The sequence below is a fragment of the Pristiophorus japonicus genome, chromosome 22, assembly GCF_044704955.1.
Source record: "Pristiophorus japonicus isolate sPriJap1 chromosome 22, sPriJap1.hap1, whole genome shotgun sequence".
NCBI lineage: Eukaryota > Metazoa > Chordata > Chondrichthyes > Pristiophoridae > Pristiophorus > Pristiophorus japonicus.
Window position 1 is genome coordinate 31,220,580 of NC_091998.1, and position 144,179 is coordinate 31,364,758.

The window sequence follows — 144,179 nt, forward strand, 5'->3', positions numbered from 1 at the left end:
AGACGTTCAGGGGACCCCCATCCAGGTACGTCACTGTAAAGAAAAAAATTATAAAATGTTCACTCGCCTTTTCTTCAGCTCTTCATACTCAGCATCAGGGCCAGACCAGTCTCCAGCCAGCGGTCCTTTCCCGTTCTGGCGCCGACTCCCGCCGACTCCCGCCCGCACCAATCTGGCATCTCGGCGGGCGGGAGCTCAGTTGCGCTACTCGGCCGTCTGCTGACGTCAGCAGGCGATTCCCGGCGGTTCTCCCCTCCCGCCCATTCCGACACCAAATGGAAACTGGCACTGGGCACAACTCGAGGAGGAATGTCGGTGGCAGTGGGCGGAAAGGCCATCAATTTCGGGCCCGTGGTCTCAGTCTAACATCTCACCAAAGGGACAGCATCGCCAATTGTACAGCACTCCCTCAGCACTGCACTGAAGAGTCTGCTTAGGTTACATGCTCAACTCCTGGACTGGGGTTTGAAGTTCTGACCTTCTGCCTCAGTAGTGAGAGTGTCGCCATTGAGCCAAGCACGATGGATGCACCATCGAGCCCATTCCTTCGTGCGATGGCTACCTGTCCTATCATGGATTCTATCGAAGGTTTCGCAAAATTCTCACTCACTTTCCTTCCTACAAGACGCACATTGAGTAAAAGTCACAGGGGTGGAAATTCGCTCGCGCCTCAGTTGGGGCGGTGTCCTGGGCGGAGCGGTAAATTTTGTGCCGGAAAATGATTTGTGTCTGCCGCCGGAAAATTCAGCAGCTGGCCCCGGAGTTTGGAGCGGGACGCTAAGGGAGTCGTTGCATGCATCTTTTAGGGCGCCAGGCCGGCTGAGCAAGCGAAACTCCCAAGGTAAACAGCCGGCCTCGGAGTGACATCACAGAGGCCTGGGGGAGAAAAATAACCTGAAAAAAAACACCAAAAACTTTCCCACTACACAACACGCCACAACATAAATCTTAAAAAAATGTTTTAAACCAATCACACTTACCTGAGGTCGCCATTACTTACAGACTGCCCGCTTTCACAAGCATTCCCAGCAGGGGGCGCTACAGAGCGCTAAGGGTCGAGCGTGATCCAAAATTCGAGCCGGTGTCGCGACCAGTGGCGTTGCACACTGGCTCGCCTATCCCGGGCAGTACTGCTCCGACAATACAGGCACTGAATGTTCTGGCGGGGCACTGGAATCTGGCCGCCTGGGCGCAACTGCTTTCCGCCGCCATTGTCGCTCCTCCGGGACGCTAAAAGGGGCGGCAGAAGACCGAATTTCCAGCCCCAGAAACATTTATCCAGCCCTGCACTCCACAGGATCTAGTAGATACCTTCTTCAAATTGTCATTTGGACAGCCCCAGCAGCCTCAAGTTACGTGGACCCTTCACAGCTAGCCTGGCAACTTTCACAGGTCGCCTGTGACCTGTGAACCTTCACAGGTAGCCTGTGACCTGTAAACCTTCACAGGTAACCTGTGACCTGTGAACCTTCACAGGTAGCAAGCCAATATGCAGATAGATAGAAAGACTTGCATTTATATCGAACTTTCATGACCTCGGGACATCCCAAACAGCCCATACTTTTGAAGTGTAGTCACTGTTGTAATGTAGGAAACACTGCAGCCAATTTGCACACAGCAAGCTCCCATAAATAGCAATGTAATAATGGGTTGATAATCTGTTTTTAGTGATGTTGGTTGCGCAATAAAAATTTGCCAAGACACCAGGGAGAACTCGCCTGCTCTTCTTTGAAATAGTGCCCGGGGATCCTTTTTTACGTCCACCTGAGAGGTCAGACGGGGCCTCGGTTTAACGTCTCATCCAAATGACAGCACCTCCTGGAATATTGTGTTCAGGTTTGGTCTCCTAATCTGAGGTAGGACATTCTTGCTATTGAGGGAGTGCAGCGAAGGTTCACCAGACTGATTCCCGGGATGGCAGGACTGACATATGAGGAGAGACTGGATCGACTGGGCCTTTATTCACTGGAGTTTAGAAGGATGAGAGGGGATCTCATAGAAACATATAAAATTCTGACGGGACTGGACAGGTTAGATGCAGGAAGAATGCTCCCGATGTTGGGGAAGTCCAGAACCAGGGGACACAGTCTAAGGATAAGGGGTAAGCCATTTAGGACCAAGATGAGGAGAAACTTCTTCACTCAGAGAGTTGTGAACCTGTGGAATTCTCTACCGCAGAGAGTTGTTGATGCCAGTTCGTTGGATGTATTCAAAAGGGAGTTAGATATGGCCCTTGCGGCTAAAGGGATATGGAGAGAAAGCAGGAAAGGGGTACTGAGGTGAAGGATCAGCCATGGTCTTGTTGAACGGTGATACAGACTCGAAGGGCCGAATGGCCGACTCCTGCACCTATTTTTCTATATTCCTATATTTCCAACAGTGCAGCACTCCCTCAGTACCAAACTGAGAGTGTTAACCTGGATTACGTGCTCAAGTCTCTGAAGTGGGACTTGAACCACCCGACCTTTCGGACTCAGAGGCAAGAATGCTACCAATTCAGCCACGGCTGACACTCTGCGACCCCCCTGACTATTCCTCTCGGCTGCCTGTTTATCATCCACAGGCTCTGTTCATCCGGGGTGAATAGCAGTGCTGACAGCTAACACTGGGCTGCACTGACTAACTCGACTAAGTCATTAGAGTTAAATTTATGTTTTTTTGGAAAACCCTCATCATTTTTTGGCCTCATTGACTATTTTTCTTCATAAGATATTAAGTATTCAAACCTCATTTGCATCCTTATTTTTCAATTTGCTGCCGCAGTAGTTTAATTTATTTCATATAATTTCTTTTTTCTAAAGGGAGACATTAATCATTGTCCTGTACGTGTTAGAGCCTGTGGGAGAGAAGAGAGAGAGAGAGAGAGAGAAAAATCAATAAAGTTCCCTCCTTTACCAAACACAATAAAACATGTACCTGAGAACACTCGAGGATTTACTATGCGTGGCCCCTGACCAGAATGCTTGCTTGTTGTAGCAGGACTTCACGGCAAAGAAATATCTATTAATGCTGTGGGTTGCCAGCCTGTATGTTCAGTCAGCCTGGGCCTCTGAGCATGGGGATGCAGCCCACTACCTCCCCTCTCTCCAGGGTTTCAGTCCATAAACCACACTGAATACGGGAAGGGTGGGTGTGCAGGGCACAGGGTCAGTTGTAAAACAAAATGAAAATTAAACCCAACTATCCGCGTCTTTGTTAAGTGTAAGAAGCCCAGCTTTATGGGGGCTTGGTTGAAGGGGGCTTCAGTTCAAGACCGAGGTCTGTCAAGGAACCCCCCCCTCCCTTGTCCCTTCGTGCTTCTACATTACAAGCAGCGCCGCAGTCAGCTTGGTTCCAAGAATAATCTATATCCCGGCCTAATGGATGCTAAGATCAGAGCAGAGTGCTCTTTACTGACCATTTCCTCAGCTCTACAGCCAAGTCCATTCGAGGAAGGGTCGTATAATACATATATGTATCTAATTCTGCCCTCTTGAGCATCCTGATTATAATCGCTCAACCATTGGTGGCCATGCCTTCTGTTGCCTCAGGCCCAAGCTCTGGAACTCTCTGAATAAACCTGTCCGCCTCTTTCTTCCTTCAAGACGCTTCTTAAAACCCACCTCTTTGACCAAGCTTCTGGTCACCTGCCCTAATTTCTATTTATGTGGCTCGGTGTAAAATTTTTTATCTCATAATACTCCTGTGAAGCGTCTTGGGATGTTTCACTATGTTAAAGGCGCTATATATAATGAAGTTGTTGTTGTATGAAGAGGACGATTCAATCTCTTCTTGTCCCATATGTTTACAATCCGATACATGTGGTGTCTCATTGCAAATCGGGGCCGAATTCTGTGTTTAAAATAATAAACAGTCAGCATCCATGACCAATGCATTGTTGCCCAGGTCGGTGTGATTAAGCCAAGCTTTAAACTTCTTCCACATTCCGCAGGAGACCCGCGAGATCTTTCGGCTGAGACGTTATAGCGAAGCCCTGTCTGCCCTCCCAGGTGGATGCAAAGCCACTGTTTCAAAGAAGAGCAGGGGTGTTCTCCCAGTGGTCAATATTCATCGCTCAAGCAATCCCTAAATGAGAGTATCTGCTGTGGGAGCTTGCTGTGCGCAAATTGGCTGCTGCGCTTCCTACATTTCAACAGTAACTACACTTTCAAAGTATTTCATTGGCTGTAAAGCGTGCCCTGAGGCTGTTCAAATCTTTGCTCTGCTTTCCTTTCGAGGAGGAGAGGGAGGTGGATTGCTGGGAAGGTTTCGGGATGGAATTCCTGAGCATGGGGCAGGGGTAACAGAAGGCACAGCTGCCTAAAGCGGAGCGAGGGGACGGAGGATGCACAAGAGGCCAGAGCTGGAGGAACGGAGAATTCGGGGGCGGGAGGCGGAGGGGTAGGTGGGGGGCGAGGCCACGAAGGGCTGGAAATTAGGTTGAGGGTTTTTGGAGGCGGGAATGTCAGGCGGCGGATAAATTTAGCGCCTGAAAAAATGCAATCACATTTACCTGTTGCAGTCGTTGCTTCCTTTAACGCCCCGGGACGGCTCCGCATGCCAGCTTTCTCTGGCGGTGTCACTAGGGGGCGCTACAGGTGCAGCGCAAAACAAGTTTTGTATCCATGTCGATACCGGGGGCGTTGCACACTGGCGCGCGCTCCCGGGCGATACTCCTCAGCGCTGCCAGTACCGGCATGCCGAATTTGCCGAGGGGCACGAATGCCGTCGCTCACGGCTGCAAACCCTTTAGCGCCCCTGTTCCGACCCTCGCCAGGGGCAGTGTCCCAGCGAATTTCTAGCCCAAGAGAATTTTAAATTTGAGGCACTGGGCAGTGTGGGGGGGACGGGAAGCCAATGTAGGTCAGCCAGGACAGGGGTAATGGGGGAGCGCTGGGGTATAGTCTGCCATTGGAATGCTTGGAGGTGACAAAGTGCAGTCGCTGTTTGCAATGTGGGAAATGCGGCAGCCAATCTGCGCACAGCAAGCTCCCACAGACAGCAATGTGGTAATGAGCAGATCATCTGGAGGAGGGTTTCAGCGGCAGATGGGCAAAGGCAGAGGTGGAGACTGGCCATGGTACGGAGGTGGGAGTGGGCAGCCTTTGTGCTGGGGTCAGAATTCCAGCCCGAGGGTGCTGTGCTTGAGAACACTGAGATCAGGCATGCTCCTCTATCGACAGCAGCACTGATATTGACAATTATAATGATATTGACAATGATATCGATAATGATATTGACACTGAGCATTCCATTCATCATCACTGAAGATTCTCTCCTTGACGAGCTCAAAATTCACCGATTATAAATAAAATAAAATACTGGATTCTTTGCACACGCTAACATTGTAAAGTGCACACCCTTCCACGCAGCACCTTGCCCATTGGGAACCTTTAACTCGGATGTGTGGCAGGAAATCGTGGCAACGATTGGCAAAATGACTGGTATATGTTCTGTGGTGAGACTGTGGGACATGGCTGGAACACAGCCCCTAGTGGAATGAGCACTTAATTACACTGAAAATCCCCAACAGTTTGCAATTCAGGTTTTCATCCCTGTGATAACACAGTAGCATGCCTGTGTCCCTATTTTCTGTGTCCGACCAGAATGTTCATGATGGGTAGGAAGGACTGCTCCACAATGTCACATCTCGCACAAGAAAGAAAGACTTGCATTTATATAGCCCCTTTCACAACATCCAAAGTGCTTTACAGCCAATGAAGTACTTTTGAAGTGTAGTCACTTTTGCAACGTCAGAGACACGGCAGCCAATTTGTGCACAGCAAGCTCCCACAGACAGCAATGTGATAATGACCAGATAATTTGTTTTTTGTTAGAAACATAGAAAATAGGTGCAGGTGTAGGCCATTCGGCCCTTCGTACCTGCACCCCCATTCAATGAGTTCATGGCTGAACATGCAACTTCAGTACCCCATTCCTGCTTTCTCGCCATACCCCTTGATCCCCCTAGTAGTAAGGACTACATCTAACTATGTTGATTGAGGGATAAATATTGGCCAGGGCACCAGGATAACTCCCCTGCTTTTCTTCAAAATAGTGCCACAAGGATCTTTTACATCCACCTGAGAGAGCAGACAATGCCCTTGTTTAAGGTCTCATCTGAAAGACAACACTCTGAGAGTGCCACATTCCCTCAGCACTGCATTGCAAGCCTAGATTTTGGTGCTTAAGCCTCTGAAGTGGGACTTGAACCCACAACCTTCTGACCCAGAAGCGAGAGCACTACCCAATGAGCCACTGGCTGACACGCAAGCAGCTGATGCAAGTAAGTGAGTTTGGACGGCGAGCGTCACGAGACTATTCAACCTTTGGAAGAAGCACCCAATTTTTTTAAAATTGCTATTTAAATGTAAAATAATAGGGTTAAAACACATCCCACACCCCCAGTAAAGGAGTCACCCCTGAAGACAGAATGGGTCAGAGATTTTTGCCCCAATCCCTGTGAGGGCAAGGGTTTGCAGAGTTAGCACGAACGTTCAGTAAGGTGGTGTGTGTTCGGGGTTGGTCCGTTTTGGTTTAATGTGTGTCTGATCCCTGATGAAGCCGTTCATTTCTGTGAGCGCCCAATCCCGTCGCTCAGTAACATTCAAAATGCTTCGTAACAAATGAATTGCTCTGAAGTGCCATCCATGACTGTTGGCAAGCCCTGTAGAGTTTGTGGGAGGTGGATCGAACAATGATTTATGAGCTTCCCTACGGCCAGCGAGACCCCCGGAACATCAGCTGCATCGCGGGGTAGGTCTGATCATTATTGACCACTGCATTACCTGGGCACAGCACAGTGAGGTAAATCAGTCCATACACGTGTACAGGGGCTGCCCCATACTTTGCCCGCCAATTCAAATTGCCAGAAAACCAGGTAGGCTCTGTTACTGTGTGAAATACTTCCCCATACCTGATTAATATATCCTTAAAATGCTCCTGGCTGGCCTCCCACATTCTAAACTAGAGGTGATCCAAAACTCGGCTGCCCGTGTCCTAACTTGCACCAAGTCCCGCTCACCCATCACCCCACTGTGCTCGCTGACCTACATTGGCTCCCAGTTAAGTAACACCTCGATTTCAAAATTCTCATCATTGTTTACAAATCCTTCCACGACCTTGCCGCTCCCTATCTCTGTAATCTTCTCCAGCCCCACAACCCCCCCGAGTTATCTGCGCTCCTCTAATTCTGCCCTCGTGAGCATCCCTGATTATCATCGCTCAACCACCGGTGGCTGTGCCTTCAACTTCCTGGGCCCCAAGCTCTGGAACTCCCTCCCCAAACCTCTCCACCTCTCTATCTCTCTTTCCTTCTTCAAGACGCTCCTTAAAACCGACCTCTTTGACCAAGCTTTTGGCACCGGTGCTAATTTCTCATGATGTGGCTCGGTGTCCAATTTAGTTGTTTTGTCTTATCTCACTCCTGTGAAGTGTCTTGGGACGTTTTACTACGTTAAAGGTGCTACATAAATAAAAGTTGTTGTTGTTATTGATTATCCCCTCCGCACTGCATCCAGGCACAGGGACATCAGCCGTCACAGCCAGCTAGCCTCAGTGCTGCTCTTTATGACTCTCCACCCTGGGAAGGTGCTGATTGGTCTTGAAGTATACTCAACTGCTCATTACTTCATGCATGGACCAAGGCAGCGAGGATCAGTGAGCCAGTTGACGTTGGGGGGCATCATAATGCATCCAGCATTAAAAGCAGAAAATGCTGGAGACAGCAGGTCAGGCAGCATCTTTGTTGAAAAGAGTGGGCTGGATTTTTGTTTCTGCTGATTTCGGGGCGGTAATGGCGACGGGGCGGTAAAGTTAGCGCCTCAGTCAGCAAAATTGGGCAGCTGGGCCCTGAGTGTGGGGTGGAGCGCAAAGGGAGGCGTTACACACCTCTCTCAGGACGCTAGACCGGCTGAGCAACTGAAAATCCCGAGCTAAACTGCCGGCCTGGGAGCCACCACAACATAAATCGCAAAACAAATATTTAAAAACAATCGCACTTACCTGAGGTGGACATTACTTATTTGACTACGGCCGCTCCAGCTTGGACCGCCCGCTTTCACAGGCATTCCCAGCAGGGGGCGCCGCAGGGCGCTATGGGTCGGGCAGGAGGCAAAAATCAAACCGGTGTCGCAACCAGGCGGCAATGCTCGAAACCGGCACCAAATGTCCCGCGGGGCGCTGGAAGCTGGCCACCCACCCAGAAGTGTTTACCGCCGCCATTGCCGCCCCTCTGGGGCGCTAATAGGGGTGGCAGAAGACCGAAAATCCGGCCCACAATGGGACAGATTTTCGGCTGTCGGGGTTTTTTGGTGAAAACGGTGGCGATACGTGAAGCTTAGCGTTTTCGCTGCGCTACCGTTTTTAGGCCAAACTTTCGGCCTTTACGTCTGCGCCAAGGGTGCATCAGCAAGGGAGGCGTTGCATCCGCGGCAAATACGTGAGTTTTGGCAACTTTAGTCTGGGGCCGGGAGCACTTCGACAGAGGCCTTGGGCAGGGGCGGGGGGAAAGAAATTCCCCCAAAAAATTCCAAAAACATTTACAAGACCCTTAACTATCTAATTGCTGCAAAAAAAATTAAAAATAAAAATTTTAACTTCCCTTTTTTGCATGTTTTCGTACTTGCTGCTGCTGGCAGGGCTGCACCGATGTCACTATTCGGGGCGTGGCGTACGGGTCGGGAGAGAGCCGAAGCGCGGACGCAAACACAGTCCGAGTCGTTGCACGTCAGCGCACCTCTCCCCGGCGGTACGTCCCATCACCACCGCAAGCAGGTACCCCAGGATCCCGCCCGGGCTTTGCGACCGGGTTTTCGCCGCGGAGGGTCAAATCGCAGCGAAAACCCGGTCGCAAACCTGCGGAAAATCCGGCCGATCGATATATTTGAAGTTTGGAGGGACAAGGATGGAATATTCTAAGCAACCCTGTCCATAATAATAAAAAGAAAGAAAGACTTGGATTTATATAGCACCTTTCACGACCACCGGACGTCCCAAAGCGCTTTACAGCCAATGAAGTACTTTTGGAGTGTAGTCACTGTTGTAATGTGGGAAACGCAGCACAAGCAAGTTCCCACAAACAGCAATGTGATAATGACCAGATAATCAGGTTTTTTTTGTTATGTTGATTGAGGGATAAATATCGGCCAGGATACTGGGGATAACTCCCCGCTCTTCTTTGAAATAGTGCTATGGGATCTTTTGCATCCACTTGAGAGTGCAGATGGGGCCTCGGTTTGACATCTCATCCGAAATAAGGCACCTTCAACAGTGCAGTGCTCCCTCAGCACTGCACTGGAGTGTCAGCCTGGATTTATGTGCTCCACTCCCTGGAGGGGGACTTGAACCCACAACTGTCTGCCTCAGAGGTGAGTGTACTGCCCACTGAGCCATCACTGCAACAAAGAGATGGAGGGCGAGTTAAAAGATGTTTTTTTCTCACATAGATGGTTGCTGGAACATGAAATGCTTTACCGAAAATGTCTACTGAAGTGGAGACGGTAGGATAATTCAAAGGGGAGCTGGATAGGTATTATCCAGGGAAATGGGATTTGAGCAGACAGCTCTGGTTGAAGGGCTAGCACTGCCTCAGCTATAATGGACTGATTGGCCTCCCTCGGTGCTGTAATATCTACCAGCTGAGGTGGAGAGACATAGACGGATTGCAATGGAGAGATGGAGACTGGGGCCTGGAGGCAAGAATCATGTTGGCGGACTACGCCAGCAGTGGAACCCTAGATTGCATTAACTGCCTTGTAACTCAGTCGTAGCGATCCATTATTGCATATTAGTTGGAAAATCAAAATGTTAGCATTGAATGCGGGGAAATTAATAGCAGTATAGAACCCCGTGGAGTGACAGTGCCTGATGAACAGAGGAAAACCGCCAATGCAGAAAGATGCTTGTGTTCACCCTCCTCCTTGCTGGATTGAGTCATTTATGTGCAGCAGGTAAATTTAAATCAATTCTTAATTCAAATTAAATCTGAATTTTAAAAGCTCTGTATTAATAGGGTTTTAGTCAGCATCTTTTAACTTGTTCCCTTAATTACATTACTTGTCCAATGTCATTAAAGATATCCAAGAAAAGCCATTTAATTATGCCCACATAAACAGGCACTGTCTCTAGGTTATGCCAAAAACTCTCACTTGTCGGTTAATATTTAAGAGCAGTCAATGATAATGAGCTGATTTCCTCCACTTATAATTAACTACAAGCCGAATGAAGCTGCAAAGGACAGAGCTTGATGTACAAGTCTTGGTGATGCAAATTAAATGGTTTAAGGAGAGATCCCTGCTGGGACCAACACTAAAGAGAGATACTGCACAAATTCTTTACATGTCACTCTAGGGTTCTGTTTACAAATCGTACATCCAGACTCACTAAATACACACATCATGGCGCACTCATAAAGGCAGCGTTATCACCTCAGTGAGGGCCCTGATCAGTGCTGGTGCTGCTACCGTATTGTCCGCTGTGGTGAGTTTGTGGGGCCACATTATTACACCGTTGGAATTCTATTTCTCTTTGTTTTCTCATCTATCTTCTTCTGAGGCACTCCCCCGGAGTCGAGGATAACTTGCTTCCACACCAATATCATCATAGGCAGTCCCTCGAAATTGAGGAAGACTTGCTTCCACTCTAAAGGTGAGTTCTCAGGTGACTGAACAGTCCAATACGGGAATTACAGTCTCTGTCACGGGTGGGGCAGACAGTGGTTGAGGGAAGGGGTGGGTGGGACAGGTTTGCCGCACGCTCCTTCTGCTGCCTGCGCTTGAGCTCCGCATGCTCTCGGCGACGAGGCTCGAGGTGCTCAGCACCCTCCCGGATGCTCTTCCTCCACTTTGGACTGTTTTTGGCCAGAGACTCCCAGGTGTCAGTGGGGATGTTGCATTTTGTCAAAGAGGCTTTGACGGTGTCCTTGAAACGTTTCCTCTGCCTACCTAGGGCTCACTTGCCGTGTCAGAGTTCCAAGTAGAGCGCTTGCTTTGGGAGTCTTATGTCGGGCATGCGGACAATGTGGCCCGCCCAACGGAGCTGGTCGAGCGTGGTCAGTGCTTCAATGCTGAGGATGTTGGCCTGAGCGAGAACACTGACGTTGGTGCGTCTATCCTCCCAGTGGATTTGCAGGATCTTGTGGAGACATCGCTGGTGGTACTTCTCCAGCGTTTTGAGATGTCTGATGTATATGGTCCATGTCTCTGAGCCATATAGGAGGGCGGGTATCACTACTGCCCTATAGACAATAAGCTTGGTGCTAGTTTTGAGGTCCTGGTTTTCAAGATACCAGTCCTAAGGTGACAGATGAGACCAATGCGGGATCTACAGTCTCTGTCACAGGTGGGGCAGATGGTGGTTGGAAGGACGGGTGGGTGGGGTGCTTGGATTGTTGTGCACCCCTTCCGCTGTTTGCACTTGGCTTCCGAGTGCTCCCGACGAAAAGACTCGAGGTGTTTGGATGATTCTCCTCCACTTTGAGCAGTCTTGGGCCAGGGATTCTCACGAGTCAATGGGGATGTAAAATCTTTTCAAGGAGGCTTTGAGGATGTCCTTGAAGCGTTTTCTCCGTACTCCTGGGGCTCGCTTGCCGTGACGGAGCTCAAAGTAGAGCGCTTGTTTCGGGAGTCTAGTATCGGGCATGCGACCCGTCCATCGGAGCTGATCGAGATGCTGGTGATGTTGGCCTGAGAGAGGACACTGACTTTGGTGCACCTATCCTGCCAATGGATTTGCAGGATTTTGCGGAGGCAGCGTTGGTGGTACTTCTCCAGTGCTTTGAGGTGCCTATTGTACATGGTACATCTATACAAGAGCCGTAACCTACAGGGCTACGGACCGAGTGCTGGAAGGTGGGATTACGCTGAGTAGCTCTTTTTCGACCGGCACAGACACGATGGGCCGAATGGCCTCCTTTTGTGTCGTAATTTTCTATGATTCTACGATACTCCCTCCTCACTGTCAGCCATGGTAGCACTCTCGATTAAAATGTCGTGGGTTCAAGTCCCACTCCCAAGACTTGAGCGCAGAATCTAGGCGGACATTCGCAGTGAAGTGCTGAGGGAGCACTGCACTGTCGGAGGTGCTGTCTTTCAGATGAGAAGTTAAACCGAGGCCTTGTCTGCTCTCTCAGGTGGACATAAAAGACCCCATGGCACTATTTCAAAGAAGAGCAGGAGAGTTCTCTCTGGAGTCCTGGCCAATATTTAGCCCTCAACCCACATCTCTTTAAAAAAAACAGATGATCTGGTTAATATTACATTGCTGTCTGTGGGAGCTTGCTGTGCACAAATTGGCTGCTGTGTTCCCCACATTTCAACAGTGATTACACTAAAAGGTATTTAATTGGCTGTAAAGCGCTTTGGGATGTCCTGAGGTTGTGAAAGGCGCTATCTAAATGCAAGTTCTTTTTTTATTTCTATAGCGTTCCTTACGGATAGTACACTGTCCAGAAGCCTGGGGAGAAAATGTAATTGTCGTGTGATAGCTCCATCTCCGACTCTCCCTGATATCCAGCTAGGTTCTCTGGGTCAGCAGCAAGGCCTGGCAAAATTACCTTTTTAAGATTTTGGGAGCGAAATGTTCATATTTAAGAGGTACCTGGGAAGGAATATAACACCTGGTCATGTCCCCAAGATGTCGCAAAGTGCTTCACAACCAATGAATTACTTTTTACATGTAGTCATTATAGTTATGCTCGCAGATAATTTGTGCATAGCAAGATCCCACAAACAGCGCAATGAATGAATAAGCAGCTATTCTGTTTCGGTGATGTCGGTTGATGGATAAATATAGGCTAGACCACCAGGAGAACTCCCTGCTCTGATTTGAATCGTGCTACCTGAGCAGGCTGATGGGGCCTCGAGTAACATCCAATTAGACTCCCTCAATACTGAGCTGAAGTGTCAGCCTGGATTATGCGCTCAGCTCTCTGCGGTGGGGTTTGAAGCTTCGAACGTTCGAGGGAAAGGTTCTACCAATTGAGCTAAGATAACACTACAGCCCTGCTTGTCCATCATTATCAGCAGGGCGGAGTTCACATTTATCTCCAAATTTCCCCAGATAAAGACTAAACCCAGATCAGTGATCCCACCAGTATCAACATCTCCTCCATAGTTGTATCATTGATGATGGATTGGTGCACATGCAAATTTCTGACAATTTGGGATTGAATATCTATCGATACCCATACTTGCAGTGCCAGCCTTGGCTCAGTGGGTAGACTCTTACCTGCTGAGTCAAAAGGTTGTAGTTTCAAATCCCACTCCAAAGACTTGAAGAAAAAATCTAGCTTGTCACTTCTGTGCAGTACTGAGGGACTGCTGCACTGTCGGAGGTGCTGTCTTTTGGATGAGGTGTTAAACTGCAGCCCTGTCTTCCCTCTCAAATGGACGTAAAAGTTCCCCCAGCTCTATTTTGAAGAAGAGCATGTGATTTCTCCCTGGTGTCCCAGTCAGCATTCATTCTTCAAGACTGGATAAGCTGGGGTTGTTTTCTCTGGAGCAGTGGAGACTGAGGGGAGACTTTATTGAGGTGTATAAATGATGAGGGGCCTAGATAGGGTGGATAGGAAAGACCTATTTCCCTTAGCAGAGAGGTCAACAACCAGGGGCCATAAATTTAGAGCTAGGGTTAAGGGTTAGGGTTAGCCCTAACCCTAATCATAAATGCAATAATTGATAGAAGGATTAGAGGGGATTTGAGGGGAAATGTCTTCACCCAGAGGGTGGTGGGGGTCTGGAACTCACTTCCTGAAAGGATGGTGGTAGAGGCAGAAACCCTCACCACATTTAAAAAGTACCTGGATTGCCGTAACCTAAAAGGCAACAGAAAAGGAGCTGGAAAGTCATCATCATAAGCAGTCCCTCGAAATCGAGGAAGACTTGCTTCCACTCTAAAGGTGAGTTCTTAGGTGAATGAACAGTCCAATATGGGAATTACAGTCTTTGTCACAGGTGGGACAGACAGTGGTTGAAGGAAAGGGGTGGGTGGGACAGGTTTGCCGCACGCTCCTTCCGCTGCCTGCGCTTGGTTTCTGCATGCTCTTGGCGACGAGACTCGAGGTGCTCTGCGCCCTCCCAGATGTTCTTCCTCCACTTAGGGCGCTCTTTGGCTGGATAGCCCTTTTCTTGGCCGGCACCGATACGATGGGCCGAATGGCCTTCCGTGCTGTAAATTTCTATGGTTATGTGCTTGAATGGAGCTCTGTGTGTCTTGATGCTGGGACGAATTATGTCTATATCAGTGTGTCCCTGAGTCTGGTCTTGGAAATTTGCGAGTCCTGATGGATGCGGTACTTATGGAAGCATTTTAATAAGCTGAGAGCACATTAGCACTGCGCAAAATTCCAGTGGCACGCACAGCGGTCTGGGGTTGTTTAGCTTACCCGCACGTTTGCTCGGGTAATGATGTAAGATCCAGCATCGGTTGAGTGGGGAAAGTGGGGGGATAAGGAATAAAAAGAAATTGAAAACGTATTTTTTTTTTTGTTTCAGAAATTTGGAGCTGCGGCCAAATATCTGCACACCATCTGAGAAAGGCTCACAGTTATGGCTTCAAGAAGTCAGTGAAGCATTACAGAGTCAGTCAGCTGCCAAACAACTGCAACCCAGGCAGGTACACTCTGTGCCTGAGAACCTCATGCAATTAAATATTTCAAGCTAGAAAATTTAGATCTTATCAGTTTAAATAGATTTTCTAGACCATTATTTTTTTTTGCACTTTCTTCACGGCTCTCCCTGCCTGCTCCTTTCGGTGGAAGCTTGTGAGCTCGCACTGACTCCCTGTCCTCTATTGCATTCAAATTAAATTCATTAGGGTAGATCTTGACTCTGGTGCGATAGTGTTAAACGGGTGATAGCAAATTGGCTGCCCATTTTACCTCTGCCCCCATTTTTATTCCCGTTGACTGAAAGGAAATAAAAATCAGGAGAGGTGCAAAACGGGCTGTCGGTTCGTTATCACTCGTTTTACACTGTCGCACAAGCTCAAGATCCAGCTCCCATTCTCTTTGTCCTCCCGGGATGCTCCGCACCCCCATCTCTCCAGCTCTCTATCCCTTCCCTCGCCCTTCCGTCCCCCTGAGTCTGGCTGTCTGTGCATTCACCCCCTCCCTCTGTCTCACCATCGGTGACAGAACGGCCTACTGCCCTAGCCCTGCACTCCGTATCTCCCTCCGACACTCCGCTCCGCTCGTCCTCTTGAAAGACGGTCTCAAAACCCAGCTTTGCAGAAGATCCCTATCGGGAGAGAGAGGAGCAGAGGGGGGGGGGAGGGGTTTTTAGAGACTCTGCCTTCATGGCTTGGTATCTGTTTCCCACTTTGTGAAACATTTTTGTCCTTAAAGGCACTGCATAAATGCAAACTGTAGCTGCTGCCTTGTGCTTGTATTTTGGGTGGTTTTGCAAGCGCTGCTCGCTCTCTGGTACTTTGCCCAAGTTGACCAATTCATCAATTATAGAGAAAGAAAAATAAAGACTTGCATTTTTATAGCACCTTTATAATGTCTCAAAGCACTTTACAACCAATGAAGTACTTTTTGGAGTGTAGTTACTGTTGGAATGTGGGAAACGTGGCAGCCAACTTGGGCACCGCAAGCTCCCACAAACAGCAATGTGATAATGACCAGATAATCTGTTTTTGTTATGTTGATTGAGGGATAAATATTGGCCAGGACACCGGGGAGAATGCCATGGGATCGTTTACATCCACCTGAGAGGGCAGACGGTGCCTCGGTTTACCGTCTCATCCGAAAGACAGCACCTCCGACAGTGCAGCACTCCCTCAGCACTGCACTGGGGTGTCAGCCTAGATCTATGTGCTCACGTCGCTGGAGTGTGACTGGAGTGAGACGCTATTATAAGCTTATAACAGTGATGGGCTTTTCAACTGTGTGGTGCCTCACAGCCAATCCTGGCTATGGGCTTACTCAGTGTCCACCTGCCCGCACTTTCCAGCAGTAATCGATGGGACGTAGATCAGAGCTGGGAATCACAGGCAGCTTTCTCTCTCCCTTGTTCCGGAGATGCGAGGGCTAGCTGAGAGCAGCAAAACACCGCACACACCAGACCCACCTGGCTTGTTCTGTATTAAGCCCCGTAATCACCATCCTGTGTCCTGATGAACTCCGTCAGTCGCACACAATGAAATCGCTGTAGATAATCACCCTATCTTCACAATCGGTTCCAGCATACCTTTATTTAAAGATGTTGGGCCTAATCTGACATCATTAAGGTAATGAAACTTGCTTGGCTTATTTTTTTTGTTTGGAGAATTTTTGACCCATGTGTAGAGCAGTGTAAGCATAATAAGGTGATTTGCATCTGAATATTGGGGTCAGAAGTAGGTTATAAGCCATGAATATAAAACAGCATCAGTTCCCATTATTACGATGATATTTATTACTTCGCACTCACACAAACCTGGATCTGAGTCATTTTTTTTATCCAGATAAGTATCTCTTAGTTCTTGCTACACTGATGGAGGGATTGGATTTGGGACTCACGATCCTGCTTCCAAAGTTTAAAGTTCATCGTGCAGCGGAAGTTTTGCTGCTGATGTCAGTGCTATGCACATGTCTCCTGAACACACCCCACCTTATCGAGAACATGAACACAAACTCAAATCTAGGCTCAATGGCCGACCCAGTCACCTCGCCAGTGTCTGCTGAACCTCTGTATAATAGATGGCTCCTCCTGTAGTACCTTTCAGAAACAAATTTTAACCCTACACGCTCAGCAGAAACCCGGCAGATGGGGAGTTAAAATTGCCGCTGGGCTCTTACCTGTCCGATTGCAATGTCTGCAATTTTAACCTGCTCTCCTGAGCAGACAGCAAGGACAGATGCCCGGAGCCAACAGGGTCCTTCTGTACATGTGCATGTTGAGGCCCGATGATGTCATTGAGACCCAAGTGTATTTTAACCCAGGCCTGAGCAGGGAATCCAACTGGAGTTAAAATCAGGGTCCCCAGATGTTCCTATAATCCCATGCCTCTGCATGATTGCATATACCTAAGTCGTGCAGTAGTTATGCAAGTGGGCCATCAATCCTGAGTGTGTGAGTTCAAATCCCACCATGACACTTTGAGAATTTGAAGTTGTTGTTTAATCCCAAGTTTCTTAGGGCAACTCGGGATGGCCAATAAATGCCAGCCTGGGCATTGGCGCCTCTAATGTATGCACCCATGAGCATGCTCACAGATTGGTTGAGCTGTTGAGTTGGGAGTGGCTTAGCAAGTCAATGTGATGTTCACAAGACTCAATAAAACCCCAGCCAGTTGGATTCGGAGGATCCACGATAGGGCAGGTGGTTGTGAGCCTGGTGGATGAACTGGTAATGTGTAGTGCGATTATTAAACCTTTTGCCAATAAACCAACTAGTTCTTAATAGCAATGTGTTGCTATGAATATCTAAGCAAAGAACCCATGAAGCAAATACATTACAGCACCCACATCCTGAGAATGAATATAAAAAGACAGCTTCCTGACAACCCCTGTGGATCCCTCGTATCCTATCACATGACTCCAACAATCTTGCACTGACTCAGTGAGGAGCTACGACAATCCCAATGGGCCTTGTCCCATACGTACATGAAAGACCGAGTGGTCCATCCAGCCTATCCCGTGTAAGAGATCACATTCCCCCTGATTTATATCACAGGGTCCCCAACTCTTGTACAAGGTGATCTCCATCCCAGCCAGAAACAGGTCCAACTCTCGCTTGAAGCAATTCAGCAGGTCATCATCCACCGCACGAGTCTGTAGCCGATTGCTCAGGTCCGCTACTCTCCGACATCAAACCTAGTGTCGCCTTTACACAACTCGAGATTGTGATCCCTGATCATCCCTGACCTATCCAGTTGAACTCATTGGTCCCTGTAAACACAATTTAGTCCCTTTGCTATTTTATAAACCTCAATCAAATTGCTCACGGGTGTACGCTGTTCTAAAGCACACAGACCCAGCTGTTTGAGCTGATCAGGGTAACAAAGATGTTTTAAACTGGGTACTGCTCTGTTGGCCCTACTCTGCACCCTTTCCAAAACCTCAATATCTCCCACCATGCGAGGACACTAAAACTGGACACAGTATTCGAACTGAGCCTAACCAAGGACAAAATGGCCTGTTTTGATTTATAGTGAATTGTCCTGTGAATACAACCAAAGACTCTGTTTGCTTTAGCTATAACTTCACAGCATTGGTTATGAACTTTTAGAGAGTGATGCACTGTAATACCCAGATCTCTCTCTTTCACCCCTTGGCTTCAATTCTGTTCCCTGTAGGGTGTCTGTATATTTAGCATTCGACCTGCCCATGCACATAACATGATACTTCTCTATGTTAAACATAATTTTCTAAACATGGGCCCATTTCCCCAACACATCAAGGTCTACTTGTAGTATTTGAGCATCCTGACTGTCGCACATATCATGGCGTCATCCACAAACTTGTAGATCATCCTCCCTACACAAATCTAGGTCATTACTGAAAATATTTGATAGCAAAGGTCCAAACACTACTCCCTGTGGGACACCACTGGTAACCGGTGTTAACAGCAGATCCAAATCCATTGACAGCAATTTTCTGCCAAGGAGAATTCAGCCAGTTCTCAATCCACTGCAACAGATTGTCACTAATTTCACAAGATTCAATCTTGTAGAGAAACCTCTTCTAAGGTACCTTATCAAAGGCTTTCTGAAAGTCCAGGTACACAGTGTCTACTGGGTTACCCTCATCCACTAACCTGGTGACTTCTTCAAAAAATTCTATCCAAATCTTATGACACATCATTCTTTTCAGGAAGCTGTGTATAGTATCCCTGATATGGCTTTCTCTGTTGCAGTGGTCATATAGGGCATTGCTAATGATACCCTCGAGCATCTTAGCTATTACTGAAGTCAAGCTAATGGGTCTATAGTTATCCGGCTCAGCCTTATCCCCCTTTTTAAATATTGGAACTACATTAGCCTCCTTCCAGTCGAAGAAAACACTCCCAGGGAGCGAAATTGCCCCGTGGCCCAGATTTTTTATCACCCGGCCCAGAAGTCCTGCCCCCGACACGGGATTGGGTCTTCCACCCCTCAAAGGAAGCGGGGCATTGCCTCTGGCATTCCACTACCTTTGAGCGACGCTCCCGGGACGGTAGCACGGCGCTGAGGCCAGCGCCACGCGGATGCTCTGCGTCGCTCTGACGCGCTACAATGCCCCGCCCCTTGGTTTAAAGGGGAGGGCCACTGCACACTGTGCATGACCCTTTGGTGACCTTCACTGGACCACCAGGGCAGCGTGGGACCGGGCCGGCAACCCGGCACTCAAGATGGAGTGCTGGGCTGCACGATGGTGACGCGGTCCACCCTAGGGCCGCCATGGTCGGACCGCCCCAAGAGGCGACCGACCAATAAAGATGGCGGCCCCGGGCGCTTCAGGCCTACCTTTTAAGCAGGGCCCCGTGAGTGGATGTCCGCCAGCTTCGTGACCCACGGTGAAATTTCCCCCCACGGGGCATTAAGGGATCTGCGTGGAGTGGTGAAGGGTCGGCGCGCACGCCGTTGACGTCATCGCCGGTCGTCGTCAGCTCGGGGTGCTAACCGCGGGGCGCGGCACAGTAAGGACAGCACCTCCCAAACCTCTGGGGAAATTTCCCGGGAGTCGGTAGTTCCCCCCCTTCCCTGGGCAAAAACATAGTTGCGCCTCATTAGCGCCCCCTTGGTGGCGCTAACAAGGCTATAAAAAGGGGCAATTTTGCCCCCTACGACTCCAGTGAGTGATTAAAGATACGGGAAGGGGCTCACACGGCACAAGTCCCATCTGCTTGAGGACTCTTGGGAATGTTTTTGGTGCGTTCTTTCAGGTTTTTTCTCTCCCCGGGCCTCTGTTCGAGCGCTCCCAGGCCGGCTGTTTAGCTCGGGATTTTTGCTTGCTCAGCTAGCCTAGCGTCCTAAGAGAGGTGTGTAGCGCCTCCCTTAGCACTCCGTCCCACACTCAGGGCCCAGTTACCCAATTTTGTTAACTGAGGCGCAAACTGATCCCGGGCGCAATCTTTACCGCCCCGCTGCCATTACTACCCCGAAATGAGCAAAGCCGAAAATCCAGTCCTGTGTGTTCCCGGCCCTGGGCAACCCTGTTATTACAGTAAAGGTTTTCACAGAGCAAGCTCTCTCTGGATTCAAATTGCCCGAGGCACAGTTTTGTAACAAATCTTGTTTTCCTTATGGAACAGGCTGGAGAACATATTGGCTTTGTTACAGTGGACGAAAATGATATGCAAAGGTTTTCGAGTTAATTATTTATATCACCATGGAATTTGTGTGTCAAAATACTTTTGCTTATTCACCATGACTGTTAATCTGGTTAATCCTTCACTTACTCCCAGGCCTCTCGTTTGGGCCTGTGTATATTTTCCCAGCTGCCATCTACTGAGACGCTTGTAATTGATCAAGTCGGTACAGATGATGTTTCAGCAGCATCTAGCACCGGTTACTCCAGCACAGCTCCCCACATAGCCGCAGCCCCATGAAATGCAACATGGGTAGAACTCGTGTACTTAGGATTCAAGGATCTGGATTTTCGGTTCTGCTCATTTCAGGACGGGGCAGTAAAGTTTGCGCCCGGGAGCAGTCAGCAAAATTGGGCAGCTGGGCCCCGAGTGTGGGGCGATACACCTACCGAGGCGTTACACACCTCTCTTGGGGCGCTAGGCCGACTGAGCAACTGAAAATCCCGAGCTAAAGAGCCGGCCTCAGAGGATTCTGTGGCAAACAAAAAATCGCATCTAAAAACACATCCAACATTCGCAATACCTTAAACTCCCCAACAGTCAGCTACAACGCAGAAATAAAACTAAACAAAGCAATCAAACTGACCTCGTTCCCCAATTCTATCACCCACCGCCATCGGCGCAGCTCTGACCCTTGGTTTTCCGGGTGGTCCCACTAGCGCACAACAAATTTCAACGCGCAGTCGAAACCACCGCGGTTACACACCGGCTCGACACGCGATGCTGCTCCGTGCCCCCGCAAAACCAGCAATTAATTCCCCGGCGGCGCGCCCGCCCGGAAACTATTGCCCCACTCCATTACCATCCCTTCCGGGGTGCAAACAGAGGCGGCAACATTGGGACAATCCATTCCAAGGAATTAAAGTAATTGGCTGACTAATCATCCATTTTCTCAATCATTTTGACACTTTTCTCCCCTCCGCTCTGAAGCCCTCGCTGGGCTACAGGAACGCAGGCACTCACGTGGTCATTATTGGTGTGGGAGTGTTGCCGGGCTATTCAGCGTTGGAGGCGTCGCCTCTGAGCAAGTAGGCTGATTCTGATGTCAACGCACATGCTGTTCTGGCAGAGGTCACTAGGCTGTGAACCTCAGAAGGGACCTCGGACAATTCATTCTCCCCCCCACCCCCCCCGCCTTAATCCAGAGAACTGGAGGAAAATCGCAGCACCTCACTCCCCCTACCCACCGCGATCAGCGGATCATCCTACTCTATCTCAAGGAACCTGCCACGCTTCGGGTCTGAGGGGACCCGTCATTCAACAATGACGCATTTATATAGCGCCTTTAACATAGTAAAATGGCCCAAGGCCCCTTCACAGGAGCATCATCAGACAGAAATTCTGTCGTGTATGTATAATATAAGTATACTGCCTGTAACTCATTGTACAGTTACATAAGAGTACTGGATGTACCTTCACACTGTATACTATGCTTGTACCACCAGAGGGTGCAACTGGTGGAGACCTAGGGGTCACCTGTACACGACAGGTAACCAGGTATAAAAGGGAGCTCAACATGCTGTACCCTCACTCAGGAGCTGTAATAAATGGACTAAGGTCACCACAGTTCAAGTACAATACCTTGCCTCGTGGAGTCATTACTAGAGTGCTTACAGACACAATAAATTCAGTGGATGAACTCACTGGGCCAATGACGGTGCGTGCGCAAGCTTATCATTTTTTTGTCAACTTAAGCTGAAGCTTTTGTTTCCTTCACGGGGGCAAGAGAAATATCCATGTCCGCGTTCCTCCATCAACACCATGTTGAGTTCTCCAGCGGGAGGTGAGTGAGAGCTATGAGCAGATGATATTACCATTGATTGTTCCTTCCTGTGTGACAAGAGTGTGTGGTGCAGTTAGTTTCCCAACGGATATGGACAGATTCAGTGAGTGGGCAAAACGGTGGCAAACGCAGTCCAATGTGGGCAAAGGTGAGGTCATCCACTTTGGACCCAAGAAAGATCAATTGGAGCTGTTTCCAGATGGTGGCAAGCGAGGAACTGTGGAGATTTAGGAGTCCAAGTAGACAAATTGCTTAAAGCTAGTCGACAGGTGAAATAACAATCGGAAATGTTGGCCTTTACCTCACGAAGGACAGGAATACAAAGCATGCAAGTTATGCTTCAGTTGTACAGAGCTCTGGGTAGACTCAGATAAGTTGGTTAAGAAGGCATATGAAATACTTGCCTTTATTAGTTGAGGCATGGATTACAAGAGCAAAGAGGTTATGCTTGAACTGTATAAAACACTGGTTAGGCTAAAGCTGGAGTACTGTGTCACCATCATCATAAACAATCCCTCGAAACGAGAATGACTTGCTTCCACGCTAAAAAAAGGATGAGTTCACAGGTGTTTCGAAAGAAGAACCCGAACTACATCCTGAAGGGTGGAAGATGCCAGTGTGTGGATTTTTTAACGTGTGGTGGCCGTTGCACACCAACCACCACACGGGCTTGACAGAGCTAGGTCTTGGTCCAGTGGCAAGGATTACCCAAGACAACTGGAGACCTGCTTTGCTGCACGGACCCAGTGCGCACACATATCGCAGTGTGGGCTGGCCCGTGCTGCCCCTGGGCCCCTGGCCCCGAACTCACGCCTCGCCTGGGCCCCGATCACATCCTCCACAGTCTCTCACAGCTCCTTCGCACCTATCTCGCCGCTCCTGCTGCAATCCCACGCTCCAATCACCGACCTGGACCTTGCTGACGTCACTCTTTGCTCCTGCACCAGCTCGCGCTGTACCTTGTAGTGGCATGCCACCATGCTGCTCCCAGGGCCACCGCTCGCCGCTCCTTTTATGGCCCCGTGTACTGTGTGCAGTTCTGGTCTCTGCATTACAGGAAAGATGTGATTGCATTGGAAAGGGTGCAGAGGAGATTTACAAGAATGTTGCCTGGAGAATTTTGGCTATGAGGAAAGATTGGAAATGCTAGGTCTGTTTTCTTTGGTACAGAGGAGGCTGAGGGGAGACCTGATTGAGGTGTATAAAATTATGAGGGGCCTGGATAGAGTGGATAGGAAGGACCTGTTTCCCTTGACAGAGGAGTCAACAACCAGCGGGCATAGAATTAAAGTAATTGGGGGCAGGTATAGAGGAGATATGAGGGGATATTTCTTTACTCAGAGGGTGGTGGGGGTCTGGAACTCACTGCCTGAAAGGGTGGTAGAGACAGAAAGCCTCACCACTTTAAAAGAATACTTGGATGTGCACTTGATGTGTCGTAACTACAAGGCTATGGACCCAGAGCTGGAAAATGGGATTAGGCTGGATAGCTCTTGGTCGGCCGGTGCGGACACGATGGGCTGACCCCGTACCTCGGAAGGAGGTGCAGCGCACAGATTCACCAGAATAATATTTGGGCTTAAAGGGGTAAATTATGAGGACAGGTTTCATAAACATGGTTTAGTAAGCCCTTGAGTATAGAAGATTGAGGCCGTGATCTGATCGCGGTGTTTACAATAATAAAATGACTCGATCGGCTGGACGTGCAGAAGCTATTTCCTCTGCTGGAAAAATTAAGAACGAGGGGACATAGTTTTAAAATTAGAGCCATGCCATTCAGGAGCAAACTCACTTTTTTGCTCAACGGGCAATGGATATCTGAAACTCTCACCCCCAGAGGACTGTGGATGCTGGGTCAAATGGAGCTTTCAAGACTTAGATCGTTCGATTTTTATTAGGTAAGGGTCATCATCCTCATAGGCAGTCCCTCAAAATCGAGGAAGACTTTCTTCCACTCTAAAAGTGAGTTCTCAGGTGGCTGTACAGTCCAATACAGGAAATTACAGTCTCTGTCACAGGTGGGACAGACAGTCGTTGAAGGAAAGGGTGGGTGCAGAGCCTGGTTTGCTACACGCTCTTTCCGCTGCCTGCGCTTGTTTTCTGCATCCTCTCAGCGATGAGACTCAAGGTGCTCAGCGCCTTCCTGGATGCTCTTCCTCCACTTAGGTCAGGGACTCCCAGGTGTCGGTGGGGATGTTGCACTTTATCAGGGAGACTTTGAGGGTGTCCTTGAAATGTTTCCTCTGCCCACCTGGGGCTCGCTTGCCGTGTCAGAGCTCCAAGTAGAGCGCTTGCTTTCGGAGTTTTGTGTCAGGCATACGGACGATGTGGCCGGTCGAGTGTGGTCAGTACTTCGATGCTGGGAATGTTGGCCTGATCGAGAACATTGATGTCGGTGTGTCTATTCTCCCAGTGGATTTGCAGGATCATTGGTGTTATTTCTCCAGCGATTTGAGGTGTCTGCTGTACATGGTTCATGTCTCTGAGTCATACAGGTATGGCTGTATGGGTATCAAGATATGGGTATCAAGGGACATGAAGCAAAGATATGAACATAGAGTTGAGGTGTTGATCAGCCCTCATCTCAGATGAATGGTGGAGCAGGTTTGAGGGATTGAATGGCCAACTCCTGTTCGTATGTACCTAACTCTTTGCCACAGTGTGTTTCCATTCCAATTCCCTGGTACAATTTGTTGGTTTTCTGCCTCTGTTGTGTGGTGTGTTACGCTAGACATTTTATCTGACTTTAAAACCAGAAGCAATCCTGAACATAGCATTCACAATGGAATGAGTAATAAGACTCGATCGTCTTGTAATTCATTACATTTCCTGCAATAATCTTCAGAATATTTGTTGGTGAACCGGCAGCAGAAATATCACAATTATTTACCTTTTCACACGAAAACGATCACAAACAAGGGACAGAGAACATCCATAAAGATGTTCCACGTCATCAAAGTGAAGACAAATTCAGAAATGATAGAAAGAGCAGTTATCAGGAAATGTAACCTCAAAAGTGATCAAGGCTGGAGTCCAGGGGAATCAAGGGATATGGAGATCGGGCGGGAAAGTGGAGTTGAGGTCGATGATCTGCAATGATCTTATTGAATGGCAGAGTTGGCTTGAGGCCTACTTCTGCTTCTGTTTCTTATGTTCTTATGTTTTTATATTCTTATTTCAGGGCTGTAATCTAACCTCACACTACAATTCTCAGACAGGTAGAATATCACTTGTCTTCACTCCTGGATATTGAATGACTCTAACTCACTCCGTATCTGATATATTACAGCCTATAATGCACTCCCAGGTATTGATTCGATTTCAGATTGTAACTTTAAAAAAATGTATTAATTCATGGAATGTGGGCATCGCTGGCAAGGCCAGCATGTGATGCCCATCCCTAATTGCCCTTGAGAAGATGAGCGGCCTTCCTGAACTGCTGCAGTCCGTGTGGTGAAGATACCCCCACAGTGCTGTTAGGAAGGGAGTTCCAGGACTTTGACTCAATGATGATGAAGGAACTGCGATATATTTCCATGTCAGGATGGTGTGTGACTTGGAAGGAAACCTGAATGAGATGATGTTCCCATGTATCTGCTGCCCTTGTCCTTCTAGGTGGTAGAGTCCACTGGTTTAGGGGGTGCTGTCAAAGAAACCTTGGCGAGTTGCTGCACTGCATCTTGTAGATGGTACACACTGAAGCCACGGTGCGCCGGTGGTGGAGGGAGTGAATGTTTAAGATGGTGGATGGGGTGCCAATCAAGCGGGCTGCTTTGTCGTGGATGCCGTCAACCTTCTTGAGTGTTGTTGGAGCTGCACTCATCCAGGCAAGTGGAGAGCATTCTATCACACTCCTGACTTGTGTCTTGTAGATGGTGGAAAGGCTTTGGGGAGTCAGGAGGTGAGACACTCATCACAGAATACCCAGCCTCTGACCTGCTCTGGTAGCCACAGTATTTATGTGGCTGGTCCAGTTAAGTTTCTGTAACTCACTCCGAGGTATTGATTAAATTACAGACTCTAATTTACTCCCAATTATTGATTAGATTACAGATTGTAACTCATTCTCAGTTATTGATTATATTAGAGACTGTAAGTTATTCCCAGTTATTGATTAAATTACAGCATGTAACTCACTCCCAGGTATTAATTTGATTACAGATTGTAACTCACTCTTGGGTATTGATTTGATTACAGACTGTAACTCACTCCCAGTATCTGTTAGATTACAGACTGTAACTCACTCCCAGATATTGATTTGATTACAGACTGTAACTCACTCCCAGATATTGATTTGATTTCAGACTGTAACTCACTCCCAAGTATTGATTCGATTACAGACTGTAACTCACTCCCAGATATTGATTCGATTACAGATTGTAATTCACTCCCAGTTATTGATTCGATTAAAAGACTGTAACTCACTCCCAGGTATTGATTCGATTACAGATTGTAACTCACTTCCAGTACAGGTTAGATTACAGATTGTAACTCACTTCTAGGTATTGATTTGATTACAGACTGTAACTCACTCCCAGTATCTGTTAGATTACAGACTGTAACTCACTCCCAGATATTGATTTGATTACAGATTGTAACTCACTCCCAGGTATTGATTCGATTACAGACTGTAACTCACTCCCAGTATCTGATAGATTACAGACTGTAACTCACTCCCAGGTATTGATTTGATAACAGACTGTAACTCACTCCCAGTATCTGTTAGATTACAGTACTGACTAATGAACAGCAATCCAATAATAGCCATGATGCATGATTGTGCACATGATTGCTGGCTGTTAATGAAACATTGTACGCTAGTCAGTACTTGTGTTTTTTAGTCGGTTAACTTGTGGTGAAATGATCATTTCTGTCGTCACACAGACAGTAAGTTTCTGCCTGTGTTATGAGTTGTTACTGAACCTCATCCGAGAGAAAGTGGAAACAATCTGGGAAGCAAATTCTTTTCTGCCTGACTTCAAAGATTGTTAAAGAATGAAAGAACTTGCATTTACGTAGAACCTTTGGAAGGTCGAAGAGCCTGCGATCTGATGTTTCGGTGACTGGAAAGCTGTTTCCAGGGGAGTTCCGCAGAGCTCAGTAATGGGGCCCTTGTTTTTCATGGTCTATATCAATGGTTTCAACTTCAATGTCGGGGACATGATTAAGAAGTTTGCAGGTGATTCAAAAATTGGCCGAGTGGTTGATAGTGAGGAAGAAAGCTGCAGACTGCAGGAAGGTATCAATGGACCGATCAGTTGGGCAGAAAAGTGGCAAATGGAATTCAATCTGGAGAAGTGTGAGGCAATGCATTTGCGGAGGTCTAACAAGGCAAGGGAATACACAATAAATATATTTTTTATATTCATTCGTGGGATGTGGGCATCACCGGCATTTATCCTTTGAGTGTCAGCTGTGGCTCAGTGGGTAGCACACTCTTGCCTCTGGATCAGAAGGTTGTGGGTTCAAATCCCACTTAAGCACATAAATCTAGGCTGATACTCCAGTGCAGTACTGAGCAAGTGTTGCATTGTCGGAGGTGCAGTCTTGCGGATGAAATGTTAAATGACCATCACCTCATCCCGGGACACAGAGAGAGAGAGAGCCTCACCCTCTCAGATGGTTGTAAAAAATCCTATAGCACTATTTTGGAGAAGAGCAGGGGAGTTATCCCTGGTGTCCTGGCCAATATTTATCCCTCAATCAACAAAACAAAATCAGATTATCTGGTCATTATCACATTGTTGTTTGTGGGAGCTTGCTGTGTGAAAATTGGCTGCTGTGTTTCCCACATTACAACAGTGACTGCACTCCAAAGGTACTTCATTGGCTGTAAAGCGCTTTGAGACATCTGGTGGTCATGAAAGGCGCTATATAAATGCAAGTCTTTCTTTTTGAGAAGGTGGTGATGATGAGTTGACTTCTTGAACCGCTGCACTCTGTGGTGAAGGTGCTCCCACAGTGTTGTTTAAGAAAGGAGTTCCAGGATTTTAACCCAGCTATGATGAATAAACGGCGATACATTTCCAAGTCAGGATTGTGCGTGACTTGGGGGGGTGGGGGGGTAAATTGGAGGGGACAAGGCCTGAAATGGGGGAGGAGCAAGAAGCAGGCACCTCACAGCATGCACCATCACTCACTCATTCCATCTCAAACATCAGCCCAGAGACATGCATCAAGGGGGAACCAGCGAATGAGGCAGGGGTCCTTCATAGAGTGATACACAGTACAAGTGGTCAGGAGCAGCTAGGGATGGAAGCTGAGGAGAAAAATGTTGATGATCAGAGGATCAGGAGACATACCATGCTGCTCAAGAGCTTCAGAACCCAGATCTCACATGTCCTGCTTTTAGAAGACAGGTCTTGTCGCAAATCATGTATATGAATTTTCAGAAGGCATTCAATAAGATGTCTCACATCATTAGGAGGCTTGTTATTACAATTCAGGCACATGGTATAAGAGGAAATGGAGCAGCAAGGGCAGAAATCTGGTTGACAGATCGGAAACAAAAGATTAGGGTTAACAGGTACCGCTTGGATTGATGAAGGTGGTTTACCCCAGGGATGTGCTGGGTCCACTTGTGGTCTTGATATATATAGTTGATTTGAATTGAGCCTAGAGAGTACACTGTCAACATTTTCAGATTATGCAAAATAAGGGGTTTTGGTCAATAGAGAGGAGGTTTGTAAAAGATTCAGGATTCAGGCTAACATAATGGGCAGACAAGGGGCAGGTGCAGTTTTATGCTGCACTTTGAGAGGACACACGGAATGGGCATAGACACTCAATCAAAAGAGGCTGAAGGATGTGAAGAACCAGAGAGACCAAGGGGTTCAACTTCCCTGAACAATTAAAGCCATAAAAAGGCTAATTACATTTTGGGTTTTATAAGAACATAATAATTAGGAACATGAGTAGGCCATATGGCCCCTCGAGCCTGCTCCACCATTCAATAAGATTAAGGCTGATCATCGACCACAACTCCACTTTCTCGCCCGAACTCCATACCCCTAAACTCCATAAATCTATCTAGCTCAGCCTTAATATATTCAGAGACTCAGCAATCACAGCTCTCTCAAGCAGAGAATTCCAAAGATTCACAACCCTCTGTGTGAAGAAAATTCTCCTTATTTCTGTCTTAAATGGCCGACCCCTTATCCTGAGACTGTGCCTCCTAGTTCTAGACACTCCAGCCAGGGGAAACAACCTCCGAGCATCTAAGTAGGACATGATAAATTTGAACAAGCCCGTGGTTAAGGCCACATTTAGAGGACTGTGTGCACACTTGGACCCTCTGCTACAGAAAGGCTTTAAATTCATAAAGCACAGTGTAGATTTACCAGGATGATGCCAGGGATAGGACACTGTTGTGTTGTGCGCGCATAAATAATTGACAAACTGAGCAAGGAGAAATGTAACTTAACTGTGCTTTTATGCAACCCAAAATGGAGTCTCAAACCGTCATGAACCAGAATGAGTACAGCAACTGTGAATAGCTCCCGCAAGGTCCTAGTGCCCGTCCTGTGAGCTGTAACAAACAAATAGAGTATGAACACAATATGTAGTCATGAGGAGAGACTGACAAAGTATTATAAAGTATTTACAGCACCGAAACAGATCCATACCACTGTTTATGCTCCTCCCACCGGTGTCTATGTCCCAGAGTGGTACAGCGGTGATGGGACGTGATCTGCTTGGGCTGAGGCATAGTGTTGGGGTGCATGATGAAGAATGGAGGGAGTTTTACTTATAGGGCACTTTTGTCCCATCAGGTGACCAATGGCATTCAATCCAGAAAAGTGTAATGTAATGCATTTGGGGAGGAGCAACAAGAGAATACACAATAAATGAGAGGTGTGGAGGAACAGATAGAACCTTGGAGTAAATATCCATAGATCCTTAAAGGTAGCAGGACACGTCGATAAGGTAGTTAAAAAGGCATACGGAATGCTTTCTTTATTAGCCAAGGCTTGAAATACAAGAGCAAGGAAGTTAAGCTAGAACTGTATACAACATTAGTTAGGCCACAGCTTGAGTACTGCATGCAGTTCTGGTCACCACATTACAGGAAGGATGTGATTGCACTAGAGAGGGTACAGAGGAGATTTACGAGGATGTTGCCAGGACTGGAAAACTTTAGCTATGAGGAAAGATAGGATAGGCTGGATTTGTTTTCTTTGGAACAGAGGAGGCTGAGGGGAGACCTGATTGAGCTGTATAAAATTATGAGGGGCCTGGATAGAGTGGATAGGAAGGACCTATTTCCCTTGGCAGAGGGGTCAACAACCAGAGGGCATAGATTTTAAGTAATTGGAGGGAGGTTTAGAGGAGATATAAGTACATTTAAAAGGTACTTGGATGTGCCCTTGAAGTGCCGTAACCTACAGTGCTATAGACCTAGTGCTGGAGGGTGGGATTAGGCTGGGTAACTATTTTTGGACCGGCATAGACACAATGGGCTGAATGGCCTCTTTCTATGTTGTAATTTTCTATGAGTCTATGATTCTAGAGCACAAAAGTTCGGCTGGTAGTACTGAGGGAGTATTATGTACTTATACTTATCATGAATGGTAACATAGTGGTTATGTTACTGGATTAATAATCCAGATGGATGATCCAGAGACATGAGTTCAAATTCCATCACAGCTGGGAAATGTTAATTCAATAAATCTGGAATAAAAAGCTAGTGTCAATAATGGTGACCATGAAACTGCCGGATTGTCGTAAAAATCTGCTGTCCTTACCCGGTCTGGCCTATATGTGACTCTGGTCCCACAGCAATGTGATTGACTCTTGACTGCCCTGTGAAATGGCCCAGCGAGCCACTCAGTTGTACCAAACTGTTATAAAAAGAACAATGGTTCTTCTCGCGGGCGTCTGAGGATGGGCAATAAATGCTGGTCTTGCCGATGACGCCCACATCTCATGAGTGAATAGATTTTTTAAAAAACATAAAAACTGTCGGAGGTGCTGTCTTTCAGATGAGAAGCTAAACCACGGCCCCATTTGGCCTCTCAGGTGGATGTAAAAGATTCCATGGCATGCTCTTGAAGAACAACAGGGATGTTCTCCCTGGTGTCCTCTCCAATATTTATCACTAAAACAGATGATCTGCTTATTTGTCTCATTGCTGTTTGTTGCACCATGCTGTGCGCAAATCGTCTGCTGCATTTCCTACATTACGACAATGACAAGCGCTCTGGGAACGTTTCACTACGTTAAAGGTGCTATATAAATACAAGCTGTGGTTGTTGATGTTGTGAAAGGTGCTATATAAATGCAAGTTCTTTCCATCAGTCTGGGCTGTTTACAAACCTAGGTCTCACCAGTGAAAGCTGTGTGTCCTATTTCGCCCCATCCCCTTCATACATTGCTTTTAGAAGGGAATTGCATGCACCAAACTTGCCTGCTCTGTGGAGCACCCCTTAAATTCCAGACGATCGCAGCGGACCCTTCTCAAGTGAAAGAATAGTTTCCTTTACGCCCTCACAGAAATAAAAGCTATAAAATAAAATAGATATAGCGTTGGAGAGAGATCGGGCGAGCGACGCAATATGATAAATGTGTTCAGAAGTGAGACTGACTGAATAACTCTCAAGGGACATGTTGCAAGTGGGTAATGAGATATTTATCATATCTCACCTCTGGCCATGGCATATTCTATTTATACCACATATTTAAAATATAATTCACTTTTTGGTTGCTATAGAACTGAATTTCCAAGTGATGCAGTATGTGTTGAAGTGTGTCATAAATCACTTTTGTGTCTGATAGCCACTCGCAAAGCTCTGCGGGGAATCACAAGGCACCTTATAATTCCACAAAGAGTGTCAAACTTTGACTGCTCTCATGGGGCTGCCTAGCAATAGCACACACACAAAAAAGCAATCAGCAAGCGCCACAACCTCCAAACTAATTACAACTAACAACGCTAACAAATCACGCTGATGGCCACTATATATGTTCTCAAATAAGTAACTATCAACATTACACAAACTGTCTCTGGAGGTCGTTCCTTCACAGAGGGAGATGACTTGGAATCTGTTTCTAATGGCAGTGCTTACCTCTGTCCCATTGGGCCACAGTTGGCAGTGGATTGGTATGTAGATGTGCCAACCTGCAGCAGATCAGTCGAGCAACATCTGTGACTGATTTAAGGAGTTTTTATTTCTGGTCTCCTTGAGGGACAAGCATGGCACCCCCACGAGCACGCTTCCCCCACCATGTTTCTCTGGCCTGTGTTGCAGGGACCCCGTGGAACTCGCAGAGAGTCCTACCAGTGTACGCCGTGACCAGTGAGGGTGGAGCTCAGACCCAGCCGCCCCGCTGACAACAAAGTTTGGCTCACCATTAATGCTGAATGCTGAGCAATCTGTTGAAGTGGCCGTCCATCGAAACAAATGATAGGTCAGTGTATGAGAACACCCTGCTCTCCCACTGCCTTCTGGTGCTGCCATTATACACAGACAGCTCTTTTCATCATTCTAAAGGTAGCAGTTCAGACCTAGCCACTAGTGAGGCTAAACTGAAATCTACACATAGTGTTATGTTAGTTAAGGTGTCGATTGCTGTGTCCCAGAAGAACATTATCTGCTTTTATAAATAGCTGTGTGTGCATACATTTGTGTGCATGTGGGTGCATGTATGTGCTTGTGTGTGTGAATGTGTGTGTGTGTGTGCACGTGTGTATGGAAGAGTGTGTGTCCCCGTATGAGCGCGTGTGCATGTGCATGGGTGCACGTGTGCAATATGGGTGCGTGTGCGTATATGTATGTGTGGTTGTGTGTACATGTGCATGCATATGTGTATGGGAATGTGCATGTATGGATGTGCATGTGTGTGTGTGCGTACGTATGCATGCGTATAACTATGCACATATGAATGTGCATGCGTTTGTGTGTGCGTGGTTGTGTATGTGTGTGCATGCACATGTGTATGGGAATGTGCATGTGCGTGTGTGTCAGTGTGTGTATGGGTGCATGCATGTGTGGATGTGCGCGTGTGTGTGTGCATATGGATGCGTATGCATGCATGTATCTGTGCGCATGTGAATGTGCGTGCGTGTGTGCGCGCCATTGTGTGAGTGTGCATGCAAGTGTGTGCATGTCTGTGTGGGAATGTGTGTGCATGTGTGCACGTGTGTGTGTCAGTGTGTGTGAGGGTGCATGCATGTCTGGATGTGCGTGTGTGTGTGCGCGCATATAAATGCGTATGCATGCGTGTATCTGTGCGCATGTGAATGTGCGTGCGTGTATAAATTTGTATGGGCATATCTTCTTGGTTCGGTGCTGCTGTGCAGTTTGGTACAAAAGAATGCCTGTCAGCACAGTGCTTGGCCTGCTTTCCCTGGAATATTGGTTCACAGGGTCAAATAAGACCCACCGTAGCCTCCTACTTTCCAGCACAGCACAGTAACAAAGGCCGTTATTTTTTTTGCCAACGATCTAAGCAAGCTCCAATGTAATCAGAAGCCTCCGGCCCAAACACAGGACTTCTGTCATAAGCAACCTCCCAAAACAAAGCCTGGGCTATAAACGTAACAGATAATTAATGCCCCCAGTTTAATTAAATGCATCAGCCATCAATGGCAAATACAAGAAGAATAAAAAATAAAAAGCATATCTCAGGGGCAAACACGATAGAGTTACAAAATGAGCAGCTTGCAAACTGTCGTTGCTTTGATGAAGCAACGTTTAATTATCCCCAGTGGAAAATATCCCTATTGTTTGAGCCTAATTTGTCCCTTTTGGCTACTCCCCTGGCCCACAGACCTGGCCTTCTCAGATTTCTCCTTCTCTGTACAGCCTGCCACATCAATATTTGCATTCCTGCTCCAGTCCATCTTAAAGCAATTAGGGGAGACAATATTTTATCTGTTAAGTGTCATCCTGCGAGCTCGGTTCTCATGGCAAAGATGAAAAGAAGGAACGCTCTCCTCCGCTGTCACCCGGGTCATCTTCCTCTGACTTCGGCCGAACACAACTGTATCTGTGCACAAAGGCCAACTTCTCGGGTGACCCCCAGGCAAGGCCAAGGACCACAAGGCCTGTGTGCCTTGCACCTGATACTAAGGGAAAACAATCAGGCGATAGGTAGAGGAAGCCCTCCCTTTAATAAAAAAACACCCTGACTCCCCTTGCGGGAAAAAAAATTCCGAGGCAGGGGTCTGATCTCTCCTGCGATGTTGAAGCACTGCTAGTGCCTGCTCCAGAGGCAGCCCTCCTTTCATTTATCTAAATTGCGATTGTTCACTTGCCTTGTCAGCCAAGTACAGATTGAGAAAAATTAACAGCAAGGTGATAGATCAAGTCTTGAGGTATTTTTCTCCCCTGTCAATCAGAAGAGAGTTACTTTTCCTTCTTTTCTCTCTCGATCACTCGTGATATCTGTTCAAACGAGACCGGGAAGGGAGCTAAAAAAAAACGTGTAAGATTATCAATACCAACACTGCAACCTTTCACAAGTGAAGTGGTGAAGATTAATCATGAATAAATAAATATTAACTCTGATAAAGAACTCACTCTGCAGTTTGATGTAATTAAAAAGAATCGCAACATGCATATATTTGCATATTTGATTTAAAATCAGACATAATTATGTAAATGAGGTACAAGTTGGGCCGAGATTCTCTCTCGAGTTTCCGTGATTCTCTGCGAAGCATCAGCACCAGCTCAGTTATATGAACAAGGCTTGAGCTCCCAGTCTGTCAGTCAGGGCCCATAGTCTGCTACACAGACAGACAATACAGAGCTGGGCAGTCTTCAGCAGCATCTTCAATACAATTGGTTGCTCTCACAGTAAATGTTCTTCACACCTTTCTGAGGATGTATTTTAATTAAACATTTTATGAAGCAAAAGAAAAGATTGCAACAGTGTCAACTGTGGCTCAGTGGGCAGTACGCTCGTCTCTGAGTCTCTGAAGGTTGTGGGTTCAAGTCCCGCTCCAGGGACTCGAGCACAAAATCTAGGCTGACACTCCCAGTGCAGTGCTGAGGGAGCGCTGTACTGTTGGAGGTGCCGTCTTTCAGATGAGATGTTAAACCGAAGCCCCGTCTGCTCTCTCAAGTGGACGTAAAAGATCCCACGGCACTATTTCGAAGAAGAGCGGGGGAGTGTTCCCGGGTGACCTGGCCAATATTTATCCCTCTATCAACATCACAAAAAGAAACAATTTATCTGGTCATTATCATGTTGCTGTTTGTGGGAGCTTGCTGTGCACAAATTGGCTGCCACGTTTCCTACATTACAAAAGTACTTCATTGGCTGCCAAACGCTTTGAGACGTCTGGTGGTCGTGAACGGCACTATATAAATGCAAATCTTTCTTTCCTTCAATAGTTGTAATCGTCTTGGAAAAAAGATTGCACCTTGCTCTCCCAATAGCATCCTTGGAGAAAGCAGTGTCTAACTGGGCTCCGCAGACTGGAGTGACCCGGGTTTAACCGCTGGTCTGTGCTGGGCTGGCTTGGCCCCGTGATTGGGGAGGGGTAGTTGCTTCCGTTGCTGTGGACCAGGGCGGGGAGGGAGAGGGAATACACCCAGGGCCTTCTGCTCCTCGGTCTTACCTCATTATTCTGAACGTGCTTGTGCTTAAAGGTCGGGCGAGGAGCAGGACTGCACTCAACTGTGACGCCCTTCACTGTCGAATAGCCCGACGATCCTCACGGTCTGGGTGCACAGGTGAGAAATGGCTGTGCGGGCGAGCCATCTGGTAACCGTGCAGCAATAAGCCGGCAGGAGTCCACACCTTTAGCAGAGGTAGGCAGACGAGGTATAAAGAAACCTGAGGTAAATCAAAACTAGAAGCAAATTCACTCAAATCATTTGCAATGTTGTTGATCCTGTGTAATCTCCATGTGGAGCATTCTGTGTTATTCTAAATAATGCATGGTATTATAGCAACATACAAACATAGGAAATAGGAGCAGGAGTAGGCCATTCAGCCCCTCGAGCCTGCTATAAGATTATGGCTGATTTGATCTTGTGCTCAGATCCAGTTCCCTGCCCGCTCCCCATAACCATTCACTCCCTTATCCCTCAAAAATCTGTCTATCTCCGCCTTAAATATATTCAATGACTCAGCCTCCATAGCTCTCTGGGCAGAGAATTCCACAGATTTACAACCCTCTGAGAGAAGATATTCCTCCTCATCTCAGTTCTAAATGGACGATCCCTTATTCTTAAACTGTGCCCCCTAGTTCTAGATTTCCCCACGACTGGAAACATTCTCTCTGCATCCACCTGGTCGAGTCCCCTCATTGTCTTATATGTTTCAAGAAGATCCCCTCCCATTCTTCTAAACTCCAATGGGTATAGGCCCAACCTATTCAACCTATCCTCATAAGTCAACCCCCTCATCTCAGGAATCAACCTAGTGAACCTTTTCTGAACAGCCTTCAATGCAAGTATATCCTTCCTTAAATACGGAGACTAAAACTGTACGCAGTTTGAGACCTCGCCAATACCCTGTACAGTTGTAGCAGGACTTCTCTGCTTTTACATTCCATCCCCCTTGCAATAAATGCTAATATTCCATTTGCCTTCCTGATTACTTGCTGTACTTGCAAAATATTCTTTTGTGTTTCATGCACAAGGACCCCCAGGTCCCTCTGTACTGCAGCATTTTGTTAACTATCTCCATTTAAATAATTATTTATTTTTTTAATTTTCCTGACAAAGTTTCCCACATTATACTCCATCTGCCAAATTTTTGCCTGTCTATATCCGTTTGCTGATACTTTGTGTACTCGCAATTTGCTTTCCCATCTAGCTTTGTATCATCAGCAAACTTGGCTACATTACACTCGGTCCCTTCAACTAAGTTATTAATGTAGACTGCAATTAGTTGAGGCCCCAGCACCGATCCCTATGGCACCCCAGTAATTACTGTTTGTCAACTGGAAAATGACCCCTTTATCCTGACTCTCTGTTTTCTGTTAGTTAGCCAGTCTGCTATCCATACTAATATATTACTCCAAACCCTGTGAGCTTTTACCTTGTGCAGTGACCTTTTATGTGGCACCTTATCGAATGCCTTCTGGAAATCCAAATGCACCACATCCACTGGTTCCCCTTTATCAACCCTGCTTGCTACATCCTCAAAGAACTCCAGAAAATTTGTCAAACAAGATTTCCCTTACATAAAATGCATGCTGACTCTGCTTGACTGTATTATGTTTTTCCAAATGTCCTGCTACTGCTTCATTAATAATGGACTCCAGCATTTTCCCAACGATCGATGTTAGGCTAACTGGTCTATAGTTTCCTGCTTTCTGTCTGCCTCCTTTTTTAAATAGGGGTGTTACATTTGCGGTTTCTGAATCCGCTGGGACCTCTCCAGAATCCAGGGAATTTTGGTAGATTACAACCAATGCATCCACTATCTTTGCAGTCATTTCTTTTAAGACCCTAGGATGCAGGCCATCAGGTCCAGTAGACTTGTCCACCTTTAGTCCCATTATTTTACAGAGTACTTCTTCTTTCGTGATAGTGATTGTTTTAAGTTCCTCCCTCTCTGTAGCCCATTGATTATCCATTATTGGGATGTTTTTAGTGTCTTCTACCGTGAAGACCGATACAAAATATTTGTTCAAAATCTCTGCCACTTCCCTGTTCCCGATTATTAATTCTCCAGTCCCATCCACTAAGGCACCAATATTTCCTTTTAATATACCTGTAGAAACTCTTACTATCTGCTTTTATATTTCTTGCTAGCTTGCTTTCATAATCTATCTTCCCTCTCTATTTTTTTTTAGTCATCCTTTGCTGGTTTTTAAAAATGTCTCAGTCCTCTGTCCTCCCACTAATCTTGGCCACTTTGTATGGCATTGTTTTCAGTTTGATACCTTCCTTTACTTCCTTAGTTAGCCACGGATGGTATTCCCTTCTCTTAAAGTCTTTCCTTCTCACTGGAATATATTTTTGCTGAAAGTTATGAAATATCTCCTTAAATGTCTGCCACTGCTTATCAGCCATCTTGCACGTTAATCTTTTTCCCAGTCCACTTTAGCCAACTCTGCCTTCATACCTTTGTAACTGCCTTTATTTAAGATCAGGACAGTGGTTTGAGATCCAACTTTCTCGCCCTCCCAACTGAATTTGAAATACAACCATTCCGAGAGGATCCTTTACTAGAAGATCGTTTATTAATGCTGTCTCATTGATTTGTCCAATCAATATGAAAATTAAAATCGCCTATCATTATTGCCGAACCTTTCTTATAAGCCTCTCTTGATTTATATTCCGTCCAACAGTGTAGCTACTATAGACTATGCCCACCGGTGACTTTTTCCCCTTATTATTTCTTATCTCCACCCAAACTGATTCTACTGAGGGGAGTGGGTATAAAGTATGCACCTGTGAGTATGCTCACAGGTTTGAAGAGATGTTGAAAGGGGCTGCTCCTCAAGTTCTGGTTGCACTTCTGTCCCACACTCCTGATCTTTGGGCACCCTGTGTGGAGGGGAGTGGGAAGGTCGGAAGGCTTCCTCATAGGACTGCTCCTGGGCATGGCGAAGGGGGCCATCAGCCGGTCCAGGCAGCAGTCGATCGAGGGGGTTGTTCAGCCCGACTGCCTGCCTCTCTTCCACAGTTACAACCAAGCCAGTGTGTCCCTGGAGATGGAGCACGTGGTGTCCATTGGTATGCTCGGCCTTCCGCGAGAGGTGGGCGCCGGAGGGACTGGAGTGCATCACCACCGGCAACCAAATTTTAATTTGATCCTTAATGTTAAAGTTTAATTTGTCTATGTTTGTCGGTTTTAAAGCCCCCCGCCCCCCCACGCCCCCATTTTAGCCAGGAAGCACTTGTATAATTTGTATTTTTGGTGCCCTCAAAAAAAAACAAGGGGGCACTTGAAAAGGTTTTTTGGAGTGTGACCCCCCCCCGACCTTTGATCAGGGGTCACTTGTTTAATGTTCACAACTAAAATAGTTGACGAACTGTTGAGGTGGAGTGGCTTAGCCAGTCACGTGATGTTCACAAGACTCAATGAAACCCCAGCCAATTGGGTTCAGGGGATCCACGATGAGGCAGGTGGCTGTGAGCCTGGTGGATGAACTGTAATGTGTAGTGTGATTGTTAAACCAACTAGTTCTTAATGTCAATGTGTTGCTATGAATTCTTAAGCAAAGAACCCAGGAAGCCAATACATTACAGTGAGCCTCTGGAATACATTTCCCACTGGTGTGGTGGGTGCTGACTCTCTGTATTCCTTCAACAGGGAGTTGGACCGGTTCCTGACTGGGACAGAAACACAGGCACAGACCAGTTGGGCTGAAAGGCCTGTTTCAGTAATGTAAATCCGATGTATATTTTATTGTGTTATGTTATATATGTGGGCCTGTGTTCATATATATATATAGTTATGTATGTAAATTGGCCAATCAGTTGCGCTGGACTTTTGGGTTTGCCATTTTCGGGGCAAAAGTGGAGGTGGGGCTGGAAAGTTACCGCCCGGGTAACATTTGCGCTGTGTGGAGAAAGATTTGCCATCTGGGCCCTGCACCAGGCGCAAAGGGAGGCGATGTACGAGTTTCACGGCGCAAAAATGGGAACCTCGCCAACTAAAGTGCGGGGCCGGGTGTGCTCCGAGAGAGGCCTTGGGAAGGGGAAAAAAAACTACATTAAAAATTCACAAAAACATTCCAAAAACATTACCCACATTACCACAACACAAATCGCTAGAAAAAAATTAAAAGAATAAACATTGAAACTTGCCTTATTTTTTCAGTTTATCTACCTCACTGCCACCGGCAGGGCTGGACCGCTGTGTTTTCCCTGGCGGTGATCGCGGGGCACGTTTCAGGGTGTACAGGCCGGGTGCGAGTCGAAACTTCTGCCGGTGTCGTAACGAGAGCTGTTTCCCAGCCCAGCTCTTCCAAGTGGTACTTCTAAGAGCCGCCACAAAACCCGACCAGGGGATCCTGACTGGACGCAAAAGACCTCAATGCTCCATTTTTCGCTTTGGAGTGCCAAAACCTGGCGAAATCCAGAGCGCAAAGGACCCGAAAATGCAGCCCAATGAGTATAAAACTTTTGTATACAGGTTGGTAATGTACTTTAGACAGAAGAGCTCACCACATGATTACTGGCAATTGTTTAAATACTATTTTCCATTCTAAAAAAGTAAAGGTGTAAAGGCTTGCATTTATCTAGCGCCTTTCACAACTTCTGGTGCTCGGGCTCAATTCCACAGAGTTGCTGCAGCATGTACTGTGATATATTCTTTTCGACGTCACTAAGCACACCACACACAAGATGGCTCTACAGGAACTTGACATCATGTAACCTTGTCATGTGACCCTTTACTGTATTTACATCAGCAGTTGCATTACCATAGTAGTTCACTAGGTGGAGCAGTAGTCCACTAGGAGGAGCTCTATATTACACTTCTCCCTCCTTAATGAAGAAGTAAGCATAACAAAATAATCATCATACATAACTTGCATGGTTATACACAACAAATGATACGGACTTATTTGGCCATATTTAAAAATCAAACTGAACCACTTGTTTTCTGTTTCGCAGAGGATGCCTTCGCTCTCGAACAGAACATTCCGAACTTAGTGTTGAACCTAGACTCATTCTAGGCTGAGCCTGAGGAGAGTTTTTCTCTAAGGGCTGACATTGATCTACATTTTGAATCTCTACAACTTCAGATTGTTTGTCTGCGTGACTCAGACTCAGAATTAAATTCTGACTGTCTCGTGGACTTGTTTCTGATACATCTGATGTAGTATTTGCTACTGGTACTCTATTTGTTGCAAGACTATCTGACTCATCAGAAATAATTGAATCATTCCAATATTCAACTCCTTCCACATCTGTAGGTAAAATATGATCAGTGTGCACAAACCTAACCTTTCCAAGATCAAACATCTGACCAAATATGTGTGAGGGCCACATATCTTCACTATTCTTCCTGGTAACCACTTTAACCATTTATGGTGATGGCTCTTCACGCTCACCTTCCGATTTAATTTCACACTTCTCTCTCTCTTACTTTACCTCTATCATGATTCTCTTTCTGTCTTAATTGTTTCTACTCATTGTGCCAAGTTCAGCTTCAACAATGAGAACCTGGATCATGGCTGCCATTTGAGAAACAATTCTGCTGGTGTTCTACTTGTAATTGTTTGAGGAGTATTATGATAAGTAATTAGAAAATTTGGCAATTTGAAAATTTGACAACTGCCGTTTCTTTGGATTTGAATCCAATATTTGCTTTATGAGAGCACGTTTTACCATTTGTATTATGTGCTCTGCTGCACCATTTGAAGCAGGGTGGTATGTTGTAACTTTAGAATGTTTCACACTGTTCCTGCTCGTGAACTGTCCAAATTCTTCTGAACAAAATTGCGGCCCATTATCAGATACAATTTCTTCTGGGAGGCCATATAAAGAAAACAATCTTCGCAAATTGTCTAGTGTTTTACTTGTTGTTATTTTCCGCATCGGAAAAAACCTCTATCCACTTCGACTGGCTATCATTCACAATTGCTGTCCTTCTAGCTCAGCAAAATCTAAATGTAACCTTTGCCACACCCTGGGAGGCATTTCCATGGCTGTAATGGTGGTCACCGATTGACATGTTGTACACTGACCGATGATATATTCTATATCTTTATCTAAGTCTGGCCACGATAAGTAACTGCAACATGTAGGGTGCAAAACACTTGGTCAAGCACATTCCCAGGTGCTGGTCATGAAGATCTCCTAACAATTTGAGCTAGAACTTATTTGGAATAACTACTCTTGCACCCCACATGATACAATCTTTATCCACTGAAAATTCATTCCTACAAATGAAGTATGGATGAATATCTTTCTCTGATACCTGGTTTAGCCAGCCATTTGCTATGTAATCATACACCTTTGACATAACTGGGTCATGTTTGGTTGCTCTACCAATCCCTTCAGCTGTGACTGGCAGTTCGTCAATGTATGAAAAATAGAACACTTCTTTCCTATTGGGTGTAACTTGTGATGGGGATGGCAACCTGGACATAACATCAGCATTACCATCTGACTTAGGTACAACAACAATGGGTGTAGTCCAATTACTTAGATTAACCTTAGAGATAATGTCCTCAATTTCCAGTCTTTTGAGTTCTTGCTCAACTTTCTCTTTGAGTGAGTATGGTACGAGATGTGGCTTGCAGTAAACTGGTCTTGCATCCTTCTGCACTCTGACATCACCTTGAAGTCTTGGATCGGACTGCCTGTTTTGCAGAACACCTTTGGATATTGCTTGACGACGCCATCTTTGGTTTCCACAAGAAATAGCTCATTCCAATCCTGCTTCAGTGATCCCAACCAATTTCTACCAATCAAGGCAGGCTTATCTCCTGCCACTACTAAGAAAAGAAAACTCTGAAACTGATCCTTGTATTTCACTGGTAGTGATACATCCTACCAGTACCATCCTACCAAGATGCACTGCAGCAACTCGCCAAGGCTTCTTCGGCAGCAGCTCCCAAACCCGCGACCTCTACCACCTAGAAGGACAAGGGCAGCAGGCGCATGGGAGCACCATCACCTGCAAGTTCTCCTCCACATTACGCACCATCCTGACGTGGAAATATATCGTCGCTGGGTCAAAATCTTGGAACTCCCTTCCTAAAAGTACTGTGGGAGCACCTTTACCACACGGAATGCAGTGGTTCGAGAAGGCGGCTCACCATCACCTTCTCAAGGACAATTAGGGATGGGCAATAAATGCTGGCCGTGTCAGCAACGCCCACATCCCGGAATGAATTTTTTAAAAGCACAATGGCAGAAATCAGACCTGGGACCCTCTTGTTGTGTATCACACTACTCAGTGAGTTTTAACTCACTGGACAACTGCTAGGGGCAGCTATGAAGAACATCGAGAGAACTGCTAGGTTTTGGCTATTGCACTACGAACTGTTCTACGAAGCAAATATTGCCTGTTGCTGTGAAAGGATGCGGATATTCATTTCTCATATAATTTAGCATCTGGTGTTATTAATTTCAATGTTGTTCCTCCCAGATTGAAATCTCTACCGCTGTCATCACCATAACTGGAAGACTGGCTTCTCCACACTGTCTCGCCATCAAGGGGAAGCTCTATCTGGGTCATTGACTTTTCCATGGCCACCTAAATATCTGCTTCATGATCAGCCAACGTGTGCCCAGTGAGACCAACTGCAAAGCTATCCGACAAATCACCGTGGCAACCCTGACATTAACTCTTTTGCAACATCGATCCAATATCTGAATCAGAAGCAAGAAAACGCCACTCATGGATGGGAAATGAATCTGAATGAAATAAAGACTGAGGTTCAAATTCAAGTTGGGCTAGAAATTCGATTGGTTAGCAGCACTATTAGCGCCCAGCTGGGGCGGTAAAGGGTCGCTAATGGCTTACCGCCCGGGCACGGCGAATTTGATGTCACCTGGGAACTTAAGTTGAGTTTTAGCGGTGGCTATAACCTTTAGCGTCTTATCCTGCAGCGCCACGCTGATCATGACGTCGCTCAGTGTGCAAAGCCCCATTAGCACCCCGGCCACGAACTTCAGTTGGTTCGCCTCACTTACCGCCTGGTGCTAATTGCGGCAGAAAAAGCAGGTGCTCAGACCTGTCAGAGTCACTCCCGGGGCGCTATTTAAAGGGATGAGCAGTCGGGTATTTTGTCAGGTAAGATTCAGAGATATCTTTCAACATTGCTTTGACTTTCTCTGCTGCCTTGCATTGCTGCTGATGTTAAATTTTGCTCCCTTGCATTTTTCTGATGATTTACAGGTGCTCCCCTTTAAGCGCCAGGATGTGGGTGTTAGCGACCTGAACTTCATTAGCGCTCCCGCGTTAGCACCCCACGTTTCCACTTTAGCGCCCTGGAGTAATGTGGAATGCTTGCTTCAGCACTCCACTTCCTTTTTGGGGCGCTAAAGCTGAATATGACGGCTGGCGGCGTTAATGATCGGTGGACACTAAAGTTTCCGATGTTACCGCCACAAAATGGTTGATAACGAATGTTTGGCCCTCTAGCTTGTGTATTATAAGAACCCGAAATCCACATCTTCATTATAGTTTCTGACCTGTCCCATATTCCTCTTGTTACTTTCCATTTAACAGATTGAAAAGAGGGCTCCTGATGTGGGCTTAGCTCCAAGTTTAATGGGGGTTTGTTATGTTTGCATCCTCAAAACAAGGCCAACCTACTCACCACTTACAACAGGGGTGTCTCTGCAAATTTTTTTCCTCAGATACTTTTCCAACTCACTTTTGAACAATAAAATTGAGTCTGCCACCACCAACCTTTCAGGCAGTGCATTCCAGATCTTAACCACTCGCTGCATAATAAAGGTTTTTCTTACGTCGCCTTTGGTTCTTCTGCCAAGCACCTTTAATCTGTGTCATAAGAGCATAAGAACATAACAAATAGGAGCAGGAGTAGGCCATTTGGCCCCTCAAGGCTGCTCCACCATTTAGTAATATCATTGCTGATCTGATCATGGACTCAGGTCCACTCCCCTACCCGCTCCCCCTAACCTTTTGCTCCCTTATCGCTCAAAAATCTGTCGATATCCGCCTTAAATATATTCAATGATCCAGCCTCCACAGCTCTCTGGGGTAGAGAATTCCACAGATATATAACCCTCTGAGAAAATAAATTCTTCCACATCGGTTTAAAATGGGCGGCCCCTTATTCTGAGACTATGTCCCCTAGTTTTAGTTTCACCTATGAATGGAAATATCCTCTCTGCATCCACCTTGTCGAGCCCCCTCATTATCTTATATGTTTTGATAAGATCACCTCTCATTCTTCTGAACTCCAATGTGTATAGGCCCAACCTACTCAACCTATCTTCATAAGTTAACCCCCTCATCTCCGGAATCAACCTAGTGAACCTTCTCTGAACAGCTTCCAACGCAAGTATATCCTTCCTTAAATAAGGAGACCAAAATTGTATTCATTACTCCAGGTACAGTTGTAGTAGGACTTCTCTGCTTTTATACTCTATCCCCCTTGCAATAAAGGCCAACATTCCATGTGCCTTCCTGATGACTTGCTGTACCTGCATAATAACTTTTTGTGTTTCATGCACCAGGATCCCCAGATCCCTCTGTACTGAAGCACATTGCAATTTTTCTCCATTTAAATTATAATTTGTTTTCTATTTTTTCTGCCAAAGTGGATAACCTCACATTTTGCTACATTATACTCCATCTGCCAAATTTTTGCCCACTCACTTAGCCTATCCCTGCCCTTTGCAGATTTTTTGTGTCCTCCTCAGAATTTGCTCTCCCACCCATCTTTGTATCATCAACAAACTTGGCTACATTACACTTGGTCCCTTCATCCAAGTCATTAATATAGATTGTAAATAGTTGAGGCCCCAACACTGATCCCTGCGGCACCCCACTAGTTTCTGTTTTCCAAACTGAAAATGACCCATTTATCCTGACTCTCTATTGTTTGTTAGTTAGCCAATCTTCTATACATGCTAATATATTACCCCCAACTCTGTGATCTTTTATCTTGTGCAGTAACCTTTTATGTGGTACCTTATCAAATGCCTTCTGGAAATCCAAATATACCACATTCACTGGTTCCCCCTTATCCACCCTGCTCATTACATCCTCAAAGAACTCCAGCAAATTTGTCAAACATGATTTCCCTTTCATAAAATGCATGCTGACTCTGCTTGACTGTATTATGCTTTTCCAAATGTCCTGCTACTGCTTCCTTAATAATGGACTCCAGCATTTTTCCAATGACAGATATGAGGCTAACTGGTCTCTAGTTTCCCGCTTTCTGTCTGCCTCCTTTTTTAAATAGCGGCATTAAATTTGCGGTTTTCCAATCTGCTGGGACCTTTCCAGAATCCAGGAAATTTTGGTAGATTACAACCAATGCATCCACTATCTCTGCAGCCACTTCTTTTAAGACCCTAGGATGCAGGCCATCAGGTCCAGGGGACTTATTAATTCCCCAGTCTCATCCTCTCGGGGATCAACATTCACTGTAGCCACTCTTTTCCTTTTTATGTACCTATAGAAACTCTTACTCTCTGTTTTTATATTTCGTGCTAGTTTGCTTTCATAATCTATCTTCCCTCTCTTTATCATGTTTTTCGTCGTTCTTTGCTGGCTTTTAAAAGTTTCTTAATCCTCTGGCCTCCTCTGGTTATCGAACCTTCCGCCAATGGGAACAGTTTCTCTCTATCTACTCTGTCCAGACCGGTCAGAATTTTGAACACCTCTATCAAATCTCCTCTCAATCTTCACTACTCCATGGAAAACAACCCCAGCTTCTCCAGTCTATCAACGTAACTGATGTCCCTCATTCCTGGAATCATTCTTGTAAATCTTTTCTGCACCTTCTCCAAGGCCTTCACATCCTTCCTAAAGTCTGGTGCCCAGAATCAGACACAATACTCCAATTGGGGCAGAACCAGTGTTTTATACAGGTTCATCATAATTTCTGCACTTTTGTACTCTATACTTCTATTTATGAAGTCCGGGATCCTGTAAGCCTTTTTAACTTATTTCTCTACCTGCCTTCAACAATTTATGCACACATACCCCCAGGTCTCTCTGTTCGTGCACCCCCTCACTGGTCACATGGTCTAATACTATGAGTAATCTTAGAAGAAAAGAGCTAAGGGAGCTTGAAGATCCAATGAGTTAGATGCAATCCCTTTGTCCTTTTTCCCGGGACCTGGGTTCAAGCCCAGCCCCGATGAATGGGATGACTATTTCCTTTCTTTGCTGGCTCTAATGGTCCAAGGTGAAACGAGTTTGGGCCATCTCAATTCTTCTTTTTCAGGTAAGCAACGGATCCACAACACAAAGCTGCCTTCGCTTGGGCACAAATTAGTACTCAACTGGCAATCTGCTTCTGAAAGAATGCAACAAAACTTATGTGGGAAATGTAATGGCACCACACTGGAGCAGTGGGGGTATGCTTCAGAGGGTGAAGCTGAGACACACTCTTGAAAGAAAGAACTTGTATTTATATGGAACCTTTCACAACCTCAGGACATCCCAAAGTGCTTTATAATGAGGTAGTCACTGTTGTAATGTAATATTTATCCCTGAACCAACATTATTAAAACCGGTAATTATCTCATTGTTGTTTATGGGAGACAGACATTTGCAAATTGGTTGCCATGTTTCCTGCATTACTACAGTTAAAGAAAGAAAGTCTTGCATTTATATAGTGCCTTTCACAACCTCAGGACATCCCAAAACACTTTACAGCCAATGAAGTACTTTTTGGAGTATAGTCACTGTTATAATGTCGGAAACGCAGCAGCGAATTTGCACACAAACAGCAACGTGATAATAACCAGATCATCTCTGTTTGTGATAAATATTGGCCAGGACATCAGGGAGAACTCACCTGCTTTTTTTTGAAATAGCACCATGGGACCGTTTACATCCACCTGAGAGAGCAGAGAAGGGGCTTCGGTTGAATGTCGCATCTGAAAGACGGCACCTCCAGCAGTGCGGCACTCTGACAGTGCAGCGCATTGACAGTGCGGAAGCAGAAGAAGATTCCCTCAGAAGGAGTGGTGATGAGCCACGGCTGACAATAGAAGACACAATCTACTCGCCACATCATCATCATCATCATAGGCGGTCCCTCGAACGAGGATGACTTGCTTCCACAAGAGTTCACAGATGTTTCAATGAAGGACTCGATGTTCCAGTCCTGAACCCCAGTTGAAGGGGTGGAAGATGCCTGTGCGTGGATTTTTTTAACTTGTGGTGACTGTTGCACATCAGCCACCACACGGGCTTGACAGAGCTAGGTCTTTATCCAGTGGCAAGAGTTAACCAGGACGACTGGAGACCTGCTCTGCTGCACGGACCTAGTGCGCGCACATATCGCAGTGTGGGCTGGCCCGTGCTGCCCCTGGGCCCTCAACTCTTCTGGGGTCCGTACCCTCATTCGCCGCACCTTCACCCACGATGTTCCAGGGCTCGGTGCTCCAGCTCTATTTATAGCCCCAACCTGCGGTGGTGTTCTCACACAGGTCGGGGCGACCCATGATGTTGATACGGGGGTCCCCATAAAGGAAAGCATTCCGTTGCCTAGTCATAAAGTAAAAGTGGATCACTTTGACTTTGGCCAATAGTGTAAAACAGGTGATATTGGATGAGTCACCTATTCCACATCTTTCCCGATTCTCATTTCCACTGAAGTCAGTGAAAATGAAAATCAGGCGAGATGTTCAATGAGCAGCACATCCGCTAGCCCGTTTCACACTATCGCCCAAAATCAAAATTACCCCAAAGAGTTAAACAGAATACGTTCATCTGGTGCATTTTACCTCAACCTTTGAAATTACTGTCAGACCCTCCCTATCACAATTATCTGATCAAATTAATAATTTATTACGTGCCTTTTTCACCATCCTATCAAAATTATTGCAGCAACAAAATAATCATTTGAACTAAGTGTTTGGTGGGAGAATCATCTTTGAACTGTCCAAGAAAGTCAATCACCAATGATTTCCAACGTCTGCTTATCTAGATGCTGTTAATCTAACGTATTTAAAGAGGGAGTCTCATCATCAAGAACCTCTTAAACAATCAACCAGTTATAAAGAATTAGGGTCAACTCTGACCTCCCTTTGGATTCGTCCCATTATTTCTGTAGATTTTATTTTAATGAATTGGTTTAACTAGTGAACACTGGTGATATAATATGTAGGAATTGACAGCGGCTTCAAGGAGTTACTGAACCTACTGGAAAGGGAAACATCACAGGGCGTCCTGTCCTTACCTACCCTCCACATCCGCAGGGCTTTCCAAGGAGGCCACAGAAAGTGATCAGGAGAGGGAATCCTGGTGGACTTTTTCCCCTCTCTTGGCAGGAATGCTGAGGCCAACTTCAGCACCCTCACCATCAGGCCTGATTCAACACCAGCCATAGAATTAACTGCTCGGTATAGGCCAGTGCCACATGTTTCACACTAAGGCCAGCTCCAGAAATGGGACTTCTAACATCATCGTCATCATCATAGGCGGTCCCTCGAAGTGAGCATGACTTGATTCCACGCCAAAAAGGGATGAGTTCATAGGTGTTTCAATGAAGGACCTAATATTCAAGGTCCCAAACTACATCTTGAAGCGTGGAAAATGCCTGTGGGTGGATTTTTTTAATGTGTGGTGGCACCAGATGGGCTTGACAGAGCTAGGTCTTGGTCCAGTGGCAAGGATTACCCTAGACGGCTGAAGACCAGCTCTGCTGCACGGACCTAGTGCGCACACATATCGCAGTGTGGGCTGGCCCGTGCTGCCCCTGGGCCCTCGCCTCTTCTGAGTCCCGAACTCACGCCTCTCCTGAGCCCCGGTCACTTCCCTCTACGGACTCTTGCCGCTCCTTCGCCCCTCCTGCTGTGCCTGCCCGCACTGCAATCAGCGACCTGGCTTCGCAGCCGTCGCCCTCCTGCAGCAGCACGCGCTGCTCCCTGCAGTGGTATGCCACCGCACGCTGCTCCCTGCAGTGGTATGCCACCGCACGCTGCTCCCTCCAATGACCCAGGCCTGCTGATGGTCCTGCAGGCCGGGACTGTGCCGATTTCCAGGCCGAGCCACCGCACACTGCTCCCAATCACCACATTCTAACACTCATAAAGTGACCAACCGATGTAATCTTATCAAACTTAGACAGCCTTTCGATAAGGCGGAACTATTCAGACAGTTACACAGAATGAGCAAGGCTGGACCAAGTTTATATTCCTGATAAACGACTGGTGTGTGACTGGGGGCTGTAATTTCGGCTGTTGGAGTTTTTCGGCGCAAACGGTAGAAATACATGAAACTTACCGTTTTCTTGGCGCTACCGTTTTCAGCCCGAACTTTCGGCCTTTACATTTACGCCAAGGGCGCATCAGTAAGGGGGCCGTTGCACGAGCATTCACGGTGCAAACCGTGAGTTTCGGCAACTTTAGTCTGGGGCCGGGAGCGTTGCGCAAGAGTCCTTGGGCAGGGGGGAAGAAAGAAAAAAATTCCAAACAACATTCCAAAAACATTTACAAGACCCTTAACTAGCTAGTTGCTGCAAACAAATGTAAAAATAAAAACTTTAACTTCCTGTTGTGCAGGTTTTTGTACTTACTGCTGCTGGCAGGGCTGCACCGACCTGTCGCTATTCGGGGTGCGTCATACGGGTTGGCAGAGAGCTGAAGCTCGGACGCAAATACAATCGGAGTCATTCCACATTGGCGCGCCTCTCCCCGGCAGTACGTCCCATCGCCGTCACAAACAGGTACCCCAGGATCCCGCCCGGACTTTGCGACCGGGTTTTCGCTGCGGAGGGTCAAATCGCGGCAAAAACACGGTCACAAACCTGCCGAAAATCCAGCCTATAAACTTACTTGGAAGCGAAGTGAGGTTTATGTGAACATAAGGAAATTCATGGATCAGAAAAGACCATTTGACACATCATAGCTCTTGTACGTTATCTTTCCCGTTAATGCACCTTATAGCATTTTGGAAAATCAAGCATTATAACCTCTATGGCCTTGCCTAGTTGATTATTCCAAATATTTATCATTCTGAGTGGAGAAAGTTATTGTTTCCCTCTCCACCACCCCCGATATCTTTCCAAAATGTACTTTTCATGTATTTAAAAACACTGACCTTTAAGACTGAAGCAGCCTCAGTCAGTGAACGGTGTGTGGCAAATTCACTGTGAGATAGCAGCCGATAGCTTCCTGAAGTTCAGCCACGAGTTCGGAAATTCTTTTTAATCTGGTGCTGTGTAACCTATCAAATACTGTGCGCCTGCTCTGACAGTTCCCACTCCAGAGGGGTTTAGTTTCAAGCAGACAGAATTTTTGGGGACATTGCAGAAGGCCGACCCATGGTCACTGAAGCTGAAATCTTCGACAGCATAATATAACGTCGCATTTCATTTATCGAGCATCCGGTGGTACGTGTCAGCCACAAAGTTATGGTAAAAATACCTCTCGTCTTTCTTGCCCTGAAATAGCAACACCCCAAATACCCCCAGACCTCGTGTAGACCCCATGCAGAGGGCACCTCAATTGCCTGGCTCAAGATTTATTTTGCATTAACTCCAACACCAAATGCGTGCAAGTGATCTGTCGCTGTCAACTCTCTCCTTAAAGTTAATTCCAACATTAATTGTCTACTGTCAGACAGCTTTATAAACATCACGCTGCAAGCAACAACAAACTTAGGAGCCGACGGAGCAATCACCACAGAACTAATCAACTCCCGATGATTCATCCCAACACGGTGTTCTGACACTGGGGTACCAAACAAACAAGTCCAATTTAAAGATAAATCTTTGCTCAATCTCTCCCATCATTGACTACGGTAACTGTGTTTATTTGGAGAGAACAAGAATAGACAAACCCCTAAATCTGCACAAGTTCCTCACACATGCAAACCATTCCCACTTTTGATCTTGACATGAAGTGTGATTACCAAATCTGTTTACAGAGATCTCTGACCTCTGAGCATTACAGCACTCTGTTTTACTTTAATTTCATCGTCATTTAAATTATACATACATTGTTTGGTTCAATAATGTCTGTACACGCAGCAAATTCATGCACTCAAATCACAAGTCCAATGTTAATTCCTTTCCCCCACAGTTGTCCCCACTCCTGAAGGATCTCACAGGTTTTCATGAGTGTTGGACGCCCTCCGATAACTCATTCAACTGTGTGCGCTGAGACAAGCTATTCTACCTGGGAGAGCATCACAGCTAAGGCCAAAGCCAGCCCTCACCTGAGATTCACTTCCTAGCTGTAGTTGCTGGAGGGCAGCTTAGAACGTGGCTGAAATTTCCTCTCCCTGTCCAAAGGCACGGAATAATTCTATTAACATCCCGGCTAAGATCAGGGAATTCAGCCGAGTGGGAAATGAACTTTAGGCAGTAAGGGTGTCAGCCTTGGCTCAGTAACACCACCACCACCATTGTGTCAAAAGCTTACCGTGGATTCATAGAAACATAGAAAATAGCTTTCTGACTCTTTCCCAAACTGCTTGAATGTCTGTCTCGTATCTCAGCACACTAGAATCTCTGTACAGCTACCTGACATAAAGCATATCATCATAGACAGTCCCTTGAAATCGAGGAACCATAGAAACAGAAACATAGAAAATAAGTGCAGGAGTAGGCCATTCGGCCCTTCGAGCCTGCACCGCCATTCAATATGATCATGGCTGATCATGCAACTGCAGTACCCCATTCCTGCTTTCTCTTCATACCCCTTGATCCCTTTAGCCGTAAGGGCCACATCTAACTTCCTTTTGAATATATCTAACGAACTGGCTCCACAACTTTCTGTGGTAGATAATTCCACGGGTTCACAGTTCTCTGAGTGAAGAAGTTTCACCTCATCTCGGCCCTAAATGGCTTACCCTTTATCCTTAGACTTCAAGCCACATGCTAAAGACCTGAGCACATGATCTAGGCTGGCACTCCACAGTGGTACTGAGCGAGTGCAGAACTGTCAGATGAGAAGTTAAACTCAGGCACCGTCTGCCCTCCCAGGTGGACCTAAAATATCTCACAGCACTGTTCAAAGAAGAAGAGGGAAGTTCTCCCCAGTGTCCTCAACCAACATCACTAAAAACAGATTATCTGATCATTATCAAATTGCTTGTGGGATCTTGCTGTTCGTAAATTGGCTGCGATGTTTCTTACATTACAACAGTGACTATGCTTCAAAAGTACTTCATTGGCTGTAAAGTGCTTTGGGATGTCAGGAGCTCGTGAAAGGTGTTAGATAAAAGGGATTTAACAGAAACTGCAGCGGTTCAAGAAGGCGGCTCACCACCACCTTCTCAAGGGCAATTAGGGATGGGCAATAAATGCCGGCCTTGCCAGCGACACCCACATCCTGAGAATGAATTTTTAAAAAGTTAACTCACTAATTCTAAAAGAATCTCATAAACATTTATCAAATTAAGCACAAAGTGAATCAGATTAAATTGCTCCCTCGCATTGCTGAAAAGTATAGATCAGAATACTTTCTAAATGATGAAAAGCTAACAACAGTGGAGGTGCAAAGAGACTGAGAGGTCCATGTACATTGATCATTAAAATGTCACATACAGGTAGAGAAAATGAGTGGATCAGAGGTAGGCACAGTGATGTTCTACCCTTTTTCAGAGGTGATTGTCTCCTTCACAGAGGCTCACTCGGCCCATCCACAGAGGCAGTAGCCGTCCTTCATAATCACACGCTCCCTCTTCACCAAAAGCCCGTCCGTCTCACAGAGGTAATCCCCCCTCCCTGGTACATGCCTCACTGGTGATCCTGATTTCAGCTCTGACCTCATCAACTTGTTTTATTTCAGGATCAGACTCATGGTACAGCTTAAATATCCTGACTCAGTGGAACTATTGTGTGAACAGAAATTCATGCCCCAGCACCCGATACAGTCAGGTCACAGGGCAAAGCAGCAGCATCACTGAGGAACCCAGTAAGACCCATTGAACAGAGAATTAGCTGCTACGGCACAAGCTCACACTGCAACAGGCCCCCCCATCTCTTCCTCCTCCCCTCCTCCCCCTCCCCACATCCCCCTCCTCCTCACCTCCTCCTACCCTCCCCTCATCCGCTCATCCCCCCTCCTCCCCTCCCCCTCCCAACCTCCCCCTCCCCCTCCCCCTCCCCACATCCTCCTCCCCTCCCCCTCCTCCCCTCATCCCCCTCCCCCTCCCCCTCCCCACATCCTCCTCCCCTCCCCCTCCTCCCCACATCCTCCTCCCCTCCCCCTCCTCCCCACATCCTCCTACCCTCCCCCTCCTCCCCTCATTATCCTCCTCTCCTCCTCCTCCTCACCTCCTCCTCCCCCCTCCCCCTCCCCATATCCTCCTCCCCACGTCCCCCTCCTCCCCTCCCCCTCCCCACATCCTCCTCCCCTCCTCCTCCCCTCATCCCCCTCCTCCCCTCATCCCCCTCCTCCCCTCCCCCTCCCCACATCCTCCTCCCCACATCCTCCTACCCTCCCCCTCCTCCCCTCATTACTCTCCTCTCCTTCTCCTCCTCCTCCTCCCCTCCCCCTCCCCACATCCTCCTCCCCTCCCCCTCCTCCCCACATCCTCCTCCTTCCCTCATCCCCTCCTTCCCTCCCCCTCCTCCCCTCATCATCCTCCCCATCTCCTCCTCCTCCTCATCAATGTCAGTGACTCGATTGGTAGCACTCTCGCCACTGAGTCAGAAGATTGTGGGTTCAAGCCCCACTCCAGAGACTTGAGCACAGAATTCTAGGCTGACCCTCCACTGCAGTGCTGAGAGGTGCCGTCTTTCAGATGAGACGTTAAACCGAGGCCCCGTCTGCTCTTTTAGCTGGATGTAAAAGATCCCATGGCACTATTTCAAAGAAGAGCAGGGGAGTTATCCCGGGTGTCCTGGGGCCAATATTTATCCTTCAATCACATCACTGAAACAGTTTATCTGGTCACTATCACATTGCTGTTTGTGGGAGCTTGCTGTGCACAAATTGGCTGCCACGTTTCCCACATTACAAGTGACTGCACTCCAAAAGTACTTCATTGGCTGTAAATCGCTTTGGGACATCCTGAGGTCAAGAAAAGCGCTGTAAATGCAAGACTTTCTTTTCTTATACTCTCCAGATCCTCCTTCCCACATCCTCCTCCACATACCACTATTACATCTGTCTGTGGTCCCGCATTGAAACCTCATTATGTCTCCATTGTATGTTTCCTAAAACCCCACTGCCTCCTTCCCATACTCCGCCTACTGTACCCTCTCCATATCTCCCACTGAATTCTATCTCTACCCCTCCCATTGCACCCTTCCCATATCCCCACTGTCTCCTCCCCATATGACTCAGATTACACCCTCCCCCATCTTGCCACTGCCTCCTCGCCAATAGCTCTCACTTTGTACCCGAGCTCATATTCCCGTTGCCCCATATCCCCACTATACCCTGCCATACCTTCATTGTCTGCGCTCCACAAATTCTGTCCTCTTGAACACCCTGATTATAATCGCTCAACCATTGGTGACCGTGCCTTCACCTGCCTGGACTCTGGAACTCCCTCCCTAAACCTCTCCACCTCTACCTTGCTTTCCTCCTTGAAGACGCTCCTTAAAAACTGCCTCTTTGACCAAGTTTTTGGTCATCTGCCGTAATTTCTTCTTATATGGCTCAGTGTCAAATTTATTTGTTTTGTCTTATAACAATCCTGCGAAGCACCTTGGGACATTTTGCAATGTTAAAGGCGCTATATCAATACAAATTGTTGTTGTATTGTCGGCACCTTTCTCTGCTCCCTCCCTCATTACCGGTCCCAGTCTCCTCATTCTGCTCACCCACCCAATCTGAAACTTAAGTTGCAGCTGTGTAAACGTGATCTGAGGCTGTTTCCTCCCCAGCTCTCAGGTACCCTTACGACTTAATTAATGTCTAATGACAGTGTCTTGCTCTTAATGTAATGTGGGGGTGTTGGGCTTATTATCAGGCCTGATACAATCAGCAGCTCATCTCCTGCTCCAATAAGCCAACTCCTTCATCCTCTTCCTAATCAGAATCTCTCTCCCTCTCTCTGCCTTATCGCTGATTGTCACTCAGATTAAACCCTTTGATTAGCAGAGCACATCCCTCACCCTGCAGCCATAGGCTGCCACTTCCTGTCAGGAAAGCTGGTCAAAACACGCACAGCCCTAACCTCTGCATTACAGGGAACGGTGCTGCCAGCGGGATTTGCAGCAAAGTTTAATGGCTGTTTGAAATATTCCTTTTTCTGAGTTATAGTTCAGACAGGGGGCCCCAGGATATACGGGAGGGGTTGGGGGCCTACAAATTTCTCGTATGTGCTTCCAGCTGCCAGCTTCAAATAGGAACTCGGAATATCGCCCCCACTGTCTCCACTTAATCCAAGGACGTCGCTCAGTCCCAGAGTCTAGCCGAGTAGTTCCTTAATGTCCCCTGTTTCATTGTGGGGCCGCTTGAGGAATTTACTGAGTGCTGATATGTGCCCAGTTGTATCATGCTGTCCCTGTTTAAAGTGGCTGCTTGGCACCAAGGCACAGGGAAGGGCGATTTTAACCCAGGACAGGGCAGGTAAAATGCCCTGCATTACTTGCCTGCCGGCTGCGATTTTCAGTCAGGCTTCTGGTCGGATAGCTAAGCCACCCGCCCAAAGCCGGTGGGGTCCTTCTTTAAATGTAAAGATCGAGGCCTGACGAAGTCATCGGCCTCCGACTGCAATTTTAACTCAGGCCTGAGCCACAAACATGAAAGGGCCCAAATAAGAAATAGGAGCAGGAGTCGGCCACAGGGCCCCTCGAGCCTGCTCCGCCATTCAATAAGATCATGGCTGATCTTCGACCTCAACATCACTTTCCCGCTCGATCCTCATTCCCTTAGTGACTAAAAATCTATCAAACTCAGCCTTGAATAGACTCATCGGCTGAGCATTCACAGCACCAAAGATTCCAAAGAAAGCAAGTATTTTACTTTCCTTTCTGGGGCCAGAAGCAACAGAAGCCACACAAGGAATTTGTGGCTTCACCTGCCCCGTAAATCCCCTCCTTCCCTCTCACAAGACCCTTCAGCAACCCCGCATCTGTTCTGGACACAAAGAGATCTGGCTGCACGTAAATGCAGCCTGGGAGTTAAAATAGCTGTCGCCTCAAATTTTGCACCTTCTGCTTGCCCATCCGGAAGTAAAATCAATCCACCGATTATAGCCTGGATTTCTCGATCGGCATTACTTTAATGGTGGCACCAACCCACAGTGATGACCAGAATAGCCCAGCTTCTTCGTACGCCGAGTTTATTAATCTGCCGGTAATTGCTGTTTAAACGTCTCTACAACAATGTTCCACACCTCTCCCGCCACTGGCTCTGAGCACTGTCAGTGTCAGCCCTGGCCCAGCGGATCAGCTCTGGATCAGAAAGTGGTGAGTTGAAGTCCCACTCCATGAGTCCTGAGTACTTAATCTAGGCTGACACTGCACTGCTGTACTGAGGGAGTGCTGCACTGACAGAGGTGCCGACTTTCAGATGAGACATTTAAATGAGGCCCCGTCTGCTCTCTCAGGTGGACATAAAAGATCCCATGGCACTATTTGAAGAAGAGCAGGGGAGTTCTCCCCGGCATTCTGAACAATATTTATCACTCAACTAACATTACAAAAACAGATTATCTGGTCATTATCACACCACTGTTTGTGGGAGCTTGCTGTGCGTAAATTGGCTGCCGCGTTTCCTACATTACGACATGGACTACACTTCAAAATACTTCCTTGGCTGTGAAGCGCTTTGCTCTGAGGTTGTGAAAGGCGCTATATAAAGGCAAGTTCTTTCTTCCTTTATTTTAACGCTGATATTAAACCAACCCCATGGCAACATCTGTCCCAGTCCTTGATTCCCCAACAGCGGAGCAGCAATTGAAGTCTTGAGGAATCTCCGGGCATTCCGAGCATCACCGGAGCTAAACCCAGTGAGTAGAATCGATGGGGGGAAAGGTGTCAGGGGCATTTCTAAGATTTGGAGCAAGATGGGCAAACGAACCCATGTCAAACGAATCTGGGTGTGCAACATGCCCGCTAACCCCACCCCCCCTCTCTCCCTAATGGTTGTGCCAAGTCAATGCACCCTCACCATTCCATACAGCAGGGGAGGAGCAGGGGAAACAGCAGAGAGGGGTCCATGAGAGGCTATTAAAGATGTATCGAAGGTGTAGCCAGCATTCCATGCAGTGGCTGCACATTGTACCCTGCACTAACAAAGCAGCACTGTGTCAGAGGAATATAGGAACAGGAGGAGGCCATTCAGCCCTTCTAGCCTGCTCCGCCAGTCAATTAGATCACGGCTGATCTGTACCTCAGCCCCATCTACCCGCATTTCCTCCATATCCCTTGATTTCCCTTACCCAACAAAAATCTACCGATCTCAGTCTTGATAATATCCCCAGCATCCACAGACTTTTGAGGGAAAGTGTTCCAGAGTTCCACTACCCTTTGTGTGAAACAGAATTTCTTGATTTCACTCTTGAACGGTCTGGCTCTGATTATAAGATTATGCCGTCTGGTTCGGGGTTCTGGATATGAGTTTGTTGCCTGCAGCGGTGCTCGTGGTGTGCTGCGCGGTGACACCTGCTGCTATTCGATGTGCCGGCTTCTCATTCACTCACTCACTCACTCACTCACTCGCTCACTCTCACTCACTCACTCACTCGCTCACTCTCACTCACTCACTCGCTCACACGCTCACTCTCTCACTCACTCGCATACTCACTCTCTCACTCACTCGCATACTCACTCTCTCACTCACTCACTCACTCACTCGCTCACTCTCACTCACTCACTCGCTCACTCGCTCACACGCTCACTCTCTCACTCACTCGCATACTCACTCTCTCACTCACTCGCATACTCACTCTCTCACTCACTCGCTCACTCTCACTCACTCACTCGCTCACTCGCTCACACGCTCACTCTCTCACTCACTCGCATACTCACTCTCTCACTCACTCGCATACTCACTCTCTCACTCACTCACTCACTCACTCACTCGCTCACTCTCACTCACTCACTCGCTCACACGCTCACTCTCTCACTCACTCGCATACTCACTCTCTCACTCACTCGCATACTCACTCTCTCACTCACTCGCTCACTCTCACTCACTCACTCGCTCACTCGCTCACACGCTCACTCACTCGCATACTCACTCTCTCACTCACTCGCATACTCACTCTCTCACTCACTCGCATACTCACTCTCTCACTCACTCACTCACTCACTCACTCGCTCGCTCGTTCGCTCACTCAGTCAATCACTCACTCGCTCACTCACGCACTCACTCACTCGCACGCTTGCTCACTCGCTCACTCACTCACTCGCTCACTCATTCAGTCACTCGCTCGCTCATTCAGTCGCTCACTCTCTCACTCACTCACACACTCGCTCGCTCACTCTCTCACTCACTCGCTCACTCGCTCACTCACTCATTCGCTCACTCACTCACTCGCTCACTCTCTCACTCACTAGCACACTCGCTCACTCGCTCACATACTTGCTCGCTCACTCATTAGATCACTCGCTCACTCGCTCAATCAATCACTCACTCACTCACACACTCTCTCTCACTCACTCGCTCACTCACTCACTCACTCGCTCGCTCACTCGAACACTCGCTCACTCAGTCACTCGCTCGCTCACTCACTGACTCTCTCGCACACTCGCTCACTCGCTCACTCACTCGCTTACTCACTCACTCGCTCACTCACTCACTCACTCACTCGCTCACTCACTCATTCGCTCACTCGCTCACTCACTCAGTCACTCGCTCGCTCACTCTCTCACTCACTCGCACACTCGCTCACTCTCTCACTCGCACACTCGCTCACTCTCTCACTCGCTCACTCACTCACTCGCTCACTCACTCACTTGCTCACTCGCTCACTCACTCATTCACTCGCTCGCTCACTCACTCACTCGCTCGCTCACACGCTCACTCACTCGCTCACTCTCTCACTAACTCGCAAACTCACTTACTCGCTCACTCACTCACTCACTCGCTCGCTCACTCTCTCACTCACTCGCATACTCACTCTCTCACTCACTCGCATACTCACTCTCTCACTCACTCGCTCACTCACTCGCTCACTTGCTCACTCGCTCGTTCGCTCACTCAGTCAATCACTCACTCGCTCACTATCGCACTCAATCACTCGCACGCTTGCTCACTCGCTCACTCACTCACTCGCTCACTCATTCAGTCACTCGCTCGCTCGCTCATTCAGTCGCTCACTCTCTCACTCACTCACACACTCGCTCGCTCACTCACTCGCTCACTCACTAATTCGCTCACTCACTCACTCGTTCATTCGCTCACTCACTCACTCACTCGCTCACTCACTCGCTCACATGCTCACTCGCTCACTCAGTCAATCACTCACTCACTCGCACACTCTCACTCACTCACTCACTCGCTCACTCACTCACTCAGTCAATCACTCACTCACTCACTCGCACACTCATTCTCTCACTCACTCGCAAACTCACTCGCTCATTCACTCACTCGCTCACTCGCTCACTCGCACGCTCGCTCACTCAGTCAATCGCTCACTCACTTGCAACTCACTCACTCACTCGCTCACATGTTCTCTCACTCACTCGCTCACTCTCTCACTCACTCGCACACTCGCTCACTCGCTCACTCACTCACTCGCTCACTCACTCAGTCACTCAGTCACTCGCTCACTCACTCGCTCACTCTCTCACTCACTCGCTCACTCGCTCACTCACTCATTCGCTCATTCACTCACTCTCTCACTCACTAGCACACTCGCTCACTCGCTCACATACTTGCTCGCTCACTCATTCGATCACTCGCTCACTCAATCAATCACTCATTCACTCACACACTCACTCTCTAACTCGCTCACTCACTCAGTCACTCGCTCGCTCACTCACTGACTCACTCGCACAATCGCTCACTCGCTCACTCACTCGCTTACTCACTCACTCACTCACTCACTCGCTCACTCACTCACTCGCTCACTCACTCATTCGCTCACTCGCTCACTCACTCATTCGCCCACTCGCTCACTCGCTCACTCACTCAGTCGCTCGCTCGCTCACTCTCTCACTCACTCGCACACTCGCTCACTCTCTCACTCGCTCACTCACTCAATCACTCACTCACTCACTCGCACACTCATTCTCTCATTCACTCGCAAACTCACTCGCTCATTCACTCACTCGCTCACTCGCTCACTCGCACGCTCGCTCACTCAGTCAATCGCTCACTCACTTGCAACTCACTCACTCGCTCACTCACTCGCTCACATGCTCTCTCACTCACTCGCTCACTCTCTCACTCACTCGCACACTCGCTCACTCGCTCACTCACTCACTCGCTCACTCACTCAGTCACTCAGTCACTCGCTCACTCACTCGCTCACTCTCTCACTCACTCGCTCACTCGCTCACTCACTCATTCGCTCATTCACTCACTCTCTCACTCACTAGCACACTCGCTCACTCGCTCACATACTTGCTCGCTCACTCATTCGATCACTCGCTCACTCAATCAATCACTCACTCACTCACACACTCACTCACTCACTCGCTCACTCACTCACTCGCTCACTCACTCGCTCACTCACTCATTCGCTCACTCGCTCACTCACTCATTCGCTCACTCGCTCACTCACTCAGTCGCTCGCTCGCTCACTCTCTCACTCACTCGCACACTCGCTCACTCTCTCACTCGCTCACTCACTCACTTGCTCACTCGCTCACTCACTCAGTCACTCACTTGCTCACTCACTCACTCTTTCACTCACTCGCCCACTCACTCACTCTCCCACTCACTCACTCGCTCACTCACTCACTCACTCACTCTCTCGGTCACTCACTCACGGGCTCGCTCACTCGCACACTCACTCGGCCACACTCACTCACTTGTTCACTCACTCACTCACTCATTCACTCGCTCACTCACTCACTCGCTCGCTCGCTCACACGCTCACTCACTCGCTCACTCTCTCACTAACTCGCAAACTCACTTACTCGCTCACTCACTCACTGACTCGCTCGCTCACTCTCTCACTCACTCGCATACTCACTCTCTCACTCACTCGCATACTCACTCTCTCACTCACTCGCTCACTCACTCACGCACTCGCTCACTCGCGCGTTCGCTCACTCAGTCAATCACTCACTCGCTCACTCACGCACTCACTCACTCGCACGCTTGCTCACTCACTCACTCACTCACTCGCTCACTCATTCAGTCACTCGCTCGCTCATTCAGTCGCTCACTCTCACTCACTCACTCACACACTCGTACGCTCACTCACTCGCTCACTCACTCATTCGCTCACTCACTCACTCGTTCATTCGCTCACTCGCTCACTCACTCAGTCACTCAGTCACTCGCTCACTCACTCGCTCACTCTCTCACTCACTCGCATACTCGCTCACTCACTCACTCGCTCACTCACTCGCTCACTCACCCATTAGCTCAATCGCTCACTCACTCTCTCACTCACTCACTCGCTCACTCACTCACTCACTCAGTCGCTCGCTCGCTCACTCAATCAATCACTCACTCACTCACTCGCACACTCACTCTCTCACTCAGTCGCTCACTCGCTCACTCACTCATTCACTCGATCACTCACTCGCTCACTCTCTCACTCACCCGCACACTCGCTCACTCGCTCACTCACTCACTCGCCCACTCGCTCACTCACTCACTCGCTCACTCACTCGCTCAATCATTCGCTCACTCTCTCACTCACTTGCACACTCGCTCACTCGCTCTCTCACTCACTCGCTCACTCACTCACTCGCTCACCCGTTCGCTCATTCACTCACTCACTCGCTAACTCGCTCATTCACTCACTCGCTCACTCACTCATTCAATCACACTCGCTCACTCGCTCACTCACTCGCTCACATGCTCACTCGCTCACTCAGTCAATCACTCACTCACTCGCACACTCTCACTCACTCGCTCACTCGCTCACTTACTCACTCGCACGCTCGCTCACTCAGTCAATCGCTCACTCACTTGCAACTCACTCGCTCGCTCACTCACTCGCTCACATGCTCTCTCACTCACTCTCTCACTCACTCGCACACTCGCTCACTCACTCACTCGCTCACTCACTCAGTCACTCGCTCGCTCACTCTCTCACTCACTCGCACACTCGCTCACTCTCTCACTCGCTCACTCACTCACTCGCTCACTCACTCACTTGCTCACTCGCTCACTCACTCATTCACTCGCTCGCTCACTCACTCGCTCGCTCGCTCACACGCTCACTCACTCGCTCACTCTCTCACTAACTCGCAAACTCACTTACTCGCTCACTCACTCACTCACTCGCTCACTCTCTCACTCACTCGCATACTCACTCTCTCACTCACTCGCATACTCACTCTCTCACTCACTCGCTCACTCACGCGCTCACTCGCTCACTCGCTCGTTCGCTCACTCAGTCAATCACTCACTCGCTCACTCACGCACTCACTCACTCGCACGCTTGCTCACTCGCTCACTCACTCACTCGCTCACTCATTCAGTCACTCGCTCGCTCATTCAGTCGCTCACTCTCTCACTCACACACTCGCTCGCTCACTCACTCGCTCACTCACTAATTCGCTCACTCACTCACTCATTCATTCGCTCACTCGCTCACTCACTCAGTCACTCAGTCACTCGCTCACTCACTCACTCACTCGCTCACTCACTCGCTCACATGCTCACTCGCTCACTCAGTCAATCACTCACTCACTCGCAAACACTCACTCACTCACTCGCTCACTCACTCAGTCAATCACTCACTCACTCACTCGCACACTCATTCTCTCACTCACTCGCAAACTCACTCGCTCATTCACTCACTCGCTCACTCGCTCACTTACTCACTCGCACGCTCGCTCACTCAGTCAATCGCTCACTCACTTGCAACTCACTCACTCGCTCACTCACTCGCTCACATGCTCTCTCACTCACTCGCTTACTCTCTCACTCACTCGCACACTCGCTCACTCGCTCACTCACTCACTCGCTCACTCACTCAGTCACTCACTCACTCGCTCACTCACTCGCTCACTCTCTCACTCACTCGCTCACTCACTCATTCACTCACTCACTCACTCTCTCACTCTCTCACTCACTAGCACACTCGCTCACTCGCTCACATACTTGCTCGCTCACTCATTCGATCACTCGCTCACTCGCTCACTCAATCAATCACTCACTCACTCACACACTCACTCTCTCACTCACTCGCTCGCTCACTCGCACACTCGCTCACTCGCTCACTCACTCAGTCACTCGCTCGCTCACTCACTGACTAACTCGCACAATCGCTCACTCGCTCACTCACTCGCTTACTCGCTCACTCACTCGCTCACTCTCTCACTCGCTCACTCACTCACTCGCTCACTCACTCACTTGCTCACTCGCTCACTCACTCAGTCACTCACTCGCTCACTCACTCACTCTCTCACTCACTCGCCCACTCACTCACTCTCCCACTCACTCACTCACTCACTCACTCACTCACTCTCTCGGTCACTCACTCACGCGCTCGCTCACTTGCACACTCACTCGGTCACACTCACTCACTTGTTCACTCACTCACTCATTCACTCGCTCACTCACTCACTCGCTCGCTCACTCACACGCTCACTCACTCGCTCACTCTCTCACTAACTCGCAAACTCACTTACTCGCTCACTCACTCACTGACTCGCTCGCTCACTCACTCACTCGCATACTCACTCTCTCACTCACTCGCATACTCACTCTCTCACTCACTCGCTCACTCACTCACTCACTCGCTCACTCGCTCGTTCGCTCACTCAGTCAATCACTCACTCCCTCACTCACGCACTCACTCACACGCTTGCTCACTCGCTCACTCACTCACTCGCTCACTCATTCAGTCACTCGCTCGCTCATTCAGTCGCTCACTCTCTCACTCACTCACACACTCGCTCACTCACTCACTCGTTCATTCGCTCACTCGCTCACTCACTCAGTCACTCAGTCACTCGCTCACTCACTCGCTCACTCTCTCACTCACTCGCATACTCGCTCACTCGCTCACTCACTCACTCACTCGCTCACTCGCTCACTCACTCTCTCACTCACTCACTCGCTCACTCACTCACTCACTCAGTCGCTCGCTCGCTCACTCAATCAATCACTCACTCACTCACTCGCACACTCACTCTCTCACTCAGTCGCTCACTCGCTCACTCACTCATTCACTCGCTCACTCGCTCACTCGCTCACTCACTCTCTCACTCACTCACTCGCTCACTCACTCACTCACTCACTCAGTCGCTCGCTCGCTCACTCAATCAATCACTCACTCACTCACTCGCACACTCACTCTCTCACTCAGTCGCTCACTCGCTCACTCACTCATTCACTCGCTCACTCGCTCACTCACTCACTCGCCACTCGCTCACTCACTCACTCGCTCACTCACTCGCTCAATCATTCGCTCACTCTCTCACTCACTTGCACACTCGCTCACTCGCTCACTCGTTCGCTCATTCACTCACTCACTCATTCACTCACTCGCAAACTCACTCGCTCATTCACTCACTCGCTCACTCGCTCACTTACTCACTCGCACGCTCGCTCACTCAGTCAATCGCTCACTCACTTGCAACTCACTCACTCGCTCACTTACTCGCTCACTCACTCACTCACTCACTCGCTCACTCACTCAGTCACTCGCTCGCTCACTCTCTCACTCACTCGCACACTCACTCGCTCACTCACTCACTCGCTCACTCACTCACTTGCTCACTCACTCATTCACTCGCTCGCTCACTCACTCGCTCGCTCACACGCTCACTCACTCGCTCACTCTCTCACTAACTCGCAAACTCACTTACTCGCTCACTCGCTCACTCGCTCGTTCGCTCACTCAATCAATCACTCACTCGCTCACTCACGCACTCACTCACTCGCACGCTTGCTCACTCGCTCACTCACTCACTCGCTCACTCATTCAGTCACTCGCTCGCTCATTCAGCCGCTCACTCTCTCACTCACACACTCACTCGCTCACTCATTCGCTCACTCACTAATTCGTTCACTCACTCACTCGTTCATTCGCTCACTCGCTCACTCACTCGCTCACTCACTCGCTCACATGCTCACTCGCTCACTCAGTCAATCACTCACTCACTCGCACACTCTCACTCACTCACTCACTCGCTCACTCACTCACTCAGTCAATCACTCACTCACTCGCACACTCATTCTCTCACTCACTCGCAAACTCACTCGCTCATTCACTCACTCGCTCACTCGCTCACTTACTCACTCGCACGCTCGCTCACTCAGTCAATCGCTCACTCACTTGCAACTCACTCACTCGCTCACTCTCTCACTCACTCGCTCACTCTCTCACTCACTTGCACACTCGCTCACTCACTCACTCGCTCACTCACTCAGTCACTCAGTCACTCGCTCACTCACTCGCTCACTCTCTCACTCACTCGCTCACTCGCTCACTCACTCATTCACTCACTCACTCACTCTCTCACTCACTAGCACACTCGCTCACTCGCTCATATACTTGCTCGCTCACTCATTCGATCACTCGCTCACTCGCTCACTCAATCAATCACTCACTCACTCACACACTCACTCTCTCACTCACTCACTGACTCACTCGCACAATCGCTCACTCGCTCACTCACTCGCTTACTCACTCACTCACTCACTCGCTCACTCACTCGCTCACTCACTCGCTCACTCGCTCACTCACTCAGTCGCTCGCTCGCTCACTCTCTCACTCACTCGCACACTCGCTCACTCTCTCACTCGCTCACTCACTCACTCGCTCACTCACTCACTTGCTCACTCGCTCACTCACTCAGTCACTCACTCGCTCACTCACTCACTCTCTCACTCACTCGCCCACTCACTCACTCTCCCACTCACTCACTCGCTCACTCACTCACTCACTCACTCTCTCGGTCACTCACTCACGCGCTCGCTCACTCGCACACTCACTCGGTCACACTCACTCACTTGTTCACTCACTCACTCACTCATTCACTCGCTCACTCACTCACTCGCTCGCTCGCTCACACGCTCACTCACTCGCTCACTCTCTCACTAACTCGCAAACTCACTTACTCGCTCACTCACTCACTGACTCGCTCGCTCACTCTCTCACTCACTCGCATACTCACTCTCTCACTCACTCGCATACTCACTCTCTCACTCACTCGCTCACTCACTCACTCGCTCACTCACGCACTCACTCACTCACACGCTTGCTCACTCGCTCACTCACTCACTCGCTCACTCATTCAGTCACTCGCTCGCTCATTCAGTCGCTCACTCTCTCACTCACTCACACACTCGCTCGCTCACTCACTCGCTCACTCACTCATTCGCTCACTCACTCACTCGTTCATTCGCTCACTCGCTCACTCACTCAGTCACTCAGTCACTCGCTCACTCACTCGCTCACTCTCTCACTTACTCGCATACTCGCTCACTCGCTCACTCACTCACTCGCTCACTCACTCGCTCACTCACCCATTAGCTCACTCGCTCACTCACTCTCTCACTCACTCACTCGCTCACTCACTCACTCACTCAGTCGCTCGCTCGCTCACTCAATCAATCACTCACTCACTCACTCGCACACTCACTCTCTCACTCAGTCGCTCACTCGCTCACTCACTCATTCACTCGATCACTCACTCGCTCACTCTCTCACTCACCCGCACACTCGCTCACTTGCTCACTCACTCACTCGCCCACTCGCTCACTCACTCACTCGCTCACTCACTCGCTCAATAATTCGCTTACTCTCTCACTCACTTGCACACTCGCTCACTCGCTCACTCACTCGCTCACTCACTCACTCGCTCACTCACTCACTCGCTCACTCATTTGCTCATTCACTCACTCACTCGCTAACTCGCTCATTCACTCACTCGCTCACTCACTCATTCAATCACACTCGCTCACTCGCTCACTCGCTCACTCACTCGCTCACATGCTCACTCGCTCACTCAGTCAATCACTCACTCACTCGCACACTCTCACTCACTCACTCGCTCACTCACTCACTCAGTAAATCACTCACTCAGTCACTCGCACACTCACTCACTCGCAAACTCACTCGCTCATTCACTCACTCGCTCAATCGCTCACTTACTCACTCGCACGCTCGCTCACTCAGTCAATCGCTCACTCACTTGCAACTCACTCACTCGCTCACTCACTCGCTCACATGCTCTCTCACTCACTCACTCGCTCACTCACTCACTCACTCAGTCGCTCGCTCGCTCACTCAATCAATCACTCACTCACTCACTCGCACACTCACTCTCTCACTCAGTCGCTCACTCGCTCACTCACTCATTCACTCGATCACTCACTCGCTCACTCTCTCACTCACCCGCACACTCGCTCACTCGCTCACTCACTCACTCGCCCACTCGCTCACTCACTCACTCGCTCACTCATTCGCTCACTCTCTCACTCACTTGCACACTCGCTCACTCGCTCACTCACTCACTCGCTAACTCACTCACTCAGTCAATCACTCACTCAGTCACTCGCACACTCATTCACTCACTCACCCGCAAACTCACTCGCTCATTCACTCACTCGCTCACTCGCTCACTTACTCACTCGCATGCTCGCTCACTCAGTCAATCGCTCACTCACTTGCAACTCACTCACTCGCTCACTCACTTGCTCACATGCTCTCTCACTCACTCGCTCACTCACTCACTCACACACTCGCTCACTCGCTCACTCACTCACTCGCTCACTCAGTCACTCAGTCACTCAGTCACTCGCTCACTCACTCGCTCACTCGCTCACTCTCTCACTCAGTCACTCAGTCACTCGCTCACTCACTCGCTCACTGTCTCACTCACTCGCTCACTCGCTCACTCACTCATTTGCTCACTCACTCACTCGCTCACTCTCTCACTCACTAGCACACTCGCTCACATACTTGCTCGCTCACTCATTAGATCACTCGCTCACTCGCTCACTCAATCAATCACTCACTCACTCACTCACTCACTCACTCACTCGCTCGCTCACTCGCACACTCGCTCACTCGCTCACTCACTCAGTCACTCGCTCGCTCACTCACTGACTCACTCGCACACTCGCTCACTCGCTCACTCACTCGCTTACTCACTCACTCACTCACTCGCTCACTCACTCACTCGCTCACTCACTCGCTCACTCACTCATTCGCTCACTCGCTCACTCACTCATTCGCTCACTCGCTCACTCGCTCACTCACTCAGTCACTCGCTCGCTCACTCTCTCACTCACTCGCACACTCGCTCACTCTCTCACTCGCTCACTCACTCACTCACTCACTTGCTCACTCGCTCACTCACTCAGTCACTCGCTCGCTCACTCACTCACTCTCTCACTCACTCGCCCACTCACTCACTCTCCCACTCGCTCACTCACACACTCACTCACTCTCTCGCTCACTCACTCACGCGCTCGCTCACTCGCACACTCACTCGGTCACACTCACTCACTTGTTCACTCACTCACTCATTCACTCGCTCACTCACTCACTCGCTCGCTCGCTCACATGCTCACTCACTCGCTCACTCTCTCACTAACTCGCAAACTCACTTACTCGCTCACTCACTCACTCGGTCGCTCACTCAATCAATCACTCACTCACTCACATACTCACTCTCTCACTCACTCGCTCACTCACTCGTTCACTCGCTCGTTCACTCACTCAGTCAATCACTCACTCTCTCACTCACGCAGTCACTCACTCGCACGCTTGCTCACTCGCTCACTCACTCGCTCACTCATTCAGTCACTCGCTCACTCATTCAGTCGCTCACACTCTCACTCATTCGCACACTCGCTCGCTCACTCACTCACTCACTCACTCATTCTCTCACTCACTCACTCGTTCATTCGCTCACTCGCTCACTCACTCGCTCACTCATTCAGTCACTCGCTCACTCATTCAGTCGCTCACTCTCTCACTCATTCGCTCACTCGCTCACTCTCTCACTCACTCGCACACTCGCTCACTCACTTACTTATTCGCTCACTCACCCATTCGCTCACTCGCTCACTCACTCTCTCACTCACTCACTTGCTCACTCACTCACACGCGCACTCACTCTCTCACTCAGTCGCTCACTCACTCAATCACTCACTCACTTGATTACTCACTCGCTCACTCTCTCGCTCACCCGCACACTCGCTCACTCGCTCACTCGCTCACTCACTCGCTCGCTCAATCACTCGCTCACTCTCTCACTCACTCGCACACTCACTCACTCGCTCACTCGTTCACTCATTCAATCATTCACTCGCTCACTGGCTCATTCACTCACTCGCTCACTCATTCAATCTCACTCACTCACTCGCACACTCACTCTCTCACTCACTCGCTCACTCACTCACTCAGTCAATCACTCACTCACTCACTCGCACACTCATTCTATCACTCACTCGCAAACTCACTCGCTCATTCACTCACTCGCTCACTCGCTCACTCACTCGCACGCTCGCTGGCTCAGTCAATTACTCACTCACTCGCAACTCACTCATTCGCTCACTCACTCGCTCACTCACATGCTAGCTCACTCACTCACACGCTCACTCAGTCAATCAATCACTCTTACTCACTCTCGCTCGCTCACTCAGTCAATCACTCACTCACTCACTCACTTGCTCGCTCACTCGCTCACTAACTCGCTCGCTCACTCAGACTCTCACTCACTCTCTCACTCAATCACTCACTCGCTAGCTCACTCACGCACTCGCACACTTGCTCTCTCACTCACTCACTCACTCACTCACTCTCTCGCTCGCTCACTCAGTCAATCACTCACTCACTCACTCGCTCACTCGCTCACTCACTCACTCACTCGCTCACTCAGTCACTCCCTCACTCACTCGCTCACTCCCTCACTCTCTCGCACACTCGCTCACTCGCTCATTCACTCGCTCAGTCACTCATTCGCTCACTCGCTCACTCACTCACTCGCTTACTCACTCGCTCGTTCGCTCACTCGCTCGCTCACTTATTCTCTCACTCACTCTCTCACTCACTCACTCGCTCACTCGCTGGCTCACTCAATCACTCACTCACTCACACACTCACTCACTCGCTCACTCACTCGCTCACTTGCTCGCTCACTCAGTCAATCACTCACTCACTCGCTCATTCACTCACTCACTCGCTCACTCGCTCACTTACTCACTCACTCGCTCACTCACTCACTGTCTCACTCACTCGCACACTTGCACACTCGCTCACTCACTCAGTCACTCGCTCGCTCACTCACTCGCTCACTCTCTCACTCACTCGCACACTCGCTCACTCGCTCGCTCACTCAGTCAATCACTCACTCACTCGCTCATTCACTCACTCACTCGCTCACTTACTCACTCACTCGCTCACTCACTCACTGTCTCACTCACTCGCACACTTGCACACTCGCTCACTCACTCACTCAGTCACTCGCTTGCTCACTCACTCGCTCACTCTCTCACTCACTCGCACACTCGCTCACTCGCTCACTCACTCGCTCACTCACTCGCTCACTTGCTCACTCACTTGCTCACTTACTCACTCACTCGCTCACTCACTGACTCGCTCACTCACTCAGTCACTCAGTCACTCGCTCACTCACTTGCTCACTTCCTCACTCACTCACTAGCTCACTCACTCATTCGTTCACTCGCTCACTCACTCAATCACTCGCTCGCTCACTCACTCACTCTCTCACTCACTCGCCCACTCGCTCACTCACTCACTCGCCCACTCGCTCACTCTCCCACTCACTCACTCGCTCACTCACTCACTCGCTCACTCGCTCACTCACTCGGTTACACTCACTCACTTGTTCACTCACTCACTCGCTCACTCACTCGCTCGCTCACTCGCACACTCACGCGGTCACACTCACTCACTTGTTCACTCACTCACTCGCTCACTCACTCGCTCACTTGTTCACTCACTCACTCACTCGCTCGCTCACTCACACTATTTCTCTACCTCTGGGAAAAGACTGAAAAGTGGCAAAGAGTCAGGATGTTGGCTGAATGAACCAGAATCCAACAGCACTGCCACTGCAGGGTAAATCCATCAATCTCGCAATCCCAATGAGGATCAACACTCAAAGGGAGCACGGAGCGGAGAATCGGCAGTCCGGTGTGAGAGCCCAATCTCCGGTCTTTGCTTCCTTTGAGTGCAGTTCGCATTGGAAGTGTGGGATTGGTGAATCAGCCCGAACCAACTCACCTCAGTGCTGCTGCTCGACTTGGGTGTTTGGCTCTGCATTCAGTGCAAGGTAACACATTACCAATATGATTGTAGCAGCTTCGATACAGCCTCCAGCTTGACTATCACCCATTCCTCCTGTGCAAGCCATGCTAATGACTTTCCTCGAAGGAGGCCTGAACTCCTTCATTGCAAGGGGGATAGAGTATAAAAGTACGGAAGTCCTGCTAAAACTCTTGGTGAGACCACACCTGGAGTACATAACATAAGAAATAGGAGCAGGAGTCGGCCATTTGGCCCCTCGAGCCATTTATTAAGATCATGGCTGATCTGATCATGGACCCACCTCCACTTCCCTGCCCGCTCCCCATAACCCTTTATTATCTTATTGCCCAAAAATCTGTCCATCTCCACCTTAAATATATTCAATGACCCAGCTTCCACAGCTCTCTGGGGCTGAGAATTCCACAGATTTACAACCCTCTGAGAGAAGAAATTCATCCACATCTCAGTTTTAAATGGGAGGTCCCTTATTCTGAGACTATGTCCCCTAGTTTTAGTTTCCCCTATGAGTGGAAATATCCTCTCTGCATCCACCTTGTCGAGCCCCCTCATTATCTTATATGTTTTGATAAGATCACCTCTCATTCTTCTGAAATCCAATGAGTAGAGGCCCAACCTACTCAACCTTTCCTCATAAGTCAACCCGCTCATCTCCAGAATCAACCTAGAGAACCTTCTCAGAACAGCCTCCAATGCAAGTATATCCTTCCTTAAATACGGAGACCAAAACTGTACGTAATACTCCAGGTGTGGCCTCACCAATACCCTGTACAGCTGTAGCAGGACTCCCTTGCTTTTATACTCCATCCCCCTTGCAATAAGGGCCAGCATTCCATTTGCCTTCCTGATTAATTGCTGTACCTGCATACTCACCTTTTGTGTTTCATGCACAAGGACTCCCAGGTCCCTCTGTACTGCAGCATTTTGCAATTTTTTTCCATTTAAATTATAATTTGCTTTTCTATTTTTCTGCCAAAGTGGATAACCTCACATTTTCCCACATTATACTCCATCTACCAAATGTTTGCCCACCCACTTAGCCTGTCTATATCCCTTTGCAGATTTCTTGCGTCCTCCTCACAATTTGCTCTCCCACCCATCTTTGTATCATCAGAAAACTTGGATACACTCGGTCCCAGGACCAATCCCTTACAGCACCCCACTAGTTACCATTTGCCAACTGGAAAATTACCCATTTATCCCAACTCTCTGTTTTCTGTTAGTTAACCAATCCTCTATCCATGCTAATATATGACTCCCAATCCCATGAACTTTTATCATGTGTGGTAACCTTTCATGTGGCACCTTATCGAATGCCTTCTGGAAATCCAAATAAACCACATCTACTGGTTCCCCTTTATCCACCCTGCTCGTTACATCTTCAAAGAACCCCAGCAAATTTGTCAAACATGATTTCCCTTTCATAAATCCATGCTGACTCTGCTTGACTTTATTATGCTTTTCTAAATGTCCGGCTACTGCTTCCTTAATAATGGACTCCAGCATTTTCCCAATGACAGATGTAAGGCTAACTGATCTTTTGGGGCCGATTTTCAACAAGGTCTCCATACGCCGTAGTGCCGCCCAAAGTGCCGCTGATAATCGCCGAGGTACCGGACGGTACTTTGGGCGGGATATTCAGGAAGAATGTCCTTCGAAGGTCGGCGGGCGGCAAATGGAAGACGTACACTGCCAATCTGGGCGGCAGCGGGCGGGAGGTCGCATTCTCGGCGGCAGAGGCACTTGCCGCCCAAGTGTCGCCGAGGATGGAGTCGGGCCCACGGAGGGTCGAAGACCTGAAAGATAAAAACAACAGCAAAAAAGAATAAAGGTATCCAAAGACCTTCAGGGGACCCCATCGAGATAAGTCGCTGTTGAAAAAAAATATTAAAATGTTCACTAACCTTTTTTTCAGGATCTTCACGCTCCCCGTCAGGGACAGACCGGCCTCCAGCCAACGGTCCACCCCCGTTCTGCCGGCGAATCCCGTCGACTCCCGCCCACAGGAATGTGGGAGCTCGGCGGGCGGAAGGTCAGTTGCGCCACTCGGCCGACCGCTGAAGTCAGCGGTCGGTTCCCGGCAGCTCTCCCCTCCCGCCCGCTCCAGGCCACCCCGAAAGTGCCACTGGGCGGATCTTCAGGAGGAATGTCGGCGGCAGTGGGCGGCAGTCGGCGGCAACGGACGGTGAGGTGCTGAAAATCGGCCCCATAGTTTCCTGCTTTCTGTCTGCCTCCTTTTTTAAATAGAGGCATTACATTTGTGGTTTTCCATTCTGCTGTAACTTCCCCAGAATCCAGTGAATTTTAGTAGATTACAACCAATGCATCCACTATCTCTGCAGCCACTTCTTTTAAGACCCGAGGTGCAAGCCATCAGATCCAGGGGACTTGTCCACCTTTAGGCCCATTATTTTACTGAATACTACTTCTTTCGTGATCGTGATTGTCTTGTGTTCCTCCCTCCTTATAGCCCCTTGAATATCCATTATTGGGATGTTTTAGTATCTACTATCGTGAAGACCAATACAAAATATTCTTCAAAGTCTCTGCAATTTCCCTGTTCCCCATTATTAATTCCCCAGTCTCATCCTCTAAGGGACCACCATTACTTTAGCCACTCTTTTCCTTTTTATGTACCTGTAGAAACTCTTACTCTCTGTTTTTATATTTCGTACTAGTTTACTTTCATAATCTATCTTCCCTCTCTTTATTATTTTTTTAGTTGTTCTTTGCTGGCTTTTAAAAGTTTCCCAATCCTCTGGCCTCCCACTATTCTTGGCCACTTTGTATGCCCTTATTTTCAATTTGATACAATCCCATATTTCCTTAGTTAGCCACGAAGGGTATTCCCTTCTCTTACAGTCTTTCCTTCTCATTGGAATATATTTTTGTTGAGAGTTATGAAATATCTCCTTAAATGTCTGCCACTGCTCATCAACCATCAACCGTCCCACCCTTTAATCTATTTTCCCAGTCCACTTTAGTCAACTCTGCCCTCATACCTTTGTAGTCTCCTTTGTTTAAGCTTAGGACTGGTTTGAGATCCAACTTTCTCACCCTCCAACTGAATTTGCAATTCAACTATGCTATGTTCACTCATTCCTAGAGGATCCTTTACTAGGAGATTGTTTATTAATCCAGTCTCATTACACAGTACCAGATTTAAGATAGCCTGCTCCTTGTTTGTTTCCACAAAGTACTGTTCAAGGAAACCACCCCAGATACACTCTGTAAATTCTTCTTCAAGGTTACCCTGGCCAATTTGCTTTGTCCAATCAAAATGAAGGTTAAAATCGCCCATGATTATTGCCGTTCCTTTTTTACAAGCCTCCATTATTTCTTGATTTATACAACAATGTAGATACTGTTAGGGGGCCTATAGCCTACGCCCACCAGCAACTTTTTCTCCTTATTATTCCTTATCTCCACCCAAACTGATTCAACATCTTGATCTTCTGAGCCAATATCATTTCTCACTAACGCACTGATCTCATCCTTTATTAACAGAGCTAGCCACCTCCTTTTCCTTTCTGTCTGTCCTTCCGTATTGTCAAACACCCCTGAATATTTAGTTCCCAGCCTTGGTCACCTTGCAATCATGTCTCTGTAATGGCTATCAGATCATACCCATTTGTATCTATTTGTGCCGTCAACTCATCTATTTTGTTACGAATGCTGTGTGCATTCAGATAAAGATCTTTTAAATTTGTTTTTTTCCCATTTTTTTCCTGCTTTGACCCCACCTTCTGATACATTTTTATGTTTATACATTCTGTCCCTTCCTAACATGCTCCAGTTTTCATTTCCCCCACTGCTACCTTGCTCTATTGCCTTCTCCTTATTCTTTGACTTTTAAAATTTCTGCTCACCTGAATCCTCAACCCTGCTAATTAGTTTAAAGCCCTCACTGCAGCCCTAGTTATTCGATTTGCCAGGATCTTAGTCCCAGCACGGTCTAAGTGAAGCCCGTCCCAATGGACCAGCTCCCTCTTACCCCAGTACTGGTGCCAGTGCCCCATGAACCAAAACCCATTTCTCCCACACTAGTCTTTGAGCCACGTGTTTAACTTTCTGATCTTTTTTACCCTGCGCAAATTTACTCGTGGCTCAGATAGTAATCCAGAGATTATTACCTTTGTGGTTCTGCTTTTTAATTTGGCCCCTAGCTGCTCATAATCACTCAGCAGAACCTCTTTCTTTGTCCCACCTGTCGTTGGTACCCACGTGGATCATGATAACTGGATCTTCCCCCTCCCACTCCAAGTTCCTCTCCAGCCCAGAGGAGATGTCCTTAACCCTGGCACTGGGCAGGCAGCACAGCCTTCGGGACTCAAGCTCCCGGCTGCAGAGAACTGTATCTATCCCCCTAATACTGTCCCCTACCACTACAACATTTCTTTTTACTCCCCCCACTTGAATGGTCCCTTGTGGTGTTTGCTCATCCTCCCTGCAGTCCCTGCTCTCGTCCACACAGGGAGTAAGAGCCTCGAACCTGTTGGATAAGAGCAAGGGCCGAGGCTCCTCCATCACTCCATCCTGTGTCCCATACCTTCCTCATTCGTAGTCACATCTTCCTGTCCCTGACCACGGATCGAATTTGAATTAATTAATCTAATTGATGTGACTAGCTCCTGGATCGCGGCGTCCAGGTAACTCTCCCACTCCCTGATGTATCGCAGTGTCTGCAGCTCAGATTCCAGCTCATCAACTGTGTACAGTTTTGGTCTCCTTATTTAAAGAGGGAAATATTTGCTTTGGAGGCAGTTCAGAGAAGGTTCACGAGATTGATTCCTGAGACGAAGGGCTTGTCTGATGAAGAAAGGTTGAGCAAGTTGGGCCTATACTCAATGGAGTTCAGAAGAATCAGAGGTGATCTTATTGAAACATATAAGATTCTCAGGGGCTTTGACAGGTAGATGCTGAGAGGATGTTTCCCCTTGTGGGGGAATCTAGAACTAGGGGGCATAGTTTCAGAATAAGGGGTCGGCCATTTAAAACGGAGATGAGGAGGAATTTCTTCTCTCAGAGGGTCATGAATCTTTGGAATTCTCTGCCCCAGAAAGCTGTGGAGGCTGGATCATTGAATATATTTAAGGTGGAGATAGATAGAGTTTTGAGCGATAAGGAAGTCAAGGGTTATGGGGAACAGGCAGGGAAATGGAGTTGAGGTCAAGATCAGATCAGCCATGATCTTATTGAATGGCGGAGCAGGCTCGAGGGGCCAAATGGCCTTCTCCTGCTCTTATTTCTTATGTTCATAGTTCGACTGCTCTTGGTGATTCAGTGCAGGAGGAGGCGCACTGATATATTAAAAATCTGAGAACATTAGAATGTCAGAGAGCTGTATAGTCAATGTGTCATATTGGAATTTCAATCCCCTTGTTCAGTTCATTCAGCTGGCTAAATTGGCTTTGTTGTGAACACAGGTGTCCATGAACTTAGCATAGCAACCTACTCATTACCTTCAGTATTGTGTATCCTCAGTATTAATTCTTCACATTCAGGTCAATGATTGATGCCCCTTGTCATCTCCGAGCAGCTCAGCACTTGTTAACTTCTGATTGCTGAATTTCACGGACAAGCAGTTCAGGGTGAAAAGATTATCGGGGCTAAACGACATCTCCATTAATGGCAGGTGGGCATCACGCACGTTAATATCATGGACCTAGCCCCTGTGGATTGCTTCAGGTCTGACATCTTGTTGCAGAATTCATCACAGAGGCAACAGGTTTGGACACTCTCTCCACCACTTCCTGTGGTTGACCACAACGCTGCTTCCAGGAGAGGGGAGAGTGCCCCAACAACCAATAAACTGTCTCACAACTCTTTTGGAGGGGGGGAACAAAATAAACATTAGATCAAGTGCCCCCTGATCTGGGGGACACTAATAAACTGTCTCACATGCCATCAGTTCAACAACCAGGTGCTGGTCGTTATAGGAGCAATTCCTTCACTGCCTGCTCTTCACTACCAATCCCAAATTGGTGGCTACAGATCTGTCTCACTGTATAACACTGGGGTACAGTACTGGTGGGTACAGGTCTCTACCTGTATAACACTGGAGTACAGTACTGGTGGGTACAGATCTGTCACTGTATATCATTGGGGTACAGTACTGGTGGGTACAGGTCTGTCACTGAATAACATTGGGGTACAGTACTGGTGGATACAGATCTGTCACTGTATAACACAGGGGTACAGTACTGGTGGGTACAGGTCTGGCACTGTATAACACTGGGGTAAGGTACTGGTGGGTACAGGTCTGTCACTTATAAAACGTGGGTACAGTACTGGTGGGTACAGGTCTGTTACTGTATAACACTGGGGTACAGTACTGGTGGGTACAGGTCTCTCACTGTATAACACTGGGGTACAGTACTGGTGGGTACAGGTCTGTCACTGTATAACACTGGGGTAAGGTACTGGTGGGTACAGGTCTGTCACTTATAAAACGGGGGTACAGTACTGGTGGGTACAGGTCTGTTACTGTATAACACTGGGGTACAGTACTGGTGGGTACAGGTCTGTCACTGTATAACACTGGGGTACAGTACTGGTGGGTACAGGTCTGCCACTGCAAAACACTGGAGTACAGTACTGATGGGTACAGGTCTCACTATAACGCTGGGCTATAGTACTGTTGGGTGCAGGTCTGTCAATGTATAACACTGGGGTACAGTACTGGTGGTTACAGATCTATCACTGTATAACACTGGGATACAGTACTGGTGGGTACAGGTATGTCACTGTAAAACACTGGGGTATAGTACTGGTGGGTACAGGTCTCACTGTATAACACTGGGATACAGTACTGGTGGTTACAGATCTGTCACTGTATAACACTGGGATACAATACTGGTGGGAACAGGTCTGTCACTGTATAACACTAGAGTACAGTACTGGTGGGTACAGGTCTGTCATTGTATAACACTGGGGTACAGTACTGGTGAGTACAGGTCTGTCACTTTGTAACACTGGGGTACAGTACTGGTGGGTACATCTCTGTCACTGTATAACACTGGGTTACAGTACTGGTACAGGTCTGTCACTGTATAACACTGGCGTACAGTACTGGTGGGTACAGGTCTGTCACTGTATAACGCTGGGGTCATCATCATCATAGGTGGTCCCTTGAATGAGGATGACTTGCTTTCATACCAAAAGGGATGAGTTCATAGATGTTTCAATGAAGGACCCGATATTGCAGTCTTAAAAGACAAGGCTGGAAGATGCCTGTGTGTGGATTTTTTTAACGTGTGGTGACCGTTGCACATCAGCCACCACACGGGCTCGACAGAGCTCGGCCTTGGTCCAGTGGCAAGGGTTAACCAGGACTATTGGAGAGCTGCTCTGCTGCACGGACCTAGTGCGCACAGTTATCGCAGTGTGGGCTGGCCCGTGCAGCCCCTGGGCCCTCGGCTATTCTGGGTCCTGTACCCTTATTTGCCACATCTCCGCTTCGATTTTCCCGCTGCTCCATTGTACCTGGCTCCGCCGATGTTCCAACCCAGGGCGATCTGGGCCTTGATGACGTCACCCAGTCGCCCACCTCCAAGTCGTCGCACACTTGGGACGACTCGCGCTGGAAGCTGTCGTGACATGCTCCAGCTCTTTTACTCCCGAACTGCGGTGGTGTCCTCTCGCAGGTCAGGGTGGCTCACTGGGGTAAAGTACTGATGGGCACAGACCTATGTCACTGTATAATACTGGGGTACAGTACTGGTGGGCACAGGTGTGTCACTATATAACACTGGGGTACAGTACTGGTGGGCACAGGTCTGTGTCACTGTATAACACTGGGGTACAGTACTGGTGGGTACAGGTCTGTCACTGTATAACACTGGGGTACAGTACTGGTGGGTACAGGTCTGTCACTGTATAACACTGGGGTATAGTACTGGTGGGCACAGGTCTGTGTCACTGTATAACACTGGGGTAAAGTACTGGTGGGCACAGATCTGTGTCACTGTATAACACTGGGGTACAGTATTGGTGGGTACAGGTCTGTGTCACAATACTCGGGTACAGTACTGGTGGGTACAGGTCTGTCACTGTATAACACTGGGGTACAGTCCTGGTGGGTACCGGTGTGTCACTGTATAACACTGGGGTACAATACTGGTGGGTACAGGTCTGTGAATGTAAAACAATGGGGTACAGTACTGGTGGGCACAGATCTGTGTCACTTGATAACATTGAGGTACAATACTGATGGGCAGAGATCTGTGTCACTGTATAACACTGGGGTACAGTATTGGTGGGTACAGGTCTGTCACTGTATAACACTAGGGTACAATACTGGTGGGTACAGGTCTGTCATTGTATAACACTGTGGTACAGTACTGGTGGATACAGGTCTGTCACTATATAACACTGGGGTAGAGTACTGGTGGGTACAGGTCTGTCACTGTATAACACTGGGGTTCAGTACTGGTGGGTACAGGTCTGTCACTGTATAACACTGAGATACAGTACTGTTGGATACAGGTCTGTCACTGTATAATACTGGGGTTCAGTACTGGTGCGTACTGGCCTGTCACTGTATAACACTGGGGTATAGTACTGGTGGGTACAAGTCTATCACTGTATAACACTGGGGTGCAGTGCTGGTGGATACAGGTCTGTTGATATATAATGCTGTGATACAGTACAGCTGGGTACAGGTCTGCCACTGTATAACACTGTGGTTTAGTACTGGTGGGTACAGGTCTGTCACTGTATAACACCAGGGTACAGTACTGTTGGGTGCAGGTCTGTCACTGTATAACACTGGGGTACAGTACTGGTGGGTACAGGTCTGTCACTGTATAACACTGGGGTGCAGTCCTGGTGGGTACAGGTGTGTCACTGTATAACACTGGGGTACAATACTGGTGGGTACATGTCTGTCAATGTATAACAATGGGGTTCAGTACTGGTGGGCACAGATCTGTGTCACTTGATAACATTGAGGTACAATACTGATGGGCAGAGATCTGTGTCACTGTATAACACTGGGGTACAGTATTGGTGGGTACAGGTCTGTCACTGTATAACACTGGGGTACAGTACTGGTGGATACAGGTCTGTCACTGTATAACAATGGGGTTCAGTACTGGTGGGCACAGATCTGTGTCACTTGATAACATTGAGGTACAATACTGATGGGCAGAGATCTGTGTCACTGTATAACACTGGGGTACAGTATTGGTGGGTACAGGTCTGTCACTGTATAACACTGGGGTACAATACTGGTGGGTACAGGTCTGTCATTGTATAACACTGGGGTACAGTACTGGTGGATACAGGTCTGTCACTGTATAACACTGGGGTACAGTACTGGTGGGTACAGGTCTGTCACTGTATAACACTGGGATACAGTACTGTTGGATACAGGTCTGTCACTGTATAATACTGGGGTTCAGTACTGGTGCGTACTGGCCTGTCACTGTATAACACTGGGGTACAGTACTGGTGGGTACAGGTCTATCACTGTATAACACTGGGGTGCAGTGCTGGTGGATACAGGTCTGTTGATATATAATGCTGTGATACAGTACAGCTGGGTACAGGTCTGCCAATGTATAACACTGTGGTAGAGTACTGGTGGGTACAGGTCTGTCACTGTATAACACCAGGGTACAGTACTGTTGGGTGCAGGTCTGTCACTGTATAACACTGGGGTACAGTACTGGTGGGTACAGGTCTGTCACTGTATAACACTGGGGTACAGTACTGGTGGATACAGGTCTGTCACTGTATAACACTGGGGTACAGTACTGCTGGGTACAGGTCTGTCACTGTATAACACTGGGGTTCAGTACTGGTGGGTACAGGTCTGTCACTGTATAACACTGGGGTACAGTACTGTTGGATACAGGTCTGTCACTGTATAATACTGGGGTTCAGTACTGGTGGGTACTGGCCTGTCACTGTATAACACTGGGGTACAGTACTGGTGGGTACAGGTCTCACTGTATAACACTGGGGTACAGTACTGGTAGGTACAGGTCTGTCACTGTATAACACTAGAGTAAAGTACTAGTGGGTAAAGGTCTGTCATTGTATAACACTGGGCTACAGTACTGGTGGGTACAGGTCTGTCACTGTATAACACTGGGTTACAGTACTGGTACAGGTCTGTCACTGTATAACACTGGGGTACAGTACTGGTGGGTACAGATCTGTCACTGTATAACACTGGGGTACAGTACTGGTGGGTACAGGTCTGTCACTGAATGACGCTGGGGTCATCATCATCATAGGTGGTCCCTTGAATGAGGATGACTTGCTTCCATACCAAAAGGAATGAGTTCATAGATGTTTCAGTGAAGGACCCGATATTGCAGTCTTAAAAGACAAGGCTGGAAGATGCCTGTGCGTGGATTTTTTTAACGTGTGGTGACCGTTGCACATCAGCCACCACACGGGCTCGACAGAGCTCGGCCTTGGTCCAGTGGCAAGGGTTAACCAGGACTACTGGAGAGCTGCTCTGCTGCACGGACCTAGTGCGCACAGTTATCGCAGTGTGGGCTGGCCCGTGCAGCCCCTGGGCCCTCGGCTATTCTGGGCCCTGTACCCCTATTTGCCACATCTCCGCTTCGATTTTCCCGCTGCTCCATTGTACCTGGCTCCGCCGATGTTCCAACCCAGGGCGATCTGGGCCTTGATGACGTCACCCAGTCGCCCACCTCCAAGTCGTCGCACACTTGGGACGACTCGCGCTGGAAGCTGTCATGACATGCTCCAGCTCTTTTACTCCCGAACTGCGGTGGTGTCCTCTCGCAGGTCAGGGTGGCTCACTGGGGTAAAGTACTGATGGGCACAGGTCTGTGTCACTGTATAACACTGGGGTACAGTACTGGTGGGCACAGGTGTGTCACTATATAACACTGGGGTACAGTACTGGTGGGCACAGGTCTGTGTCACTGTATAACACTGGGGTACAGTACTGGTGGGTACAGGTCTGTCACTGTATAACACTGGGGTACAGTACTGGTGGGTACAGGTCTGTCACTGTATAACACTGGGGAACAGTACTGGTGGGCACAGGTCTGTGTCACTGTATAACACTGGGGTTCAGTACTGCTGGGCACAGATCTGTGTCACTGTATAACACTGGGGTACAGTACTGATGGGCACAGGTCTGTGTCACTGTATAACACTCGGGTACAGTACTGGTGGGCACAGATCTGTGTCACTGTATAACACTGGGGTACAGTACTGGTGGGTACAGGTATGTCACTGTATAACACTGGGGTACAATACTGGTGGGCACAGATCTGTGTCACTGTATAACACTGGGGTTCAGTACTGGTGGGCACAGATCTGTGTCACTGTATAACACTGGGGTACAGTACTGGTGGGTACAGGTCTGTGTCACTGTATAACACTGGGGTACAGTACTGATGGGCACAGGTCTGTGTCACTGTATAACACTCGGGTACAGTACTGGTGGGCACAGATCTGTGTCACTGTATAACACTGGGGTACAGTCCTGGTGGGTACAGGTCTGTCACTGTATAACACTGGGGTACAATACTGGTGGGTACAGGTCTGTCACTGTATAATACTCGGGTCCAGTACTGGTGGGTACAGGTCTGTCACTGTATAACACTGGGGTACAGTACTGGTGGGTACAGGTCTGTCATTGTATAACACTGGGGTACAGTACTGGTGGGTACAGGTCTGTCACTGTATAACACTGGGGTTCAGTACTGGTGGGCACAGATCTGTGTCACTTGATAACACTGAGGTACAATACTGATGGGCAGAGATCTGTGTCACTGTATAACACTGGGGTACAGTATTGGTGGGTACAGGTCTGTCACTGTATAACACTGGTGTACAATACTGGTGAAACATAGAAACATAGAAAATAGGTGCAGGAGTAGGCCATTCGGCCCTTCTAGCCTGCACCGCCATTCAATGAGTTCATGGCTGAACATGCAACTTCAGTACCCCATTCCTGCTTTCTCGCCATACCCCTTGATCCCCCTAGTAGTAAGGACCTCATCTGACTCCTTTTTGAATATATTTAGTGAATTGGCCTCAACAACTTTCTGTGGTAGAGAATTCCACAGGTTCACCACTCTCTGGGTGAAGAAGTTCCTCCGCATCTCGGTCCTAAATGGCTTACCCCTTATCCTTAGACTGTGACCTCTGGTTCTGGACTTCCCCAACATTGGGAACATTCTTCCTGCATCTAACCTGTCTAACCCCGTCAGAATTTTATATGTTTCTATGAGGTCCCCTCTCATTCTTCTGAACTCCAGTGAATACAAGCCCAGTTGATCCAGTCTTTCTTGATAGGTCAGTCCCGCCATCCCGGGAATCAGTCTGGTGAACCTTCGCTGCACTCCCTCAATAGCAAGAATGTCCTTCCTCAGGTTAGGAGACCAAAACTGTACACAATACTCCAGGTGTGGCCTCACCAATGCCCTGTACAACTGTAGCAACACCTCCCTGCCCCTGTACTCAAATCCCCTTGCTATGAAGGCCAACATGCCATTTGCTTTCTTAACCGCCTGCTGCACCTGCATGCCAACCTTCAATGACTGATGTACCATGACACCCAGGTCTCTTTGCACCTCCCCTTTTCCTAATCTGTCACCATTCAGATAATAGTCTGTCTCTGTGTTTTTACCACCAAAGTGGATAACCTCACATTTATCCACATTATACTTCATCTGCAATGCATTTGCCCACTCACCTAACCTATCCAAGTCGCTCTGCAGCCTCACAGCATCCTCCTCACAGCTCACACTGCCACCCAACTTAGTGTCATCCGCAAATTTGGAGATACTACATTTAATCCCCTCATCTAAATCATTAATGTACATTGTATAACACTGGGCTACAGTACTGGTGGGTACAGGTCTGTTGATATATAACGCTGTGATACAGTACAGCTGGGTACAGGTCTGTCACTGTATAACACTGTGGTAGAGTACTGGTGGGTACAGGTCTGTCACTGTATAACACCAGGGTACAGTACTGTTGGGTGCAGGTCTGTCACTGTATAACACTGGGGTACAGTACTGGTGGTTACAGATCTGTCACTGTATAACACTGGGATACAGTACTGGTGGATACAGGTCTGTCACTGTAAAACACTGGGGTACAGTACTGGTGGGTACAGGTCTCACTGTATATCACTGGGCTACAGTACTGGTAGGTACAGGTCTGTCACTGTATAACACTAGAGTACAGTACTAGTGGGTACAGGTCTGTCATTGTATTACACTGGGCTACAGTAATGGTGGGTACAAGTCTGTCACTGTATAACACTGGGGTACAGTACTGGTGAGTACAGGTCTGTCACTTTGTAACACTGGGGTACAGTCCTGGTAGGTACAGGTCTGTCACTGTATAACACTGGGGTACAGTACTGGTAGGTACAGGTCTGTCACTGTATAACACTAGAGTACAGTACTAGTGGGTACAGGTCTGTCTTTGTATAACACTGGGGTACAGTACTGGTGGGTACAGGTCTGTCACTGTATAACACTGGGGTACAGTACTAGTGAGTACAGGTCTGTCACATTGTAACACTGGGCTACAGTACTGGTGGGTACAGGTCTGTCACTGTATAACACTGGGTTACAGTACTGGTACAGGTCTGTCACTGTATAACACTGGGGTACAGTACTGGTGGGTACAGGTCTGTCACTGTATAACGCCGGGGTCATCATCATCATAGGTGGTCCCTTGAATGAGGATGACTTGCTTCCAAAAGGGATGAGTTCATAGATGTTTCAATGAAGGACCCGATATTGCAGTCTTAAAAGACAAGGCTGGAAGATGCCTGTGTGTGGATTTTTTTAACGTGTGGTGACCGTTGCACATCAGCCACCACACGGGCTCGACAGAGCTCGACCTTGGTCCAGTGGCAAGGGTTAACCAGGACGACTGGAGAGCTGCTCTGCTGCACGGACCTAGTGCACACAGTTATCGCAGTGTGGGCTGGCCCGTGCAGCCCCTGGGCCCTCGGATATTCTGGGCCCCGTACCCTTATTTGCCACATCTCCGCTTCGATTTTCCCGCTGCTCCATTGTACCTGGCTCCGCCGATGTTCCAACCCAGGGCGATCTGGGCCTTGATGACGTCACCCAGTCGCCCACCTCCAAGTCGTCGCACACTTGGGACGACTCGCGCTGGAAGCTGTCATGACATGCTCCAGCTCTTTTACTCCCGAACTGCGGTGGTGTCCTCTCGCAGGTCAGGGTGGCTCACTGGGGTAAAGTACTGATGGGCACAGACCTATGTCACTGTATAATACTGGGGAACAGTACTGGTGGGCACAGGTGTGTCACTATATAACACTGGGGTACAGTACTGGTAGGCACAGGTCTGTGTCACTGTATAACACTGGGGTACATGTACTGGTGGGTACAGGTCTGTCACTGTATAACACTGGGGTACAGTACTGGTGGGTACAGGTCTGTCACTGTATAACACTGGGGAACAGTACTGGTGGGCACAGGTCTGTGTCACTGTATAACACTGGGGTTCAGTACTGCTGGGCACAGATCTGTGTCACTGTATAACACTGGGGTACTGTACTGATGGGCACAGGTCTGTCACTGTATAATACTGGGGTTCAGTACTGGTGGGTACTGGCCTGTCACTGTATAACACTGGGGTACAGTACTGGTGGGTACAGGTCTATCACTGTATAACACTGGAGTGCAGTGTTGGTGGATACAGGTCTGTTGACATATAACGCTGTGATACAGTACAGCAGGGTACAGGTCTGTCACTGTATAACACTGTGGTAGAGTACTGGTGGGTACAGGTCTGTCACTGCATAACACCAGGGTACAGTACTGGTGGGTACAGGTCTGTCACTGTATAACACTGGAGTACAATACTGCTGGGTACAGGTCTGTCACTATATAACACTGGGGTACAGTACTGGTGGGCACAGGTCTGTGTCACTGTATAACACTGGGGTACAGTACTGGTGGGCACAGGTCTGTGTCACTGTATAACACTGAGGTTCAGTAATGTTGGGTACAGGTCTGTCACTGTATAACATTGGGGTACAGTACTGCTCGATACAGGTCTGTCACTGGATAACACTGGGGTACAGTACTGGTGGGTACAGGTCTGTCACTGTATAACACTGGGGTACAGTACAGCTGGGTACAGGTCTGTCACTGTATAACACTGGGGTACAGTGCTGGTGGGTACAGGTCTATCACTGTATAACACTGGGGTGCAGTGCTGGTGGATACAGGTCTGTTGATATATAACGCTGTGATACAGTACAGCTGGGTACAGGTCTGTCACTGTATAACACTGTGGTACAGTACTGGTGGATACAGGTCTGTCACTTTATAACACTGGGGTACAGTACTGATGGGCACAGGTCTGTGTCACTGTATAACACTGGGGTACAGTACTGGTGGGCACAGGTCTGTGTCACTGTATAACACTGAGGTTCAGTAATGTTGGGTACAGGTCTGTCACTGTATAACATTGGGGTACAGTACTGCTCGATACAGGTCTGTCACTGGATAACACTGTGGTACAGTACTGGTGGGTACAGGTCTGTCACTGTATAACACTGGGGTACAGTACAGCTGGGTACAGGTCTGTCACTGTATAACACTGGGGTACAGTAATGCTGGGTACAGGTCTGTCACTGTATAACACTGGGGTACAGTGCTGGTGGGCACAGGTCTGTGACACTGTATAACACTGGGGTATAGTACTGGTGGGCACAGATCTGTGTCACTGTATAACACTCGGGTACAGTACTGATGGGCACAGGTCTGTGTCACTGTATAACACTCGGGTACAGTACTGGTGGGTACAGGTCTGTCACTGTATAACACTGAGGTACAGTACTGGTGGACACAGGTCTGTCACTGTATAACGCTGGGGTACAGTACTGGTGGGTACAGGTCTGTCACCGTATAATACTGGGGTACAGTACTGGTGGGTACAGGTCTGTCACTGTATAACACTGGGGTACAGTACTGCCGGATACAAGTCTGTCACTGTATAACACTGGGGGACAGTACTGGTGGCTACAGGTCTGTGTCACTGTATAACACTGGGGTTCAGTACTGGTGGGCACAGATCTGTGTAACTGTATAACACTGGGGTACAGTACTGATGGGCACAGGTCTGTGTCACTGTATAACACTGGGGTACATTACTGGTGGACACAGGTCTGTGTCACTGTATAACACTCGGGCACAGTACTGGTGGGCACAGCTCTGTGTAACTGTATAACACTGGGGTACAGTACTGGTGGACACAGGTCTGTGTCACTGTATAACACTCGGGTACAGTACTGGTGGGCACAGATCTGTGTCACTGTATAACACTGGGGTACAGTACTGGTGGGTACAGGTCTGTCACTTTATAACACTGGGGTACAGTGCTGGTGGGCACAGGTCTGCCACTGTAAAACACTGGGGTATAGTACTGGTGGATACAGGTCTGTGTCACTGTATAACACTGGGGTTCAGTACTGGTGGGCACAGATCTGTGTAACTGTATAACACTGGGGTACAGTACTGATGGGCACAGGTCTGTGTCACTGTATAACACTGGGGTACATTACTGGTGGACACAGGTCTGTGTCACTGTATAACACTCGGGCACAGTACTGGTGGGCACAGATCTGTGTCACTGTATAACACTGGGGTACAGTACTGGTGGGTACAGGTCTGTCACTGTATAACACTGGGTTACAGTACTGGCGGGTGCAGGTCTGTCACTGTATAACACTCGGGTACATTACTGGTGGGAACAGGTCTGTGTCACTGTATAACACTGGGGTACAGTACTGGTGGGTACAGGTCTGTTACTGTATAACACTGGGGTACAGTACTGGTGGGTACAGGTCTGTCACTGTATAACACTGGGGTTCAGTAATGTTGGGTACAGGTCTGTTACTGTATAACACTGGGGTACAATACTGGTGGGTACAGGTCTGTCACTGTATAACACTGGGGTACAGTACTGGTGGGTACAGGTCTGTTGCTCTATAACACTGGGGTACAGTACTGGTGGGCACAGGTCTGTCACTGTAAAACACTGGGGTGCAGTACTGGTGGGTACAGATCTGTCACTGTATAACACTGGGGTACTGTGCTGGTGGATACAGGTCTGTTGCTGTATAACAGTGGGATACAGTACTGCTGGGTACAGGTCTGTCACTGTATAACACTGTGGTAGAGTACTGGTGGGTACAGGTCTGTCACTGTATAACACCAGGGTACATTACTGGTGGGTACAGGTCTGTCACTGTATAACACTGGAGTACAATACTTCTGGGTACAGGTCTGTCACTATATAACACTGGGGTACAGTACTGATGGGCACAGGTCTGTGTCACTGTATAACACTGGGGTACAGTACTGATGGGCACAGGTCTGTGTCACTGTATAACACTGAGGTTCAGTAATGTTGGGTACAGGTCTGTCACTGTATAACATTGGGGTACAGTACTGCTCGATACAGGTCTGTCACTGGATAACACTGTGGTACAGTACTGGTGGGTACAGGTCTGTCACTGTATAACACTGGGGTACAGTACAGCTGGGTACAGGCCTGTCACTGTATAACACTGGGGTACAGTAATGCTGGGTACAGGTCTGTCACTGTATAACACTGGGGTACAGTGCTGGTGGGCACAGGTCTGTGACACTGTATAACACTGGGGTACAGTACTGGTGGGCACAGATCTGTGTCACTGTATAACACTGGGGTACAGTACTGATGGGCACAGGTCTGTGTCACTGTATAACACTCGGGTACAGTACTGGTGGGCACAGATATGTCACTGTAAAACACTGGGGTACAGTATTGGTGGGTATAGGTCTGTCACTGTATAACACTGGGGTACAGTACTGGTGGGTACAGGTCTGTGTCACTGTATAACACTGGGGTGCAGTATTGCTGGGTACAGGTCTGTCACTGTATAACACTGGGCTTCAGTACTGGTGGATACAGGTCAGTTGCAGTATAACATTGTGGTAGAGTACTGGTGGGTACAGGTCTGTCACTGTATAATACTGGGGTACAGTACTGGTGGGTACAGGTCTGTCACTGTATAACACTGAGGTACAGTACTGGTGGACACAGGTCTGTCACTGTATAACGCTGTTGTACAGTACTGGTGGGTACAGGTCTGTCACCGTATAATACTGGGGTACAGTACTGGTGGGTACAGGTCTGTCACTGTATAACACTGGGGTACAGTACTGCTGGATACAGGTCTGTCACTGTATAACACTGGGGTACAGTACTGGTGGATACAGGTCTGTCACTTTATAACACTGGGGTACAGTACTGGTGGGCACAGGTCTGTCACTGTAAAACACTGGGGGACAGTACTGGTGGCTTCAGGTCTGTGTCAATGTATAACACTGGGGTTCAGTACTGGTGGGCACAGCTCTGTGTAACTGTATAACACTGGGTTACAGTACTGGTGGACACAGGTCTGTGTCACTGTATAACACTCGGGTACAGTACTGGTGGGCACAGATCTGTGTCACTGTATAACACTGGGGTACAGTACTGGTGGGTACAGGTCTGTCACTTTATAACACTGGGGTACAGTACTGGTGGGCACAGGTCTGTCACTGTAAAACACTGGGGTACAGTACTGGTGGATACAGGTCTGTGTCACTGTATAACACTGGGGTTCAGTACTGGTGGGCACAGATCTGTGTAACTGTATAACACTGGGGTACAGTACTGATGGGCACAGGTCTGTGTCACTGTATTACACTGGGGTACATTACTGGTGGACACAGGTCTGTGTCACTGTATAACACTCGGGTACAGTACTGGTGGGTACAGGTCTATCACTGTATAATGCTGGGGTACTGTACTGGTGGGCACCGGTCTGTCACTGTATAACACTGGGGTACAGTACTGGCGGGTGCAGGTCTGTCACTGTATAACACTCGGGTACATTATTGGTGGGAACAGGTCTGTGTCACTGTATAACACTGGGGTACAGTACTGGTGGGTACAGGTCTGTTACTGTATAACACTGGGGTACAATACTGGTGGGTACAGGTCTGTCACTGTATAACACTGGGGTGCAGTGCTGGTGGATACAGGTCTGTTGATATATAACGCTGTGATACAGTACAGCTGGGTACAGGTCTGTCACTGTATAACACTGTGGTACAGTACTGGTGGATACAGGTCTGTCACTTTATAACACTGGGGTACAGTACTGATGGGCACAGGTCTGTGTCACTGTATAACACTGGGGTACAGTACTGGTGGGCACAGGTCTGTGTCACTGTATAACACTGAGGTTCAGTAATGTTGGGTACAGGTCTGTCACTGTATAACATTGGGGTACAGTACTGCTCGATACAGGTCTGTCACTGGATAACACTGTGGTACAGTACTGGTGGGTACAGGTCTGTCACTGTATAACACTGGGGTACAGTACAGCTGGGTACAGGTCTGTCACTGTATAACACTGGGGTACAGTAATGCTGGGTACAGGTCTGTCACTGTATAACACTGGGGTACAGTGCTGGTGGGCACAGGTCTGTGACACTGTATAACACTGGGGTATAGTACTGGTGGGCACAGATCTGTGTCACTGTATAACACTCGGGTACAGTACTGATGGGCACAGGTCTGTGTCACTGTATAACACTCGGGTACAGTACTGGTGGGTACAGGTCTGTCACTGTATAACACTGAGGTACAGTACTGGTGGACACAGGTCTGTCACTGTATAACGCTGGGGTACAGTACTGGTGGGTACAGGTCTGTCACCGTATAATACTGGGGTACAGTACTGGTGGGTACAGGTCTGTCACTGTATAACACTGGGGTACAGTACTGCCGGATACAAGTCTGTCACTGTATAACACTGGGGGACAGTACTGGTGGCTACAGGTCTGTGTCACTGTATAACACTGGGGTTCAGTACTGGTAGGCACAGATCTGTGTAACTGTATAACACTGGGGTACAGTACTGATGGGCACAGGTCTGTGTCACTGTATAACACTGGGGTACATTACTGGTGGACACAGGTCTGTGTCACTGTATAACACTCGGGCACAGTACTGGTGGGCACAGCTCTGTGTAACTGTATAACACTGGGGTACAGTACTGGTGGACACAGGTCTGTGTCACTGTATAACACTCGGGTACAGTACTGGTGGGCACAGATCTGTGTCACTGTATAACACTGGGGTACAGTACTGGTGGGTACAGGTCTGTCACTTTATAACACTGGGGTACAGTACTGGTGGGCACAGGTCTGTCACTGTAAAACACTGGGGTATAGTACTGGTGGATACAGGTCTGTGTCACTGTATAACACTGGGGTTCAGTACTGGTGGGCACAGATCTGTGTAACTGTATAACACTCGGGCACAGTACTGGTGGGCACAGATCTGTGTCACTGTATAACACTGGGGTACAGTACTGGTGGGTACAGGTCTGTCACTGTATAACACTGGGTTACAGTACTGGCGGGTGCAGGTCTGTCACTGTATAACACTCGGGTACATTACTGGTGGGAACAGGTCTGTGTCACTGTATAACACTGGGGTACAGTACTGGTGGGTACAGGTCTGTTACTGTATAACACTGGGGTACAGTACTGGTGGGTACAGGTCTGTCACTGTATAACACTGGGGTTCAGTAATGTTGGGTACAGGTCTGTTACTGTATAACACTGGGGTACAATACTGGTGGGTACAGGTCTGTCACTGTATAACACTGGGGTACAGTACTGGTGGGTACAGGTCTGTTGCTCTATAACACTGGGGTACAGTACTGGTGGGCACAGGTCTGTCACTGTAAAACACTGGGGTGCAGTACTGGTGGGTACAGATCTGTCACTGTATAACACTGGGGTACTGTGCTGGTGGATACAGGTCTGTTGCTGTATAACAGTGGGATACAGTACTGCTGGGTACAGGTCTGTCACTGTATAACACTGTGGTAGAGTACTGGTGGGTACAGGTCTGTCACTGTATAACACCAGGGTACATTACTGGTGGGTACAGGTCTGTCACTGTATAACACTGGAGTACAATACTTCTGGGTACAGGTCTGTCACTATATAACACTGGGGTACAGTACTGATGGGCACAGGTCTGTGTCACTGTATAACACTGGGGTACAGTACTGATGGGCACAGGTCTGTGTCACTGTATAACACTGAGGTTCAGTAATGTTGGGTACAGGTCTGTCACTGTATAACATTGGGGTACAGTACTGCTCGATACAGGTCTGCCACTGGATAACACTGTGGTACAGTACTGGTGGGTACAGGTCTGTCACTGTATAACACTGGGGTACAGTACAGCTGGGTACAGGCCTGTCACTGTATAACACTGGGGTACAGTAATGCTGGGTACAGGTCTGTCACTGTATAACACTGGGGTACAGTGCTGGTGGGCACAGGTCTGTGACACTGTATAACACTGGGGTACAGTACTGGTGGGCACAGATCTGTGTCACTGTATAACACTGGGGTACAGTACTGATGGGCACAGGTCTGTGTCACTGTATAACACTCGGGTACAGTACTGGTGGGCACAGATATGTCACTGTAAAACACTGGGGTACAGTATTGGTGGGTATAGGTCTGTCACTGTATAACACTGGGGTACAGTACTGGTGGGTACAGGTCTGTGTCACTGTATAACACTGGGGTGCAGTATTGCTGGGTACAGGTCTGTCACTGTATAACACTGGGCTTCAGTACTGGTGGATACAGGTCAGTTGCAGTATAACATTGTGGTAGAGTACTGGTGGGTACAGGTCTGTCACTGTATAATACTGGGGTACAGTACTGGTGGGTACAGGTCTGTCACTGTATAACACTGAGGTACAGTACTGGTGGACACAGGTCTGTCACTGTATAACGCTGTTGTACAGTACTGGTGGGTACAGGTCTGTCACCGTATAATACTGGGGTACAGTACTGGTGGGTACAGGTCTGTCACTGTATAACACTGGGGTACAGTACTGCTGGATACAGGTCTGTCACTGTATAACACTGGGGTACAGTACTGGTGGATACAGGTCTGTCACTTTATAACACTGGGGTACAGTACTGGTGGGCACAGGTCTGTCACTGTAAAACACTGGGGGACAGTACTGGTGGCTTCAGGTCTGTGTCAATGTATAACACTGGGGTTCAGTACTGGTGGGCACAGCTCTGTGTAACTGTATAACACTGGGTTACAGTACTGGTGGACACAGGTCTGTGTCACTGTATAACACTGGGGTACAGTACAGCTGGGTACAGGCCTGTCACTGTATAACACTGGGGTACAGTAATGCTGGGTACAGGTCTGTCACTGTATAACACTGGGGTACAGTGCTGGTGGGCACAGGTCTGTGACACTGTATAACACTGGGGTACAGTACTGGTGGGCACAGATCTGTGTCACTGTATAACACTGGGGTACAGTACTGATGGGCACAGGTCTGTGTCACTGTATAACACTCGGGTACAGTACTGATGGGCACAGATATGTCACTGTAAAACACTGGGGTACAGTATTGGTGGGTATAGGTCTGTCACTGTATAACACTGGGGTACAGTACTGGTGGGTACAGGTCTGTGTCACTGTATAACACTGGGGTGCAGTATTGCTGGGTACAGGTCTGTCACTGTATAACACTGGGCTTCAGTACTGGTGGATACAGGTCAGTTGCAGTATAACATTGTGGTAGAGTACTGGTGGGTACAGGTCTGTCACTGTATAATACTGGGGTACAGTACTGGTGGGTACAGGTCTGTCACTGTATAACACTGAGGTACAGTACTGGTGGACACAGGTCTGTCACTGTATAACGCTGTTGTACAGTACTGGTGGGTACAGGTCTGTCACCGTATAATACTGGGGTACAGTACTGGTGGGTACAGGTCTGTCACTGTATAACACTGGGGTACAGTACTGCTGGATACAGGTCTGTCACTGTATAACACTGGGGTACAGTACTGGTGGATACAGGTCTGTCACTTTATAACACTGGGGTACAGTACTGGTGGGCACAGGTCTGTCACTGTAAAACACTGGGGGACAGTACTGGTGGCTTCAGGTCTGTGTCAATGTATAACACTGGGGTTCAGTACTGGTGGGCACAGCTCTGTGTAACTGTATAACACTGGGTTACAGTACTGGTGGACACAGGTCTGTGTCACTGTATAACACTCGGGTACAGTACTGGTGGGCACAGATCTGTGTCACTGTATAACACTGGGGTACAGTACTGGTGGGTACAGGTCTGTCACTTTATAACACTGGGGTACAGTACTGGTGGGCACAGGTCTGTCACTGTAAAACACTGGGGTACAGTACTGGTGGATACAGGTCTGTGTCACTGTATAACACTGGGGTTCAGTACTGGTGGGCACAGATCTGTGTAACTGTATAACACTGGGGTACAGTACTGATGGGCACAGGTCTGTGTCACTGTATTACACTGGGGTACATTACTGGTGGACACAGGTCTGTGTCACTGTATAACACTCGGGTACAGTACTGGTGGGTACAGGTCTGTCACTGTATAATGCTGGGGTACTGTACTGGTGGGCACCGGTCTGTCACTGTATAACACTGGGGTACAGTACTGGCGGGTGCAGGTCTGTCACTGTATAACACTCGGGTACATTACTGGTGGGAACAGGTCTGTGTCACTGTATAACACTGGGGTACAGTACTGGTGGGTACAGGTCTGTTACTGTATAACACTGGGGTACAATACTGGTGGGTACAGGTCTGTCACTGTATAACACTGGGGTACAGTACTGGTGGGTACAGGTCTGTTGCTCTATACCACTGGGGTACAGTACTGGTGGGCACAGATCTGTGTCACTGTATAATACTGGGGTACAGTACTGGTGGGTTAAGGTCTGTCATTGTATAACACTGGGGTACAGTACTGGTGGAAACAGGTCTGTCACTGTACAACACTGGGGTACAGTACTGCTGTGTACAGGTCTGTCACTGTAAAACACTGGGGTGCAGTACTGGTGGGTACAGGTATGTCACTGTATAACACTGGGGTACAGTACTGGTGGATACAGGTCTGTTGCTGTATAACAGTGGGATACAGTACTGCTGGGTACAGGTCTGTCACTGTATAACACTGTGGTAGAGTACTGGTGGGTACAGGTCTGTCACTGTATAACACCAGGGTACATTACTGGTGGGTACAGGTCTGTCACTGTATAACACTGGAGTACAATACTGCTGGGTACAGGTCTGTCACTATATAACACTGGGGTACAGTACTGATGGGCACAGGTCTGTGTCACTGTATAACACTGGGGTACTGTACTGGTGGGCACAGGTCTGTGTCACTGTATAACACTGAGGTTCAGTAATGTTGGGTACAGGTCTGTCACTGTATAACATTGGGGTACAATACTGCTCGATACAGGTCTGTCACTGGATAACACTGTGGTACAGTACTGGTGGGTACAGGTCTGTCACTGTATAACACTGGGGTATAGTAATGCTGGGTACAGGTCTGTCACTGTATAACACTGGGGTACAGTGCTGGTGGGCACAGGTCTGTACACTGTATAACACTGGGGTACAGTACTGGTGGGCACAGATCTGTGTCACTGTATAACACTGGGGTACAGTACTGATGGGCACAGGTCTGTGTCACTGTATAACACTCGGGTACAGTACTGGTGGGCACAGATCTGTCACTGTATAACACTCGGGTACAATACTGGTGGGTACAGGTCTGTCACTGTATAACACTGGGGTACAGTACTGGTGGGTACAGGTCTGTTGCTCTATAACACTGGGGTACAGTACTGGTGGGCACAGATCTGTGTCACTGTATAATACTGGGGTACAGTACTGGTGGGTTAAGGTCTGTCATTGTATAACACTGGGGTACAGTACTGGTGGGCACAGATCTGTCACTGTATAACACTGGGTTACAATACTGGTGGGTACAGGTCTGTCACTGTATAACACTGGGGTACAGTACTGGTGGGTACAGGTCTGTTGCTCTATAACACTGGGGTACAGTACTGGTGGGCACAGATCTGTGTCACTGTTTAATACTGGGGTACAGTACTGGTGGGTTAAGGTCTGTCATTGTATAACACTGGGGTACAGTACTGGTGGAAACACGTCTGTCACTGTATATCACTGGGGGACAGTACTGGTGGCTACAGGTCTGTGTCACTGTATAACACTGGGGTACAGTACTGGTGGACACAGGTCTGTGTCACTGTATAACACTCGAGTACAGTACTGGTGGGCACAGATCTGTGTCACTGTATAACACTGGGGTACAGTACTGGTGGGTACAGGTCTGTCACTTTATAACACTGGGGTACAGTACTGGTGGGCACAGGTCTGTTACTGTAAAACGCTGGGGTACAGTACTGGTGGATACAGGTCTGTGTCACTGTATAACACTGGGGTTCAGTACTGGTGGGCACAGATCTGTGTAACTGTATAACACTGGGGTACAGTACTGATGGGCACAGGTCTGTGTCACTGTATAACACTGAGGTAAATTACTGGTGGACACAGGTCTGTGTCACTGTATAACACTCGGGTACAGTACTGGTGGGCACAGATCTGTGTCACTGTATAACACTGGGGTACAGTACTGGTGGGTACAGGTCTGTCACTGTATAATGCTGGGGTACAGTACTGATGGGCACCGGTCTGTCACTGTATAACACTGGGGTACAGTACTGGCGGGTGCAGGTCTGTCACTGTATAACACTCGGGTACATTACTGGTGGGAACAGGTCTGTGTCACTGTATAACACTGTGGTACAGTACTGGTGGGTACAGGTCTGTTACTGTATAACACTGGGGTACAGTACTGGTGGGTACAAGTCTGTCACTGTATAACACTGGGGTTCAGTAATGTTGGGTACAGGTCTGTTACTGTATAACACTGGGGTACAATACTGGTGGGTACAGGTCTGTCACTGTATAACACTGGGGTACAGTACTGGTGGGTACAGGTCTGTTGCTCTATACCACTGGGGTACAGTACTGGTGGGCACAGATCTGTGTCACTATAATACTGGGGTACAGTACTGGTGGAAACATGTCTGTCATTGTATAACACTGGGGTACAGTACTGGTGGAAACAGGTCTGTCACTGTATAACACTGGGGTACAGTACTGGTGGAAACAGGTCTGTCACTGTACAACACTGGGGTACAGTACTGCTGTGTACAGGTCTGTCACTGTAAAACACTGGAGTGCAGTACTGGTGGGTACAGGTCTGTCACTGTATAACACTGGGGTACAGTGCTTGTGGATACAGGTCTGTTGCTGTATAACAGTGGGATACAGTACTGCTGGGTACAGGTCTGTCACTGTATAACACTGTGGTAGAGTAATGGTGGGTACAGGTCTGTCACTGTATAACACCAGGGTACATTACTGGTGGGTACAGGTCTGTCACTGTATAACACTGGAGTACAATACTGCTGGGTACAGGTCTGTCACTATATAACACTGGGGTACAGTACTGATGGGCACAGGTCTGTGTCACTGTATAACACTGGGGTACAGTACTGGTGGGCACAGGTCTGTGTCACTGTATAACACTGAGATTCAGTAATGTTGGGTACAGATCTGTCACTGTATAACATTGGGGTACAGTACTGCTCGATACAGGTCTGTCACTGGATAACACTGTGGTACAGTACTGGTGGGTACAGGTCTGTCACTGTATAACACTGGGGTACAGTAATGCTGGGTACAGGTCTGTCACTGTATAACACTGGGGTACAGTGCTGGTGGGCACAGGTCTGTGACACTATAACACTGGGGTACAGTACTGGTGGGCACAGATCTGTGTCACTGTATAACACTGGGGTACAGTACTGATGGGCACAGGTCTGTCACTGTATAACACTGGGGTACAATACTGGTGGGTACAGGTCTGTCACTGTATAACACTGGGGTACAGTACTGGTGGGTACAGGTCTGTTGCTCTATAACACTGGGGTACAGTACTGGTGGGCACAGATCTGTGTCACTGTATAATACTGGGGTACAGTACTGGTGGGTTAAGGTCTGTCATTGTATAACACTGGGGTACAGTACTGGTGGAAACAGGTCTGTCACTGTATAACACTGGGGTACAGTACTGGTGGAAACAGGTCTGTCACTGTACAACACTTGGGTACAGTACTGCTGTGTACAGGTCTGTCACTGTAAAACACTGGGGTGCAGTACTGGTGGATACAGGTCTGTTGCTGTATAACACTGAGGTACAGTAATGTTGAATACAGAGCTGTGATATGCAAAATTCAGATGCTACATGGGAGGTTGTTATGACAACACAACAAGTTTACATGGGCAGTTTCCAGTCTAAATGCAGACATACAGATTTATAATCGCAAAATGTTTGATATAAAAATGTGACACAGCATGTAAAGTTTTGCAGTCAGTATGAACACCTGAATATAATATTTTACACACACAGTCATGCACTGTTGTATATCCTCGTGTAATATTGTAGGTTTTCGAGTAGTTGAATACTTATATCTATCTTAACTCCATAAAATATTACTGTGAGCGTAAATATGTACGTATAATTTTGTAAAATATTAATTTTGAGATCCCAATGAAAAATAATATAACACAGTTTGGCCATTGCACTGCACTGTTGGTTGCCGAGCACATGACAATATTCAGAGCAGGAGGGCTGAGAGACCGAGAGGATGGGCGGGGAGGGGCAGGGGGGTGCCGGGGGGGTGGGGAGAGTGGGCACGCAGCCCTTCACTCTGGAGATCCGGTCCGGCACAGCCAGCTCAAAGGCTTTTGAAAGGAAGACTTAAATTTATGTAGTACTTTTCACGACCACCGGACGTCCCAAAGCGGTTTACAGCCAATGAAGTACTTTTAGAGTGTAGTCACTGTTGTAATGTGGGAAACGCGGCACCAATTTGCACACAGCAAGCTCCCACAAACAGCAATGTGAAAATGACCCAGATAATCTGTTTTTGTTACATTGATTGAGGGATGAATATTGGCCAGGACTCCCCCAGCTCTTCTTCAAAATAGTGCCATGGGATCTTTTACATCCACCTGAGAGAGCAGACGGGGCCTCGGTTTAACGTCTCATCCGAAAGTGCAGCGCTCCCTCAGCACTGCACTGGAGTGTCAGCCTCGATATATTTGTTCAAGTCCCTGGAGTGGGACTTAGAACCCACAACTTTTTGACTCAGAGGTGAGTGTGCTACCCACTGAGCCACAGCTGGCACTGAATGGAAAAGCGTCGCATGCGCGGAAATTTGAATGAGCTGTGCAGACCGATACAGGGACTGCGCACTTAAATAATGTTGGGGGAACATTAGTGGGGGGATGGGGGGAATGAAATGACACTTTATTCCACATGCATCCTTTATTTTTAATCCTTAAAAAAGAACTGGAAGCTGGAGAAGAAAAGTGAAAATTAGCAGGGCTGCGGGAAGTGGGACTAATTTTATTGCTCTTTCAAAGAGCTGGCATGGGCCAAATGGCCTGCTTCTTTACTCTACAATTCCATGACTCCAAAATGCTTGGGAGGGTTTTGAACCGGCCAGCAGCACAGACGCAGTCTCTGGCTACCTCTCGCTCTCCAAGACCACATGTCTTCCAGCTCTTTTGGCTGCCGGTGAGGCTTTTGCTAAAAGTGAAACCAATAGTTTATCTGCTCAGTGGGGGAGTGAGCCTGGCTCAGAGGGGGTGCATAATCAGCCATTACCAAGACAATGCAGCCATATGGGCAACAGAAGGGTTTGCTGCTCATTGACTGAAAGTGGTTAAAGTGCAATGAAAATGTGCATTGCTGAGGATTGCTTAAGGTTACAATTTTACATAACAACAGAAAGTGATTATGGGATCATTAAAAGTCTGTTATTTGGGATTACATATGCTGTGTATCCCAGACTCACACACAACATGCTTTGTGTTGGGTTACCAAGGATTTCAGCAAAAGCTGCAGAAAAATCTATTTATCAAACAGCACGCGTCCTTTCGTGTAAAGTTTTGTTTAAATATTTTCATTGCGTTTTCATTTCTTCCCCCTGCGTGTTCCCCCCTAACTAACCAAAGGTGCTGACCAAAGTTCCCTTTAATTTGTTTTGGGGGTGCGTGGCCCCTTTAACGGGCTGCGCAGCCCATTCAAAATTTACGAACGCATGCGTTTTTTTTTAATTTAATGGCCGGGGAAGCGACTGAGCGGGACCTCCGCCCGGCTGCTTGGCCGCACAGCTTAACGGGAACACTGCTGCTCACTCATTCTGGGGTCCAAAGTTAGCTCATCCAAGTGGGCCTTTCTCTATCATAGAATCATAGAAGTTTACTGCACAGAAGGAGGCCATTTCAGCCCATCGTGTCCGCGCCGGCCGACAAAGAGCTATCCAGCCTAATCCCACTTTCCAGCTCTCGGTCTGTAGCCCTGTAGGTTACGGCACTTCAAGCGCACATCCAAGCATCTTTTAAATGTGGTGAGGGTTTCTGCCTCTACCACCCTTTCAGGCAGTGAGTTCCGGACCCCCTACCACCCTCTGGGTGAAAATATTTCCCCCCAAATCCCCTCTAAACCTCCTACCAATTACTTTAATTCCATGCCCCCTGGTTATTGACTCCTCTGTAAAGGAAAACAGGTCCGTCCTATCCACTCTATCCAGGTCACTCATAATTTTATACACCTCATTCTGGTCTCACCTCAGCCTCCTCTGTTCCATGGAAAAAACAACCTATCCAATCTATGGGAAGGAGGAGATCGAGATCACAGGGTGAATTTTCACTCGAGGCCGGCAATCCTGGGGGCGGGGAGTGGGACGCGTGAGGGAAGGGAGTTGATGGCCTACCTGCTGGGGTGTTTCTCTGGAAGGCCTCGGTCGGTTTTAATGGCCGGGTTTCATTTACAGCCCGGCGGCCAGTTTCCAGCTGTCCACATCCACTCAATGCTCCACCCACACAATGCCCACCCACACTTTGCCCCACCCACACAATGCCCACCCACACTTTGCCCCACCCACACTATTCCCCACCCACACAATGTCCCACCCACACCATGGGCCCAAGTTTCCACAAGATTTGCGCCTGATTTTTAGGAGCAACTGGTGGAGAACGGACTATCTTAGAAATCGCAATTCTCCACATTTTTTTTTCTGCAGTTCTTGTCAGGTAGAACAGTTCTACTTTGGAACAGAATTTTTTCTTCAAAAGGGGGCGTGTCCGGCCACTGACGCCTGATTTGAAAGTTTCCACAGTGAAAACGTACTCCAAACTAACTTAGAATGGAGCAAGTGAAGATTTTTGTCGAACTGAAAAAACCTGTTCTACACATTAAAAAATCAGGCGCAGGTTACAAATTAGGCGTCCAGAACGAGGTGGGGGGGGGAGGTGGGGGGAGAAGGGAACTCATTAAATTCTACAATAAATCCTTATTTCTACTTATACAAATATTATACAAATAAATCCAACCTGAATAAAAATTTATAAGCAAAGAAAAGATTAAATAAACCATCTTCCTACCTGTGTGAAAGTGCTTCAGCCAGGGAGAATGCTGCAGCAAGCCTCACAAAATGAGGCAGCCGTTCCCGAAGGCGGGCGGGAGGGAGGGAGGGAACCGACCGAACGTCGGGAGGGGGGGAAGGAAGCCGTTCCAGATGGCGGGAGGGAGGGAGGGAGGGAAGGAGACAGAAGGCTGCAGGAAGCCTCAGAAATTGAGGAGCCATTTCCCGACGGCAAAAGGGGCAGGTCGTCGGGAAACGGCTGCCTCAACTTTCTGAGGCTTCCTGCAGCCTTCTCAGTGCTGATGTGCTGATGGCAATGTGCTTTTATTAAAAAATGTTCAAAAACTAAACAGCTACAAAGAACTACAAAAATGGGCGAGTGCCAAATATTTCCTTCACACTGCGCGTGCGCGAACGTTCCAACACGCACACGCAGCGTTGCCGGCAGGAAAAAAACTAATTTAAATAGTACCCGCCCCCTCCCACTTACAAAATCGGCGCGAGTGTAGGCTCCGCCTCCTGGGCGCCGCGCCAGGCAGACAAGGAGCTGCAGGGTTCTCCAGAATCGCAAGATTTTTTTCCGGCGCCATTTTAGGCGCGAGAAACGGGCGCCCGGCTCGGAGCGGCGCCCGTTTTTTATCATGTGGAAACTTGGGCCCTATGTCCCGGCCACACCATGCCCCTCCCACACTTTGCCCCATCTACACAATGCCCTGCCCCGCCTACACAATGCCCACTCCACAATGCCCCACACGCTCTCTGCCCTGCCCACACAATGCCCCACCCACACAATGCCCCGCACACACTTTGCCCCACCCACAATTTGCCCCAACCACACAATTCCCCACCCACGCAAAGCCCCACCCGCACTATGCCCCACCCACATTTTGCCCCACCCATATTTTGCCCCACGCACACAATGCCCCACCCACACAATGTCCCACCCATACTTTGCTGGGTACACACAATGCCCCACCCACACAATTCCCCACCCACACAATGTCCCGCCCACACTTTGCCCCACCCACACTTTGCCCCGCCCACACAATGCCCCACACACACTTTGCCCCACACACACTTTGCCCCGCCCACACAATGCCCCACACACACTTTGCCCCACCCACACTTTGCCCCGCCCACACAATGCCCCACACACACTTTGCCCCATCCACACTTTGCTCTGCCCATACAATGCCCAACCCACACAATGCCCCACCCACACAATGTGCCACCCACACAATGCCCCACCCACACAATGCCCCATCCACACTTTGCCCTGCCCACACAATGCCCAACCCACACAATGCCCCGCCCACACAATGCCCCATCCACACAATGCCCCACCCACACAATGCCCCGCCCACACTTTGCCCCACCCATACTTTGCCCCACCCACACAATGCCCCACCCACACAATGTCCCACCCATACTTTGCTGGGTACACACAATGCCCCGCCAACACAATGCCCACCCACACAATGCCCCACCCACACAATGTCCCACCCATACTTTGCTGGGTACACACAATGCCCCGCCAAACAATGCCCACCCACACAATGCCCTGCCCACACAATGCCCCACCCACACAATGCCCTGCCCACATGCTATCTCTCAAGCTAAATATCATTCATGACAATAAACTTGTGTCTCCATCTTTTCAGGCTTTGTCTCACCAAAAAGCTTTTGCTATTCAGGCACCCCCGTGTCTGCTGGGGGTAAGTTTTCAGAAATATCGGTCGCTGCCATTTACTCCGTTTATCTGCTGCCACCTTACCTTTGAGTCCTTCACTGTTGCTTTGCTTCTCCCTCACTTGTCTTTCTCTCCCTCCTGTTATTCTTACTTTTCCCTCATTCTTCTCATTCTCCTTTTTCCATCTTTAAATGATTTTCCCCTTCGACCTCCTGCAGCACAGGAAAAGTCAGGATGCCCGAATGCTCTCTCCAACGGCCAGCAAGTGAGGCTTTCAAATTAGCCAAGGTGGTGACTTCTGAAATAAAAACGGACAAACTGGTTCTTGCTGAATGTCGGGCGAAACTTTCTGACCGTCCCACGAGGTAGTTGCTCCAGTGCGCATCGACAGTAAGTGCTAACGGGCTATTCAACTGCAGGGAAGCTTCACATATGAGCCCCATAGTGTCCTTCCCCCGTGCATGTTTCATTTCGTGTGGTGGCTGGTGTGCAACGGCCACCACACGTTAAAAACAGCCACACACTGGCATCTTCCACCCTTCAGGATGTAGTTCGGCATCTGGCATATTAGGTCTTTCTTTGAAACATCTGTGAACTCATCCATTTTGGCATGGAAGCAAGTCATCCTCATTTCGAGGGACTGCCTATGATGATGATCTTTCATTTCGGAGGACCATAATTTGGCCAGCATTCCGGTTAATGGTGATGTGGGCCAGCCCACTGGGACATCCCACTATGACTGGTGTTATCATCGGGGAGGTCTCCACAAATTGAGCGGTGCTGCCTTTTTTCAGTTAGGGTCGTGCCAGACCTTGAAATGTTCCGGGTCGGAATCAGGTGGATGAGGGGAAGCAACCAAAAGGGGAAGAATAAAGGGGCAAATTGAGGTTTCTCCAGTTAAAGAGTCGACAGGTTGTACAGCAGCAGAATGATTTGAAAGTCACCGTTACTGAAGAAAGGCAGCATCAGCCCACTCTGTGGAGGGATAGTTTCAGTCATTATGGGCCTTGTCCACATCGCAATTAACCATAATGATGTTCACAATTATGAGGGATTTTGCTAAGGAACAGACAGGGTGAAACTGTTCCCAGTAGCAGGAGGGTCGGTAACCAGAGGGACACAGATTTAAACTAATTGGGAAAAGGACCAGAGGGAAGATGAGGAGAATTATTTACGCAGCGAGTTGTTACGATCCGGAACTTGGGGCCTGACAGGGTGGTGGAAACAGATTCAATCGGAACTTTCAAAAGGGAACTGGATAAATACTTGAGAAGGAAAAATGTTTGCAGGGCTTTGGGGAAAGAGCAGGAGAGTGCGAGTAATTGGATAGCAAGCACAGGCCGAATGGCCTCCTTCTATGCTGTATGATTCTATGAAAATGTGTGTTTTAAATGCTGCAGTGTTGACGAGTTGCAGGAGTTGGTGCACCATCACTACAAATAATTAGACTCATCGACTGTATTTGAGGATCATTATTCAGAATCTGACAGCCCTTCCATTTTGTACTGAGTTGGCACAACAGAGTCACAACTGGTCGGCATTTAGTGTTGCACAACATTAAAATATTATTTTGTGATAATATTTATCATTGTGTCTGCGGGGCATTTTTAGCTCAGGTGTTAGCTTTGGCTCGGTGGATAGCACACTGTCATCTCTGAGTCAGATGGTTGTGGGTTCAAAACCCCGCTCCGGAGACTTGAGCACAAAATCTAGGCTGACACTCCAGTGCAGTGCTGAGGGAACGCTGCACTGTCACAGATTACATTAAAATGAGGCCCCGTCTGCCTGGTCAGGTGAACTTAAATGATCCCACTGCACTCTATTCGAAGAAGAGCAGGGGAGTTCTCCATGGTTTCCTTGTCAATAGTTATCCCTAAACCAACATCACTGATACAGATGAGCTAGTCATTCCCTCCTTGTTGTTTGTGGGAGTTTGCTGTGCGCAAATTGGCTGCCGCGTTTCCCACATTACAACAGCGACTACACTTCAAAATAATACATTGTCTGTGACTCGCTTTGAAATTTCATGAGTTCATGAAAGGCGCTATATAAAGGACGCGCTTATTTGTACTACAAAAATGGCCACCATGCTCCACCCTTTGTTTCTGATTGGTCCCCTTGGAGGATAAGCCACACCCTGAAGTTTCACAGGAATGTGTAACTGGATCCGCCCATTCCAAGGTCTCACTGACTTTGCAAATTGTAACTCGATCCACTTTGACTTCCTGAAGCAACAGAGGACAGAGCTCCCCATAAGACAGCAAGGGCCAGCCAAAATGCCTTACCCCAGTCCAAGTACATCCCTCCCCCAGCCAAAGTGCCTTACCCCAGCGCAAGTGCATTCTTCCCCACCCCCGCCCCCCCCACCACCATAGATGGGGCAGGCATTGTGTACAGATTGTTAACAGGTTTATTGGGTATGAAGTGAATAGTGACAGTGTAGTGACTTTTGGATATCATCCACTCCATTGATGTCCCTTGTAGGGGGTTGGAAGAACGTAATCCGTTCCCCCGGAGTTCTCTCTCTCCTCTCCGATCCCCCCCACCCCCCCATGCCTCTCCCTAGCCCCCACTCGTGTCTCTCCCCCACAGTCTCTCGCTCTCTCTCTCTCACTCTTCCCCCCCTCCACCGGCCTCTTTCTCTCCCAGTCTCTCTCATTCTCCCGCCATTCTCTCTCGGTCGCCCGCCGCCACTCTCGGCCCCGGCTGCTACTCTCGGATTCCGGAGCGGAGGAAGAGAGTCGGGGGGAGAGAGTCAGGAGGGCGGGGGGGGGGGGGGGGTAGTGTCGGGTGGCGGGGGGAGAGTCGGTGGGGGGGAGAATCAGGGGGAGAGTCGGGAGTGGAAAAGTTGGGTGGGGAAATGAGGGGGGAGAGTCGGGGGGGGAGAGTCGGGGGGGGGGAGAGTCGCTGGGGGGGAGAATCGTGGGGCGGGTGACGCGGAAGAGCTGGGGCCTGGGCCTGAGCGGGCGAAGAGAGTCGGGACCTGAGCAGAGTCTTGGGTCTCAGGTCCTGCTTCTCGACACCACGTGCAGGGAATGATTCGGGGCCGGTGGGGGGGGCAGCTTGACATGGGGCGGGGCTTGATAGAGGCGGCATGGGGGGCGGGGCTTGACAGACTCATGTCTGTCAGAAAAAGTGCAGTATAAATAGTTACACTGCTATATAAATGCAAGTCCTTTCTTTAACTAGCTTTAAGTTATGGATGAAACTCATTTAAATATGTAATTTGTTTAATGTTTGGTTAGTGCCAGTGTGTAAATAGTATTGCTTTGTCAACTCATCCTGAGGGAATCAGAAAAAAGTGTGTGTCTTGCACATTTACTAAGTATAGTGCTCGGTAAGTATGAAAAATCATTAAGAACAAAACTCTATTACGATATTGGAGAGCATTAATCTTGGAGATGTATCGCTGCCTCCATCCTTTATTAGGCTCCTTTGCTGGCAGTAAACCATAATGATGCAAATCATTGAGGTTATTCTGGGTCTTCCGCTGTGGCTCTCACACAGATGTCCCAATAATTATTGACTGGATTACAATGACTTCATTGACTGATCCTTACACAGAATAAAAGAAAGGGCTGCACTTCAGTTCACTCAGTGCAGTGTTTACACTCAGGGTTGGTCGGCCCAACAGGGTCCTTCCATTTTGACTGGTCCGCTTCTCATAAACATATCCCTCAGCCCCACCTACCCACCTCCTCACCATATTCCTCAACCCCACCTCCTCACCATATCCCTCAACCCCACCTACCCACCTCCTCACCATATCCCTCAACCCCACCTATCACTTCCTCCCCATATCCCTCAACCCCACCTACCCACCTCCTCCCCATATCCCTCAACTCTACTTCCCACCTCCTCCCCATATCCCTCAACCCCACCTACACACCTCCTCCCCATATCCCTCAACTCTACCTCCCACCTCCTCACCCTATCCCTCAACCCCACCTACCCACCTCCTCCCTGCAAGCTTCCTCTCGTACTCTATTTTCCCTGCCCTAATCAAACCCTTTGTCCTCCTCTGCTGAGTTCTAAATTTCTCCCAGTCCCCGGGTTCGAATAAAATAAAAGGAAAAGGAGGTGGGGTAGCATTGCTGGTTAAAGAGGAGATTAATGCAACAGTTAGGAAGGACATTAGCTTGGATGATGTGGAATCTATATGGGTAGAGCTGCAGAACACCAAAGGGCAAAAAACGCTGGTAGGAGTTGTGTACAGACCTCCAAACAGTAGTAGTGATGTTGGGGAGAGCATCGAACAGGAAATTTGGGGTGCATGCAATAAAGGTACAGCAGTTATCATGGGTGACTTTAATATGCATATAGATTGGGCTAACCAAACTGGAAGCAATACGGTGGAGGAGGATTTCCTGGAGTGCATAAGGGATGGTTTTCTAGACCAATATGTCGAGGAACCAACTAGGGGGGAGGACATCTTAGACTGATGTGTTGTGTAATGAGAGAGGATTAATTAGCAATCTCGTTGTGCGAGGCCCCTTGGAGAAGAGTGACAATAATATGGTGGAATTTTACATTAGGATGGAGAATGAAACAGTTAATTCAGAGACCATAGTCCAGAACTTAAAGAAGGGTAACTTTGAAGGTATGAGGCATGAATTGGCTAGGATAGATTGGCGAGTGATACTTAAGGGATTGACAGTGGATGGGCAATGGCAAACATTTAGAGACCGCATGGATGAACTACAACAATTATACATCTCTGTCTGGCGTAAAAATAAAAAAGAGAAGGTGGCTCAACCGTGGCTATCAAGGGAAATCAGGGATAGTATTAAAGCCAAGGAAGTGGCATACAAATTGGCCAGAAATAGCAGCGAACCCGGGAACTGGGAGAAATTTAGAACTCAGCAGAGGAGGACAAAGGGTTTGAATGGCCTACTCCTGCACCTATTTTCTATGTTTCTATGTTTCCCCATATCCCTCAACCCCACCTATCACTTCCTCCCCATATCCCTCAACCCCACCTACCCACCTCCTCCCCAGATCCCTCAACCACATCTCCCGCCTCCTCACCATATCCCTCAACCCCATGTGTGATGGAGTGAGGGCTGTCACAGTGATGGAGGGTGCAATGTGACGATGTTTCCATTTTCCCTCTTTTATATTTTCATTGTTCTAGGGCGCCTCAGAGAAGCTGTCGGTGGCATTGTCCCACGCCGAACTTGCGTCCCGCAGGGCAATTTCCTCCGCGGGGCCCAAAGGGGTTGGCGCGGGTCATTAAGGGGTTGACGTGCACGGTAATGATGTCATTGCCGCGCATGTGCCACACTGGTGGCTAATTGCGGGGCGCAGAGCAAACCACTTTTTGCCACGCGGAGCCCCAGGGGAAAATCCTGGAAGTGGTGGGGGAGGAGGGGGTCTCTCGGGTCGCCGAGCCTGGGCAAAACCCCTTTAGCGCCCTGTTAGCACCTCCTGGAGGCGCTAACATGCCTTTCTGAGACAAGAAATTTCAGCCCCTAGATCTCCAACACTCCTTCAGTACTGCACTGAAGTATCCGCCAAGATTATGCGCTGAAGTCTTCTGAACAGGACTTGAACCCACAACCTTTACGACTCAGGGCCAACCATGCCTCCACTGAGCCGAGGCAGACACATCAGTGCCATTGATGTCAAGATTAGGTTTTGAACACCTAATTGCAAGAGGAACAGAAGAATGATGGAGATGAGGAAATCCATAGGTTTTGAGGGACTGGAAAAAACAGAGATAGAGTAGGATGGTGCGATGGGTCTTGAATTCAACATGGAAGAAATGTAGGGGGCAGGACGAGTGTGTGGAACATCACATTTGGCGGAATCAATCACTTAAGAGCAGATAATGTCAGGAGTTAATTTTCACTTCTGTATCCCTGGCATGGAGGATATTAGAAGATTGTGCGTGTGCGGCCCATAATTGTTCAACCAATTATGCGTTTGCAATGGATGAGGCTCTGTGCGGCAGAAGTCAGAATACTGACCCTACAATGTCTAGCCTTGGTAACCAACGATGTAATGCTCTCACCTCCAGTCAATGTTATTTTTGTAGACTACTCGAAACAATCTCAGATCAGTAGCCAAATTCCTCACCAAGTTCATAATGTCTGTGCACTTTCCCTCTGCTCTCTGCGTGGAAAAAAAAACAGATGGTGCCAAAATGCCATCTGATTCAGAGCAGTGGAAGTAAATGGAGTGCCACATGTTTCGTGCTTGAACATCTAGTGGAGTAAATCAAACCCTCCATGTCATGGAATTGAACAGTATGCTGAGAGCAATAGGACACAGGCTTCAGATGGAGGAGCTTTGTAATGTCCTGGAAAGGTGTTTGAATTTGAAAGCTGAGTGCCAATTCAAGTTCCTTTGAATCAAACTATCTCCTTAATAAGAAAATAAAAACATAAGAAGTAGGAACAGGAGTAGGCCATACGGTCCCTCATGCCTGCTCTGGCATTTAATACAATCATGGCTGATTCGATCATGGACTCAGGTCCACTTCCCTGCCCACTCCCCATAAACCCTTATTCCCTTATTGGTCTATCTCTGCCTTGAGTTTATTCAATGGCCCAGCTTCCACAGCTCTCTGAGGCAGCGAATTCCACAGATTTACAACCCTCTGAAAGAAGAAATTCCTCATCAGTTTTAAATGGGCAGCCCCTTATTCCAAGATTATGCACCTTAGTTCTAGTCTCCCCCATCAGTGGAAACATCCTCTCTGTATCAAACTTGTCAAGCCTCTTCATAATCTTATACGTTTCGATAAGATTACCTCTCATTCTTCTGAATTCCAATGAGTAGAGGCCCAACCTACTCAAACCTTCCTCATAAATCAACCCCTTCATCTCCAGAATCAACCTAGTGAACCTTCACTGAGCTGCCTCCAAAGCAAGTATATCCTTTCTTAAATATGGAAACCAAAACTGTACGCAGTATTCCACGGCCTCACCAATACCCTGTGTAGCAAGACTTCCCTGCTTTTATACTCCATCCCCTTTGCAATAATGAACAAGCTGCAATGCCTGATGTAATGTATTTGCTTCATGGGTTCTTTGCTTAAGAATTCACAATGCTGTTAAGAACAAGTTGGTTTATTAGCAAAAAGTTTAACAATCACACTACACATTACCAGTTCATCCACCGGGCTAACAACCACCTGCCTCATCGTGGATCCCCTGAACCCAACTGGCTGGGGATTTATTGAGTCTTGTGAACATCACATGACTGGCTAAACCACTCCCAACTCAACAGCTCTACAAACCTGTACGCATCCTCACAAGTGGATACATTACACCTGACAAACTTGCAACAAAACTATTCGTCATTTTACTAAGGAAATTGTTACCCTTGGTACTTTTCATTTAATCTACAAAAGGAAATATAAATTTGAACAACACATCTTTATCCATAGCCTGTATTTATCCTAAAAAAAATAAGATTGTTTCTTTTCTAGCATCTCTTGCATTAAGGATAACTGCCATGGCAAACAACCTTAGTGTCCAACTCTGATGAGATAAGATTAACTTCAGACCTAACCATCAGCTGTGGAAAGAGGCGGGGTTGGTACCGGAGCTACAGAAATTGATATTTTGGCCTCTCATGCATCCCCAAATTTCATCGCTCCACCATCGGTGACTGTGCCTTCAGCTGCCTGGGCCCCAAGCTCTGGAATTCCCTCTCTAAACATCCCCGCCTCTTTCTGCTCCTTTAAGACACTCCAAAAAACCGACTTCTTTGAGCAAGATTTTTGGTCATCTGCCCTAATATCTCCCTATGTGGCTAAGTATCAAGTTGTGTTTGATAAAGCTCCTGTGAAATGTTTTGAGAACTTTTAATACATTAAAGACGTTACATAAATGCAAGCTGTTCTTGTTGTTATGGTTTGACCGTAGATTCCTTTCTTCAGAAAATTTTAATTGCGAATTCTAAATCACCGCGACTGAGGAGAACGCTTAAAGGGCGAAAATTTCGTTATAGCCTGCTTTGAGGCGGTGACAGCACCTGGTCGCTAACTTTAGCGCCGGGCGATGTTTACTGCCTCCAAACGGGATATTCCTTTTTAGTGCACCAAGAAGGGAGTGGCGGGCTAAGGGAAGAGTTGCATAATCCTCTTAGGGCGCTAAAGCCCCATCGCGGGACGGTAGCGCGGGAGCGCTTCTCAAGTTGAGGCGCTGGGATACCGACATCCTAGCGCTGAAAGAGGAGGTGAGGTTGACCATCTGAAACCTGCAAAAAAATGGAAGGGAGCCTTCCAGAGCTAAGAGAGGGAAGTAATTATTAAAAATGTGACTCTCGACACTTCCCTCTTCATTCCCCGCGATATCGCCCTGGGATCCTCTGTGCACCGTCTGCTTCCCCCCCGTCAGGAGCAGCACCCGGCGCTACGGCAGGCCAAAGCAGTCAATTTTGGAAATGCGTCACAAAGGGGGCGTCGCTCACTCTTGATGTCACCAAGTGGGCGGGGCCAGAGTGCGCAGCGCTAACTGACAGTGCCGCCGCTAAACCACCAGTGAGGTTCACGGCAGGCTGTCACAGCGCGGCGCTCGGGCGGGAGGTGTTTAGCGTTCTGTTAGCACCCCTCTCTGGCACTAATGGTGGCACTAAGTCAACACATTTTTAGCCCTAAACCTCTTCGAATGGACCATTCTTGCCAATTGCCTCTCTTCTCATTCCAAGGCTGATCCTTCTTCATGTGTGAATCTAGACATTGATGTGTCGGTAGGCTATTCAACTACACAGGCCAAACAGCTGAGCCCAATAACCTGACATGCTTTCCAATAGTTGCCACTGAGTAGCAGCCAGGACCATAAACTGGGGCTGACTTTGCCCTTCCCAGCCTCGGGCTCTGAGGCCAATTGCAGTTCCCAAACCAGTGCCTGGAAATCAAAACTGGCACCTTCTGATCCACATGGCTCAGTCTCATGCTATCTTTATCAACCGAGCTTTCATTTTTTTTCTTCTACAAGTCCAAGAGGGTGTTGTAACATGGGCGCTCAGTTGAATGGACGTAGCCTCGTCCCATCGCAATCGTAATAACTTCTAGCCCTGACTGCACCCAAAGCAGAAAACAAGCTTATGTTCATCGCAGCCAATCCATCCCTCATCTTTTCTGATTGTGAGCTCAATGTGGTCATTGGCAGCCCTGACCAGCTGGCTGAGGATAGCCATCGCTATCTTCAACCCAGTCTTCATGAGTGGGGCCATTCCTGGCAGCTTCCCTCAAATGGGTTCAACATGTAGAAGCATTAACGTAAAGAAGAATGAAGCAAAATAGCCAGTAGAGATCCATTTGGCAAATCACCATTATATAACACCTGGATGGATCAGTCAAGTGGGCAATAGATGTTGCTTTTTCTTAGAATCATAGAATTATAAAACCGTACGCACAGAAGGAGGACATTTGGCCCATCGAGTCTGTGCCGGCTCTATCGAAGAACAATCCAGTCAGTTGCACTCCCCCGTTCTTTCCCCATAATCCCTGCAAATGTGTCTCTTTCAGTATGTATCCAATTCCCTTTCCAAGGCTGCTATTGAATCTGCCTCCACCTCTCTATCAGGCAGCATGTTCCAAACCCTAACCACTCGTGTAAAAAAGGTTTTCCTCATGTTGCCTCTGTTTTTTTTGCCAATCCGCTTAAATCTGTGTCTTCTGGTTAGCGACCCTTCAGCCATTGGAAACAGCTTCTCTCGATCTACTCTGTCTAAACGTTTCATGGTTTTAAACACCTCCATCAAGTGTCCTCTTCGCCCTCTCCACTCTAAACAAAACAACTCCAACTTCTCCAGTTAATCCAGGTAACTGTAAATCTTAGAATAAGGAGCCGCCCATTCAAAACTGAAATGAAGAGGAATTTCTTCTCTCAGAGGGTTGTAAATCTGTGGAATTCACTGCCTCAGAGAGCTGTGGAGCCTGGGTCATTGAATAAATTTGCGACAGTTTCTCAACCGATAAGGGGATAAGGGGTTATGGGGAGCGGGCAGGGAAGTGGACGAGTCCATGATCAGATCAGCCATGATCTTATTAAATGGCGGAGCAGGCTTGAAGGGCCTTATGGCCTACTCCTGCTCCTATGTCTTATGTTATTATGTTCTTATTCCCTCATCCTTCGAACCATTCTGGTAAATCTCTCTGTATCCTCTCCAAAGCCTTGATGTCCTTCTTAAAATGTGATGGCCAGAATTGGACACAATACTGCAGCTGAGGCCGAACCAGTGTTCTATATAGGCCCAGCATAGGTTCTTCACTGTTGTACTCGATGGGGTGAATTTAACCCCGAAAACCGGTGGGTGAGATGTTAAAATTAAAAAAAATCTGAAACCCAACCACAACCTGCCTCCAATCCGTCCACTTCCAGGTTTAACGGAGGTGGAACAAGGGGCGGGACAAGGATTGGGACAAGAGGTGGAACAAGGGGCGGGACAAGGGTTGGGACAAGAGGTGGGACACGGGGTGGGGCAAGGGTTGAGACAAACGGCGGGACAAGGGGGAGGAGAAGGGACGGGAGAAGGGGTGGGACACGGGGTGGGGCAAGGGCGGGACAAGGGGTGTGACAAGGGGCAGGACAAGGGGTGGGGGAAGGGATGGGGCAAGGGGTGGGACAAGGGACAGGGGAAGGGGCGGAACATGGGGTGGAGCAAGGGGCGGGACAAGGGAGGGTCAAGGGTCGGGCAGCCAACCCATTCCCAGGATTTGACTGAGGATCGGACCACCCCAGGTTGGAGGTCAGACTCGCACTCACCCCGCCCCCCAGGGTCGCGGATCAGACCTACCTTCTCCTACAGCCTGCCTGACTGCATGCCAAGCCTGTCAATCAGGCTGATTCCGGGCAGAGAACCTGTTAAGGACAAAAAAGTTAAAACTGCACAGGGTTTCCCGGCCAAAACTCTGCGTTCCCCCCCCCGTCCATCGTCACCCGCCCCATGTAATGTATTTGCTTCATGGGTTCTTTGCTTAAGAATTCATAGCAACACATTGCTATTAAGACCTAGTTGGTTTAGTAACAAAGATTTAACAATCACACTGCACATTACCAGTTCATCCACTCTCCCCAACTTGCATAACCTGCCTCTATTAATATCCAGGCCTATACTTCTATACATAAAGCCCAGGATCGCAAATGATTTATTAAATGCTTTGTCAACCTGTCCTGCCACCTTCAAAAATTTGTGCGCAAACACGCCCCAATCTCTGTTCTTGTACCGTCCTTTAAAATTGTACCATTAGCTTGTACTGTCTCCCCTCAGCCTTCCTACCAAAATGTATTGCGTTGAATTTTATCTGCCATGTGTTCACCCATTCCACCCATTAATTCCATTTTTATTCTACTGGAGGTAGTTTGTAGTTTTGTTTAACTCTATGTCTGACAGTTTTTCTTCTCAGCTTTTCTCGCTCCCGTTGAAGTTGCCGATGGAAGGTGGTGAGGATTCCCGTGGGTCCAGGGAGACCCGAAATACTTATCGTTCTTTGCGTATCAACCAAGATGTTGCATGTCAGCAGTGGAGGGAATTTCAGGTGAGGGAAATCCTGCTGCCAGCTTGGTACCCAATGGTGCGCTTTCGTTTACCGGAGACACTGTTTAATGAGCCGAAACAGGAAATCGAGCTGATTCCTCCCCTCTCCCATCAAGGCCAGGGGCAACTGAGGTCAGTTACAGGACCGCCAATGGCTACTTCAGCATAGACCAGGAGGTGAAGCCAGCAGCTACTGGTCTCTATGGTATTACACCAGGCTGTGCCTTTGTCCAATCTGTCATTGGGGAACGCTGAACTGTTTGCCAAGTTGATCGAGTTAAGCTAACTCTTGTTGCTGACTTGTTATCAGAGTTGCAACTGGTTGGGGAGTCTAGAACCAGGGGTTCACAGTCTCAGGATAAGGGATCTGCCATTTAGGACCGAGATGAGGAGAAATTTCTTCACTCAGAGGATGGTGAATCTTTGGAATTCTCTACCCCGGGGGGCTGTGGAAGGTTAGCCTTTGAGTATATTCAAGACAGAGATCGATAGATTTTTGGATATTAAGGGAATCAAGGGATATGGGGATAGTGCAGGAAAGTGGAGTTGAGGTAGAAGGTCAGCCATGATCTTATTGAAAGTGATTGGTGGGAGGTTTAAAGGGGATTTGAGGGAAAATTTCTTCACCCAGAGGGTGATGGGAGTCTGGAACTCACTGCCTGAAAGATGGTACAGGCAGAAACCCTCACCACATTTAAAAAGTACTTGGATGTGCACTTGCAGGGCTACGGACCAAAAGCTGGAAAGTGGAATTAGGCTGGATAGCTCTTTATTGGCGCGGACACAATGGGCTGAATGGCCACCTTCAGTGCTGTGAATTTCTATGATTCTATGAATGGCAGGCTCGAAGGGCTGAATGGCCGACTCCTGCTCCTATTTCTTGTGGTCTTATGTGTCAGTTTGGCCCAGTCGGTAAGAGGCTTGCCTCTGAGTTTGAAGGTTTTGGCCTTGAACCACACTCCAGGATATGAATACATAATCCTTGTTGACACTGCGGCTCAGTCCTGAGGGAACGCTGCGTTGGCAGCGCCATTGTTCCGCCCTCTGCCTGTCTAGTGGGCATAGTGGATCCCTGCCACTCTTTTTGAAGAGAAGGGAGGAGTTGTCCCAGAATCCTGGGCAACAATCATCCCTCAACAAGCACCACCATCATCATCATAGGCAGTCCCTCGGGATCGAAGAAGACTTGCTTCCACTCCTGAAGTGAGTCCTTAGGTGGCTGAACAGTCCAATATGAGAGCCACAGGCTCTGTCACAGGTGGGACAGATAGTCGTTGAGGGGAGGGGAGGGTGGGACTGTTTTGCCGCACGCTCTTTCCGCTGCCTGCACGTGATTTCTGCATGCTCTCAGCATTGAGACTCGAGGTGCTCTGCACCCTCTCGGATCCACTTCCTCCACTGAGGGTGGTCTTGGGCCAGGGTCTCCCAGGTGTCAGTGGAGATGTTGCACTTTATCAGGCAGGCTTCGAGGGTGTGCTTGTAGCGTTTCCACTGCCCACCTTTGGCTCGTTTGCCGTGAAGGAGCTCCGAGTAGAGCACTTGCTTTGGGAGTCTTGTGTCTGGCATGTAAACTATGTGGCCTGCCCAGCGGAGCTGATCAAGTGTGGTCAGTGCTTCAGTGCTGGGGATGTGAGCCTATTTACATACCAGCACCACCACCAAAGCACAGTAATCCTAAACCTAACCCTAACCCTAACCCTGACCCTAACCCTAACTCCTTGCAAGTTTGTGGGATCTTGCTGTGTGTAAATTGGCTGCTGCGTTTCTCTACAAAACCACATGACTACATTTCAAAAAGACGTCACTGGCTGTGAAGCACTTTGGAACATTCTGAGGCTGTGTATAAATGCAATTGCTTTCTTTTTAACTGCTAAGCGAGATAATAAGGGTAACTGGGAGCTTATAAATTGTCATGTTATAATTCACAAAAAAAGCAGAATGCAAAACAGAATAGTTAAAAAGAGCAGCTCTCATTTATGTTAATTTCAATCGATAATCTGATTACCATCACTTACTAATAGAGACGTTTTAACTGTTCAAACAAAGAATCATTCACAACTGTTTCCCAATTAAATAGATACACATGCCATCTTGTGGAACTCTGAAACAGTCATAACTCATTTTCAACAAAGGCACATATGCTCCCTTGAAATAAAACAGAAGCCGACTAATTAGAGCATTATTCTGTGCGTCGACTAATCCGTTAGCACCACAGCTCAGCTCAGCTACCATCTTTTATGGGTCTGTAAAATCTGTCTGTGATATTCATGCACATCACCTTTTTAAAGACGCAATTTAGACTATTTTGATAAGGCTGGGGAATTTTAAACGACACGTAAAATATGCTTAATGTGAATACTAACCGTGCAAGCCAGCCTGGCTATATGGCATCTTTAAATTTACCATCCATCAAAAATATATACCCATATTGACTTTCCCTTTAATGTTGAGATTTCTTCAACTTCCCTCATGGCTGGGTAGGGAATGGGTAAAAGTTCTGTCTGGATTAGGACCAGAGAATGCGCTGGCCTTTGCTGATCTCAGGGAAGCCGCACATTATGGCTCTGCAATTGTCCTCAGTACCCCTGGTGCGTGGGAGGGGAAAGGACAACAACTACTTGTATTTATATAGCGCCTTTAACGTAGTAAAACGTCCCAAGGCGCTTCACAGCAGTGCTGTAAGTCAAAACAGATAAATTTGACTCCGAGCCACATAAGAAGAAATTAGGGCAGATGACCAAAAGCTTGGTCAAAGAGGTAGGTTTTAAGGAACGTCTTAAAGGAGGAAAGAGAGGTGGAGAGGCAGAGAGGTTTAGGGAGGGAGTTCCAGAGCTTGAGGCCCAGGCAGCTGAAGGTCGAGATCCCACTCCTGCTCACTAACCAATAGCCATGTTGGAAAGGATTCATTGAGGTCATTTTAACTTTGCCACCCTCTCCCTGTTACACACCCCACTAAAAGTGAGACCATCCGATCAGCTGCCTGTCTCTTCCCCTAGCACACCAGGCCAAATTTCCTCAAAGGTTGCCCCTGCCCTATTCCTGAATTTACATCTTTCTCCAGTTTCTCTCCTATCTCCCCTTATGCCCGTTCCCAGCTCATCCTGTCCATGAGACCCACTTCCTGCTCCCTCGCCCCTATTCCCACTAAACTGCTGACCACCCAACTTTCCTTTCTGGCTCCCATGTTAGCTGATATTGTTAACGGTTCTCTCTCCTCAGGTACTGTCCCCCTCTCCTTCAAATCTGCCATCATCGCCCCTCTCCTCAAAAAAACAACCCTTGAGCCCTCCGTCCTTGAAAACTACTGTCCCATCTCCAACCTCCCTTTCCACTCCAAGGTCCTTGAACATGTTGTTGCCTTCCAAATCCGTGCCCATCTTTTCCGAACTCCATGTTTGAATCCCTCCAATCTGGTTTCCGCCCCTGCCACAGCACCAAAATGGGTCTTATCAAAGTCACAAATGACATCCAAAGTCTGCGACAAAGGTAAACTATCTCTCCTTGTCCTTCTCGATCTTTCTGTAACATTTGACACGGTTAACCATTCCATCCTCCTCCAACTCCTCTCCAGTGGAGTTCCACGCTGGGTGGGACTGCACTCGCCTGGTTCCATTCTTATCTATCCAATTGTAGCCAGAGAATCACCTGCAATGGCTTTCCATCCTGCTCCCATGCCATTACCTCTGGTGTAGCCCAAGGATCTGTCCTTAGCTCCCCCTATTTCTTATCTACATGTTGCCCCTCGGCGACATCATCCGAAAACACAGCGTCAGTTTCCACATGTACGCTGATGAAAGCCAGCTCTACCTCATTACTACCTCTCTCGACCCCTCTACTGTTTCTAAATTGTCAGACTGCCTGTCCGACTTGAGAAGCAGAAATTTTCTCCAACTAAATATTGGGAAGATCGAACCTATTGTCTGCGGTCTCTGCCACAAACTCCGTTCCCTAGCCACTGACTCCATCCCTCTCACTGGCAACTGTCAGAGGTTGAACCAGACTGTTCGTAACCTAGGTGTCATATTTGACCCTGAAATGAGCTTCCGACCCTATGTCCACGCCATCACTAAGACCGCCTCTTTGCACCTCCCTAACTTCGCACATCTCCGCACCCGCTGATCTGCTGCTGAAGCCCTCATCCATGTCTTTGTTACCTCCAGACTTGACTATTCCAATGCTCTCCTGGCCGACCTCCGTAAATCTGCCCGTGTTCTAACTCACACCACCTTCCGCTCACCCATCACCCCAGTGCTTGCATTGGCTTAAAATTAAGCAATGCCTCAATTTTAAAATTCTCATCCTTGTTTTCAAATACCTCCATGGCCTCGAAGTAATCTCCTCCAGCCCCACAACCCACCAAGATATCTGCGCTCCTCTAATTCTGGCTTCTGCAGCATTCCTGATTTTAATCGCTTAATTGGTGGCCATGCCTTCAGCTGCTTAGGCCCTAAAATATGGCATTCTAGCCCTAAACCTCTCCGCCTCTCTTATCTTCTTTACGTCACTCCTTAAAACTTACCTCTTTGACCAAGCTGTTGGTCACCTGACCTAATTTCTCCTTATGTGGCTCGGTCTCAAATTTTGTTTTAGAAAGCTCCAGAGGAGAGCGCTGGAACGTTTCACTATGTTAAAGGCACGATATAAATACAAGTTGTTGTTGTTTAAAGGCGTTAAGACTTGTTTTACTCATTCATCTAAATCCTTTGTTATAAAATAATGAGACCGTTCACTATGTTGCATATCATCAACATTTCACAGCAGTCTCGCAATGGATGGGCTAGACCTTCATCTCAAGGTGAGAAGTATCCTTTCTCAGTCAACTGATAAGGGCCACACCAACGACAAGGACTAAGCATCTGCCCGGTGCGGCAATTGATCCAGGAGTGCTTGATACAGGGAGCTTAGCATGCCGAACTTGTGCTATCTACCGCATGTTGTGTGTGTGACCTTGGGGTAATTGATGGGGCAAGTGTGCATGGGACTTTACCCTGTAGCTACCCGGTGCGATAACTGAGTTGGGAGTGCTTGAATGAGCAGAGTGGAGATAGTTTTACATTGTATTTAACCCTTAGCACACCTGACCGGCAGAGCTTAATCTTAATACTTGCATTCATGTCCATAGCACCTGATCTTGCCTAAATAGAATCTGCAAAGAAAAAAGGCCAGTTATAATAGTCTGGATATTAACAGGGGTGGGTTACGTAGGTGGCGGCGGGGTGGGGGGAGGGTGGGGGAGGAGGAGTTTCGGACAAGAAACCTGGAAGGCTGGGTATCCCGCATGCTGTGGGGTTTTAATGCCACAGCGTGCAACCTTTGGCCCTGACAGGTTCCCTGCCCGGAAGTCAGTCTGATTGACAGGCTCAGCTTCCAGGCAAGCGGGGAGCACTCCAGGGTAGGTCTCATGACCAGGTAGGTCTGATCCATGACCCTGGGTGGGTTCCGAACCCGGAAGCGTAGATCACCGACTCCGGGTTGTCCCAATCCCTGAATTCGATGGGGGGCGGGGGGGGGGGGTGCGGTGATCCCAGGGATCTGATCCCTGACAAGAGGAGAGAAGGTCTGATGGGTTTGGGAGAGTTTGATGAGCCGGGGGGGCGGGGGGGGGCGGGGGGGGAAGATTTCCTGTTCCTCCTGGCTCACAAGCATTCGCTGTAAATTCACTTATCTACTCCCTGAACCTGTCCTTTGAGCTGTCAGGTTTCCCGAGACCTGGGTAATCCAGCCAGGCTTAAACCTGCAAAGCAGGACAAATCAGGGGCTACCAACCTCATTAAAATATTTAAATTCCCAACACGCTTCCTGTGATTGGGTTGGCTGCCCTCCCATTGTCCCGCCGCCTTTAAACCTGCAATTGGGCGGGTCGTGGTTGGGTTTGAGATTTATTCAGAAATTTCAACCTCTGACCTGACTCCAAGCCACCTGTTTTTTGGGTGTTAAAGTTCACCCAATATTTCAGGGGTGTGCACTCTGTCAGCACAGAGTACGTACCGCACGGCGGCTCCACAACCCATTACATGTGAGGTTCCCAAGTGGGACATCACAACGAGCTAGTCCGCGTGGCACAACCCTCACAGCACAGGCCAGTCCTTGCATCGCTCGGGAATGCTCACACTGCAAATATTCAGGCCACAGGTTACAATCCTCCACAGACAGACACGGGGGTAGAGTTTCCACTGTGGGCACTGTCGGCAATCCCAACGTAAATTGTGCTGGTTCTCCGAACTGAAATTATGGTTCAAGTTTCCGCTCAAACTCATTTGCATATCACCGAAGGTAAAATCATCCATGAACCAGCCAATCGGGCAGCGTACTACATGTATTCTTTTATACTTTCTTCATTGCATTAAAAAATATTCCTCGATGTATTTAAAAGTGATAACCTGCTACAGTTTTATTAATGCAGCTGAAAATGGGTTTGTCACAAAAAATAAGCATTTTTAATAAGAGCGTCCAGTCCACCATCTGTGAGTAACCTGATTTTAAATAAAGAAAAAAATAAATATTTATGTTTCTATAGCACCTTTCATGACCTCAGGACGTTCCAAAGTGTTTGACAGCCATTGAAATTATTTTTGAGGTGAAGTCACTGTTGTAATGTAGGAAGCAGCCAATTTGCGCACAGCAAGCTCCCACAAACAGCAATGTGATAATGACCCAGATAATCTGTTTCAGTGGTGTTGGATGAGGGGTAAATATTGGCCGCAGGTTGCTGGTGGTAACTCCTTTGCATTGGAATAAATCACCGAAAATGATTTAAAAAACTATACAGAACAATTAACGACTTGGCGTGCGGTAGTCAGTTTCTTCATAAATTAAATATTTTTTACTAATTAAAAATGTTTAAAACTTGCCAATAGTGCCTTTGCGCCTTAAAAACAGGCTTAATTTGAAGAGCCTTCACGAAGGGCCGCAAACGGACACAATTGGCGGACACTCGCCATGGTGATTGTTTTGATCTGGGGGCGTGGCCAATTCTGTGGGCGGGGCCAGCTTCCACTGTGATGATTTATAAACCAATGTTACAGATCGCAGAAATGTGATTTACGCTCGATGTAACTTGCGCTTATAATTCCTTGATATTTTATGCTGGTTTGGCCGATTTCAGACGAATTGCACTGACTAGCAGAAACTCTAGATCTTTCATCAATTGGACTTGAATGTATACTCGAAAAGGGAAAATGTGCAGGGCTACTGGGCAAGAGATGGAGAGTGGGACTAATTGAATCGCTCTTTCAAAGAGCCGGCACGGGCACGATGGGCCGAATGGGCTACTTCTGTGCCGTGTGATTCTATAATTCTATGTCAGCTGCCTGGGCCCCAAGCTCTGGAACTCCCTCCCTAAACCTCTTCGCCTCTCTACCTCTCTTTCTTCCTTTAAGACGCTCCTTAAAACCTACCTCTTTGGCCAAGCTTTTGATCATCTGTCGTAATTTCTTCCTATGTGGCTCGGTGTCAAATTTATTTATTCTGTCTTAGGCAGTTCAGAGAAGGTTCACTAGTTTGATTCCAAGGATGAGAGGGTTGACTTATGAGGAAAGTTTGAGTAGGTTGGGCCTCTACTCATTGGAGTTCAGAAGAATGAGAAGTGATCTTATCAAAACGTATAAGATTATGAGGGGGCTTGACAAGGTGGATGCAGAGAGGATGTTTCCACTGATGGAGGAGACTAGAACTAGAGGGCATAATCTTAGAATAAAGGGCCGCCCATTTAAAACAGAGATGAGGAGGAATTTCTTTTCTCAGAGGGCTGTAAATCTGTGGAATTTGCTGCCTTGGAGAGCTGTGGAAGCTGGAACATTGAATAAATTTAAGACAGAAATAGACAGTTTCTTGAGCGATAAGGGGATAAGGGGTTATGGGGAACGGGTGGGGAAGTGAAGCTGAGTCCATGATCATATCAGCCATGATCTTATTGAATGGCGGAGCAGGCTCAAGGGATCGTATGGCCTACTCCTGCTCCTATTTCTTATGTTCTTATATTCTTATAACACTCCTATGAAGCGCCTTGGGAAGTTTTACTACGTTAAAGGCACTATATAAATGAAAGTTGTTGTTGCTGTTGTCGTCATGCTCATTAACTGCCCAGTCGGTGCAGTGACATGGAATGTACAACGTGGGCAAGATTCTCGTCCTCGAGGATGATAACTGTCCTCCTTCCTGATGGCGCCAGATCCAAACTAATCCGACCCAAACTCAAAGAACTTCCCACGTGGCAGAAAGAGGCCAAAGCCTGCCTGCCCGCAAAGATGGAAAACCTGAAGGACGGCCCCCTGGTGCCCACGTGACAAGAGCCACCTAATTCAGCTGCCAGCCACCTCACGGGCTCCAAGCAAGGGGGTAATCCTTGGACACCCAGCAACCAGCTCTTGGCTTCCTGAGTATCAGCAAACAACTGCAGCAAGGTGGACTGGGATGAAATATATATATTTTTTTGAATGCGTTCCTGGGATGTGGGGGCATTGCTGGCAAGGCCAGCACTTATTGGCTACCCATAATTGCCCTTGAGTGGCTTGCTAGGCCATTTTCAGAGGGCAGTTAAGTGTCAGCCACATTGCTGTGGATCTGGAGTCATATATAGGCCAGACCGGATAATGACGGCAGATTTCCTTTCCCAAGAACTTCAGTGAACCAGATGGGTTTTTATGACAATCCAGTTTCATGGTCACCATGAATGACACTAGTTTTATTTTATATTCCAGATTTTTTTAATTAACAAAATTTACATTTGCCAGCTGCTTTGGTGGGATTTGAACTAAGATCGCTGGATCATTACTCCTGATCTGTGGATTGTTAGTCCCATAACATGACCACTGTGCTACCATTTCCTCAAAGTTCACTGACATAAAGGCATTGTGACTGTTGCCAAGGAAGTGGCCATTTATGTGCATAATTCTGTGGTAATGGACACACAGAAATTGAATATTGATCGAGTGGAATCCTTTGCAGTACATGTATGAAGCATTTCTATTGTATGCAGCCTGTAAGACTTGATACATTCTGTCAACGACACCTTGGATTTTGGTGAAGCCAACCAATTGAAGTAAAACTTAGTCCTCTCTCGCCTTGCTTTCTCACACTGTTGGTGCAAGTAATTAATTATTTGGTCGGCCAGACAAATCATTAGTTGCCAGTTCCATGCAACAAAGCACTGTAGACTGACTGATGACTCTGGTAGCCCCGAGGAATGACTGCAGTGAAAAGGTTCAAAGTCCTGGTCACCTTTGCAGCCATTGGCAGCACCATGCCAGCCCGACAGTGAGGCTCCTAGGCCTCCCGTAGCAAGTCAGGGCCTCCCACTGTATGTGAAATGTGTGACGGATCATCGAGGTGCAACTCTGTCAAATGCAGGTTTGTCCATCAGGCAAATGGGCCAAGTCTTGCTCGAGTGGGGCATCTCACGTCATGCGCAATTAGTTAGACTTAACATAAGAACATAAGGACATAAGAAATAGGAACAGGAGTAGGCCATACAGCCCCTCAAGCCTGCTCCACCATTCAATAAGATCATGACTTCTTCCTGCACACCTCAGCTTGAATTCTATTCGCACCATTAGTTGTTGGAAGTGTGCGCTGTAAACGGTGCAGCAAGGGTAGGTGGGACCTCGGTCTATTTCATTAACCAATGAAATTTAAGGATTCTGAAAAAAAACAGAGGAATGATAGAGAAGGAAATCAGGTGAATTAGGGTCAAACTAGATACAGAAAGAGAAATAAAGGGAGGGAAAGAAAGATTGTATTAAGAGAGAGAAAAAGAGACAAAGGGAAAAAAAAATTAAAAAAAAAAAAATGTGAAATGTAAAAAATCTCTAAGTAGAATTTACTACTTGTAGGAATGAGATGCAATGGTTTAAATTTTCCCTTTCTGGCCGGAGATATCGATTTGCATTTCATTAACAATTATCACATCAGTAAAAGAGTACTTACGCTGTTAATTATGAGCCCTAATTTCAGCGACAAGTTTAATGTGCAAATTCAGCAAGTTCCTCAAAGTAAAGGGGAGGTTGAAAGCAAGAGGCTGTTTGTGTGAGGCAACCAGTGGGCTGGTGTAAACGAACCAGTGAATTTTGGAGTTTCAGAACTCACGCTGTCTCTCTCTCCTGCCCCTGAACTGGTTGGCCGATTTGCGCATTACCAATGGCGTGCATTGTTAACACGTCATTATGTTTCATTCCCATTATATTCAATTGGCTGGACACCCTCCCTCTTTCTCCTTTGTGCCTCAGGTCGTTGACACCCGAGCAGTGCCTTCTTATCCTCCTCCTCATCATCCAAGCAACTTTAAGTGCAATGGACCCGCCAAGGGGATGCTCATTGTATCAGAGAAATTTTGTCCAGCGACTCATGGCTCCCAGAAAGTCATCCTATTAAATCTCTAACCCCACACATTGAAGGGTGTAATGTATTTGCTTCATGGGTTCTTAGCTTAAGGATTCATAACAACACATTGCTATTAACAACATTACCAGTTCATCCACCAGGCTCACAACCACCTGCCTCATCGTAGATTCCAGAATCCGACTGGCTGGGGTTTTATTGAATCTTGTGAACAACATGTAACTGGCTAAATCACTCCCAACTCAACAGCTCTACAACTATTTTGAATAGAACTTAAAGCCGAGTGCCCCCTCGAACACACAAATTAACAATAAAACTTTACAGTGATATTAACCAATCAAATTAAAATTTGGTTGCTGGGGGTGATGATGCACTCCAGTCCCTCCGGTGCCCACCTCTCGCGGAAGGCCATGAGCGTACACGTGGACAGCACATGCTCTATCTCCAGGGACAGTCTGGCCCAAACGTAGCCGCGGAAGAGAGGTAGGCAGTCGGGCTGAACAATCCCCTCGACCGCCCGCTGCCTGGACCGGTTAATGGCACCCTTGGACAGGCCCAGGAGCAGTCCTATGAGGAGGCCCTCCAAACTGGCCACTTACCTCCGCACTGAGAGCCCAAAAATCAGGAACGTGGGACTGAAGTGCTGCCAAAAATTGAGGAGCAGCCTCTTCAAATATCAACAGCTCTACAACTATTTTGTTGAACCTATGAATCATGTGCCCCTTATTAAAGGGGCACCAAAATGAACAAGTGAATAAATTAAACTTTAGACATTAAACAGATCAAATTAAAATTTGGTTGCCGGGGGTGATAATGCACTGCAGTCCCTCTGGTGCCCACCTCTCGTGGAAGGCCGCGAGCATACCAATGGACACCACGTGCTCCATCTCCGGGGACACCCTGGCTCGGATGTAATTGCGGAAGAGAGGCAGACAGTCAGGCTGAACGACCCACTCGACCACCCGCTGCCTGGACCGGCTGATGGCCCTCTTGACCATGCCCAGGAGCAGTCCTATGAGGAGACCTTCCGACCTGCCTGCTCCCCTCCGCACAGGGTGCCCAAAGATCAGGAGGGTGGGACAAACCTGTGAGCTTACTCATAGGTGCACACAGTACAAAGGGCAAAGACAAGAAAACTCTTTGTTAATCGCTAATCATAGACTACAAAAAAGCCAAATAAATTGCTGTCCTACAGACTGATGTTTTCAAGCACAGGTCGTCAAACCACAATGTCCTCTTTATAATGGCGCCCCTTGCACCTGACCGCTGCGCTGCTTAAATATCATTCGTATACTGCCGCCAATCTCTGACACTCTGCTCCTGCCCTGTCCATGACATGAGGAGATCTTGGTCATGTGCTACTAATTGTGGCGACACGGTGTTACGGATCTCACTCATTTTGGCCTCGAAACAGACCAAAGATATCACTGTCAAGGAGTCTAAACACCAGCCCCAGTCAAACACTTATCCCCAGCCAAACTGTCTGCAAAGCTACAGAAAGACTGAGGGAGGAGCTAAGACACATTCAAACACAGACAAATGCCTCGTGTTGCCGGTTACTTTGGCCCCGAACTTGGTGGAAGCTAAGTTCCACCCAAGTGCCGCCCAAAGGACCACTGAGATCCTGATGGTATTTTGGGCAAAGTACCGCCGAGGATTGAGCCGATAAAATTTTCCCCCAAAATTTTTTTTAAAACACAAAAGTAAACCTTTAGTGGACCCTGAGCAATGTGTGAGGAGGACACAAAAAACCTGCAAAGGGACATCGACAGGCTAAGTGAATGGGCAAAAATTTGGCAGTTGGATTTTAATGTTGGAAAGTGTGAGGTCATGCACTTTGGCAGAAAAAAATCAAAGAGCAGGTTATTATTTAAATGGAGAAAGATTGCAAAGTGCCGCAGTACAGCGGGACCTGGGGATACTTGTGCATGAAACACAAAAGGATAGTGTGCAGGTACAGCAAGTGATCAGGAAGGCCAATGGTATCTTGGCCTTTATTGCAAAGGAGATGGAGTATAAAAGCAGGGAAGTCTTGCTACAGCTATACAAGGTATTGGTGAGGCCACACCTAGAATACTGCATGCAGTTTTGGTTTCCATATTTAAGAAAGGATATACTTGCTTTGGAGGCAGTTCAGAGAAGGTTCACTAGGTTGATTCTGGAGATAAGGGGGTTGTCTTATGAGGAAAGGTTTGAGTAGGTTGGGCCTCTACTCATTGGAATTCAGAAGAATGAGAGGTAATCTTATCGAAATGTATAAGATTATGAGGGGGCTTGACAAGGTGGATGTAGAGAGGATGTTTCCACTGATAGGGGAGACTAGAACTAGGGGGCATAATCTTAGAATAAGGGGCCGCCCATTTAAAACTGAGATGAGGAGAAATTCCTTCTCTCAGAGAGTTGTAAATCTGTGGGATTCGTTGCCTCTGTGAGCTGTGGAAGCCGGGCCATTGAATAAATTTAAGACAGAGAGAGATAGTTTCTTAACCGATAAGGTGATAACGGGTTATGGGGAGCGGTCAGGGAAGTGGACCTGAGTCCATGATCAGATCAGCCATGATTGTATTAAATGGTATTAAATGGCGGAGCAGGCTCGAGGGGCCATATGGCCTACTCCTGCTCCTATTTCTTATGTTCTTATGTTCTTATGACCCCATCCACCTGAATTGCTGGAAAAAAAATAAAGAAAAGTTTACTAACCTTTTGTTGCAGGTCTTCACACTTAGTGTTGAGGTTAGACCTGCCTCCATGCGACGGTTCTTCCCGCTGCTGCAGCGGACTCCTACCTGGACCAAACTGGCAGCTTGGCGGGCAGGAGGACACTTATGAGCATCATGCGCTAGCGGAAGTCAGCGGGCAGTCTCCAGCAGTCTCCCATCCCCACCGGCGGGAGGCCTCCACCAAACTCGCTCGGAAGGGAGACCGCCCAGAAACCTCGGCAGCAGCGGGCGGTAAGTCCACCAAATTCAGCCCCTTTTAATTTAGCCGCCAGTTATTCAAGAAAGGACTGTGTGGAGAATATATTTGAGCCGAGATGGTTCAAATCTGGGAGTTAGTTGGAAACTTTGGAAAAAAAACATTAGGCCAGTTTAACTCCCGCAGTTAGAAAGACTGCAGAAGAAAATAATACCCTGTATGCAAAGGCTCACAATAAAATTAGACTGGTTAGTATTATATCTACTGTAAATACATATATTACTGTTACATTGGCTTGGTCATGCCATGTTATTACCTTGATAGTGAAAGTCCAAAGTGAGATCTGACGTTGTGATGCTCTGCCACTTTCGAAGGTGGAAGGAAGTTCCAGGAAAAATCTGATTGATAAAGCAACCTGCACGGTATCAAAATCTTCCCTCGATTACGGGGGAGGAAATCCCTATGAGCCTGTGGCTGGACAGGAAACACTGCAATAGGACAGAGGGGCAAATGGGTTTATTTTATCACATTGAGAGTACAAGAAAGAATTTGCATCTCTATAGCACCTATAGAGGAAGGCCCAAAGTGTTTTGCATCCAATGAAGCACTCTATTGAAGTGTAGTCAGTGTTGTAATTTAGGGAGATGCAGCAGCCAATTTGCACATAGCAAGCTCCCACAAACAGCAACGCAAGAAATTGCCAGCTAATTTGTTTCTGACGTTGGTTGAGGGTTAAACATTGGCCATGATACCGGGAGAACTCACCCCGCTCTTCTTCGAATAGTGCCGTGGGCAGATAGGGCCTCGGTTTAACGGCACCTCTGACACGACAGCACTCCCTCCGTACGACGCTAAATTGACTGCCTAGATTTATGTGCTCAGGTCTCTGAAATGGGGCTTGAACCCACAACCTTCTGCCACGGAGGCGTGAGTGTTATCAGTGAGCCATGGCTGACCCCATAAGCAGGCAAAATTATACATTTAGAATTTTCTAAGGAATAAATTAGATAAGACCAGCAATAAAATACAGGAGGTTGCAGTGAAGAGAGAGAGGGAGATGTGGGAAGTTAGAGATGAGAGAGGCATCATGTGACTGACAACACATTTATTCCGGTATCCTGTCCAGGTATATGAGGCTGCAGAAGATACTTGGAGTGGCTCAGGTCTTAAAAGAATATAAGAAATAGGAGCAGGAGTAGGCCATTCAGCCCCTCGAGCCTGCTCCTCCATTCAATAAGATCATGGGCGATCTGGTCTTGAGTCAGCTCCACTTCCCTGCCCGCTCCGCATGGAGCACTGATCCAGTCTCAGAGGAACTTGGGCTTTATACAGGCCTAAGAGCTCTGAAGCTGTCACCATGTGTAATTGGCTTTGGAAATTCCAATGCTGCAGGGCCTTTTCGACCACCACAGGCTCTGCACCACGGGTTTGTGTGTTTCTCAAACGCTGCAGCTGTTCGAATTGTTCGTACTTGAGAGGGAGTTTCTGTGATTCTTGGCAGCACGGGAAACCAGAGGCGAGTGGAGGGGGCAGGATGGAGAGCTGCCATCACAAACCATACTCCTTCGGGGTGTTTCTGTATTCAGAGCCAGAGCTGCGACAATGCTGTGAAAGAAAATCTCTCACACTTGCGTTAGGGAGGATCCTGCAGATCCATTATGGCAGATGACCTGCGCAGTTTTATAAACTGACCTGTATAGACCAACAAAATAGATTCTGTGTTGAGATAAATGTGGGATATTAGCATTGAAGCATCACATCAACGCAGTATGATTGTAGTGTGATTGGATATGATCAGGTGATTGGCTGTGTGACCTGGGTGTGAATGTAGTTATACTAGCACTGATATCATAAACTGCAGATTGGCTCATTGACTTTGGTGTTAAAACATAAAATTACTGTTATGAGCATATAGCTGTTATTCCCTAACAGTTTGTCAGGCACACATCTTAACAACTAGATGCACTGCATGTGTATTTTAACCAGTTTCTCTACATCTTTCTTCTCGTTTGATGTAAATATATATATATATACCTTAAGATTTATAGTAAATGTTATTGAAGAAAGACTTGCATTTATAAAGCGCTTTTCATGACCTCAGGACGTCTCAAAACACTTTTCAGACAATGAAGCACTTTTGAAATGTAGTCACTGTGGGAAACGCGGCAGCCATTTTGCACACAGCAAGCTCCCACAAACAACAATGTGATAATGAGCAGATTATCTGCTTTAGTGATGTTGGTTGAGGGATAAATATTGGCCAGTGTAACATATTTGCTTGATGGGTTTGCTTAAGAATTCATAGCAACACATTGCCATTAAGAACTAGTTGTGTTTTTAACAAATATTTAACAATCACACTACACATTACCAGTTCATCCATTAGGCTCACAACAGCATATCTCATCGTGGATGACCTAGACCCAACTGACTGGGGTTTTATCGAGTCTGGTGAACCATCATTATAAGTGGTCCCTCGAACGAGGATGACTTGCTTCCACATGGGTTCATAGATGTTTCAATGAAGGACCCGATGTTCCAGTCCTGAACTCCAATTGAGGGGGTGGAAGATGCCTGTGCGTGGATTTTTTTAACGTGTGGTGACCGTTGCACATCAGCCACCACACGGGCTTGACAGAATTAGGCCTTTATCCAGTGGCAAGGGTTAACCAGGACGACTGGAGACCTGCTCTGCTGCACAGACCTAGTGCGCTCACATATCACAGTGTGGGCTGGCCCGTGCTGCCCCTGGGCCCTCAGCTCTTCTTGGCCCCGTACCCTCATTCGCCGCAACTCCGCCACGATCTCTCACCGCTCCTCCGCCACGATCTCGAGCCGTTCCTCCGCCATGATCTCACGCCGTTCCTCCGCCACAATCTATCACTGCTCCTCCTGCACAATCTCGCGCCGCTCCTCCACCACAAACATTCACCGCACCTCCGTCACGATCACCCACCAAATCTCAGCCATACCAACCATAGGCGGTCCCTCGGATCAAGGATGACTTGCTTCCACGCCAAAAAGGGATGAGTTCACAGATGTTTCAATGAAGGACCTAATATTCCAGATCCCGAATTACATGTTTGAAGGGTGGAAGATGCCTGTGCGTGGATTTTTTTAATGTGTGGTGGCCGTTGCACATCAGCCACCACACGGGCTTGACAGAGCTGGGTCTTGGTCCGGTGGCAAGGATTAACCAGGACGACTGAAGACCAGCTCTGCTGCACGGACCTAGTGCGCACACATATCTCAGTGTGGGCTGGCCCGTGCTGCTCCTGGACCCTCGCCTCTTCTGGGCCCCGAACTCACGCCTCTCCCGGGTCCCAATCACATCCCTCTACATTCTCTCACCGCTCCTTCGCCGCAATCTCGCCGCTCCTGCCCATGCTCCAATCACCGACCTGGACCTTGATGACTTCCCTCTTCGCTGCTGTTGCCCTCCTGACCAGCTCACGCTGTACCTTGCCGTGGTACCCCGCCACGCTGCCCGGGGGCCACCAGGGGCTCGTCGCTCCTTTTATGGCCCCGACCTGCTGCTGATGGTCTCTCGTAGCTCGAGGCCGCCTGGTGAACATCACCTGACTGGCTAAGCCACTCACAATGCAACAGCTCTACAAACCTGTGAGCATATTCTCAGACGCATACATTACAGCCAGGAAGAGAACTGAGGAGAACTCCCCAGCTCTTCTTCGAGATAGTGCCCTGGGACCTTTTACATCCACCTGAGAGGGCAGATTGGTTTAACATCTCATCCGAAAGAAGACACCTCCGACAATGCTGCCACTCCCTCAGCGCTGCACTGGGATGGCGGCCTAGATATCGCAACTCAAGTCTCATGGGGTGGAGCTTGAACCCAGCACCTTCTCATTCAGAAGAGAGTGTGCTATCAGCTGAGCCACAGCTGACTTGCATTTGCACTAGCTGCAGAACTAGCTGGAGGTCACTTTAAGAATGTGCGTTACCAGATGGAGACTGTCCCACCAGTCGTGCGAATCAGAAAAATGGGAGCTTGCTGACTATACGTATCCCGCAAGGATCCGCTTCTTGTCTGGACAGAAAATAGTGGACAATGCCTCTGAAAATTACCAACAGGCTCCTCTTCGAAATCTTTCATTCATAAAACGGGCACGTGCAATTTTTCAGAGAGATGCATATTCCCAACCTATTAGATTTATCAAACATTTACATAGAATTACATAGGATTTACAGCACAGGGCCAGCCATTCGGCCCAACTGGTCTATGCTGGTGTTTATGCTCTATATGAGCATCCTCTCACCCTAGCTCATCTCACCCCATCAGTATATCCTGCTATTCCTTTCTCCATCATGTGCTTATCTCGCATCGATGCTATTCATCGCAAATGTGGTAGCAAATTCCACCTTTTAACCACTCTCTGGGTAAAGGCATTTCTCCTGAATTCCCAATTGGATTGATTAGTGACTATCTTATATTTATGGCCCCTTGTTCTAGTCTCCCCCACAAGTGGAAACTTCGGGGGAAGAACTCCATTGCTCCCCGTTTGGGGCTGTAACAGCCGCGAGGCGGGACTTTATGCGCCAGGTGCGAAAGTCCCACCCCTGCTCTCGAAATTGAGGTTACCGCCCCCGAGAGGAAATGAAGCACAAAAGAACGGCCTCCACTTCCTCTCCGGGGCGCTAGGGTCAGCAGCAAAGGGAGCGGGACGCAGTGCTACGCACTGGGTCGCGTAGTGTAGGAGGGGCTCTGCCCTTCATTAAAGGGAAGGGCCCAAGCTGCCGACTGTACGGGGCTTTACTTGGACCACCGGGGAGCGGGGTGCAGTGTCACCAGCTCGGCACTCAAGCGGAGTACCGGGCTGCCAGAGCGCGGCACGGATCCAGCGTTCAAAGCGCCAACGAGGACGCTCGAGAAGATGTCGCCATTTATTTCCAAAATGGCCGACACCTCCCCTGTAAGTAGCGCCCCGTGAGCCTTCTACTGCCCCGGTCACATGCAGCTTCAGACGGCGTGGGACAATTTTCGCTCCGGGGCGAAAATGGGGCGCTGCGCACGATGGTGACGTTGTCATCGCCGGCGCAGCAGAGCGGGTTCGCTACCGGTTACTGCCGCCGCTAAACTCCCGGGGAAATTAGCGGAAGACGTTAGCGGTGCCGCGCCCGGGAGAAAAGTCGTTTTCGCCCCCGTTAGGCGCAAACCACCCCGAACGTCTCCCCGAACCTCTCCCCTATCAAACCCCTTCATAATATCAAAGGCCTCTATTAGTTCATCTGTTCCTTTTCTAGAGAACAGGTTAATTGGTTAATATTGAGTGGACATGTGACAGGTGAGCATTCTCAGCTTTTTAATCATTGTTTGTTTTATATTATTTTTCTCATTCCAAAATACTCCCCTCTCTGGAAGGTGCTGTCTCACTTTGGGCTACGATTCCATAGGTGCCAGCCATTCTCGATGTGCCCTGCCCGTTATTCACGTGTGAGTCTCGGCAGTGGAGCTATTCTATCTTAGAGGCTCCACCCATGAGCTTGGCCATGTCACTACCCGATGCCCAGGGAGCGCACCGTCCAGCAGGAGACACTGGGACAGACAATCAAAGAAAGGGAACCCTGGCTGATTCATCCCTGCCCAGCTCAGAGCATTGAGGTCATTGCCAATGATCCACAATGGGCAATTGCAGATAAAGAGTTGGCATGTCTGGGAATTAAACGATTTGGAGCAAGGCAACATGATATACAGAATCATAGAATCATAGAAGTTTACAGCACGGAAGGAGGCCATTTTGACCCATCATGTCCGCGCCGGCCAATCAAGAGCTATCCAGCCAAATCCCACTTTCCAGCTAATGATCCGTAGTCCTGTCGGTTACAGCACTTTAGGTACACATCCAAGTACCTTTTATATGTGGTGAGGGTTTATATAAGAACATAGAAATAGAAGCAGAATAACTCATGGTATAAAAAATTGGTCAGACCCTAATGTTTGCCCCTAGTGTTTGATACCATTCTCATTGCCCCAACCAAGATCAATTAGCCCAGCGCAAAACAGACAGCAAACCTGGGATCTTCCTGTCCTGATTGGCTGGGCCACAGTTTAGTGGTTAAATCATGGAGGAGCACGTTTATTTTTACACTTCTGTTTTCATGCTGCATAAAGGTACCAGACCCTGAAATTCCTCCAATTCCACTTCTGGCACTGTACTGCTGGTGGGACCTCTGACCTCCGACCTCCCATCCTGCCCGCCGTTGACCCTGTCTGAATTTCTTGGACAGGGACATTTTCACAATGAGCGCCAAAGAGTGGAATCTTTTTTTTAAAATGGCCTGCGTTGTGACTTTTGCTGTTTTCCCATTGGCCAATCGGTAATGAGGTGCCCACGTTTGTAGAGTGGGCACATACTTTCCCTTGGCCACGAAACTGGCGAGATTTCTGGTGGGATCCCGCCAGTCCCACTGCTCTGAGTGATGCCAAGATGCCAAGATGGACAGTGCTGGATTATAAAGCTTTCCTCCCCAAACTCTGTCAGAGTTGTTGCTTGGGCTGGCGGGGGCGGGGGGGGGGATGGTGGCGGGGGGGGGGGGGGGGGCGGGTGTGGGAGAGAAAGGTCGGGAGAATGGGCGCAAACCTAGCAGAATTAGGTCCTGCCCCAAAATCTAGGCCTTGCGCATGGTGCATGCTTTACTACTGCTCTCTTCAGCCCGGGAATTTTAGGGACCACTGTCTCTTTGTGAATAACAGCAATAAATTAGCTATAGCAGGGTGTTTGCTGTAGCTCAATGGTAGCACTCTTACCTCTGAGGCAGGAAGTCGTGGGTTCAAACATCACTCCAGAGACTCCAACACATAATCTAGCGCTGCCACTGTTATGTATGTAACTATGTAATACTTGCCACCAGAGGGCGCGACTGTTGGAGTCCTAATGGTCACCTGCACGCATGTGCAGGGCCAGTATAAAAGGTTGGCTGCCATGTTGTTAGGCACTCCGGAGTTGTAATAAAGAAGACTAAGGTCACACTAAGTTTAGCTCACAGTACTCAGCCTCGTGGAGTTCTTCTATACATAACAGCCACTTTAGTACAATATTGGGTGAGGCCCCGTCTACTGTCTGAGGTGAACGTAAAAGATCCCTTGGCATTATTTGAAAAAGAGCAGAGGGGTTGTCCTTGGCCAAAATCTATCCCTGAACCAGCACCTGAAACATATGGCCTGGTGTTTTATTCCATTGCTGTTTGTGGGACCTTGCTGTGCGCAAATTGCCTGCCACATTTTCCTGCATGGCTATACTTCAGAAGTTCTGACGGAGGGTCATTAACCTGAAATGTTAACTCTGTTTCTCCCTCCACAGATGCTGCCCGATCCGCTGAGTATTTCCAGCGTTTTCTGTTTTTACTTCAGAAGTGCCTTAATTGGCTGTAAAGCGCTTTGGGACGCTCCAAGCTCGGGGAAGGCGCTATATAAATGCAAGTTCTATCTTCAACCAGAAGCAAGAAATCTCTCTGACGGTTGGAGGTGACGTGTGCAAAGGGAGGTTGTTGGAGGTAGTCAGGAGTCAGTACCTTCAGGAGAGGAGGGAACAGAAGCTGACAGGAAGGGGGAGGACTGAAAATCTCAGAGCTGGACAAGTGAGGCGTGACGATTACAGGAGAGTCTCAGAAGGCAAGCTTGGGAGCAGGATAGACATTTCCATGGCTTTGGCTCTTGCGATCACAATTTGTTATCCTCCATTGTCCAAATGAAAGGCAAAAATGTTCTATTAATTTTCTTATGCTCCAATGAGTTAACCCTCTGTGTCTTACACTCAACGTACAGCTGCTAAATATGACAACGTCAGCATTTGTCAGTTCAACCAGAGCATAACATTAATAAGAAAATGTTCGGGATGTTTGTCTTGTTATTCTCATTCTTCTGTAAAATCATAGCGTTGCTAATTTATCGCAGCGACTTCAGGGGGACTTTCTGTAATTTCCTCAGGAAGAACACGCCACCGATCATCTGAGTGAAATACAAACAAAAACAATTAGAGGAAAGGAAATAACAGCAAACTTAAAGAAACATTTGGGGATAAAAGAAAAAAAAACAATTAAAAGCTGGTGCCGAGTGAGGAGATCGCTTGTGTCTCTCACACGGCATTTCTGATCCACACAGAGGTGGCTCAGACAAAGAAAGTTAGCTGATCGCTGGTGAGAGTTGGAGCTAGATTTTGAAAAGGTTGCAGAGGGCACCGGGGAGAGTTATGAGGATGTTGCCTAGACTGGAGAATTTTAGCTATGAGAAACTCTTAGTTTTGCTGGAGTACTTTGGGGATGTAACAAATAGGGGTAGATAAAGGGGAACCAGTGGATGTGGTGTATTTGGACTTCCAGAAGGCATTTGACAAGGTGTCACATAAAAGGTTACTGCACAAGATAAAAGTTCACGGGGTTGGGGGTAATATTTTAGCATGGATAGAGGATTGGCTAACTAACAGAGAACAGAGAGTTGAGATAAATGGTTCATTCTCTGGTTGGCAACCAGTGACTAGTGGGATGCTGCAGGGATCAGTGCTGGGACCCCAACTATTTACAATCTATATTCATGACTTGGAAGAAGGGACTGAGTGTAATGTAGCCAAGTTTGCTGATGATACAAAGATGGGAGGAAAAGCAATGTGTGAGGAGGACACAAAAAATCTGCAAAGGATTGCAAGTGACAGGCTAAGTGAGTGGGCAAAAATTTGGCAAATGCAGTATAATGTTGGAAAGTGTGAGGTCATGCACTTTGGCAGAAAAAAAATCAAAGAGCAAGTTATTATTTAAATGGAGAAAGATTGCAAAGTGCTGCAGTATAGCGGGACCTGGGGTTACTTGTGTATGAAACATAAAAGGATAGTATGCAGGTACAGCAAGTGATCAGGAAGGTCAATGGTATCTTGGCCTTTATTGCAAAGGGGATGGAGCATAAAAGCAGGAACGTCTTGCTACAGCTATACAAGGTATTGGTGAGGCCACACCTGGAATACTGTGTGCAGTTTTGGTTTCCATGTTTACGAAAGGATATACTTGCTTTGATGCCAGTTCAGAGAAGGTTCACTAGGTTGATTCCGGGGATGAGGGGGTTGACTTATGAGGAAAGGTTGAGTAGGTTGGGCCTCTACTCATTGGAATTCAGAAGAATGAGAAGTGATCTTATCGAAATGTATAAGATTGTGAGGGGGCTTGACAAGGTGGATGCAGAGAGGATGTTTCCACTGATGGGAGAGACTAGAACTAGAGGGCATGATCTTAGAATAAGGAGCCGCCTATTTAAAATTGAGATGAGGAGGAATTTCTTCTCTCAGAGGGTTGTAAATCTGTGGAATTTACTGCCTCAGAGAGCTTTGGAAGCTGGGACATTGAATAAATTTAAGACAGTTTCTTGAACGATAAGGGGATAAGGGGTTATGGGGAGCGGGCGGGGAAGTGGAGCTGAGTCCATGATCAGATCAGCCATGATCTTATTGAATGGTGGAGCAGGCTCGAGGGGCCGTATGGCTTACTCCTGCTCCTATTTCTTATGTTCTTATTGAGAAGAGATTGGTTAGGCTGGGGTTGTTTTCTTTGGAACAGAGGAGGCTGAGGGGAGACCTTATTGAGATGTATATTGAGGGGGCCAGATAGAGTGGACAGGAAGGACCTGTTTCCCTTAGCAAAGGGGACAACAACTAGGGGGCATAGATTTAAAGTAATTGGCAGGAGGTTTAGAGGGGATTTGAGGGGAAATTTATTCACCCAGAGGGTGGTGGGGCTCTGGAATGCACTGCCTGAAAGGGTGGTAGAAGCAGAAACCCTCAGCACATTTAAAAAGTGCTTGGATGTACACTTAAAGTGTCGTAACCCACAGGGCTACAGACCAAGAGCTGGATTGTGGGACTCGGCTGGATAGTTCTTTGTTGGCCGGCACGGACACAATGGGCCGAAATGGCCTCCTTCCGTTCTGTAAATTTGTTTGATTCTAAGATTCTCTATGGAATCATCACAAAAGCCTTTAGGGGCCAAAATTGGTGAAGGCCCCCGCCCGCCCAAGTGCCGCCGAAAGGACTGCCGATGGCCGCCGAGGTCCCTGACGGTTCTTTGGGCGGGGTTTTGATCAAAAATGTCCTTCAAAGGTCGGCGGGCAGCAAAAGAGGGACTTACGCTGACCATCTGGGCGTGAGCTGCCGAGGATGGAGTCGGGCCCATGGAGGGTCGAAGACCTGAAAAGGAAAATCCTAAAAAGAAAACCATCGGAACACCTTCAGGGGACCCCGTCCAGGTAAGTCGTTGTAAAGAACAAATGTTAAAAATGTTTATTCAACTTTTTTCTTCAGCCCTTCATACTCGCTGTCGGGGACAGACCGGCCTCCAGCCTATCCCGTTCTGGCGCCGGCTCCCGTCCGCACCAATCTGGCATCTCGGCGGGCAAGAGCTCAGTTGTGCCATTCGTCCGTCCGCTGACGTCAGCGGGCGGTTCCCGGCGGCTCTCCCCTCCCGCCCGCTCCACACCAAATGGAAACTGGCACTGGGCACAACTTCAAGAGGAATGTCGGCGGCAGTGGGCGGTAAGGCCATCAATTTCGGGCCATTAGTCTTTAGGCAAGTGTCTTTAACGGGAGTGATAAACCTTTGGGGCCCGAAATTGGTCAGGACATAAGGTCCACCCGTTTCTCGGCGGTGTGCCGCCGAGACCGAAGAGGGCAATTATGGTGGATTTTTTTCCGGTGCCACGCGAGAGGTGTGTAGCGGGCAGTGTGTAGCATTGTAGTCGATCCAGATCGACTTTCTTGTCGATGGACAGTGCGGCGCTGCACTGTGCATGCGGGAATTTTTTTTGTGTGCTTTTCTTTCCAGAGAAGCTTGTTACCCGCGAATTCAGGGGTCAGGGGTCACCTGTGCTTGTGCAGAGAGTTGAAGTCGAGGGAGAGAGAGTGAGAAGGAGCAGCAAGCTATTTGAGGATCACTTGGGTTAATCACAGATTGCAGAGTTAAAAAATATTAATAACAAATAATAATTATACAATATCAACAATAATAATACATATATTATAAATCACGACTCATATAATAATATAAATATAATGGAAATGCTGAAAAAGAAGTCGAAGCACAGGAACATCGAGAAGGACGGGACATTGAGGGTGTCCGCGTTCGGCGAGACGGAGCTACCTCCCCTGTTGGAGAATATTATGGAGAGGTACTCCGACCTAACGAAGGGTGGTTGTAGAAAGCCCCCACCAAAGGAGTACAACAGAATATGGGATGAGATTGGGGAGGCTGTGTCCTCCACAAGTACCATGGTACGCACCGGGGAAAGGTGCCATAAGAGGTGGAATGACCTGGTGAGGGTAGCAAGAGTATGTAATGATTTTATTTATGCACCTCCCGTGCGCCATGTACCATGTAAATGTAGGTTCAGTGTCACACGGATAATGTTATTTATCTTAAAGTTTCGGCGATGTATTTTTGCTTTCAGACAATGACAAAAGGATCAATGCAGTGTTTTGATCTTGTTATTTGAGGATCAGTTGGGTTAATCACAGATTGCAGAGTTAAAAAATATTAGAGGGCCAGAGGGCCCACCTGTTGGAGTCCCAAGGGATCCCAGCATCCCTTAGGAGCACGGTATATAAGCTGGCCACCCACGAGGTACCTGCATTCTGGAGTCTTATTAAAGGAGCTAAGGTCACACTTGCTCATCGTACACAGTACTCAGTTTCATCCTTATTATGAGTGTGCCAATTGACGACGAGGTAATGAGCAACCGCGCGAAAATGCAAAGAATAGTCGGTATCCTGGAGAAGTTCTCAGAAGGGGATGATTGGAAAGTCCTCGTGGAAAGACTCAACCAATACTTCATGGCCAATGAGCTGGAAGGGGACGGTAACACTACCAAACAAAGGGCGATCATCCTAACCGACTGTGGGGCAACAACCTATGGCCTCATGAAGAATCTCCTAGCTCTGGCAAAACCAACAGAGAAATCCTATGAAGAATTGTGTACGCTGGTCTGGGAGAACCTAATTCTTAAGGAAAGCATTTTGATGCGAGATATCGGTTCTACACGTGTCAACGATCGGAGGGTGAGGAAGTGGCGAGCTATGTCGCTGATCTAAGGCGCCTCGCAGGACATTGTGAGTTTGAGGGATTCCTAGAACAAATGCTTGGAGACTTTTTTGTTCTGGGCATTGGCCATGAACAATCCTTCACAAATTGTTAACTGTAGAAACTCAGAATCTAAGTAAAGCCATAACGATAGCCCAGGCATTTATGTCCACCAGCGACAACACCAAACAGATCTCGCAGAGTAAAGAAGTTTCGGCCGGTACTGTGCATAAAGTAATGTCGGTTTTGAGCAGAAATGTACATGGCAGAACGTACATGCCGGCTGCTGCTGCTTGACCCCAGATGACCCAGAGTCCGCCATCAATCGTTAATACAAGGCAGTTAACATCTTGTTGACAATGTGGAGGTAATCATCGGCCCCTTCAATGCCGCTTCAAGCACTATGCATGCAACAGCTGCAGAACAATGGGATACCTCCAACGAATGTGCAGGCGAGCTGCAAACCCTGCAAACCCTGCAAACCACCACATTGCAGAGGACGATCGATCCACTGTGATCAGGCTGAATTGGAGACTCGTACCGAGGAGGCAGAAGTGTACGAGGTACACACATTCACTACGAAATGTCCACCAATAATGTTGAAAGTTGAACTGAACAGTATTCCAGTATCTATGGAACTGGACATGGTGCAAGTTAGTCCATAATCAGTAAAAAGACCTTCGACAGGCTGAGGGGAAAAAAGGCACACAGGCCCAAGTTCAGCCCCATTCACACCAAACTAAGGACTTACATCAAGGAACTAATCCTGTAATTGGCAGTGCAGAAGTCAAAATCTCCTATGACGGAGCAGTACACGAACTCCCGCTGTGGATTGTGCCAGGGGATGGCCCCACATTGTTTGGCAGAAGCTGGCTGGGAAAAATCCGCTGGAACTGTGACGACATCCGAGTGCTTTTGTCTGTCGACAACGACTCATGTGCCCAGGTTCTGAGCAAGTTCCCATGATTGTTTGAGCTAGGCATTGGTCGCTTCTCGGGGGCAAAAATGCAGATTCATTTGGTTCCCGGTACTCAACCCATCCACCACAAGGCACGGGCGGTACCGTACATGATGCGTGAAAAAGTGGAAATTGAGCTGGACAAGCTGCAGCGAGAAGGCATCATCACGCCGGTGGAATTCAACGACTGGGCTGGTCCGATTATCCCAGTACTTAGAGAGGACGGCACGGTTAGAATTTGTGGGGACTATAAAGTAACGATTAACCGTTTTTCACTGCAGGACCAGTACCCGCTACCCAAGGCAGATGACCTATTTATGACCTTGGCTGGAGGGAAGACATTCACCAAGCTGGACCTGACCTCGGCCTACATGACGCAGGAGCTGGAGAAGTCTTCAAAATGCCACACCTGCATCAACACGCACAAAAGTCTATTTATCTACAACCGGTGCCCGTTCGGGATTTGGTCGGCCGCGGCGATCGTCCAGCGGAACATGTAGAGTCTGTTAAAGCCGGTTCCTCGCACCGTGGTCTTCCAGGACAACATACTGGTTACAGGTTGGGACATTTTTGAGCACTTTAAAAATCTGGAAGATGTTCTTAGTCGGTTGGATCGCGTGGGGCTCAGGTTGAAACGCTCGAAGTGTGTTTTCCTGGCGCCGGAGGTCAAGTTCTTGGGAAGAAGATTCGCAGTAGACGGCATCAGACCCACCGACGCCAAGACGGAGGCCATCAAGAACGCACCGAGACCACAGAACATGACGGAGCTGCAGTCGTTCCTGGGACGCCTTAACTATTTCGGTAATTTCTTACCTGGGTTAAGCACCCTGCTAGAACCCCTACATACGCTACTGCGCAAGGGAGACGACTGGGCATGGGGGAAAGCCAGATATCTGTTGTGATCAAACAAACTGCTTGTCCTGTATAACCCTTGCAAACGATTAGTGCTAGCTTGCGATGCGTCGTCATACGGGGTCGGGTGTGTGTTACAACAGGCTAACGAATCAGGGATTTTGAAACCAGTCGCTTATGCATCCAGGAGTTTGTCCAAGGCCGAAAGGGCCTATAGCATGATTGAAAAAGAGGCTCTGGCGTGCGTTTACATAGCCGGAAACATCACGGTGCTATCGGAACGGCAGTCGGAGGATATGATGATCACCGCGATGGAGCGAACCGCCGACTCCGCGATGCTATGCAGCAATCAACGGGATTGGGACATGGCACGGAATCTGACCGTGCCGTAGTAGTCGGGTCGACAGCACCTGAAGATGGGAGCTGACAGCATCTTCCAGCCCTGAAGCCGTGGCTTACGGATCACGAGCTTCTCCTCGGGCCCCATTTATTGCGTCAGCAATGTCTGATCCCCAACAACAGCAACAGCACTCAGGGCGTGGTGCTGCATGCCGGTTTGGGGAGATCTGGGCTCAGGGGCAGTGGGAAAGGGAAGGGCGGGAGTAAGAAAGAGGGGAATAGTTCCAAGGGTGGTGGCGCACATGGTCGAGGTCGAGGTTGAGGACAATAAAGGGTGTTTTTTGGAGTCAAGTGTTCATTGTTCATTTAAAATAATTGAAGTTTGATTTTTAAAAGTTTATTTCAAGTTGTTAAAGTTTTGTTAAAGTTGTTATTAAAGTTGTTAAAGTTGTTATAGTTATTCAAAGTTATAGTTATAAGTGTCAAACTTTTGGCATAACAGTCATCAGGGTCCCAAAACGCAGCTCTCCACATTCAGCAAAGTGTCCATTTATGAGCTGCTGACGTAACCATTTTGCAGTGGCATATGCTCCACGTGCCCTCCGCTGTGGTGTTCGGGGGGGGGGGGGTGGGGGGGAGGTGCCATGGATTCACCTGGAAGCTCCTCCTCATCCTCCTCCCCCTCAATTTTCTCTTCTTCCTCCTTTGTCGCCTGCACTCTCACCTCAGGTGGTCTCGCAGTCCCCTGTGGCAATTCCTGTCCCCGCACGATTGCTAAATTATGTAACATACATCACACCACTGTGAACTGAGCAACCTGCTCAGGTTGGCATTGCAACCTGTCTCCCGAGTGGTCCAAGCATCGAAAGTGCTGCTTCAGCATTCCAATTGTCTTTTCAATTATGTTACGTGTGGCTATAGGGCTCTTATTGTATCGTTGTGATGTTTCTGCAGGGGGCAGGGGGGTCAAGAGCCAGGTGGCGAGGTCGTACCCTTTGTCGCCCAGCATCCAGCATTTACCTTGTGGCTCAGACTTCAACAGGTCTCACGCAAGATGTGCACATCATGGATGCTCCTTGGAAAGTTGACATTCAGTGCCGTTATGCGCTGTGTATGGTCGCAGACGATTTGCACATTGAGAAAATGGAATCCCTTACGGTTTCAGTACACCTCCGACTCCTGTAATGGTGCTCGCAGGGCAATATGGGTACAGTCAACA